Below are 105,420 nucleotides of genomic sequence, written 5' to 3'. Positions count from 1 at the left end.
GCCAATGAAACCGGCTGGGCGAGGACAGGTGGGATGGAAGAACAGGTTAGTGTCTCTTTTTTAAAACTCAGCAACTACAGTTGTTGTTGTTGCTACTGATCTCTATTTCTTTATATTGTGACTGGAGCTCCTGAAGGTAAATGTTCAGACATTCATCTGATTGTCCTAACAGCCAAGCTTTGGTCAGAACGTAAGCTCACCCCTACACAGGGGAGGTCATGAAGGTGTGAGTGAGAAGACAGAGGCACATAGAGGGAAGCATCTGGTTGAGTGGTTATTAGGTTTACTAACATCATGACCAGGGGTGGACTGACCATTTGGAAACTCGGGCACTGGGTCAGTAGGGGGCCCCATGAGATGCTCCTGGTACCTTTTTCATAGGCTTTTTTGAGTTTGGGCAAGGACACAGGGGCCCCATGATCCCCTATTGCCCGGGTGGCCCCATGAGTTGTCAGTCCTCCCCTGATCATGACTCATTTATTTTGTCTTTTCATGTTTACTTCACACTGTTCAAGATCTTTACACAAACGGTTTAAAAAGTGAGGATATGTAAGAGTAGGAGAAGGTGCCAAACAAAACATAGCAGATGTTCTCAATGGATGTTATTATAAACACTTCATGAAGAAAAACATAAATCTTGAGAAGTGTCTCAAAGTTGGTGGTACCTCAATATGATTTATATGACATGTATTCAGGTCAGAGTTGAAAAAGCGGGATTTTCAAGTTAAAAATGAAAGCCATTTTTTTCCGAAGAGTTACACTAATGAGTGAAGGAATGCATGATCCCCAACTATGTAACATCTGCAGATTTTTGGACTGGGATCTGGACCTTGCAATCATTGAACTAAGCACCTGTTGCTTACCTGTATTGTAAACATCTGTTATATTGTTGGACTATTGTGTTTTAACTCCTGGATTGTTTAGGGCTTTAAAATGCACTTGAGTCCCTATTTCCAAAATAAAGTGAATGACTTTTAACAAAAAGACACTTGCCATTCCAGGAGTCCAGCACTGTCTTCACCCTAGATGGTTCTTCGCCGAGCTTCAGATCCCTAGTGCCACCATCTGGGATGTGGAAGCCGACCGTGGTTTCCTCCCATTTTCCCATGGCACATGCGTGAGACCAATCTCAACTTTCACATTGGTCCTGCAGTCTTCTGGGACACATGACATATTCCAGGAGGCTGAGGGCAGCCTCAAGATTCAATTTCTTGCCTTGGGTACCTGTGAGAAAAAAGTACCCCTACCCAGAAACAGTGGGGGGGTTGAGTGGAACGTCCACTTTAAGTGAAGTTCTGCTTTAAAGAATATGTAGACCCAACATTTCCTATTCCTGATACCTGCCTGCTGCACCATGTGCTGGTATGAAAAAGTCTCCTGTTCTCTTTGTAATTCTTCCTTTGTGTGAAATCCCTGGTGATCCTGCCATTCCCCCTGCTTTCCTATTATAATAGACCCCACTAGGCATGAGAGCACAGTGTGGTCAGTTCCATAGCTATGCTGGGAACTCAACATTCTCTCCTCCAATGACCAGACTTGTCCCAGCACCCCCCTACCCTTGCACAGCCATTCACTAGGTGTGCTTCTATCTCTCCTCTCTCACGTCTCTGTGCTGCTGAAAGCAGAGAATATGTGATCACTTATAAAAAAGGGAAAAAAAGGTATTTATAATGTGTTTATATCTATACACAAATGTTTTGCCTTTATTTTCTATTTTAAACCGGTTGCAGTGTTTTACAACGTGAGGGCTTACATACTGTATACTTTAAGCATAATTGTTATGGATTTTGCTAAATTATGTGCAATAATGTTGTTCTTTCATTGTTTGTGAAGTGTTCATCGCCTCACTGGTACTTTATGACGAGGCAGTTTGCGCACTCGCTCATCCAACATGTGGAGCTGGGCATTATACTGAATCGGTGGAAATCAGTGCCACCTTGAAGGGATCAGAGAAAAATGTGTTCAGATTGATACACAAAGTCATATTGTGAAGTAGGAAGTGGCACAGGAAGCAAATAAACCCTCAAAGTTGAAGAAATGGTAAATATGCAAATATCCCTATCTCTGGTTTATTGGATGAGAGTTCAAAGTATAATGGGAGTTATGACATGTCTTACTGGAAATAATAATCGAAGATGTGGAGAAGACATTGGGGCTGATTTACATAAACTGGAGCGTACACAATCTGGTGCAGCTCTACATAGTAGCCAATCAGCTTCTAACGTCAGCTTGTTCAATTAAGCTTTGACCAAAAAAAAAACAAAACAAAACCTGGAAGCTGATTGGTTTCTGTGCTGAGCTGCATCACATTTTGTATTCTCCAGTTTTAGTAAACCCACCCCATTGCATCACTGTTTGTCCTGTATGGATGAATGTTGTACTGCTATTGGATCCCAATATTTGCCGAAAGCCCAACTCCAGGCATATTAAAATACCCGATGTCATGGACTTGAGGCTGCAGGAGAACCATTGCCCAGAGAACTCTGTGTTTTATTGTGTTTTCAAGTTATCCAGAAGGTGCCGATCTCTAGTTGACATTTATGCCCAAAAGAACTATCATTGTAACAAATGGCTTCCTATGTATAATGTATTCCTGTGGGAGCAGGACTGTTGGGGGTGGTCTGTGATAATGTGATTAGCTCTTATCTGATGGTTTTCTGTATAAATTTTGTGTGTTTCTCTAATAAAGCAGTTCTTCTTGTTTACTCCAAAAACTGGTGTTGTCTAGTTCTTCGGGATAGCTATGGCTGTAGTCACTTGCCTCGCATGCAAGAGTTTGGGAAGCATCTTCTTGGTGGAGATACCTTGTGTCAAGAACATGCACACAAAAATCCACTATATTCCCAAAAGTCCCCTCCCAGACACTGCAGCTCACAGTTGGAGGGTGTCATCATCAGGTGGTGAGTGACAACCATGCCCCTTGCAACATTTGTCCATTCTGCTGAGTTATTATTTATTACAGGTACTTATGTCTTCATCAAGTTACACAGCACTTTATATATAATATATTGCCAAAAGTATTGGGCCTCTGGCCTTTCCACACACATGAACTTTAATGGCCCCCCAGTCTTAGTCCGTAGGGTTCAATATTGAGTTGGCCCCGCCCTTTGCAGCTATAACAGCTTCAACTCTTCTGGGAAGGCCGTCCACAAGGTTTAGGAGGGTGTCTATGGGAAGGTTGGACCATTCTTCCAGAAGCACATTTGTCAGGTCAGGCACTGATGTCGGGGGAGGAGGCCTGGCTCGCAGTCTCCGCTCTAATTCATCCCAAAGGTGTTCTATGGGGTTGAGGTCAGGACTCTGTGCAGGACAGTCAAGTTCCGTCACCCCAAACTGGCTCCTCCATGTTTTATGGACCTTGCATTGTGCACTGGTGTGCAATCATGTTGGAACAGGAAGGGGCCATCCCCAAACTCTTCCCACAAAGTTGGGAGCATGAAATTGTCCAAAATGTCTTGGTATGCTGATGCCTTAAGAGTTCCCTTCACTGGAACTAAGGGGCCAAGTCCAACCCCTGAAAAACAACCCCACAACATAATCCCCCCTCCACCAAACTTTACACTTGGCACAATGCAGTCAGGCAAGTACCGTTCTCCTGGCAACTGACAAACCCAGACATGTCCATCGGATTGCCTGACAGAGAAGGGTGATTGGTCACTCCAGAGAACACATATCAACTGCTCTAGAGTCCAGTGGTGGCATGCTTTACACCAATGCATCTTTGCATTGTACTTGGTGATGGAAGGCTTGGATGCAGCTGCTCAGCCATGGAAACCCATTCCATGAAGCTCTCTACGCACTGTTGTTGGGTTCATCTGAAGGCCACACCAAGTTTGGAGGTCTTTAGCTATTGACTCTGCAGACAGTTGGTGACTTCTGCGCACTGTGCGCTTCAGCATGCGCTGACCCCGCCCTGTCATGTAACGTGGCCTACCACTTGGTGGTTGAGTTGCCGTTGTTCCCAGTTGCTTCCACTTTGTTATAATTCCACTAACAGTTGAGCGTGGAATATTTAGTAGCCAGGAAATGTCACGGATGGATTTATTGCCCAGGTGGCCACCTATCACGGGACCACGCTTGAATTGAATGAGCTCCTGAAAGCGACCAACTGTGAATGGAACACCGGAATCCAAAGATTTGAAGGGGTGTCCCAATACTTTTGGCAATTTAGTGTATTAAAATATTTTCCACAAGTAAACAATCCTCTGCCATTCATAGAAGCAGATACTTGATGTAAAGGGGCACTCCGATGGGGTAACTGATCAGATGTTAGAGGGCACTCTGATAGGGACAGTTGATGACAGGTCAGATAGACTAGATCCAGCCCTGTCACTCAGTAGTAATGCTAGCTCTGCTGATCTCCCACTCAGTAGTACCCCCAGATCTGCTGATCCCCTGATCAGTAGGAACCCACAGGTTTTCTGACCTCCCGCTCAGCAGGGCTGGACCTAGAGTGGTGCTGGGGTGGGCCATTCTCACTCCCCAGATTTTAGTTGAGCTCCCCCCCATCTCTGAGAGTGCATCCACTGATCCATGGATCAGTCTTGTGGGGGCAATTAATGTAAGAGAGCACTGTGATGGGCATACCTTATGTAAAGGGGCACTTTGATTCAGATACCTGATGTAAAGGGGCACTCTGATGGGGTAACTGATCAGATGTTAGACGGCACTCTGATGGGGACAGTTGATGAAAGGTCAGATAGATCCGGCCCTGCCGCTCAGTAGTAACGCCAGCTTTGCTGATCCACCATTCAGTAGTAACTCCCAGCTCTTCTGATACTCCACTCAGTAGTAACCCCAGCTCTGATGATTCCCCCACTCAATAGTAACCCCAGCTCTGTTGATCCCATGCTCAGTAGCAAACCCCAGCTCTGCTGATCTCCCACTCAACAGGGCCAGATCTAGGGTGGTGCTGGGTTGGACTGTGCCCCCCCTCCCCTCCCCCCCCCCCCGATTTTAGTTGAGCTCCCCCAGGTCTCTGAGAGTGCATCCACTGATCCATGGGCCAGTCTTGTGGGGGCATATAATGTACGAGAGCACTGTGATGGGCATACCTAATGTAAAGGGGCACTCTGATGGGGTAAATGATGAGATGTTAGCGGGCACTCTGATGGGGACAGTTGATGAAAGATCAGATAGGCTAGATCCTGCCCTGCCACTCAGTAGTAACCCAAGTCTGCTGAGCCCCCACTCAATAGTAACCCCAGCTCTGCTGATCCCCCATTCAGTAGCAACCCCAAGCTCTGCTGATCTTCCAGTTTGCCGATGCTCCTTTCCCTCCAGCCCCCCCCCCCCCTTACCTATTGCTATGTTGCTCCCACACTGCTTTCCATCTGCTATTTTCTCCTGCTCCAGTCCCCTAGCTCTGATGATCTTCTGCCATTCAGTCCTCTCTCTTTGCTCCTTGCCCACCTTCTGCTATAGTTTTCTCATGTTGCATACCCCATGTTCTGTCTGCTGGTTGCTCCACTCAGGTCTGGACCTGCTGACCTGTTCCAAGTTTCACACCAGATGTGATGTCTGCATCAGACATTCCCAGAATAGATACCCATGATTACATAATTCTGGATCCCTTGTTGGTTTCCCAGTGCATTCTGGGATATCTCATACCTGCAATACCTCCAAAACAAAGTAAAGTTAATGCTAAATAAAATCCCTTCAAATGTTTCTGGTGCTGTATAAGTAAGCATGGTCATAAACTTCTTTGGAGGCTTTGGAGATGCTTTGAAGTACCAAGAAAGTGACATTGGATATCATTTTTGAAGAGAGCAAACACAATGTGTGAACAGGACTGCAAGCTTACCATTTTATTTAGTGACAGAAGCTTTGATTAGTATTCAGAGTGCTTTGAAAAAGCATGTATAATGCCACATTTGAAGCAAGTGAAAACAAGTCCTTACCCAAAGCAACATGATGTGTAGTTTCATTGCTGCTTGAAGAAGTCAGTCTGCGAAACACATTCAGATCAAGTTTGCCGACTACCCTGGAATGAAAGGTTACACTCAACAGTTCAACCTGATGTAATCAGCCGGCATCCGTATCATAGTAAAGCCGGTTGCGAAGCCACAAGGAGCCACAGCTGACTTCCTACACTAAACATGTTGGTGCCGGGGACCCAAAGACTGGCAAAGACACAGCCCGGGTGAGGATGATGCTGGATCCCTGGACAGGTAAGTGTCCTTTTATTGAATGTCAGCGGCTACAGCATTCATAGTTCCTGACTTTTAATTTTTTTAAACCTGACTAAAGAACCGTTTTAAGATAGATACTTTGTAACCATTGTTAGATATGTGTTATACCCGAGGAAGGGCTGACATAAGCCCAAAACTGTTGTATCCAGGCACATGGGGGTTGATTTCCTAAAACTGGAAGGTGAAAATCTGGTGCCGCTCTGCACAGAAACCAATCACCTTCCAGGTTTTATTGTCAAAGGTTTATTGAGCAAGCTGAAGTTAGAAGCTGATTGGCTGCCATGCACAGCTGCTCCAAATTTTGCATTCTCCAGTTTAGTAAATCAACCCCAATGAGTGTATGTATTGAACCCTTCAATAAAGACATCAGAGTGCAGCAACCTTTCGTTTTTGGACTATATGTGTGGGCTGGTCCTAGATGCATGCACTGATTGAAAGGGTGTGGTGTGCTTTCCACCTTCAAATATATATATATATATATATATATATATACAGGATTTCTATAGCGCCAGCAGTTTGCACAGCACTTTACAATATAAAGGAGACAGAGAGTGCAATTACAATACATTTCAGTACAGAAGGAACAGGAGGGCCCGGCTCCTGGAGCTTAAAAGCTAAAGGAAGGGGGAGGTGATACAAAAGGTGATAGCTGCAGGGGATGATCTGATGGAGGTGACTCAAATACAGTTCTTAGGTGGAAGTGGAGTAGTCTTCCCTGAATACATTTTCAAAGATCGCCTAAAGGCCAATAGGGTGGGGGCTGACCGGACATACTGTGGTAGGGAGTTCCAGAGGATGGGAGAGGCTCTGGAGAAGTCCTGGAGGTGAGCGTGAGAGGAGGGGATGAGGGAGCTAGAAAGGAATATGTCTCGGGAGGAGAGGAGTGAGCGATTTGGGCAATATCTGTGGATGAGGATAGTGATGTAGCTAAGGGCAGTGTTGTGGATGGCTTTGTAAGCTGTGGTTAGTATTTTATGCATTGGGTTAATGGAAGCCAGTGAAGGGATTGGCAGAGAGGGGCAACAGTCGCTGATCGGTTGGTAGGATGTATGAGTCTAGCAGCATCATTCATAATAGACTGAAGGGGGCATAACCTGTGTAAAGGCAGGCCAGTGAGGAGGGAGTTGCAGTAATAGAGGCAGGATACAACCAAGGCGTGGATAAGTTGTTTTGTGGTGTCATTGGTCAGGAAGGGGCGGATTTTGGAAATGTTTCAGAGGTTGAGGCGGCAGGATTTAGCCAGTGATTGGATGTGGGGCCCAAAGGAGAAGTCAGAGTCTAGGATTACGCCTAGCACCCTGCCATGAGGGGAAGGACCAATGGTTGTGCTGTTGATCCTAATGGTAAAGTCATGAGTGGGGGATCGGGGGGGGGGGGGGGGGAATATTACAAGCTCAGTTTTGGAAAGATTTAAGGTTTAAGGTAGTGGTGTGACATCCATGCTGATATGTCGCTTAGTAGATTTGTGATACGTGAGGAGATGGAGGGGGGATATATATATATATATTGTATGGCCACTTTCACATCAATACCTATTCAAACTCTAGTCCTCTAAGCTCCATATTTCATTATACTTTTGTATTAGAACACAAATATACATTGATACAATTATGTACATTTACCTTTTCTCTTTCACATATTTTTCCTAATAGATCTTAAAAAGACAAAGCCCAAATAACTAGAGGCACCTTTTGCTATTGTTGGAAAAGAAACAGAATGATTTCTGCAAATTTGGTGAAATTAAATTACGGATTTTATATTTGACAATATTTTGCCACAATTTTGTCCCCATACAGGCCACTGAAGCCAGCCATAGTTGGTTCAAAACTTGACCAGTTCAGCAGAAATTGGTAACCAGTAATCAAACCATGTATGGGCAGGCTGGTCAATCAACTTGGGTATAACAAACCTGTCAGGTTTTACATGTAATTATTATAAGCAGCTATTATAGGTGCTGGCAATGATCACTGTCTTCTCCCGGCTGGGGTGGCTTTTCCCAGACTCCACCAGCAGAACAGAATGGCTCAGCGGGAGGGATTCCCCTGTCAACATTGACTGTGGTTTCAGGAATGGAATTCACTCCATCTATAGCCTGCCTTAATCAAAATCACCATCTCAGAAGTGGTACAGTGATCACGTAGTTTTGTTTGTAAAGTCATTTTTCTTTGTTTATAAACAAAGCCATGAAACTGATAGTTTTCAAATTATGTGCTGCTCTCAATGTGCACCTAGAAGAAAAATACTTTTTATTAAAAAAAAAAAAAGTCAGCACCCAGTTAAACAAATAATAATTAAAAAAAAAAAAATTATATCTTTTTTTTTCAATTCTTATTAGGCTAGGGTTCCTTGACATCTAACACCACGTTCTCAGATAATCAGGGGCATTTGTGGCACAAGAACAGGTCAAGGATAGGTGAAAGCAGCTTCTTTAATCCTCAGGAACCATTACAGCCCACCAGAACCTTAAAATTCACCAAAAACTATCCAAATTTTTCCTTGTTCATAGATTTTATTACATTTTACCACTGGTGAACTTTTTTGAAATGCTATGATTTCGGCCGACATCTTGAAAATACTAAACTTCTACGTTTTACTTTTCCATCCTCCTGATAACAGGGAATGAATAATTCAAGTCTCAGCAACACAATGACCTGATGGAAGATCTCATGATGGCGACTTCATTTTTTTTTACCCCTTCGTTCAAGTTGTCCCATGCTCTGATCACGTTCAAACTGATCTCGCAGTCTGTGCCTTTCAAATTCGGCCTCCAGCTGTCTTATCCTATCCTCATGTTCTTTTTTGTCTCTTTCCGTTTGTTTTTCTGCCTCTTCCCTTTTAATCCTCATGGCCTGTTCCATGCTGGCATTCTCTGAGGCTTTCTGCCTTTCTAATTTCTGAATGTAGACTTCCAGTTCTTTGTTGTGAATGTAATTCAATACAAAAATTTTTCTCTCTAACATCTCCTTCTGTGGATCTCGCGGATAGTCCACACGGAATTTGGCGTCCTGGGCTACCTCATATAAAAATTTAGTCACAGAGTTGTGGACCTCCAAAGACCTGGACTGGTTTTTTGGGGTGTAGTTTTCCAAGGAAAACACATGTATGGCTCCCAGGTCCCTAAACATGGCTTCTACGCGTTCCACGTTTCCTTTTGCCTTGTGTGTGAGCACAACGATTGCCTCCACCCCTGCATGAAAAAAGAGAGATGAGAATGGTATTGCCAAGTTGTATCACAAACTAGATTTCTCCTTGATTTAGCAATTTTGTCTTCACTTAGATTTTATCATATGCTGCAGACAATCCCAAACACTTTGCTCCAAGCATTACCATCCCCACTTCACCAGCCGATGGGTGGCTTCATCAGCAACACTCCCACCTCTACCCATTCATTGCCACAGGCTTATAGTAACCCCAAAATCTTACTTACCTGTCATCTCTCTGCAAGTCTTGAGAATGTCTCTCAGGTCCTGCATTTCATCCGGATTTGGAGAATAACTAACGCTGAAAAAGTGACAAAACCATTAAAAATTATTTCTATCATTTAGGGCATTGCTTTGGATTTTCATAATAGGTAAGGTTTGTCTTTTTTTTTTCAATGTTTAAAAAGGTTAAAAACCTCGGTAATGTTCCTTTTTTTAATGATTAAAACCCCTTGCAATGCTTTTTTAATTTTTTTAATTACTGAAATCTTTCCAATGCTTTCCTGTCCATCTTTCTTTCTTTCTTTCTTTCTTTCTTTCTTTCTTTCTTTCTTTCTTTCTTTCTTTCTTTCTTTCTTTCTTTCTTTCTTTCTTTCTTTCTTTCTTTCTTTCTTTCTTTCTCTCTCTCTCTCTTTCTTTCTTTCTTTCTTTCTTTCTCTCTCTCTCTCTCTCTCTCTCTCTCTTTCTTTCTTTCTTTCTTTCTTTCTCTCGTTCTCTCTTTCTCTCTCTCTTTCTTTCTTTCTTTCTTTTTGAAACCCTGTGATTTTTTTAAATGGTTGAAACCCTTTTCCACATTTCTTTCTTGTTTGAATGTTTGAAACCCCGTCAATGATTTTTTTTTTCTTTTATGAATGGATGGAACCCTGTCAATGTTTCCTTTTGTGGAATAGTTGAAACTTCTGTCAATATTTTTTTATCTTTTTTTAATGCTTGAAGCCCCTGCAAATACGCTGCTCAAAAAAATGAAAGGAACATTTTGGAAACCCATCAGATCTCAATATGGAAAAATCTCCTGTTGGATATCTATCCTGATATGGATGGGGTCATGTGTTAGGATCGTAAGGACGCCCCATCGTTTGATGGAAATGAAAATGATCAACCTACAGAGGATGGAAATCAAAGACACCCCGAAAATCAAAGTGAAACAATGATGCAGCAGGCAAGTCCATTTTGCTGAAATTTCATTGCAGCAACTCAGAATGCTCCTCAGTAGTTTGTATGGCCCCCACTTGCTTGTATGCATTTAGGATTTAGGTCAGACGAGCACGGGGGGAATTCAATGGTACTGATTCCTTCATCCTCCAGGAACTGCCTGCATACTCTCCCCACATGAGGCCGGGCATTGTCGTGCACCAGGAGGAACCCAGGACCCACTGCACCAGGAGGAACCCAGGACCCACCGCACCAGGAGGAACCCAGGACCCACTGCACCAGGAGGAACCCAGGACCCACTGCACCAGGAGGAACCTAGGACCCACCGCACCAGGAGGAACTCAGGACCCACTGCACCAGTGTAGGGTCTGACAATGGGCCCAATGATTTTATCCCAATACCTAATGCCAATGTTTCCATTTTTTGAATGGTTAAAACCCCCATCATTTTTTATTAATTATTGAGAGCCCGCCTTTTTAAAATGGCTGAACGGTGTCAATGTTTTCTTTTTTTTTTGGATAGGTTGAAACCCCTGCCAATGTTTAATTTTTAATGTTTTTAAATATTAGAATCCCACCTTTTTTTTTATTGTTGAAACCCTGTGAATGATTCTTTTTGTGGAATGGTTCAAACCACTGTCAATATTTCTTTCTTTTTTTTTAATTGAATAAAAAACCTGTGAACTTTTTAAAAGGTTGAAGTCCTGTCAGTATTTTCTTTCTTTTTTTTTTTTTTACGAATGGTTGAAACCATGTCACTGTTACCTTTTGTGCAGTGACTGAAACTCCTGTCCAAATGCCTTTCTTTTTTTTTTAATTGTTGAACCCCATTGTTGAACCCCTGTCAATATTTCTGCTTTTTTAATGAGTGAAACCTGTGTCCTTTTTTTTGAATGGTTCAATCCGTGTCTATATTTCTTTTTTTTTTTTCCTTTTTTTTTATGGATGGTTGAAACCACGTCAATATTATCTTTAGTGGAATGGTTGAAACCCTGTCAACATTTCTTTCCCTTTTTTATGTTTGAAGCCCTGTCAGTGTTTTCTTTCTTTCTTTTTTCCTTTTTTGTGAGTTGTTAAAACCCCTTTTAATGTTTAATTTAATTTTTTTGTATTTATTTTTTTTTGCTTCTGTGTCCTTCCTGTGTCCTGGAAGCACAATAGGAAGTGTGAGGGAATCTTTCCTAAGTGAGGTTAGACAATGGTCCCTGGAACAAGTGTCTCCACTGGAAAATGTCCTCTTATTTCTGTTCCAGGGACAAATGTACAATTGCAGATTTTCCTACACTTTTTGTCTGGCTCACTAAGACACATAGAGGGTGAATCTCTCCATAAACCAAGAAAGGCGTTCTCTTCACATAAGACATTATATCTGACTCTAGGACTGCTTTAAATGTATAAAGAACGTACAGATGTACAGCTTCTGTCTTCTTACCTGTAGACGAATATGGGGGAAATGAAATCTGATGGCTGCACCAGGTGCTCGGCTTCCACAATTCTATCAGCCAACTTAAACCCTTGGCACCAATCAACCTTCATGTTTAAAGGCATCAAATTTGCTGGAAAAAAAAATTAAAGTCCATTATTTCAAGAACGTTGCATCTATATGCCTGGAAGCAGCTAGATACGTTGATAATGTACACAGCACACTTTTAAGGGGTGGCTGTCTGTCCATCTACCTTCATATGAAATTTAAACATCTGACATACTATTAGGGTAACACTACCATCACCTAGGGACAAGGGTCAGGTTCGATTTGGGGTAAATCTTCAGGATTTTCGAAGTTAACAATTTGCTAACATTTAGATAAAAAGTACATAGGTTCACCGTAAAAAGTAAAGTTTGACCCGTAGTGTATAGTTGATGGCCTTTTCCCTGGTCAGATGGTTCACAGAAGTCAATAGCGTGAAGGAATAAATAACCCCGCCCCCTTTCCATAAAAGGGTGGTCTTACAGAAGCCATACTCTCAGCACGTTATGTAGCTATTTTATTTTTTTATGTATTTATATCATTGGTAGATGTGTTTAGTAGCAGTGCCTAGCTTTTGTTTGACAATAGCTTGCTTAGCAGCCCTACGAAAGGCCAAATTTGAATGACAAGACTCATCCTCTATGGACTTTATGGGGGTTTGTTGCAAAGTCTGTGGGCTTCAAGCAGTAATCAAAAAGCTGGCTGCAAACCAAACTTTGGCAGATTCGCTGATCCTTTCAATTAAAGTGAATTAATATTTATTTCCTATGATCAGCAGTACCATCTAGTGGCCATATTGCAGTATTTTCCTGATTTATGCATTCATTTATGATAGAAGAACATACAACCCGGAGAGAAAACAGCCTGCTAACATTGGATTTTGCCCCTTTTCGTGTAGAATGAAGGCACATACAGTTTTTCAGGATGAATAGGTCTGCAGATTGTTTTTATAAATACAACCCTAGGTCTCACACTTACCCAGCTGGGCAAATATCTCTCCTTTTTCATAGCTACGCATAGAGGAACATCCACGATTGTCCACCAGGATGATGTTTTCCGTGAGCTGGTAGGTCCGCCGGTCCATAGTGTCTCCCCCATACGATCCTGACGCCTTTGTGTAGTTGCTGTAGGCTGCATTTTCCCAGACGATCTTACAGGTGTTAATGAACGAGGACTTGCCATGCCCGGCATATCCGAAGACCTGTAACAGGAGTCTCTGGAAGCCCTGATTGCCGTGTTTGCAGTTATGGAAGCTGAAGTTTCGGATGAATTGTCTGGAATCAGTGGTCGGGGGCCGAGGCTTTGATCCCAGTAGAGGTGGCCGGTTCCTGAATACATTTCCAGACATTTCTAGAGAGCACAGGGGAGGGAAAATGCCTCTTTCTAACCCTGACTATACTAAAATCATTGAATCCTCGGCTCTGCTTTGACCATATATCCAGAGTTGTTCCTGAGCAGAACTTTCCCCTTGTGAGCCCCCGCCCCGGTCAATGTGCAAGACGTTTTTTCACTCTTTATATCCTTATTGCCTCATATCAATTGTTACAGATATCCAAAGTGTCTTTACAGCTGATTCTTAGGACAGATACAAGCCTAAAGCAACTGCATCACCTTTTAAAAACATGAAATAAAAAGTTCCCAGCAACAGGGGATTTTCTTTCCTACTCACCTGTGTGGATGTCTGTTCCCTCTCTTGAAGATCTATGGTCACCTGCAGGATCTTCACATCTGGGAGTGTGGGTTGGATGGTCCCTCTCTGCGTGCTCTGATAACATTCACCAACCTCTACAACAGTAAAAGATATATATGAAGGCATGGTAGCCAACAACGGGGGGATCCATGCATTCAAAACTCTCTGCAGCCTGGGATGGCAGTGGGAGAATACCCCACAAATATGGTGCCACCAGCTGAGGAGCGATAAGGGAGCACACAAAACTGTCTGAAGCAAGATAAAAAACAAAGGAGACATGACAGAGGGTGAAATAAATGTGAAATGGGGCTGATTTACTGACTTCTTGTAGGCTGGTTGTAATTTAGTCTAGATCAGTGCTGCCCACGACTGGAGGGTAGGGGTTAACTTTGTTACTGGTTGTTTCCCTTGATGGGTATTTTGGGTCCAACACATTGGTCCTGTGATGATATAAAAGGACAGTGGTCCAGAAACCGGTGAGTTCCTCCACTGCTGTCACCATCAGGGGTGGACTGACAGCTCATGGGGCCCCCAGGCAATAGGGGATCATGGGGCCCCTGTGTCCTTGCCAAAACTCAAAAAAGCCTATGAAAAGGGTACCAGGAGCATCTCTTGGAGCCCCCTACTGACCCCGGGCCCTTGGGCAGTGCCCGAGTTTCCAAATGGTCAGTCCGCCCCTGGTCACCATTGGAGTCCTAAGGTCCAAGGTCGCCTGCCTTCAGGAACCTCCAGCCATGTAGGGGACTGCTGGAACCTGTTGTCCTTCCTGAAGATGCCAGCTGCTAGATTGTGCAAGAAATGGACACTGCTACACATTGACTTTGCTTTTGCAGGTATGCCAGGGCAGCACGCAAGCCTGAGGTAGGGTTTAGGGACGTAGGGAAGAAAATGTTTCTGTGTACTTTATAAATATTAAAACATTTCCAGTAAAGCGTTCAAAGTTTACCTTCTGCCTGGTCTGAAGTTATTAAAGAAGTATAATGCAAATAACTGGCACCACACATAGTCTACAGCTCTGGGTCAACAGCACTTTGGGGTATAAAGACAGCGAGTGGTTATCAGGAGTCACGGAAGTCAAGAGTTAGCCAAGCAGCCTGTCGTGTATACCTGTGTCGGGTGGGATAACCTCAGCAAAGGAAATGTTGTCGGCACTCCTTCTGCAAGCAGTCCATCTCCCTTAGCAACTGGAGCGGATCAGTCCCCACGTCATGAAGAGGTATGGAGGATCAAGAGTTAGCCAGGCGGCCTGTCATGTGTACCTGTGTTGGGTGGGATAACCACATTGAGGGAGATGTTGTCGGCACTCCTTCTGCAAGCAGTCCATCTCCCTTAGCAACTGGAGAGGATTAGTCCCCACATCATGAAGAGGTATGGAGGATCAAGAGTTAAGTGAGTGTACGCATGGAGCCCACGCTAGGTGCACAGTAGGGTTCCATTCTGTTCTGTTCATCAGAGGAACTCCTTCAATATACGTATTCTGCCTGTTATGGGGTCAGGATCAATATGGCATCCTGCTGGCCTCTCACACTACTCGGTCTGCTCATCTCTCCACCTACATGCCCATCTTCACCACCTCAACCGTATGCATACACATTGTGGTCTCATCATTCAGCATCGCTGCACTCACTATCCTTCAGTGGGAAGGGTGCAGCACCAGGCAAGAGCAGTTCAGTTCTCTACTTCCCCACAAGAGAGATTCATGCATTTCTTTGGGAATATTCCAGATATGGGGGGGGTGGGGGTGAGGGTGTTGGCTTTAGTGGGGATTAGGTATACCTATATACTTTTAATACTGTGCTGTTAAAAAAAATGCTCATTAAGGGGTTACGGACGTTGTCTGGTTTGCTTTAGTTTTTAGGTATTTTTGATATACACTCACCGGCCACTTTATTAGGTCCACCTTGCTAGTACCGGGTTGGACCCCCTTTTGCCTTCAGAACTGCCCTCATTCTTCATGGCATAGATTCAACAAGGTGTTGGAAACATTCCTCGGAAATTTTGGTCCATATAGACATGATAGCATCACGCAGTTGCTGCAGATTTGTCAGCTGCACATCTATGAACCGTTGATACAAAGCAGCATGGATCCATGATTTCATGTTTTTTACACAGAAACAATTCACCCCAAGCATGTTTTTACACCAAATTCTGATCCCACCATCTGAATGTCGCATCTGAAATCCAGACTCATCAGACCAGGCACCATTTTCCAATATTCTATTATCCAATGTTGGTGAGCCTGTGCGAATTGTAGCCTCTATTTCCTGTTCTTAGTTGACAGGAGCTGCCCCTGCTGTGGTCTTCTGCTGCTGTAGCCCATCCGCTTCAAAGTTTTATGTGTTGTATGTTCAGAGATGGTATTCTGCATACCTCCGTTGTAATGAGTGGTTATTTGACTTAATGTTGCCTTTCTATCATCTCCAACCAGTCTGCCCATTCTCCTCTGACCTCTGACATCAGCAACGCATTTTCCTCCATACAACTGCCGCTCACCAGATATTTTCTAGTTTTCAGACCATTCTCTGTAAACCTTAGAGAGTAGTTTGTGCGTGAAAATCCCAGTAGATCAGCACTTTTTTATATACTCACACCATTCCGTCTGGCACCAACAACCATGCCACGTTCAAAGTCACTTGAATCCCCTTTTTTCCCCATTCTGATGTTCAGCTTGAACTTCACTAAGTCGTCTTCGCCACGTCTAGATGACTAAATGCACTGACTTGCTGCCATGTGATTGGCTGATTAGCAATTTGTGTTACCAAGCGATTGAACAGGTGGAACTAATAAAGTGGCTGGTGAGTGTATTATTCAAAGGTTATCCTCATATCCTTAATGAATTCCGTAGTAGTCCATTAATAGTAGCCTTTTGCTTGTGGTTGTTTGGTTATAGTATGTCTACTAGGACTCTGGATTTATGGGGTTCTTTGTAGGCCTTAAATTTAGTAGTAATAAAGCCCCCCATTATTAGTCCTTCTAAGTTCTTGCAGTCAGTGGCGTATTTAGGTTTTGTGCTGCCCTAGGCAACACAAAATTTGGCGCCTCCCCACAGAAAGAGCCTGACATTGACCAAGAAAACCCCTGCCCTCCACCCAAGCCTTCCACTACCACTGCGCCCCATACATCAGCCACCATCCCCCATGGTGAGAGAGAGAAAGACACTCACCTTCACAGCTCCGGAAACCCACAGTATCTCTCGAAACCCACCAGGCCCCCATGCCGCGTGTGTCCCTTCTTCCATCCCTTCTTCCAAGGGGCAGTGTTGCCCCCCCCTGAAAAATGCCGCCCTAGGCAAATGCCTTGTTTGCCTTGTGGTAAATACACCCCTGCTTGCAGTGCCCAATAACCACAAAGAATTTGCCAGTTTAGACAAAAAACAACACCTCTGCGCTCTATGACCCAGAACAAGGGTGTATAGATGGACCTGGAACTTGTTCACCGCCAAAGCATTACCGGTTGTGCGGCTCTAAACAAGGCTGGGGAAGCCCGACCAATACTCTAAAGCGAAACAAAAAGAAAGTGCACCAATGTGATTTTATTGAATTTGAAAATATACTCACAAACAGAGAAGTAAAACAAGCGTGTAAAGTCCTTAGCGAGACTTAAACAGTCGGAGACCAGCGCGAGTCTAACCACGAGGGAAGATTCTCAGAGTCAGGCTGATGCGTTTCGAAGGGAGCCCCTTCTTCCTCAGAGCTCTGAAACGCGTCAGCCTGACTCTGAGACTAAGGACTTTACACGCTTGTTTTACTTCTCCGTTTGTGAGTATATTTTCTAATTCAATAAAATCACATTTTACTGAGGTAATGCGCAAGGTTGGTGCGCTCTCTTTTTGTTTCGCTTTACCACAAAGAATTTGTCTGGAAGAAATTCTCCAAAATTAGTGCAACAGTGAACCTCTAATACGCGGAATGCACCTCGAACCTCTGATAGCGTCAAACCCGAACCTCACCCCTGATGAGGAAGTGTTCTGTGGAAGTCCAGTTGTCTGTTATTCAGGAATGTGTATGATGTGAGGACAAAGCTCAAGGACCAGATAGCAGATTGTAAACCATTTACTGCAGGGGTTTCTGAAGTGTATTTCCCTCTTCCAGATACTTGATAGATCAGAAACCAACGGTTTTCACAGCTGATGTACATGTACGATACGAGCTCAGTGGTGTTAGTCTCAGGCAACTATTCTGGACAATTTTATGATATTCCTTTATTTTCTATTCTATTCTATTTTTTGTTCTGTTTTACTCCATTATTTTCTATTCTAGTTTTCTAGTCTACTTTATTCTATTTAAATATATTCCATTCTAATATATTCCTATATTAGGACTAGCAACGCCACCATCAATCCCACCCCACACGCCAACGTCCTGGGTGTCACCCTGGACTCAAACCTTTCCTTCCAACCTCATGTCCAATCACTATCAAAATCATGCAGGCTCCACCTCTGCAACATCTCCAAGATACGTACATTCCTCACCCCAGACACTACTAAACAACTCGTACACCCCCTGATTATCTCACGCCTGGACTACTGCAACTCCCTTCTCACTGGCCTACCCAAACAAATGCTATCCCCACTCCAGTCTATCCTGAACTCGGCGGCCAGACTCATCCACCTCACCAACCGCTCCACATCTGCCTCCCCCCTCTGCCAATCCCTCCATTGGCTCCCGATTGCCCAGCGCATCAAATTCAAATGACTAACTCTGACCTACAAAGCCATTCATAACGCCGCCCAAACGACCTAACCGACCTGATACCCAAATACTACCCTACCCATGCCCTTTGCTCCTCACAGGACCTCCTACTCTCTAGCTCCCTGGTCTCCTCCTCCCACACCCGACTTCAGGACTTCTCCAGGACTTCCCCCATCCTCTGGAACTCCCTACCCCAATCCATCAGACTGTCACCTACCCTTCTCACCTTCAGGCGCACCCTGAAAACCCATCTCTTCAGGGAAGCCTACCCCAACCTCCCCTAACAACCAATCTCCTCCCACCACTCCATTCCCCACAGCCACTTCCTCCTGTACCACTATCCCCTCCTGCCTAGCTTTTAAGCTCGAAAGAGCAGGTCCCTCGAACCCCTCGTGTATTGTATTGTTACTGTATTGTCTCATGTTCTGTCCCCCTCGCTATTGTACAGCGCTGAGCAAACCCTTTGGCGCTATATAAATACTGTATAATAATAATAATATTTTCTATTCTGTTCTTTTATATTCTAGTCTGTTATATTCTATTCTTTTCAAAGGTCAAATTTTGGAAGATGGCTATATTATAACACTAATACACACAGTAAGAAAAATAGCAATATGCTTACAGTATATTTAGAATTTTGCTTTCAAATTTGCTTTCCTTTTTTAATCAATTTGAATTTGATCCAAATTTCAGCTGAAATGTTGTTTCGTTATTTTGGATTCATTTAAATTTGTTACTATTGTAATGCAGGAATTTGGACACATCCGAATTTCGATTTGGAACAAAACGAACCACACATGTCTAATGCAGATTGTGCAGCCATAGTCCACCATCGTCTCTGTCAGTAACCTGGTCCAGATTAATGGTGTTCAGCCAATGCTGCAGTGAGGACAGATAGACAGGAAACAGATGAGAGAAGCTGTGGGAAATCAGAAGCGCTGAGATGGGGAAATTTTTTTAAAAAAAGGATGAGCGGCAAGGTAACATGGCCAACAGCCACTGCGTTTGCTGCATTTAGACAGCCTTGACTCTTGTCTAAATTGTCCCTAGTATGTGTATGAATGTGAGTTAGGGACCTTAGATTGTACACCCCTTGAGGGTTAGGGACTGATGTGAATGCACAATATATATGTAAAGCACTGCGTAAATTGATGACGCTATATTTACCTGGAATAAATAAATTAAACAAATAAAAATATGATGCGATAGCACAGGGGAGGGACGAAACATGTTGGGGGCATGGCTTGGATGAATCAAGCTAGGCCTGCTTTTACCTGCTAACCTCTTGGGCCAGGTAAGGTGTGTGGAGGTCGGGCTTTATCTTCCTGTTTTGACAGCATGCTTTGGGACGGGACAAACCTTTCCCCAGCCTGCACCCTCACTAGTCAGCGCCATCCGATTCATCGGACCTTGTTAGCCTGAAAGGGACCATTAAGCTTTTATACAACCAGTTGCATTGGACAGGCAGCCAACATGACTTATTCAATTGAATTTAATCGTGCTGCAACCAAGTGCAATGTAGGCAGATGTGCTGGGCTGTCACTGGTTACAACAGACATACAGGTGACATATTGCCCTTGAGCTGCTTGTCAAATTCCTCAAAAAAGAAATCCATCATAAATCACTTTTCACACTGCTAATATATAGAAGCCTTTAGGCACCTTTGACATGAACGCACCCTAGTTTTCCTTTACTGAGTTGGCATTACATATATTCTGTGTGTTTCTTCATTGTTTTACGGGACTTGATCTATCTTCCAGCTAATGAGGGAGGATCTCAGCTGTATTGATGACCCCCTTCTGATTGTGTCTAGAGAAGGGTTTATTAGTGAGAACAGCAATGTTTGTCTGCCGGGACTTTGTCTGACCCCAGAGACTCATAAAACGCGTGTCTGTAAAACGCGTGGAGAAAACGTTATTACCACAAGACCGGTATTTGCAGAGGTGACTCACCGAAGAGCTGTTTCAGATTTTAGGTAAACAAATTGTAAAATAATTCAATGTTTGTATAGCCTTATGCCGCCCAATTTAAACTATCACCTCATTCCCATACAATCACACGGAAATGAGACTTTTACGAGTTCAAAAAGGAAACACATGAACTGTCACCCAGTAAAATAGCTGCTTTGTACAGCTTTACGTAGACTGAAACCAGAAACGGTCTATTCATTGAGCTACAGTAACTACGTCACATTGAAATCTGGGTGCTTGGGGTGGTATCAGGGGCAGACTGACCATTTGGAAACTCGGGCACCTCGGGTCAGTAGGGGGCCCCATGAGATGCCCCTGATACCTTTTTCATAGGCTTTTTTGAGTTTGGGCAAGGACATAGGGGCCCCATGATCCCCTATTGCCCGGGGGCCCCATGACTTGTCAGTCCGCCCCTGGGTGGTATGCAGCTCTGTGTGTAAGAGGCCTCTTTCACACGGACATGCCACGTGCCCATTGTTCAGGCAGATCTGTAAACTTCTATTCTCCTCTATGGAACGGCGGTTGTAAATGGACATCTGTCAATTTACACCCTCCGACATCCAATCCAATCTGCCAAAAATAGATGAAGATCTGTTCCCCTGTCGTCCGTTGGATTGGGATAGATGGCAGTCGGATGGAAATGGACAGGTGGTGTGAATCCAGCCAGCTGCCCATATGGGACAGTGGGCTGTGTCTGGTCCATTCTGCAGCAGCAGACCTGTCATCCACTTGCTCAGTGGGGATCAGGGGAGAGATCCAATGCTGAGAAAGCAGATCTTCTGAAGGGTCCATCCCATGTGAAAGGGGCCTTAGTGATGAGCTTTGGTTTGGTCCGAACGAGGGTAAGCTGTCATTCCTGGGCCCATCAGCAGTGGTTGGAAGGTTAACACCCTCACAGCTCTACATACTCTACGGGGGATGCTCATGACATCAATAGCCTAATACCACAACATGGCCATTAGAGGGCAATGACATTGAACTAATATGGCCATATTGGGTCAATGATGTTACAAGAATCCCTGCCCCATGTAAGTGCAACTTGGGCATGGATTGAGCCCAGGCTCATGACTAGAGAACATCAATACTGCTTAGAACAAATCTCGAGTGTAAATAGTCCTGCTTCACAGATACTGCAGATACTGCATACTATTAAAGCAGAACTATGCTGTATCTGAACACCACAAACCTAAATCTCTATTTAATTCATTTAAAATATTCAAAGCAAACTCCCCCATCCAAACATCCATTTCTCCATGCTTTATTTTGCTGAGAAATCACTTTGAAAACAAACAACCCCCTTAGCATTTCTGGCCATGGCCATTTGAGTAAGGGCAGATGATTCATGTCACATTCACTTCCTGGAATCCATCTGTCCTTAGTTCAGGCATGCAGGAAGGAGGGTGTGGTTAGTTGAGCTAACTTCTCTGTAATCAGTGGAGCAGGGGTTGAGTATCTAGGGCTGCTCAGTGTTTCCCAGGCAGCTGTTCTGTTACTTCCCCTTCATTCTCTTTCTCCATCTTAACCCTCTTCTTCCTCGCTACCTATTTCATACTCTTATACAGCCTCTCCCAGTATTTATATCTCTTACGTGAAGTCATAGTTCACGGTAGACCTCAATCAACACAACCAAACCCCACACACACTCACAACCAAAAGCCGACACCAATACGTTATCGCTTTACTCACCCACTCATCCTACAAACTCCAATATTCTCCTGGTAATCTATGAGGCCCTACCTCTTCCATTATCGTTCACAAATAGTCTAAACACTAACGATAAGGTAATAAATTATTGTAATATTGCTTTATTGTATTGAATTATTATATGAATCTGATTTGTGTTCCTTCTTTATATCGCTTGTATGGTCTACTCACCTGTATGACTTAAAAAACCCAATAAATCTTCTTTAAAAAAAAAATAATTGACTAGATACAAAGTATACTTTTTATTCCATTTTTTGTTCAGATTAAAACACTAGTTATGACTGGTACAAAAATATTGGAAAATAATTACAAATCACATAAAGGATTTTTTTTTGTTCAACAAAAATCAATGAAAACAAAAATTAATACAGATTTAAAAAAACGTTTAAAAGTGAATGGTTAGAAAAATAGAAACAAAAATAAACAACATAAAAATATTGACTAAGGGGAGAAGGTGAAGAAGAAAATAATTAGGGCAGATTTAGGTAAACTAAGGAACTATTAAAGGGTTAAATAGGAACAAAATACTTTTTTTTAAATTTTCAGGGTGGTTTAGCTGACATCATATGCAGATGGAGCTCATTCCTTTGTTCTGCAGATGAATGAAAGAGTAAATGCAAAAGTAATGATGTTACATCTGCACAGTATTTATAAACACTGTGTATGATGGTCTATTTTTTTTACCAGGAAGTTTGAGGTGGTTGTGGCTTCCTCGTGCGGAGCGATGCGTCTCAGCCAATGGTCCCCTTTTCTGGCAAGTCTTCCAGTGCTCTGTCAAGGCAGGTATTAGAGCTCAAAAACAATCCTTCCCTGCTATCCCAAACCACGAGTCGGAACTTCGTGTAGGGTGAAATGAATCAATCTTTATTAAACACAGCTCAGTATACACAGCTTCACCCCCACCAGACAGCCTGGCTCCGGGTTTTCCCCACCCACAACAAAATCCTACAACCAACAATACAGTATGAACTCTATAGAAATGAAAGACTACAAGGTCACATTTCCCTAAACAAAGTGTAGAATGTCTGTCTAGATAACAGCTGCTAAGCATATACAGCTTTACCAAGGAGAGAAAACTGAAACAGAAAGGGCAAAATGTTATCACAAAGGGACGGTTCGTCACAGTGGTCGTTTTTGTTACCAGGCCACAAGGCCCAGCCAATGCACCTATGTACGCTACTTTTTCTCACCACCTTTGTCACCTTTCTCTTATTTTCTTGTTGCCTTTTTCACTCAGGATGGAGAGTGGGGCTCTTTGGGCCTACCCTGAAGTCTATGTGTGGACATTGGGTTCCTTCCCTTCAACAGAGCCTCATCTAGTAATTGGTGGTCAGCCGTGGCTGACCATGAGGAGAGGGGTCCACCAGGCCTTTTGGCTAGGTGGACCGAAGTGTGTCTTACCCTTACCTGGGGGGTCACGGAGGGGTCCTATTTCTTCAGGAGGTAGACCAGAGACACACCCTAAGTGCTTTTTTTGTGTGTGTATTCACATGCACTTTGTTGGTTCACTGTTTAGTTTTTGCTCATTCCACCTTGGACATTAAAAATTAAAAATACTTTAAAGCTATTAAATACTGGAATGGTTGGCATTGTCCAACTTTCCCATGACTTCCTAGAAAAACCACGTTCTCCTTTTTCTGCGTTTTGAGTTTGAATGTTTGGAGGATCTCTGCTCTTGTAATCTCTGTGCCCCAAACTCTTCCTCCAGTTTCCTCATTTCCTCTTGAAACTTTCTTTCATTTTCCTGAAACTTTTCCTCATATTGTTCTCTCTGGTGTCTCAACTCATCCTCCAGCTTGTTTTGTTCCTTGAGAGACTCAATCTCTGACCGCTGGAACTGAATTTTCAGTTCGTTGTGGTGAATGTATCGAAGAACAAATGTCTTCCGCTCTGTCATCTCCTCCTCGGGGTTCCGCGGCTGGCCCACCTGGAACTCTACATCTTTAATAACGTCATAGAGTAACCTCAGGACTTCCTGGTGTTTTGAGGCTGACTTTCTGTGGTCATCGAGGGTATAATTTTCCAGGGCAAATATCCTCTCCACCCCCAGTTTTCGGAATTTCCTGGTCACATCTGTAGTCTTTTCACTGGATTTATGGGTAAGAACAACGATTGGGTACACCCCTGAAGTAAACAGGAACTGGTCATTTGCATATCTCATACGGTTATTATTTATTTCAAGAATATTACTAAAATTAATTTTGTAGGAGGTTGGTAACAAATTATCTTCCCTGGGTGTCAAATACTCTAGATGCACCTCATTACTTATTCTTTTATATAAAACATTTTTCAGCTTCTGGATAATCCTACTATATTATGAGCTGTAGGGATAACTCTTTCTAGCAGGAGTTCCCTAAGAACATGAAAGGTATTTTGTGGGTTCCTCAGGGGTAAAAAAGTTGAGACAGGCTGTGTTTACAGTTATATCTATAATAAAATAAAAATATAAAATAAAAATACTGGTATACTATTATTATAATTAGAGATGAGCGAATCGAACTTGGCAAAGTGGAATTCGTTTCGAAGATTAGGAAAAATTCGATTCGCGCCGAATCCGAAAATTAGCAGACTTCGGATGCGCGAATCAAAATTTTCCAAAAATGGCGGCGACATGTGTGGCGATGGAGCGGGGATCTCTGGGAAGGCGCGCAGACAAGGCGCACTGACCCATAATGCATTCATTCATGACATGTGATCGCATTAGCCAATCAGCAGCCAGCCAGCCAGCACTGTGTAATGGTCGAGCTATAAATTGCGGCCATCTTAGAATTCTCCATTAGCCTCCGGTCATTCAAGAGAGACAGACCTCTCTGTATTAGGGACAGAGTTAGGGCCAAAGAGACTTTAGGGCCACAGAATCGTTACTTAGGGACACAGAATCGTTACTTAGGGACACAGAATTGTTACTCAGGGACACAGAATTGTTACTCAGGGACACAGAACTGTTACTCAGGGACACAGAATTGATACTGAGGGACACAGAATTGTTACTGAGGGACACAGAATTGTTACTGAGGGACACAGAACTGTTACTCAGGGACACAGAACTGTTACTCAGGGACACAGAACTGTTACTCAGGGACACAGAATTGTTACTCAGGGACAGACACAGAATTGTTACTGAGGGACACAGAATTGTTACTGAGGGACACAGAATTGTTACTGAGGGACACAGAATTGTTACTCAGGGACACAGAATTGTTACTCAGGGACACAGAATTGTTACTCAGGGACACATAACTGTTACTCAGGGACACAGAATTGTTACTCAGGGACAGACACAGAATTGTTACTGAGGGACACAGAATTGTTACTGAGGGACACAGAATTGTTACTGAGGGACACAGAATTGTTACTGAGGGACACAGAACTGTTACTCAGGGACACAGAACTGTTACTCAGGGACACAGAACTGTTACTCAGGGACACAGAATTGTTACTCAGGGACAGACACAGAATTGTTACTGAGGGACACAGAATTGTTACTGAGGGACACAGAATTGTTACTCAGGGACAGACACAGAATTGTTACTGAGGGACACAGAATTGTTACTGAGGGACACAGAATTGTTACTGAGGGACACAGAATTGTTACTCAGGGACACAGAATTGTTACTCAGGGACACAGAATTGTTACTCAGGGACACATAACTGTTACTCAGGGACACAGAATTGTTACTCAGGGACACAGAACTGTTACTCAGGGACACAGAATTGTTACTCAGGGACAGACACAGAATTGTTACTGAGGGACACAGAATTGTTACTGAGGGACACAGAATTGTTACTCAGGGACACAGAACTGTTACTCAGGGACACAGAATTGTTACTCAGGGACAGACACAGAATTGTTACTGAGGGACACAGAATCGTTACTGAGGGACACAGAATTGTTACTGAGGGACACAGAATTGTTACTGAGGGACACAGAATTGTTACTCAGGGACACAGAACTGTTACTCAGGGACACAGAATTGTTACTCAGGGACACAGAACTGTTACTCAGGGACACAGAATTGTTACTCAGGGACAGACACAGAATTGTTACTGAGGGACACAGAATTGTTACTGAGGGACACATAATTGTTACTCAGGGACACAGAATTGTTACTCAGGGACACAGAATTGTTACTCAGGGACACAGAACTGTTACTCAGGGACACAGAACTGTTACTCAGGGACACAGAATTGTTACTCAGGGACACAGAATTGTTACTGAGGGACACAGAATTGTTACTCAGGGACAGACACAGAATTGTTACTGAGGGACACAGAATTGTTACTCAGGGACACAGAATTGTTACTCAGGGACACAGAACTGTTACTCAGGGACACAGAATTGTTACTCAGGGGCAGACACAGAATTGTTACTGAGGGACACAGAATTGTTACTGAGGGACACAGAATTGTTACTCAGGGACACAGAATTGTTACTCAGGGACACAGAATTGTTACTCAGGGACAGACACAGAATTGTTACTCAGGGACACAGAATTGTTACTCAGGGACAGACACAGAATTGCTACTCAGGGACACAGAATTGTTACTCAGGGACAGACACAGAATTGTTACTCAGGGACACAGAATTGTTACTCAGGGACAGACACAGAATTGTTACTCAGGGACACAGAATTGTTACTCAGGGACACAGAATTGTTACTCAGGGACACAGAATTGTTACTCAGGGACAGACACAGAATTGTTACTCAGGGACACAGAATTGTTACTCAGGGACACAGAATTGTTACTGAGGGACACAGAATTGTTACTGAGGGACACAGAATTGTTACTCAGGGACACAGAACTGTTACTCAGGGACACAGAACTGTTACTCAGGGACACAGAATTGTTACTCAGGGACACAGAACTGTTACTCAGGGACACATAATTGTTACTCAGGGACAGACACAGAATTGTTACTGAGGGACACAGAATTGTTACTGAGGGACACAGAATTGTTACTCAGGGACACAGAATTGTTACTCAGGGACACAGAATTGTTACTCAGGGACACAGAACTGTTACTCAGGGACACAGAATTGTTACTGAGGGACACAGAATTGTTACTGAGGGACACAGAATTGTTACTCAGGGACAGACACAGAATTGTTACTGAGGGACACAGAATTGTTACTGAGGGACACAGAATTGTTACTCAGGGACACAGAATTGTTACTCAGGGACACAGAATTGTTACTCAGGGACACAGAACTGTTACTCAGGGACACAGAATTGTTACTCAGGGGCAGACACAGAATTGTTACTGAGGGACACAGAATTGTTACTGAGGGACACAGAATTGTTACTCAGGGACACAGAATTGTTACTCAGGGACACATAATTGTTACTCAGGGACAGACACATAATTGTTACTCAGGGACACAGAATTGTTACTCAGGGACAGACACAGAATTGTTACTCAGGGACACAGAATTGTTACTCAGGGACAGACACAGAATTGTTACTCAGGGACACAGAATTGTTACTCAGGGACACAGAATTGTTACTCAGGGACAGACACAGAATTGTTACTCAGGGACACAGAATTGTTACTCAGGGACACAGAATTGTTACTCAGGGACAGACACAGAATTGTTACTCAGGGACACAGAATTGTTACTCAGGGACACAGAATTGTTACTAAGGGACACAGAATCGTTACTCAGGGACACAGAATCGTTACTCAGGGACACAGAATTGTTACTCAGGGACACAGAATCGTTACTCAGGGACACAGAATTGTTACTCAGGGACACAGAACTGTTACTCAGGGACACAGAATTGTTACTCAGGGACACAGAACTGTTACTCAGGGACACAGAATTGTTACTCAGGGACAGACACAGAAATGTTACTGAGGGACACAGAATTGTTACTGAGGGACACAGAATTGTTATTCAGGGACAGACACAGAATTGTTACTGAGGGACACAGAATTGTTACTCAGGGAGAGACACAGAATTGTTACTCAGGGACACAGAATCGTTGAATTAAAGAGTATATCAGACAACACGCAGAGGAGTGGCAGAGGAGGCAATGTTTCAGGATCGAGCAGACGTGGCAGCAGAGGAAGGGGTCGAGGCAGCACTAGTCGCAGCCAGAGGCCAGTGCTCCCGGTGTCATCCAGCGGTCGTGTCTCCACCGACAACCCTGCCGTCATCGATTGGTTGGCTCGGTCGTCTTCCTCTTCCCAGGTAACCTCTGACACCTACAGCCAACGGTCGGTGGGTACGTCAGACACAACCGTTAGTTGGCATGGCCCGGGAGCAAGCCCACTGAAATCACGTGTCCTCTACCTGCCCCTGTCCTTTGGTGTTCCCTCACCAAGCGAAGGATCGCATGCTGTGGGCTCAGCCCCACTGTACAGTGAGGAAGAGCTAACAGAGGGCGGTCAGGAACGGGGGGGGAGACATCCGCCTCTTCAGTAGCCAGACAAAGAAGTAGTGGCGAGGAGAGTGGCTCGGTAGCCGGTCTAGAGACAGGTCTGTCTCCTGACCCACACGCAGCCGAGGGGGCTAGTAGTGAGGCGGAGACCCTAATTGATGATGATGAGGCTGATCGCACTTGGCAGCCTCGTCGTCATCAGGCTATTGCTTCCGCATCATCAGGAGAAGAGGGTGGCAGCTTGGCAGCGAGCAAAACAGTCGGTGGGTTGCCCAGGAGGCAGCAGGGTCGCAGCAGTGTCAGTGGAGGGAAACGGCCACGGAGTACAGCACCAGCTCCACTGCAGCCTACCACCACGGCCAGTAGTGGTGCCGGTGTGCACGGAGGAAGTAGCAGTCAGCCAGTGAGGAGTAGCGGGGGCAAAGTTTCCTACTCGGCGGTGTGGCAATTTTTCGTCAAGCCGCCCGAGGAAGTAAACGTAGCCGTATGTCGACTATGTGGCCAGAAAGTCAAGCGTGGCCAGGGGGCTCATGTTGGGCCAGGTCCAGAGTGTGTCATGGGTCCCTGTACGGCCTCCCATTGCTGCTGTCTCCATCGCCACACTCTGCCACGTGCCACTTTCAGGTCTCCTCACACTGCTGGTGGGTTCCATTTTGTCATAGGGTGCTGGCAGATTACGGGCCTCCCATTGCTGCTGCCAGGCCTGTAATCTGCCATGGGCCCCTGTACCGCCTCCTCATGCTGCTGCCAGGCCCGTAATCTGTCATGGGTCCCTGTACGGCCTCCCATTGCTGCTGTCTCCATCGCCACACTCTGCCATGTGCCACTTTCAGGTCTCCTCACACTGCTGGTGGGTTCCATTTTGTCATAGGGTGCTGGCAGATTACGGGCCTCCCATTGCTGCTGCCAGGCCCGTAATCTGCCATGGACCCCTGTACCGCCTCCTCATGCTGCTGCCAGGTCCAGAGTGTGTCATGGGTCCCTGTACGGCCTCCCATTGCTGCTGTCTCCATCGCCACACTCTGCCATGTGCAACTTTCTGGTCTCCTCACACTGCTGGTGGGTTCCATTTTGTCATAGGGTGCTGGCAGATTACGGGCCTCCCATTGCTGCTACCAGGCCCGTAATCTGCCATGGGCCCCCGTACCGCCTCCTCATGCTGCTGCCAGGTCCAGAGTGTCTCATGGGTCCCTGTACGGCCTCCCATTGCTGCTGTCTCCATCGCCACACTCTGCCATGTGCCACTTTCAGGTCTCCTCACACTGCTGGTGGGTTCCATTTTGTCATAGGGTGCTGGCAGATTACGGGCCTCCCATTGCTGCTGCCAGGCCCGTAATCTGCCATGGGCCCCCGTACCGCCTCCTCATGCTGCTGCCAGGTCCAGAGTGTCTCATGGGTCCCTGTACGGCCTCCCATTGCTGCTGTCTCCATTGCCACACTCTGCCATGTGCCACTTTCAGGTCTCCTCACACTGCTGGTGGGTTCCATTTTGTCATAGGGTGCTGGCAGATTACGGGCCTCCCATTGCTGCTGCCAGGCCCGTAATCTGCCATGGGCCCCCGTACCGCCTCCTCATGCTGCTGCCAGGTGCAGAGTGTCTCATGGGTCCCTGTACGGCCCCCCATTGCTGCTGTCTCCATCGCCACACTCTGCCATGTGCCACTTTCAGGTCTCCTCACACTGCTGGTGGGTTCCATTTTGTCATAGGGTGCTGGAAGATTACGGGCCTCCCATTGCTGCTGCCAGGCCCGTAATCTGCCATGGGCCCCCGTACCGACTCCTCATGCTGCTGCCAGGCCCGTAATCTGTCATGGGCCCCTGTACCGCCTCCTCATGCTGCTGCCAGGTCCAGAGTGTCTCATGGGTCCCTGTACGGCCTCCCATTGCTGCTGTCTCCATCGCCACACTCTGCCATGTGCCACTTTCAGGTCTCCTCACACTGCTGGTGGGTTCCATTTTGTCATAGGGTGCTGGCAGATTACGGGCCTCCCATTGCTGCTGCCAGGCCCGTAATCTGCCATGGGCCCCTGTACCAACTCCTCATGCTGCTGCCAGGCCCGTAATCTGTCATGGGCCCCTGTACCGCCTCCTCATGCTGCTGCCTGGTCCAGAGTGTGTCATGGGTCCCTGTACGGCCTCCCATTGCTGCTGTCTCCATCGCCACACTCTGCCATGTGCCACTTTCAGGTCTCCTCACACTGCTGGTGGGTTCCATTTTGTCATAGGGTGCTGGCAGATTACGGGCCTCCCATTGCTGCTGCCAGGCCCGTAATCTGTCATAGGCCCCTGTACCACCTCCTCATGCTGCTGCCAGGCCCGTAATCTGTCATGGGTCCCTGTACGGCCTCCCATTGCTGCTGTCTCCATCGCCACACTCTGCCATGTGCCACTTTCAGGTCTCCTCACACTGCTGGTGGATTCCATTTTGTCATAGGGTGCTGGCAGATTACGGGCCTCCCATTGCTGCTGCCAGGCCCGTAATCTGCCATGGACCCCTGTACCGCCTCCTCATGCTGCTGCCAGGTCCAGAGTGTGTCATGGGTCCCTGTACGGCCTCCCATTGCTGCTGTCTCCATCGCCACACTCTGCCATGTGCCACTTTCTGGTCTCCTCACACTGCTGGTGGGTTCCATTTTGTCATAGGGTGCTGGCAGATTACGGGCCTCCCATTGCTGCTACCAGGCCCGTAATCTGCCATGGGCCCCCGTACCGCCTCCTCATGCTGCTGCCAGGTCCAGAGTGTCTCATGGGTCCCTGTACGGCCTCCCATTGCTGCTGTCTCCATCACCACACTCTGCCATGTGCCACTTTCAGGTCTCCTCACACTGCTGGTGGGTTCCATTTTGTCATAGGGTGCTGGCAGATTACGGGCCTCCCATTGCTGCTGCCAGGCCCGTAATCTGCCATGGGCCCCCGTACCGCCTCCTCATGCTGCTGCCAGGTCCAGAGTGTCTCATGGGTCCCTGTACGGCCTCCCATTGCTGCTGTCTCCATTGCCACACTCTGCCATGTGCCACTTTCAGGTCTCCTCACACTGCTGGTGGGTTCCATTTTGTCATAGGGTGCTGGCAGATTACGGGCCTCCCATTGCTGCTGCCAGGCCCGTAATCTGCCATGGGCCCCCGTACCGCCTCCTCATGCTGCTGCCAGGTCCAGAGTGTCTCATGGGTCCCTGTACGGCCTCCCATTGCTGCTGTCTCCATCGCCACACTCTGCCATGTGCCACTTTCAGGTCTCCTCACACTGCTGGTGGGTTCCATTTTGTCATAGGGTGCTGGCAGATTACGGGCCTCCCATTGCTGCTACCAGGCCCGTAATCTGCCATGGGCCCCCGTACCGCCTCCTCATGCTGCTGCCAGGTGCAGAGTGTCTCATGGGTCCCTGTACGGCCCCCCATTGCTGCTGTCTCCATCGCCACACTCTGCCATGTGCCACTTTCAGGTCTCCTCACACTGCTGGTGGGTTCCATTTTGTCATAGGGTGCTGGAAGATTACGGGCCTCCCATTGCTGCTGCCAGGCCCGTAATCTGCCATGGGCCCCCGTACCGACTCCTCATGCTGCTGCCAGGCCCGTAATCTGTCATGGGCCCCTGTACCGCCTCCTCATGCTGCTGCCAGGTCCAGAGTGTCTCATGGGTCCCTGTACGGCCTCCCATTGCTGCTGTCTCCATCGCCACACTCTGCCATGTGCCACTTTCAGGTCTCCTCACACTGCTGGTGGGTTCCATTTTGTCATAGGGTGCTGGCAGATTACGGGCCTCCCATTGCTGCTGCCAGGCCCGTAATCTGCCATGGGCCCCTGTACCAACTCCTCATGCTGCTGCCAGGCCCGTAATCTGTCATGGGCCCCTGTACCGCCTCCTCATGCTGCTGCCTGGTCCAGAGTGTGTCATGGGTCCCTGTACGGCCTCCCATTGCTGCTGTCTCCATCGCCACACTCTGCCATGTGCCACTTTCAGGTCTCCTCACACTGCTGGTGGGTTCCATTTTGTCATAGGGTGCTGGCAGATTACGGGCCTCCCATTGCTGCTGCCAGGCCCGTAATCTGTCATAGGCCCCTGTACCACCTCCTCATGCTGCTGCCAGGCCCGTAATCTGTCATGGGTCCCTGTACGGCCTCCCATTGCTGCTGTCTCCATCGCCACACTCTGCCATGTGCCACTTTCAGGTCTCCTCACACTGCTGGTGGGTTCCATTTTGTCATAGGGTGCTGGCAGATTACGGGCCTCCCATTGCTGCTGCCAGGCCCGTAATCTGCCATGGACCCCTGTACCGCCTCCTCATGCTGCTGCCAGGTCCAGAGTGTGTCATGGGTCCCTGTACGGCCTCCCATTGCTGCTGTCTCCATCGCCACACTCTGCCATGTGCCACTTTCTGGTCTCCTCACACTGCTGGTGGGTTCCATTTTGTCATAGGGTGCTGGCAGATTACGGGCCTCCCATTGCTGCTACCAGGCCCGTAATCTGCCATGGGCCCCCGTACCGCCTCCTCATGCTGCTGCCAGGTCCAGAGTGTCTCATGGGTCCCTGTACGGCCTCCCATTGCTGCTGTCTCCATCACCACACTCTGCCATGTGCCACTTTCAGGTCTCCTCACACTGCTGGTGGGTTCCATTTTGTCATAGGGTGCTGGCAGATTACGGGCCTCCCATTGCTGCTGCCAGGCCCGTAATCTGCCATGGGCCCCCGTACCGCCTCCTCATGCTGCTGCCAGGTCCAGAGTGTCTCATGGGTCCCTGTACGGCCTCCCATTGCTGCTGTCTCCATTGCCACACTCTGCCATGTGCCACTTTCAGGTCTCCTCACACTGCTGGTGGGTTCCATTTTGTCATAGGGTGCTGGCAGATTACGGGCCTCCCATTGCTGCTGCCAGGCCCGTAATCTGCCATGGGCCCCCGTACCGCCTCCTCATGCTGCTGCCAGGTCCAGAGTGTCTCATGGGTCCCTGTACGGCCTCCCATTGCTGCTGTCTCCATCGCCACACTCTGCCATGTGCCACTTTCAGGTCTCCTCACACTGCTGGTGGGTTCCATTTTGTCATAGGGTGCTGGCAGATTACGGGCCTCCCATTGCTGCTACCAGGCCCGTAATCTGCCATGGGCCCCCGTACCGCCTCCTCATGCTGCTGCCAGGTGCAGAGTGTCTCATGGGTCCCTGTACGGCCTCCCATTGCTGCTGTCTCCATCGCCACACTCTGCCATGTGCCACTTTCAGGTCTCCTCACACTGCTGGTGGGTTCCATTTTGTCATAGGGTGCTGGAAGATTACGGGCCTCCCATTGCTGCTGCCAGGCCCGTAATCTGCCATGGGCCCCCGTACCGACTCCTCATGCTGCTGCCAGGCCCGTAATCTGTCATGGGCCCCTGTACCGCCTCCTCATGCTGCTGCCAGGTCCAGAGTGTCTCATGGGTCCCTGTACGGCCTCCCATTGCTGCTGTCTCCATCGCCACACTCTGCCATGTGCCACTTTCAGGTCTCCTCACACTGCTGGTGGGTTCCATTTTAACATAGGGTGCTGTATGGCCTCCCATTGCTGCTGCCTCCACCGCCACACTGTGGCTCCACACTCTGGTTTTGGCCCCGTGACTGGCCAAATGAGTGAAGTGTGCGGTGATTCTAAGATCGACGGCACTCATCTGCATGTCATACTGACTGACAGTATTATTTCTCTTCCCCAGCAGACTCCAAGGGCATTTAAATTAAGGGTACAGTGTTCTGCACTAATATAAAGGCTCTCTGAAGCCTAGAAACACCCTTTTTGTAAGTTAAATTCGCAGCGAATATATTCGCCTCGAATCGAATTTATTCCTCGAATTCGCCGAATCAGCCGAATCGAATTTTTGAATACTTCGCTCATCTCTAATTATATACTATACCAAAATTATTTTTGCAGAGATATCTAGTGAAATAGTTGAGTTCTGAGGCACCCATACTTGGATATAAAGGTTATCTGGGGAGTATCTACAGAATACTTTCAGAATTCTCTCATCAACCTCCTACAAAGTCATTTTAACTGTTTTCTAATTATAAACAAAAGAAAGAAAATAAATGGCATCTTCTTTACCTTATAGACTGGGTCGTGTTGGAGGGTTTGGGTTCCTAACTGGCCAAAATGACCAAGCCCCAAGCCACCTTACTAAAGTATATGTAAAAAAAATACGTCTTGATAACGCCCTGTGGGTGGGGCGAAACGCGTTGACGCACTTCCGGTTGCCTGGTCCGTCGTCTGACGTCATTTCCGGTGAGTGGAGCGCACGCCGAGCGGTGCGTTCCAAGGGGCCATCTTAGTCTAAGGAGAAGAGTCTGTAGCTGAGGTCTGCCATCCTGCTGCACACTAAACTGTGGGGTCCTTATATAATCCTTATATAATCGGTGTACATGAAAAGTGGATCAATTTTGAAGAGAATCGCTGTTGTTTTGAATAAAAAGCGGGCTATATCCCGCAAAAGAATGTGAGTGGTCTGGAGAGATTAATTTAAGGAGAAGTTACTGCGGTATCACGCTATGGTCTTTTCTTCTTCCTGATTTTCCTTTGGGGGATTCGGTGAGAGGAGTAAGCAGAAGAGGTACCTAGACATGAGAGGAAACAGCACTTGGAGGTCTCAGAGAAAGTAAAGGGGGTCCAGGAGCCCTTAACAATCCTGAAAGGCGTGTGACTCACCATTATCTGGTGAGTGCGGTTAATGTTGATTTCTGCACTGGTGGATGGTGAAGGGATCCGTAACACGGAAGAATCAAATGGAAAATATATTATAAATTAATTTGATTAATTTTGTCACGGGACTTTAATTATATATATATATATATATTTTCTGGGATTTTTCTGATTTTTTGTCACTTTGTTTTTTCACTGGACTCATAATTTTATATATATATTTTTGTATCAACATAATTTATATATAATTTATTATATATAATTTTATTAGCACATTTATGTTTTTTTACACTGAGTAATGTAATTGATCATGTGGGTTTGCGCTGGTTTTCATTGTTAAAAGTTACTAAAATATATGACTGATGGGACCTCTAAATGGAGCTACGAGTCCACAAATTTAGTATGACTTAAAGTGGTTCTAAAGCCTTACGTTTTTTCACATTCCTTGATTTCCTTGAATTCTATGGTGAAAAACCTTCTGTGCTGCAGGATTTCCCCCAGCCCACCTATATACTTACCTGAGCTTTATCTTATCCAGCGATGTGTATGAGAGCAGTGGCTCTAGTAGATGTCTCCCTCCTGACTGGGCAGTTTGATAACAGCGGGAGCCATTGGCTGACAAGCGAATGCTGTGATGAGCAAGCGGCGGGCAGGGCTGAACAATGGACAAGGACAGGGCAGCTCGGGAGCAAACCTGAACAAGTGCCTCCATGGAAAGCTGCTTTCCATGGGCGCACCCGCCAAAGAGGAGCCTGGACTGCTAGAGGGGGACCTCAGAGGAAGAGGATCGGGGCTGCTCTGTGCAAAACCATTAGACGGAGTGGGTAAGTATGACATGTTTGTCACTTTAAAGAAGAACTAAAGACAAAACATTTTTTTTTACCCTTTGGATAGAGCAAAAGAGGGTTATAAACCCTGTCAGATTTTTTTCACCATCTGTGTCCTATTGGGGACATTTACCATCACTTTCTGTCCCATAAGTAAACAGGAAGTGAGAGGAAATTTCTGCAAATTAAGAGAATCCCTTTGGCCTCCCCCAGGCCACCAGAACTAGTGTCCCCATCGGGAGACTTCCCCTCTGGGAAGACTTACTTTTCTGGGGGCAGCTCAAAATTTTGGATTTTTTATTTTGCTTTCACTTTCAATGATAATGGTAAACAGGACCAATAGAGAGGGTGAATTTCCCTAACAAGGGAACAGACAGCAATAAAAACCTGACAGAGGGTTCTAATCCATCTCCACTCCATCCAAAACTAAAAACAAAAAGTTTGGCCTTTGGTTGTACCTTAACTAGAACTTCAGTGCAAGCTGCTGTTCACCGGGTCCATCTTGCTGTCTTCATTGAATGCCTATATCTAACCCATTATAATCAGGCATCAGAACTGAGCATAAACATTTTTTATTTAGTGAAGCTGTAAACATCAGGCGATGGAGAGTTCATGAGGAATATTTATTATCACAGAGATTCCATTCCTTGGAGGTATGCCCAAATATTTTTCCCTCCACCCCAGGGGCAGACTGACAACTTATGGGGCCACCCGGGCAATAGGGGATCATGGGGCCCCTGTGTCCTTGCCCAAACTCAAAAAAGCCTATGAAAAAGGTACCAGGGGCATCTCATGGGGCCCCCTACTGACGCAGTGCCCGAGTTTCCAATGGTCAGTCCGCCCCTGCTCCACCACATTTTGTTGAAATCAGTTATTGAATGGTGTATTACCTGTGAGATCTCTGGCTGTGACAATCAGCTCCAACAAATCATTTTCTTCTTCTGCACAAATTCCTTTCTTTGCACTGCACAGAAAGAGTAGTATATAGTATGGTGACCATTAAATGTTGTATGACTGTAAGCATGAATAAAAGTAATACAGCATATCTCCAAGACTTGTATAAATAGATCTTTACATGTATCTGCAACTCATTGCTACATTCTTTACATTCTATGGCTGGAACCCTGGAACCCTGCACACACAGGGGCAGACATTTCCTTTGTGCACAAGGACCTTCTGTAACTCAGGGACCATTGATTCTTATGGAAGAAAAGTGCAGCGCTAAAATATTGATAAATAATTACACCAAATATAGGAAATAAATAAACAGATAGTTCAGACAGTCAGGGGACGGGCAAAGACGTCACTTATGACAAAACGCGTTGGGTGGGGTTTCCGACGATGACAGTATCACGCACATGGATCGCTATTGGATAGGGATAGATGTCATGCTCGCAGCTGGCCACAGGAATGCCGCTTCGGAGAATTTGTATTGCTGGATATGCCTGTTGACATCCCTTTTTATTGTGAGTGTCCCTGTAAGGGAATTCCCCTGAGACGGCTGGTGAATAGACGCGTGCGTGTGCACAGAAATGCACAATCATGCAAATGCATGTGCACACGCACGGTGAAGATTGGCGCCAGATGGACTATTTAAGAGGTGCCTCTGCCTGTGCTGAGTGCTGACTGGCCTTCAGCTGTTCCGTTTCCTGCTTGTTCCTGTGTGATTTCCTTGTTGCTGACCCGGCTTGTTCCCGACCTGACTCTGATTGCTCTCCTGCTTGATACTGGTTCCTGACTTCAGCTCTGCTCTTGACTTTGGCTTGCTTATGATTTGGTACCTCACTGTCCGCCCGTTGAGGACCCTGGCTATTCCTTTGACACTGCTCCCGTCTCCCATCCCAGCTTCCTGCCTTGCTCTGGTGCACACCTGGCGATCTACCATACCAGCTCTGCATATCACTACGGTGCCTGACTTGGAGGTTCAGCAGTCTTCCCAAGTCTCCAACTACAAGAGCTGCGAACAACATCTTCTGGCGCTCTTGTCCCCCTGGTCCCTAGACACCCTCTGTTCCACTTCCAGTGGGGTCAGGGCTAGTGACACAAGTGAGGCCGACCTCGTCATTTCAGTCTCCAATCAGGTACGTGACAGTCTCTTTCACTTTTAATGAAATTTATTACGTGGTTTTACACTATGGAGGTGTTCTATATTCCACCTCAGAGCAATCTTTGGCGGCAATGTTTCTTCCCGAGTGTCAGTTGGAGGAGATATCATCCCGGATACGACTGTTTGTTCATGCAGGGGTCATTGCATTCTGCTAACAAGCCACAGTTGTGTTTCTTCTCGGATTGTGGGCTCTCCTTCAGCACCTTCTCACCTTCTCCTCTGTACTTTTTGTGGCGTTGTCTCGCTAAGAAGATTATATTAACACACAAGCACTATATTGAACTTTTAATATTGGTTTTTGAATGTTTTTTGTGATTCGTCTACATTATTTATTTCATTATTTCGTATAGTCATGTATTAATATTTTTCTTTAACATGCATCTTTTTCAGTTTTATGAATCTGGACTCATTCTGCTGGCAGCTTTTTATGTTTTTTCTTTCCCTAGCGCAGTGTTTGCTCTTTTTTTGTTTGGTATATTCCATTGATGCTTGATGTGGGCCAGATGGGTACTAAGACCTCCCTCCATTGTCACATATTCTTGGACATAAATCAACACATTCTAAACACATGTTTTTGCTTGGTCAGTAGTTCAATGGGGGCTTCCAAAAATTGTTCTTGCAGACCATTCCATGGCAACTCTATTCCTAGCTGTTCACAAGCATAGTATTGCAAACATCCTATCTTCCTGGATGGTGAACCTTCTGAAGGTAGAAAGTCTAAGTGGAGTTCTAAAAATGTAATTACCAGCCGTGACCTGCTAATGAAATCAAATAAACACTTCAACATGCACAAACATCAAAAATATTACTAATTCCACCCTAATCTGAGCTCCATTTCATTGCATGGAGTAATACCAGTGGAACCAGAATTTTACAGGCCATCTAACAAGGTAAGTAAAGAATGCACATTATGGAGCTGGTCCTGTGGGCTAGGGCATTGACCCTTCCTGGAGAACTTGCTGGCAATTTCATATATATATATTTATAGTGTAGTGCTACTCCCGTAGGAGCTGAAGGAATTCCATCCAGGTCTTCCCCAAAAGCTTTGCCCCACAGCCAGGCACATAGGCTCATTCACACGTTTCTTCAATGACCAATCTAGGGGTGTTGGTTTTATTGTTTTTAATTTTGAAGAACTTGGATAAGGATGAGGGAATAGGTGGGATACTCCAAAAACAAGAACTATGTACAGTTGAGGACTTTAGATATTTTTTCGGATAAGCTATGATGAAGTCCGTGCTTGAAATAAACAGTAGACTTCAGTTTTAAGGCAGCAGTAGTAGTAGTAATAGCAAACTAAAGCAAAGTCCCTAGAAATAAGAGATTAAATGGACAAAGCTCTTTGGAACACCAGCCACTGTCCCCTTTGCTAGACCTGTACCTGACTCCCTAGCATCAGAGGGGTCCTAGTAGCACAAAGTCTTTAAGATCCTTTAGAGGTGTCTGTACTCACAAGGTCCAAGAGCAGATGGACACCTTCCTCTTCCTTCCTCTGTGATACCAGACAAGATCTTCAGTAGATGGCCCTTCAGTCAGCTTTAGCAGTACTCATGTCTCAACATTTAGGCTCTGAGGTTGTCCACCTGAGGCCTATGGCAGTAGATAAAGCAACATTGCCTGGGAAGGCAGCATTCACCCTCCAGGCTGGACCAATCCTATACCTGAATGACCCAGAGCTCAGTGTGCTCACTGAATATATACAGTTACCCAGCATGCCATCAAAAACTGGCTCTCTGGGATAGGCCAGAGCTGCATCCATATTCTTGATGCCATCTGATTAGCTCCACACCTATTATTATTATTATTATTATAATACAGTATTTATAAAGCGCCAATAGTTGGCTCAGCGCTGTACATTACAAAGGGGGACAGAACATGTGACAGAACAATACCAATACAATGCAAAACATGAGGGGATCGAGGGCCCTGCTCTTTCGAGCTTACAATCTAGGAGGGAGGGGATAGTGGTACAGGAGGAGATAGCTGTGGGGGATGGAGTGGTAGGAAGAGTGGAGGAGGTCGGCAAGTTAGCAGGGGGTGGGGTAGGCTTCCCTGAAGAGATGGGTTTTCAGGGTGCGCCTAAAGGAGAGTAGAGTAGGTGATAATCTGATGGGTTGGGGCAGGGAGTTCCAGAGGATGGGTGACACCCTGGAGAAGTCCTGTAGGCGGGCATGGGAGGAGGAGACCAGGGAACTAGAGAGAAGGAGGTCTTGTGAGGAGCGGAGTGTGCGTGTTGGGTGGTACTTGGATATTAGGTCGGTGATGTAGTTTGGGGCAGTATGGTGGACAGCTTTGTACGTCAGCGTTAGGATTTTGAATTTGATCCGTTGCGCAATCGGAAGCCAGTGGAGGGATTGGCAGAGGGGGGTGGAGGACACTGAATGGAGTCCAGTGGAGGGATTGGCAGAGGGGGGTGGCGGAAACGGAGCGGTTGGAAAGGTGAATGAGTCTGGCAGCCGTATTCAGGATGGACTGAAGCGGGGATAGCCAGCGGCGAGGCAGGCCAGTGAGGAGGGAGTTGCAGTAGTCGAGTCGTGATATGATGAGGGAGTGGATGAGCTGTTTAGTGGTTTCTGGGGTTAGGAACGTGCGGATTTTGGCGATGTTGCGGAGGTGGAGTCGCACGGGTTTGTTAAAGATTGGACTTGGGGCTGGAAGGATAGGTTGGAGTCCAGAATGACACCAAGTACTCCAATTACACCAATTATCCAGAAACCTTTCAAGCTTTCTGCATGCAGAGGGAGTTATCAACCTGGCTGTAGCTGATCACACTGAGCAGACCTAACTAGCAGAACACTGCAACACTAATTACAGTGTGCAAGTTGCGCATTTACCTAACAACAATTACAACCACACTGACTACAGCATGAAAACTAAATTTACCTATCAAGAAAACACAACTGACTTTATGTATCTATCTAGGAAGGTGCTATAATAGAAAGAAAAAATACTATATGAAAGCATTTAAAATATATGATTTTTACCTGCAAAAGTTATGGCAGGGTTCTTTAAGTTTTATGTTTTTTGTCAGCCTAGAATAGAAGTTATTGAAAGCAGAAATCACCCTTGACCTGATTGGTCCTTACCACTTTATATGCCTTACCTGTATATGAATATTGGAACTATAAAATCGGACACTTTCACTGAATTGTCAGCTTCCACAATTCTGTTTGCAAGTCCGAAGCCTTCATTCCACTCCACTGGGGTGTCCAGAGGAAGTAGATTCCCTACAAGGAGACACGTCATGTACAGGATTACTGCCAAAAATCAGAGTTCATTTCTGCATAGTTCACAAACTAGATGATAATATTGTATGTTTATTTGACGTTACTATTCCTCCAGAACCTTCTATGGCACTTTTAAGCTTTAGACCGGCAAGTCTATCACATCGCCAATTTAAACTTTTATTATGGATCATTTCAGCCACCAAATAAAACATTGCCAAATAGATCAAGCCATGATCCACACCAAAATGGAAGCTATCAGCCAAGATACAATTCCTAAATATGAGAAATGAAGGTGTCCTTGGGTGATGCATTACCTACCCCCTAATTTTGACAAATCATTGCTGCCTTGATAGTCTTTCTCTGAAGACACACATCCAATATATGCCTCACGTGCTTGTAGTCACATCATCCCCCGGGGATCCCTACCTTCTCTACTTTTTTCTTGACCCTTATGTTTCTTTCCTTTCTCTCCTGTTATCTGCTCCTCTCTATTGCTCCTCTCTCTCCTTTCTCCTTATTTTTTTTTTCTTTCCTTTTGGCTCAGGTTGCAGTAATTGCACCTATTCTATTCAGATTCTCAGCATTATGCCCCTATGCCCTCACAAGCCCATTCGGTTAGTCTTCCAGTCTTCCCACTATACCCGGGTTTACCATTATCTGCACTAGCTGATTACTAACTCTTCAGTTACACTTTTGTTGATGGTATTATGTTATGATCTTGCTCTACTATCATCGGGTAAAGTCACAGCTGACGTATGTATGTTGGCATCATCTTATGTATGCTTTTATTTTGTTGTGTTTTTGTGCTCTCTTCGCCTTTCCCTTATTTCTTTTTTGTGCTGTACTGTATTATACTCTGTATGTGTTTTACTAGCCCCCGGCACATACTCTATGGATATCCACACTACTAGAGTCTTCCATGATTAATGAAGCATCCTGTACTGGGCAGCAGATGGGAGGGCCCGGCAGCGATAGCCGTACCCTATACTGCCCCCCTGCGGATCTCAGAAGTATTGCAGCAACTCTGCATTCCCCTGCTGATGCTGTTGGAAGGCTGCTGGACTCTATAGGTCTGGGTGAGCTGTGGTTTGGACCCCACAGTGCATAGCTTGTTTACATGTTCTCTACAGTATACATCAGTCTGGGAGAATCATTGCATCACTATTGCTGCACACTATGCATTATCCTGCTGTGTAGGGGATATATACAGTCTCCGGCCACTTTATTAGGTCCACCTTGCTAGTACCGGGTTGGACCCCCTTTTGCCTTCATTCTTCGTGGCATAGATTCAACAAGGTGTTGGAAAAATTGCTCAGAGATTTTAGTCCATGAGTTACTGTTGCCTTTCTATCATCTGGAACCAGTCTGCCCATTCTCCTCTGACTTCTGACATCAACAAGGCATTTTCCTCCACACAACTGCCGCTCACTGGAGATTTTCTATTTTTGAGACCATTCTCTGTAAATCCTAGAGTTGGCTGTGTGTGAAAATCCCAGTAGATCAGTTTTTTAAATAGTCAGTCAAGCCCGTCTGACACCAACAACCATGTCACGTTCAAAGTCACTTAAATCTCCTTTCTTCCTCATTCTGATGCTTGGTTTGAACTTCAGCAAGTCGTCTTCACCACATCTAGATGTCTAAATGCACTGAGTTGCTTTCATGTTATTGACCGATTAGCAATGTGTGTTACCAAGCAAGTGAACAGGTGGACTTAATAAAGTGACCGTTGAGTGTAGTTTTGCACTATCCTCCATCATTCTGGACTAGTTTATTTGCTACATTTGACTGGATGGGGTGAATCAGCCACCAGGCTGCAATGAGTCTTTGTTCTACTGGCCTGTTATAGATTAGTTGGGTATTCGGTTACCCCTTGGTCGGGTAATAGGTCACCCCTTGACTGAGATTTGTGTGGATGCTGCCTGCCACGGGAGCATCATCTGTTCTCTTGTCACTCCATTTGTTTGTTGGACTTCCACCTTTACTTTACCCCAACAGCCAGGCTGCCCCCACCCGGCAAGACATTTCTAGTCTATTAGATTCAGTGGGCAGTGTGAGGCATGTGTATGTGTGGGCGTGTGTATGTGTGTATGTGTGGGCGTGTGTATGTGTGGGTGTGTGTATGTGTGGGCGTGTGTATGTGTAGTCGTGTGTATGTGTAGTCGTGTGTATGTGTGGGCGAGTGTATGTGTGGGCGTGTGTATGTGTGGGCGTGTGTATGTGTAGTCGTGTGTATGTGTGGGCGTGTGTATGTGTAGTCGTGTGTATGTGTGAGGCATGTGTATGTGTGGGCGTGTGTATGTGTGGGCGTGTGTATGTGTAGTCGTGTGTATGTGTGAGGCATGTGTATGTGTGGGCGTGTGTATGTGTGGGCATGTGTATGTGTGGGCATGTGTATGTGTGGGCGTGTGTATGTGTAGTCGTGTGTATGTGTGGGCGTGTGTATGTGTAGTCGTGTGTATGTGTGGGCGTGTGTATGTGTAGTCGTGTGTATGTGTGGGCGTGTGTATGTGTAGTCATGTGTATGTGTGGGTGTGTGTATGTGTGGGCGTGTGTATGTGTAGTCGTGTGTATGTGTGGGCGTGTGTATGTGTAGTCGTGTGTATGTGTGGGCGTGTGTATGTGTGGGCGTGTGTATGTGTGGGCATGTGTATGTGTGGGCGTGTGTATGTGTAGTCGTGTGTATGTGTGGGCCTGTGTATGTGTGGGCGTGTGTATGTGTGGGCGTGTGTATGTGTAGTCATGTGTATGTGTGGGCGTGTGTATGTGTGGGCGTGTGTATGTGTGGGCTGGTTGAGCAGCTGCAGTGGTGATGAGACAACGTTGTCTTTTTTATTTTACTGTGGTTGTGGTCAGTGGGGTTGACAAGAAGATAACATTGTACGGGTAGTCAAAGGAAGGTCAAAATTATCCTTTAGGCACTCTCCCCAAGGCTTACATTCACTTGTCTTCACTTCTTCAAGTTCTTTGTTGTCCAAATCACTGGGAGCCAGGGGCGGACTGACAACTCATGGGGCCCCCGGGCAATAGGGGATCATGGGGCCCCTGTGTCCTTGCCCAAGCTCAAAAAAGCCTATGAAAAAAGGTACCAGGGGCATCTCATGGGGCCCCCTATTGACCCAGGGCCCTCGGGCAGTGCCTGAGTTTCCAAATGGTCAGTCTGCCCCTGCTGGGAGCCACATATCTGTCACTCCAGAAGTGTCTCGGCCAAGTTTTACAGCAGAAGGACACCTCAATCCCAATTTGTTCTTATGGAAAGGGCATCCATCTTTGAGATGAAAGTTTAAGGGCCTTTTCCTTAGAAATGAATGGATACCTCAATTCTCATGGATGGAAGGCGATGGGCTCAGCTGGGAGACTTTTGAAGGGTGGCTATTTGGTAAATGTAAGGCGTAAGAGGATAATGAGGGAACATTTAAAGGATAACTTTACAAAAAGTACAATTGAAGATATGAACACACAACCAAATGACAGAGGGAATGCTAGCAGGAGGAGCTTTTGGGGATTAAGCTGAAAAACAAAACTTTTATTTCTTTGCTTTGGACTATTATGTACCATTCTCTGCTTTTCCATGTCCATATTGCATAGATAAGAGGAGGCTTTACTAATGCGTGTATACTATCAAGTGCTGCTTTGGATTTTTCCACTCACCCACCCGTTCTGCCCCACTTTCATGTATCGTTGATGTGTTGTATCGAACTACATCATGTTACTATTGTTCTGTAGTACACTGACATCTAGTAGAAATTTGTGGCCACTAATTGTTTACTGTGTGATTTTGGTTACTCTCTCTGTCCTCTCCTCATGTATTAGGAAAGCGATTCTCTTCTTACATTACAAAACACTGGAAATCCTCTGTACTGCAATTAGCTGAAGTAAAATTGAGTCTGATTCAACTTTTTTGAATAATTGAAAAATTAAGCTGCCCATGGATGGTCCCAAGTCAGCAGCAGACAATACTGTCCGGACGAACTTGGTCAAAGAAGGTATGTTAATGCATAAAATGAAAACAGAACTATGCCCAGAATAAAGTGAAAAAATAGCCTACAAGGAGTGTGAGATTCCCCTACAATGGGCACTGCAGGTGTGCTTATCTAAAACTCAAGTAACAAGAACTAACCACTGAAGTTCCCAGAAGATGGAAGAAAATGTTAGTTTTGCTCGCTATTATCCATTAACCAATGAAATATTTGTTTTGGGTATACAGATTTTTAGGACTGTAAGACACAAAAAATAATTTTGTAGATTGTTAATCTGGGGAGTATCCTATTGCTTAGGGGTTTGGAATATATTTCAGAAGAGTTTTTTTTTCTTTTGGACCAACTGTGAGTTTATGGTTTGTGGATGCAGACTATTATTTTTTTTACTTCTTCCATTGGTTAAACTCAATGGACATTTGTCTTTTTTCAACCAAACTATGTAACTATGAAAGTTAACCTAAATACATAACATTTTTGTAGCACATTTCCCATACATCTGTTTTTTTTTGTAACTTACCAAGCTGAGCAAAAATTTCCCCAGTCTCGTAACTTCCCATTTTGGAGAATCCACGATTGTCAACAAGAGTGATGATCTGCGTAAGCGGATAGGTAATTCTCACCATTGTGTGCCCTTCATCATCATCAGAAGCCTTGGCGATGTTGCTGTACCCTCTGTCATCCCAGACATACTTGCAGGTATTGATGAAGGAGGATTTTCCATGACCCAGAAAGCCAAAAAGTTGCATAATGACTCGCCGGAATCCTTGGCTTCCTCGCTTACATTTCTGAAAAGAGAAACTTCCAATGAGGTCTCTGAGCTCAGCATTGTTCATGGTTGTGTCTCTGTCTTTGTAGAGTTTGTGACAGATGTGGCTCTACTGAAACGGAGTGAAATTTTGTTAACACCAGGAATAGTTCAGCAATCCAACATTTATTAGCTGGAGTATTAAAATAATGTTCAAAGCTTGCAATGAGGGAAAGTGTAGGATCAGAGAGGTCTTCAATATCTGTCTTGTAACTAACAACTTCAAGTAGATTCGTATTCTGCTATGAGCAGCATGACTAGCTAAGAAACTCAATAAAAGTGGACAAAGATCAGCAATAATATGCAAAGTATTATGAGTAACTTAGATAAACCAGGCTTTTAAAACCTGGCAAGATGCAACAACTGGTTGCTGCAGATATCTTTGACAGTCTTTTAATTGATTTATGTGTATTTGGGAGTTCCATTGAATATTGGGCACGTGCCTTATAGTAGGCCATGATTTGTGCCTGACATGGAGCTAAGCAATTCCCTCTTGCAGAGAATAGGGCAGTACAGTGGCTAAATGGTTAGCAATTCTACCTGGAAGTACTAGGGTCATTAGTTCGAATCCCAGCCACGGCACCTCCTGCCTGGAGTTTGCATGTTTTCACTGTGCCTGTGTGGGTTTCCTCCGGGTACTCCAGTTTCCTCCCACACTCCAAAGACATGCTGGTAGGTTAATTGGATCCTGTCTAAATTGGCCCTTGTATATGAATGTGAGTTAGGGACCTTAGATTGTACACCCCTTGAGGGTTAGGGACTGATGTGAATGTACCATATATATATTGTTATGATCCGCCAGGTGGTGCCTCTGGCTGCCCACTTGACAGACCTACCCAAAGCGTGGAGTCTAAGTCCCGGTCTGTGCTTTCACCAGGGCCCCTGATGGTGGGGATGGACTTGAAACAGACCAGGACCAGGTCACAACCTCTGAGCAGGCCCACCAGTGGCAGGGGGAACCTCCGGGGATGTATTGGTACCGGGAGAGCCAGATGTGAGGAGGACGGCAGGACCTAGCAGGATGGATCGTGAGCAGTGGTCCCGTGGGGTAGGCGAGGTACAGAATCAGCAGGCGGAGAATCGTCAGGTCACACGCAGGGTCAGCAGGATGGATCGTGAGCAGTGGTCCCGTGGGGTAGGCGAGGTACAGAATCAGCAGGCGGAGAATCGTCAGGTCACACGCAGGGTCAGCAAGATAAGTCAGTCCGTAGATGGGTCAAACAAGCCGGCGGTCAGGATGGGAGAAGGCAGAGTAGTCAGGAACAATCCGGGTCAAACGCAGGAGAAGGCAGAGTAGTCAGGACAATCCGGGTCAAATACAGGAGAAGGCAGCGTAGTCAGGGTCAATCAGGATCAAAAACACAGGTACAGGACTCAGGAACTCAAATAGACCTTGCGGCGATCAGTGACACTGCAGGGCATCTTTAAATATTGCGCCCTGCACTGTCATTGGCCGCCCAGAACGCGCCCCCGGGCTGTCATTGGCCGCCCGAGGCGCGCCCGCGGCTCCCACTGCGCATGCGCGGCGTCCTGTCATCCGCGGCCCGCCGGGACCTGGTGCTTGTGTCCCGGCGTGTGCCGTCGCCAGCGCGCATGCGCCGGCTGACAGGACGCCGCGATCCCTGACATATATAAAACGCTGCGTAAATTGATGGCGCTATGTAAGTACCTGAAATAAATAATGAATAGAACCAAACTCAGTTTTAAAAATTCTAATGCCAGAGCTTCTCTTGTACTTAAACATTCTTATCTTGAGCTGTTAAGCATTGGGGTTCAATGGATTTCAATTTTTACCCCAAATCAGGGCAAGAGGAAAAGCCCTCAGTCTAGCATTACCCATCGGATCTGGGCTTCCCCTGGCTACCAGATTAGAGAATGTTCAAAGGTTTGTAGTTGGAGATGAGTGAAATGATTAGTGAAAATCAGAACTCACAGCCATCCAGCCAGTTTAGATGGTCTGAGGAAGGCAGAAAGTCATTTCATCAAAGAACCTGATTCAGGAACCGGTATGGTAATACAACAAAATCTAAGCATTGTCCCTCAGACTAGAAAGTCTGTGCTGCTCCTCCTCCAGTGCCTGTGGAATGTAATAGAATGCTTCTTTTTATCAAGGTAGCAGGTTGAATTCAGGGGGTCTCCACCATATGACATGTGTGGCTGAATAAAATCAAATAGTAACTCTTTATTCAGGCAGTGATGTCACACAGGGGATGAGAATTCTGATCCCATAAGCCGGAGAGCCTTAAATGTTGAATTCCCATTGGATACAGGGGTAAGTGGAGGTCATTCGGGGGTGGGTAGATCATATTCTCTTTGAGAAATGTTGAATTCCCATTGGATATAGAAGTAAGTGGGGTCACTCTGGGGTGAGTAGGTCATGCTCTCTTTGAGAAATGTTGAATTTCCATTGAGTACAGATCTAAGTGAAGGTCACTCTGCGGTGGGTAGATCATACTCTCTTCGAGAAATGTTGAATTCCCATTGGATACAGAGGTAAATGGAGGTCACTGGGGTGGGTAGATCATGCTCTCTTCGAGAAATGTTGAATTAACAGTGGATACAGAGGTTGAATGCAGGGTCTGGGGAGAGCGTATATAGTGAATGCAGGGTCTGGTGAGAGCGGATATAGTGAATGCGGGGTCCGGGGAGAGCGGATATAGTGAATGCAGGGTCTGGGGAGAGCGTATATAGTGAATGCAGGGTCTGGGGAGAGCGGATATAGTGAATGCGGGGTCCGGGGAGAGCGGATATATAGGGAATGTGGGGTCCGGGGAGAGTGGATATAGTGAATGCGGGGTCCGGGGAGAGCGGATATAGTGAATGCGGGATCCGGGGAGAGCAGATATAGTGAATGCTGGGTCCGGGGAGAGCGGATATAGTGAATGCGGGGTCCGGGGAGACCAGATATAGTGAATGTGGGGTCCGGGGAGAGCGGATATAGTGAATGTGGAGTCCGGGGAGAGCGGATATAGTGAATGCAGGGTCCAGGGAGAGCGGATATAGTGAATGCGGGGTCCGGGGAGAGAGGATATAGTGAATGCGGGGTCCGGGGAGAGCGGATATAGTGAATGTGGAGTCCGGGGAGAGCGGATATAGTGAATGCGGGGTCCGGGGAGACCAGATATAGTGAATGTGGAGTCCGGGGAGAGCGGATATAGTGAATGCAGGGTCCGGGGAGAGCGGATATAGTGAATGCTGGGTCCGGGGAGAGCATATATAGTGAATGCGGGGTCCAGGGAGAGCGGATATAGTGAATGACGGGTCCGGGGAGAGCGGATATAGTGAATGCAGGGTCCGGGGAGAGCGGATATAGTGAATGCGGGGTCCGGGGAGAGCGGATATAGTGAATGCGGGGTCAGGGGAGAGCGGATATAGTGAATGCGGGGTCCGGGGAGAGTGGATATAGTGAATGCGGGGTCTGGGGAGAGCGGATATAGTGAATGCTGGGTCCGGGGAGAGTGGATATTGTGAATGCAGAGTCTGGGGAGAGCGGATATTGTGAATGCAGAGTCTGGGGAGAGCGGATATAGTGAATGCAGAGTCCGGGGAGAGCGGATATAGTGAATGCAGGGTCCTGGGAGAGCGGATATAGTGAATGCGGGGTCCGGGGAGAGCGGATATAGTGAATGCAGGGTCCAGGGAGAGCGGATATAGTGAATGCGAGGTCCGGGGAGAGCGGATATAGTGAATGCAGAGTCCGGGGAGAGCGGATATAGTGAATGCAGGGTCCGGGGAGAGCGGATATAGTGAATGCGGGGTCCGGGGAGAGCGGATATAGTGAATGCAGAGTCCGGGGAGAGCGGATATAGTGAATGCAGGGTCCGGGGAGAGCGGATATAGTGAATGCGGGGTCCGGGGACAGCGGATATAGTGAATGCGAGGTCCGGGGAGAGCGGATATAGTGAATGCGGGGTCCGGGGAGAGCGGATACAGTGAATGCGGGGTCCGGGGAGAGCGGATATAGTGAATGCGGGGTCCGGAGAGAGCGGATATAGTGAATGCGGGGTCCGGGGAGAGCGGATATAGTGAATGCAGGGTCCTGGGAGAGCGGATATAGAGAATGCGGGGTCCGGGGAGAGCGGATATAGTGAATGCAGGGTCCGGGGAGAGCGGATATAGTGAATGCGGGGTCCGGGAAGAGCGGATATAGTGAATGCGGGGTCCGGGGAGAGCAGATATAGTGAATGCAGGGTCCGGAGTTTAGTAACACTTTAAAAACATTACAAACAACATAAATGCAAAAGTAAAAAAAAAAACAACAATATTATTTAGCAGAAAAGTATTAGCTTAGGGGTAAGGTGAGCAAGGAGTTAATTAGGGCTAATTAGTCCAAATAAGGTGTTGAACAGGAATACATTTTTTTGTTCTTTTGTTCATACAGCAGTGTTGTCACCATTTACAGATGGGAAATATCACTGTTTCTGGGAGGAAACCAGATCTGTCACATTCTTTTCTTGTCAGCCTAAAATGTGAATAAATTAGATGAGATCTGTGCTGTGATTGGAGGAGGGGATAGAATGTGCAGTCGTAGGATGAATACCGGGGTGACAACTGGCTGGTGGTTTCTTCCACAATGCATATAGGATCTGCTTTCACTTTCTAAATAAAGACCGCGGACAAAGTCCCATCATCCCAGAAAATCAGAGGAACGGCTGTCCACCCCGAGAGGATAAGCCCCCGAACCTGGTGAACAGGTAATTAACGAGCAGCCTATGTGCCTAGAGGAATGAAAAATCCAGCCACAACCGAGATTTAGTTTTGGTTGTGGTTAGAACATTCATGAGTGTTTTCATTGCCATCTGTGTCCCTGTTGTGGAGAATATACTTCACTTCCTGTCCTGGTGACCACCGAAAATAAAAAACTCTTCCCAAATAAGAAGAGTATGGCAATACAAACCTGACAGCTGTCCTCACCCTTCCCCAACTCTACTTTACCCCTCGCCTCCAGAGGATTTACCGCCCTTTCTGACCAGGCCATTTTTTATGATACGGCGCTGCGTTACTTTAACTGACAATTGCACAGTCGTGCAACGCTGCACCCAAATTAAATTTGTGTCCTTTTTTCCTATAAATGGAGCTTTCTTTTGGTGGTATTTGATCATCTCTGCGTTTTTATTTTTTGCACTATGAATAAAATAAAGACCAACAATTTGAGAAAAAAACTTTATTTTTGGCTTTTTTGTTTCATGGGGTTTTTTTTTTGCAATACTAGTAATGGCGGCGATCAGCGACTTATAGTGGGACTGCGGCGGGAATTCTGACACTGGGGGGGAACTGATTTGGTGACACTAACATCCCCAGTGACACTAATACACTAATGACACTAATAAAAAGCACTGACACTGTACTAATGGCACTGGGCAGGAAGGGGTTAACATGAGGGGCGATCAAAGGGTTAACTGTGTGTGTTTTACTAGGGAGACATGCTGTGTGGAGAGATACAAAGCAGCATGTCCTTGCTGACAGGCGAAAGACGTGTTGTTTACACAGAGGTCCAGGGGCGGACTGACAACTCATGGGGCCTCCGGGCATAAGGGGATTATGGGGCCCCCATGTCCTTGCCTACACCCACAAAAGCCTATGAAAAAGCCAATGAAAGGTACCAGGGGCCTCTCATGGGGCCCCCTACTGACCCTGGGCCCTTGAGCAGTGCCCGAGTGGCTAAATGGTCAGTCCACCCATGCACAGGTCTCTCCCCTGTCAGTGTTACTCGGTGATCGCCGGGTGCCAGCGGGGAATCCCCGTCGGGGACCCCTTGATTGATATCTGTAGCCACCAATGGTGGTGCAGGTAGGGCGGTGCATGCCACAAAACCCGGAAATGCGAAATCATATATATATACCTGATTTCGCACAGCCCTGCCGCTATGTAGCAGTAGTTCTGCTATAGGGCGGTGGGGAAGCAGTTAAAGAATCACTTGTGTTGGGAAAATGGGAGAGTATTGCACAGAAAGGAGCTGGGGGTTACAAGAGGGTAGGGTGGAGGGGGAGGTTTGTAAGAGGGGGGTGGAGGGGGTTGTGTTTTGTGGAATTTGTATTGATCCTGCATGACCAGCTGCGGAGCCAGTTGTGGCCTTTACACCTTTTATTGCCTCTTTTTCTATTTTTATATGTTCATACTTCTTCTCAAAGCTCTTAAAGTAGTTGTAAAGGCTAAACCTTCTGTTTGCAGCTCCCCCTCACAGACCCCCAATATTTTCCCAAGCCCCATCTCGATCCAGCGATGTGTAGGAGAGCCTTGGCTGTCCTGGATTTCTCTATTCTCATTGGCTGAGACAGCAGCGGAAGCCATTGGCTCCTGCTGCTGTCAATCACAGTCAGTGAGTCAATGAGGAGAGAGTGGAGGGCGGGGCCAAGCCAAGGTCCATGTGTGAATGGACACACAGAGCAGAATCTCAGGAGCAAACCTGCTTGGTTGCTCCCATAGCAAGGTGATAGCTGTGGGGGCACTTGGCAGGATGGAGGGGCCAGGAGTCCTGGCAGGGGACTCAAAAAGAGGAAAATTGGGGCTGGTCTGTGTAAAACCATTACTCACAACAGGTAAGTATAATCTGTTTGTTATTCTTTAAACAATCAGCCATTAGTCCTGGTTCACACTAGTGTGATTTGTACATTCAAATTGCCTCTAATGATCGGCAATGGAACCGTCAGAGTCGCTCTGGTTAGAAAAGTAGTTCCTGCACTACTTTTGTCTATTTGGGGATGCAAGAAGTCGCACAGATGTCTATGAAGTCGCACCCAAAGTTGCACTGCCATCCGACTTTGAAATCACACGACTTCAAGTGAAGTCACATAATTTCAAGGTCAGATCCAGTGTGAACCAGGATTTACAATCACTTTCATTAAAATAATTTAAAAAAATATATGTATAACCATTTTTTCTCAGAGTGCAGAAGAGTTAAATCCTTCATGGGTTTATTTTTTCCTACGTCCTGCAGGGGAGATTTCCCATTACTTCCAGTCCTGTAAACACAGTAGGAAATGGGAGGAAATCCCACCAAAGTGATTGGAAATGTCGAAAGTTGCAACATTTTGTATTTGTCGTCACTGGCGATCCCAGTGACAATGTTCCCATAGAATAAATACAATAGATATACAGTAGCAATAATGGTGAACAAAGGTCAGAAGCCAATAAGAGCCAATAGGATTACCAGAGTCACATTAGTGAGAGGTTAGATCTACAGGGGCAATAAGGGAATGTATGTCAAGGTCACCGAAAGGGAAGACCACCAACAGACCAGCAAGTTAAAAAAAAAAAATTATATATATATATATATATATATATATGTATATATATACACATATATATAGTATATACACTATATTGCCAAAAGTATTGGCCCCGCCCTCCAAATCATGTGATTCAGGTGTTCCAATCCCCTCCATGGACACAGGTGTATACAATCAAGCCCCTAGGCATGCAGACGGCTTCTACAGACATTGGTGAAAGAATGGGTCGCTCTCAGGAGCTCAGTGGCTCCAAGCGTGGTCCCGTGATAGGTGGCCACCTGGGCAATAAGTTCATCCGTGACATTTCCTGGCTACTAAATATTTCACGCTCAACAGTGGGATTAGAACAAAGTGGAAGCAACTGGGAACAACAGCAACTCAGCCACCAAGTGGTAGGCCACGTAGAATGACAGAGCAGGGTCAACGCATGCTGATGCGCACAGTGTGCAGAAGTCGCCAACTGTCTGCAGAGTCAATAGCTAAAGACCTCCAAACTTGGTGTGGCCTTCAGATGAGCCCAACAACAGTGCGTAGAGAGCTTCATGGAATGGGTTTCCATGGTCAAGCAGCTGTATCCAAGCCTTACATCACCAAGTGCAATGCAAAGTGTCAGATTCAGTGGTGTAAAGCACGCCACCACTGGACTCTAGAGCAGTGGAGACGTGTTCTCTGGAGTGACCAATCACGCTTCTCTGTCTAGCAATCCAATGGACGTGTCTTTGTTTGGCGATTGCCAGGAGAACGGTGCTTGCCTGACTGCATTGTGCCAAATGTAAAGTTTGGTGGAGGGGGAATTATGGTGTGGGTTTTTTTTTTCAGGGGTTTGGCCCCCTAGTTCTAGTGAAGGGAACTCTTTAGGCGTCAGTATACCAAGACATTTTGGACAATTTCATGCTCCCAACTTTGTGGGAGGAGTTTGGGGATGGCCCCTTCCTGTTCCAACATGACTGCCCACCAGTGCACAAAGCAAGGTCCATAAAGACATGGAGGAGCCAGTTTGGGGTGGGGGAACTTGACTGGCCTGCACAGAGTCCTGACCTCAACCCCATAGAACACCTTTGGGATGAATTAGAGTGGAGACTGTGAGCCAGGCCTTCCTGACCATTGTTTCCTGCACTGCATTTTATCTTTTGTAAAAGGGCATCCTACGGCCTTTTGTCTTGTCTTTGTCTTTGTCTTGTCCTTTGCCAGCACTCATGGTCTCTGTATTGGAATAACATCCATATCTAGGTTTCAGGGAGTCTCTGCAGAGCAAACGGAGGATGTTCCGAAACGCTGTCGTTGGATTCTTCTCCAGAGATCACCAGGATTGCTATAAATGGCTGATTGGTTTCCTCCTGAACTCCTCATTGGTGAAAGATGTCCGTCCAGTCTACATACCCTGCGTTAACCTCAGTCATGAGGCCCATCAATGCTCATTCGCTATTCTCTACCACACCAAGAACAGAGGACGATTGAATGTCACCAACGTGGCGGACGCTCTGTATGATGAGGAGTTGGAGACTTTATGGCGTATACTAGGTGAGAGAACATGCATTCAGTTAACTAAAGTGTTTCTGTAGTCTTGGAAAAAACAAGGAAGATCTAGGAAATTTCCTTTGTTTTTGTTTTTTTTTTGTAATACTACTTAATAAGAGAAAATGGGCCAAATGTACCCCTGAATCTGTGGACACTTTAGGTGCCGGGTCGCGAGTCTTCTGTCTTCTGAACGGAAGAGTGGGAGGATCTTTTACAGGCACCTGTGCTGTTGCCTGGTAATGTGGACATTTCCTATTGGGTCCGTCGGTGGGATCCCCAAATGGTCCTGATTAGAGATGAGCGAATCGAACCAGGCGAACCGGAATTCGAGTCGAATTTCAGGAAATATTCGATTCGCGTCGAAACCGAAATTTTGCCTACTTCGGGTGCGCGAATCGAACATTTCCCGATCAGCCGGCAAAAGTGTCCCTGCAGTGAGCTCCGCTATTTCTGACAGTTCTCTGACAGAAGGAACACAAGTTTAGCGGTTGAAACATTGTATCTATTAGTTTACATTTAGGATACAGATGTTTCAACCACTGTACATGTGAAGGAGCTGTGAGAGAACTGTCAGAAATAGAGGAACTCTGCACATACACTTTTTGCCGGCTTGGAATTATTCTTCTTTTCATCCTACTTCTTCTTCTTCTTCATCCTCATCCTCAGAAGAAGAGGATGAGGATGAGGATGAAGAAGAAGAAGAAGAAGAAGAAGAAGAAGAAGAAGAAGAAGAAGTAGGATGAAAAGAAGAATAATTCCAAGCCGGCAAAAAGTGTATGTGCAGAGTTCCTCTATTTCTGACAGTTCTCTCACAGCTTCTTCACATGTACAGCGGTTGAAACATCTGTATCCTAAATGGAAACTAATAGATACAATGTTTCAACCGCTGCATGGAAGGACAGTCCCAGAACTGTCATTAATAGTCTATTTCTGACAGTTCCATGACATTCCCTCCATACAGCGGTTGAAACAGCTGTATGGAGTGAATGTCCCAGAACTGTCAGAAATAGACTATTTATGACAGTTCTGGGACAATCACTCCATACAGCTGTTTCAACCGCTGTATGGAGGGAATGTCATGGAACTGTCAGAAATAGACTATTAATGACAGTTCTGGGACTGTCCTTCCATACAGCGGTTGAAACATTGTATCTATTTGTTTCCATAAATGGATCCATTTATGGAAACAAATAGATACAATGTTTCAACCGCTGTATGAAAGGAATGTCCCAGAACTGTCAGAAATAGTCTATTTCTGACAGTTCTATGACATTCCCTCCATACAGCGGTTGAAACCGCTGTATGGAGTGAATGTCCCAGAACTGTCAGAAATAGACAGAAACTGTCACAGAACTGTCCTTCTTCTCATCCTTCTCCTTCTTCTCATCCTTCTTCTCATCCTTCTCCTTCTTCTCATCCTTCTCCTTCTTCTCATCCTTCTCCTTCTTCTCATCCTTCTTCTCATCCTTCTCCTTCTTCTCATCCTTCTCCTTCTCCTTCTTCTCATCCTTCTCCTTCTCCTTCTTCTCATCCTTCTCCTTCTCCATCTTCTCATCCTTCTCCTTTTCCTTCTTCTCATCCTTCTTCTTCTGCTTCTCCTTCTCCTTCTCATCCTTCTCCTTCTTCTCATCCTTCTCCTTATTCTCATCCTTCTCCTTCTCCTTCTTCTCATCCTTCTCCTTCTTCTCATCCTTCTCCTTCTCCTTCTCCTTCTTCTCATCCTTCTCCTTCTTCTCATCCTTCTCCTTCTTCTCATCCTTCTCCTTCTCCTTCTTCTCATCCTTCTCCTTCTCCTTCTTCTCATCCTTCTCCTTCTTCTCATCCTTCTCCTTCTCCTTCTTCTCATCCTTCTCCTTCTTCTCATCCTTCTCCTTCTCCTCATCCTTCTCCTTCTCCTTCTTCTCATCCTTCTCCTTCTTCTCATCCTTCTCCTTCTCCTTCTTCTCATCCTTCTCCTTCTTCTCATCCTTCTCCTTCTTCTCATCCTTCTCCTTATCCTCATCCTTCTCCTTCTTCTCATCCTTCTCCTTCTTCTCATCCTTCTCCTTCTCCTTCTTCTCATCCTTCTCCTTCTCCTCATACTTCTCCTTCTCCTTCTTCTCATCCTTCTCCTTCTTCTCATCCTTCTCCTTCTTCTCATCCTTCTTCTCATCCTTCTCCTTCTTCTCATCCTTCTCCTTCTCCTTCTTCTCATCCTTCTCCTTCTCCTTCTTCTCATCCTTCTTCTTCTCATCCTTCTCCTTCTTCTCATCCTTCTTCTTCTCATCCTTCTCCTTCTTCTCATCCTTCTCCTTCTTCTCATCCTTCTCCTTCTCCTTCTTCTCATCCTTCTCCTTCTTCTCATCCTTCTCCTTCTTCTCATCCTTCTCCTTCTCCTTCTTCTCATCCTTCTCCTTCTTCTCATCCTTCTCCTTCTCCTTCTTCTCATCCTTCTCCTTCTTCTCATCCTTCTCCTTCTCCTTCTTCTCATCCTTCTCCTTCTCCTTCTTCTCATCCTTCTCCTTCTTCTCATCCTTCTCCTTCTTCTCATCCTTCTCCTTCTCCTTCTCCTTCTTCTCATCCTTCTCCTTCTCCTTCTCCTTCCTCATCTCCAAGGGCATTTAAATTAAAGGTACAGTGTTCTGCACTAATTTAAAGGCTCTCTGAAGCCTAGAAACCCTTTTTATAAGTCATCTTCGTAGCGGAGAAATTCGCATCAAATCGAATTTCATGCTGGAATTCGCCAAATCAGCCGAATCGAATTTTTCATTTCTTCGCTCATCTCTAGTCCTGATGAAAGCAGCAGTATAGTGATATTATGATGAGGGGTGGTAAAAAAGACTGCATAGCTCGGGCCTTGGCTGCAGTGGTGGATCACTAGTCTTCACTTCTAAAAGGATTAAATGGGAAGCATAGAGAATTTCCAACAACCTGAGAAGTATGTAAGAAATAGGTTGTTTGCTCATTATCACCTAGCACGTTTAGGACAGGAATGGTCCATTTGTGATCCGCATTAAACTTACCCTGTTATCTAAGAAACTTGGTGGGCTCATTTTATTTAGATCAGCCATATGGTGAGGCTGTTGGGGAAGAAAATCCAAAAATTCTTCTTTCTCCTCTGACCTCCTTACTAGAGGGTCACCAGCAGGAGGAAGGAGGTCCTGATTCCTCTTTAAGGATCTTTATGTCACTAGAGGGATCACCAGCAGGAGAAAGGAGGTCCTGATTCCTCTATATAGATCCTATCACTAGAGGGATCACCAGCAGGAGGAAGGAGGTCCTGATTCCCGTATATAGATTTTATATTACTAGAGGGGTCATCAACAGGAGAAAGGAGGTCCCGATTCCTCTATATAGATCTTTAAGAATCTTTATGTCACTAGAGGGGTCACCAACAGGAGAAAGGAGGTCCTGATTCCTTTATATAGATCTTTATATCACTAGAGGGGTCACCGGCAGGAGGAAGGAGGTCCTGATTCCTTTATATAGATCTTTATATTACTATAGGGGTCACCAACAGGAGGAAGGAGGTCCTGATTCCTCTATATAGATCTTTATATCACTAGAGGGATCACCAGCAGGAGGAAGGAGGTCCTGATTCCTCTATATAGATCTTTATATTACTAGAGGGGTCACCGGCAGGAGGAAGGAGGTCCCGATTCTTCTATATAGATCTATATATCACTAGAGGGGTCTCTAGCAGGAGAAAAGAGGTCCTGATTCCTATATATAGATCTTTATATCACTAGAGGGGTCACCAGCAGGAGGAAGGAGGTCATGATTCCTCTGTATAGATCTATATATCACTAGAGGGGTCACTAGCAGGAGGAAGGAGGTCCCGATTCCTCTATATAGATCCTATCACTAGAGGTGTCACCAGCAGGAGGAAGGAGGTCCTGATTCCTCTATATAGATCTATATATCACTAGAGGGGTCACTAGCAGGAGGAAGGAGGTCCTGATTCCTCTATATAGATCCTATCACTAGAGGGGTCACCGGAAGGAGGAAGGAGGTCCTGATTCCTCTATATAGATCTTTATATCATTAGAGGGGTCACCGGCAGGAGGAAGGAGGTCCTGATTCCTATATATAGATCCTATCACTAGAGGGGTCACCGGCAGGAGGAAGGTTGTCCTGATTCCTCTATATAGATCCTATCACTAGAGGTGTCACCAGCAGGAGGAAGGAGGTCCTGATTCCTCTATATAGATCTTTAGTTAGACCTCATTTATAACACCATGTCCAGTTTTGGAGATCTCATTTACAAAAAGATATTGATAAGATAGAACGAGTCCAGAGACGGGTAATAATGGTGAAATGTCTGGGGGATTAAACATATCAGGAGAGTTTTGAGTAACTTAACATGTACAGTCTGAAGGAAAGAAGGGAAAGGGGAGACATGACTGAAACCTTTAAATACATCAATGGGGTGAATAAGGTTCAAGAGGGCAGGATTTTCAGTATGAAACCAAAATGAAGAACACGGGGACATGACCTCAAACGGACAGGAGGAAAGTTCAAAACTAATCCTAGAAAGTATTATTTTACTGAAGAGGTAGTTGATGCTTGGAATAGGCTTCCAGCAGAGGTAGTGAGCCAGTCAACAGTAAGTGACTTCAAACACGCAAACACTGACAAAAAAAAAAGGTATCAAAAAAAAAAAAAGAAAGAAAAACCTAAAACATAAATAAGTTAAAAAAAAAAAGAAAAGAAAACACAGGGAGACTGGACGGACCACTTGGTCTTTTTTCTGCTGTCACTTTCCTATGTTTCTATCTTAACTGTGATTAACTGAAATGTGTGACGTCACTTGTTCAGATCTGTACATTACATTTACTGGTTTATTGGCCTTTCTTGCAAATAACTCTAAAAAGGAACAGTCCCATGTTAAAACAGTTTACCGAGGACAACTCTTTGTTCAGAGGTTAGGTGCACTGCAAACCCCAGTTGGTGCCCCAATCCAAATGCACGGAAGACCTAACGTGATTCATTTTTGTTCTTTTTGATGCTTAACCCCTTCATGCCTGAGGGTAAAACAAATATTAAAGCCTAAGTCAAATTGTACAACGTTGACGTGTTAGTAAAACCATACATCCCATTACAACTACTGTGTACATTCAGGTGAATTAAACCTTGTTTTTTTTCAGGACAAATTGCGCTTTCATTTGGTGGTGAAAGATAATGGATATCTCTTGACTTTTTTTATTATCAAAGGAACACTGTCCCAAAATAGTATTTTTTTTTATTTAGCTGTGTGTTTCTTGTTACTACCATTACTTACCACCAAAGAACAACCCAAAATTAATTTTCCAGCTCTTGACGATCGCAGCGATACCATATATGTGTGTGATATTTGTTGTTTATTACTACAGCCCAGAAACAATAGTGAGCATTTAGTTTTTTTACCTAAAGCACATTGACACTGACACTAACTGACACTCATGCCCTGACCTTTGACCTTGACCTTTGACCCTGACCTTGACCCAAACACTAACCCTGGCACTGAACTAGATCAAACCTTGATCTAGTTATTTTTTCTTTATTTTTTTTTTTATTTTATTTTTTAATATTTATTTATTTATCTTCTTGTTTTACAAACAGTTGTTTATTTTTTTTCTTTCTGCCAGGAGAGAGAGAGATACAATGTATTCAGAGAGAAAAAAAACAAGGGGGGTGGGCTTCATAGTGACTGATCCCTGTGAAAACCAATCAGAGGCTATCTCAGCAATCATGTCACCCAGACTCAGGAGTCTTGGGTCCCGATCATTAGAATGCGACCTGGGGCTCTCAGTGTCACCCCGGTCAGTACGGCGCGCTCCCAGCACACAGACAGGTAAGCAAATATGCATCCCCATGGAAAAAATCCCAGTTCTGTGAGGTCACATATCTGTGTGATGTCAGCGTGAAGGGATTAGGCCTACTATGGACCATAGGTCATAGATCATGTTTGAGCAGACTGAATGTACTCGAGCTGATCGATCGATCAACTTGGGTATAACCAGCCTGTCGAATTTTATGTGCGATTATTTCTCCCCCTCCAGGAGAACACAATGGCTCCTGCTACCAGTGGTTGCAGGAAAGATAATGTCTCCATCTCTGTCCGGCTTTAGTGTTTGATTAATGCTCACATGAGAATGGAGAGGGTGTTGGTGATGATGCCGTGATTGAGCCTCCATGAATTATACAATTATAACCGATTATTGTGTGTTTCCAGGAAGGGATAATGTGATTGTGGTAATAGATGATGTAGAAAAACATGCCAGTGATAGGAAGACCCAGATTCTGCATGACCAGCCCAGCATTGCTAAATGTGCCCGGGATCTCTTCATCTTCAGCTCTAAACGTAAGACAAATTCACCAAAGAACCAGAAAAATCTAGGAGAGATCCAACGCATCTTAGAAGGTAATTAAGGGTAAAACAAACTCAGCTGGTCATTGGAGTTTTATTGGGCCGTCATTTCAGATCAATGCACATTTTTTACCTGTTTGCTGCTTAATATTTCTCGATACATTTCATGTATAAGTGTCGGTTCACATCACCGCGACCTGAAAGTAGCGCGACTTACAGTGCGACTTTGCCAAGCAACTGGAGTACTATTTTAAAGTGACTTTGAAGAAGCTCTGAAGCAACAGCACAGGGGCTAAATGGTTAGCGCTTCGCCTGGCGGTATTAGTATCATTGGTACAAATCTGTACCACCTGCCTGGAGGTTGCATGTTCTCTCTGTGCCCATGTGGGTTTCCTCCCACACTCCAAATACATGCTGAGAGGTTAACCCAGCAATGGGCAAACTACGGCCCGGCGGACCTTTTAATCCGGCCCGCGGAGCGTGATACTGTCAGGATGGCTGTCAGGATGTGTGTAGGCGGGGCAGCGTGACAAACGCGGGGGGAGCTAGGCTCCTCTCACAGTCCGCCCTGAAGACCGGTGTAGCATGAAAATATGTCTCCTATGAGGATCTGTCCCCCTCAACGTATCTGCGCATGTGCCGGAGATCGCCGATCGGCTGCTAATGCCTGAAACTGGCACATGCGCAGATACGTCGAGGGGGACAGAACCTCATAGGAGACAGATTTTCATGCTACACCGGAACAGCGAGAGGAACGCACGGAGCAAAGGTAAGTGAATTGACAGGGGGGACTTGGGGACTTAATATGGGGAATGAATTACTATATGGGGGATGAATTACTATGGGGGATGAATTACTATAGGGGGGATGAATTACTATGGGGGATGAATTACTATATGGGGGATGAATTACTATGGGGGATGAATTACTATATGGGGGATGAATTACTATATGGGGGATGAATTACTATATGGGGGATGAATTACTATATGGGAGATGAATTACTATGGGGGATGAATTACTATATGGGGGATGAATTACTATATGGGGGATGAATTACTATGGGGGATGAATTACTATAGGGGGGATGAATTACTATAGGGGGGATGAATTACTATATGGGGGATGAATTACTATGGGGGATGAATTACTATAGGGGGGATGAATTACTATAGGGGGGATGAATTACTATATGGGGGATGAATTACTATATGGGGGATGAATTACTATAGGGGGGATGAATTACTATGGGGGATGAATTACTATATGGGGGATGAATTACTATAGGGGGGATGAATTACTATGGGGGATGAATTACTATATGGGGGATGAATTACTATATGGGGGATGAATTACTATATGGGAGATGAATTACTATGGGGGATGAATTACTATATGGTGGATGAATTACTATATGGGGGATGAATTACTATATGGGGATGAATTACTATATGGGGGATGAATTACTATATGGGGGATGAATTACTATGGGGGATGAATTACTATATGGGGATGAATTACTATATGGGGGATGAATTACTATATGGGGGATGAATTACTATATGGGGGATGAATTACTATAGGGGATGAATTACTATATGGGGATGAATTACTATATGGGGGATGAATTACTATGGGGGATGAATTACTATATGGGGGATGAATTACTATATGGGGGATGAATTACTATAGGGGGGATGAATTACTATAGGGGGGATTAATTACTATAGGGGGGATGAATTACTATAGGGGGGATGAATTACTATGGGGGATGAATTACTATATGGGGGGTGAATTACTATATGGGGGATGAATTACTATATGGGGGATGAATTACTATATGGGGGATGAAATACTATGGGGGATGAATTACTATGGGGGATGAATTACTATATGGGGGATGAATTACTATGGGGGATGAATTACTATATGGGGGATTAATTACTATGCTTACTATGGGGGAATATTACTATACTTACTATGGATGACACATACACATCATTCATCTACTCTTGGTCCGGCCCCCGGGTCCAATATATGAACCCATTGCGGCCCTCAAGTCAAAAAGTTTGCCCACCCCTGGGTTAACCACTTGCCCTCCAGAGGAGTTCCCAACCAGGCCATTTTTTGCATTACGGTGCTGCGTTATTTTAACTGACAATTGCGCAGTCATGCAACGCTGCATCCAAATGAAATGTACGTATTTTTTCCCACAAATTGAGCTTTCTTTCAGTGGTATTTGATTGCCTGTGCATTTTTTATTTTTTTGCGCTATAAAAAAAAACAATTTTGAGTAAAAAACAATATTTTTGACTTTTTGCTATTAAACATGTTCAGTAAAAAAAATTTAAAAATCAAATTTCATCATAAATTTAGGCCACTTTGTATTCTGCGAAATGTCTTTGCTAAAAAAAAAATGGCAATATGTGTAAATTAATTGGTTTACGTGAAAGTTATAGCATTTACAAATGGTGGTATAGCAATGGCGGCGATCAGAGACTTATAGTGGGGCTGCGGCGGGCATTCTGACAGTGGGGGGAAGTGACATCCCCAGTGACACCAATACAGTGATCTGTGCTAAAACAAAGACACTGTACTAATGGCACTGAGTAGGAAGGGGTTAACATCTGGGGCGATCAAAGGGTTAACTGTGTGCTGGGAGTGTTTTACTAGGGGGCGGGGTCTGTGTGCTTCACTGTAATCACACTGCTCTGGATGGCTGTGCTGTGCAGTGTGCAGGAGCTTACAGGGAGGAGGATTACTCAACAAAACAGTTCTCCTTCCCCTCGGAGATGCTCGGTAATCACCGGGTGTTGGTGGGTAATCACCGGCGGGACTTGGCGAATGACAGCTGTGGCTGCGATGGCGGTGTGGGTAGGGCGCGCATGTGCCCCCTACCCGGAAATGCAAAATCAAGTATATATACAGTATATATGTGATTTTGCACACCCCTGCTGCCCTGTAGCAGTATATCTGCTATAGGGCAACGGGAAAGCGGTTCATTGGATCCTGCCTGTATTGGCCCTAGTATGTGTATGTATGATGTGAGTTAGGGACCTTAGATTGTACGCCCCTTGAGGGTTAGGGACTGATGTGAATGTACAATATATATGTAAAGCGCTGTGTACATTGAGAGCACTATATAAGTACCTGAAATAAATAAAAAAACAACTCTGAAGCAACTTTCAGGGAATGCCTGGATAATCTTCCTGCAATGTTGGATCCAAATCACATCAATGTAGATGAGGATCCATCTTGGAGGTGACCTCCATTACAGTCTATGGGCACAAGTTGGATAGAAGTCATCTTTAAGTAGTATGGGAACCTTTTCCAAAGTCGGAGCGACTTCAGTCATGCTAATTAGGACGGCTCTCATTGACTATTATGGGATTTCACATGTCACGTGACAAGTCGGATCCCAAGTCGCGGCGGTGTGAACCGAGCCTGAAGCCCTATTAAATTTGCAGTTTACATTAGTTTAATACATTCCAGGGGCCTCAAAACAAAAGGTGTGCCAAATATTAACATTGTTTTGTTTTCAAAAAGCAACCGCATCTTTAGTATGAAATCCTGGTCCTTCCCCAGATACTGAACCCTTCCTCACTGTGTGGAAACAGTAGTCTCTCTGCAGAGGTCTGACACGTTGGGGGTTTCCTTTCAGCAGGCAACTACTGAGCTTTGCTGATTGGAGAGCTCTGGCTCTGACTCATCAGGTATTATGTCAGATCTTTGCAGAGATACCTCTGCTTACACAGAGAGCAAGGATCCTTCATGCTGCATGCTGTTAGGGGACAGACTTCTCTACCTAGCAATCCTCTGATCTTCATTTTCCCTAAAATGCCTGACTACAGTAAAACAGTCTGCTCAGGTACAGTGGAGTATTTAGGTTTTGTGCTTCCCTAGGCAACACAAAAAAATCAGGCACCCTCATCCCCGGCAGAAAGAGAGCCTTACACCGACCAACACCAGACCCCCCCCCCCCCACACCCGTTGAGAGGCAGTGACCAACAACAACCCTGTTCCATCCCCCACCCACCACCCACCCGAGAGAGCCTTCACTAACACCCCCTCCACAGCGACAGAGAGAAAGACACGCACCTTTACAGGTTTGGACATCCCCGGGAACAACAGTTGGGCTCTGCATGCACCATCAAGCAGCTTGAAGCCTCTCTGGGTCCCCACCTGGTTCCCATTCCAAATATGTCCTTCTTCCAGGGGGCAGTGCTGCCCCCCTAAATAATGCCCCCCTAGACAAATGGCTTTCTTGCCTTGTGGTAAATACACCCCTTCTCAGGTATTCCTCATTCTAGATACATATGGAAGGTAAAAGACATTTATCTTAGTTGAGGTATTGTGGTTTCTCTGGCATTTAACAATATACTAAATATTTTGTGATACAGACTTGTAATTGTCTGTTTTTGTTTCTTACAGCTCACAATAGAAGACTCCTGGTAAGTACATCCGAATATACAAGGTGTGCACTTTAAAGCAAAACTCCAGGAATATTTTTTCTTTTTTGTTATCATGCAGTGGGGCTGTGTCCTCACTGCATGGATTATTTCTAGGGGGTGGGAGAACGACTATACTCACCTTACCCACCAATGCACCGGAAAACTGCGCTCCCCCAAGGTCCAGCAGTGGACTGTTCCTGTCTGTAGAGCAATCCAATGTACGTCAGCTTTGTACGTCAGTGTTAGGATTTTGAATTTGATCCGTTGGGCAATCGGAAGCCAGTGGAGGAATTGGCAGAGGGGGGTGGCGGAGATGGAGCGGTTGGTAAGGTGGATGAGTCTGGCTGCCGTATTCAGGATCAAATAAAGCAGGGATAGCCTGTGGTGAGGAGGCCAGTGAGGAGGGAGCTGCAGTAATCAAGTCGTGATATGATGAGGGAGTGGATGAGTTGTTTGGTGGTTTCTGGGGTTAGGAACGCGCGTATTTTGGCGATGTTGCGGAGGTGGAGTCTGCACGAGTTCGTTAGCGAATGGACTTGGGGCTGGAATGATAGATTGGAGTAAAGAATGACACCAAGTACTTTTGGCTTGCGGGGTGGGCCTGATGGTGGCATTGTTGGACGTGATGGAGAAGTCAGTGGGGGGGGGGGGTGCGTGGGCTGGGGGGAAGACTAGGAGCTCGGTTTTGGAGAGGTTCAGTTTAAGGAAGTGGAGCGACATCCAATCTGATATGTCGCTCAGTAGGCTAGTGATTTGGGCAGAGACTGAAGGGGTGAGGTGGGGGGTCGAGAGATAGATTTGAGTGTCGTTGGCATAGAGGTGTTAGTTGAAGCCGTGGGAGTGTATCAGTTGGCCAAGGGAAGAGGTGTAGATGGAGAAGAGAAGGGGCTCGAGGACTGAGCCTTGAAGGACCCTGACAGAGAGGGGGAGTGAGGGGGAGGTTGTAGCGTTGTAGGTAACGCTGAAGGAGCATTGTGACAGGTAGGGTGAGAGCCAGGAGAGAGCGGAGTCTCTGAGGCCAAGGGAGTGTAGTTTTTTGAGGAGGAGGGGGTGGTCGACTGTGTCGAAGGCCACAGAGAGGTCGAGGAGTAGGAGCACTGAATAGTGGCCATTAGCTTTCGTGTTTAGCAGGTCGTTGGTTAGTTTAAGTAAGGCAGTTTCGGTGGAGTGTAGGGGACGGAAGCCGGACTGTAGGGGATCGAGGAGGTTGTTGTCATTGAGGTGAGAGCTTTGGCTTTGTAGACTAAGCGCTCAAGGAGTTTGGATGTAAATGGCAGCAGGGAGAAGGGTCTGAGGTTGTTCGGGTCAGTGTGGTCCAGGGAGGGCTTTTTGAGTATGGGAGTGATGTGTGCGTGCTTCAGAGGGGAGGGGAATGCGCCACAAGAGAGGGAGAGATTAAAGATGTGGGTGAGGGAGCATAAGATGGAGGAGGAGGGAGGTCGTAGGAGTTGTGAGGGGATAGGGTCGAGGGGGCGGGTGGTGAGGCGGGCTTTGGAGAAGACCTTGGTGATCTCCTCAGTGGCAGTAAGGTCGAAGGAGTGGAGTGTTGAGGGGGTTTCAGTGTGAGGGATGTTAGGTGGGGTGGAGATCTGAACAGTGGTGAGGCCGAGGGAGAGGGGTGTTGAGGGGATTGCTGTGTGGGAGGAGATAGGTGGGGAGGAGGTCTGGGCAGCAGCAATGTCCCTGCGAATTGTGTCAATCTTGTTTTTGAAGTGATTGGCAATCTCGAAGTTGGTGAGTGAGGTGCTGGGTGGAGGTGGCAATGATCCACCTATGACTGGGGATACTGCTTGTGAAAGGCCTTACATCTTCTCCATAGTTACAGGACAGGCCTCTGATAGCCCAACGGACACCTGAGGCCCATGTGATATCGGGGTCCAGATCACTTGCCTTGTGCTACATAGAGGAGATCAGCTCATTGCCAACAAGAGGGTGGCTTCATCACCTATCAAGCACCAGCTCCAACCCAACCAGATTTGAACTAGTGTAATCTCCCTTCAGGATCCTGTATCCAACAATGTATACCTTCCATGAGATATCCACTGCTGGGTCCTCACAATGTGCAGTCACAACTCACACTCTCACAGATAGAAGGCATCCACTTGATTCACCAATATTCAGCCAGAGGCTCAGTACATTACCATTTTGTTTGTGCTTGAGGTAGTCAATCAGTAACAGTCTTTAGTAATGATTAATCCCCAACACAGTGATACAGAACAGGTCCTCTTTAAGTAGGCAATGTACCTTCCATCACTCGGTATTGGGGGTTCCCATCCTTGGGTTCCAATAAATTGGTTTTAGTTCTTCAGTGCATCTTTCTAATCAGGCATCTCCATTTCCATCAGCCTACTCCTCTAACCAAGCTCCCCCTAGACCAGGTATCACTAAATGGTGGACCGCAGTCCGAAAACTGACCGCATGACAGTCCTTTCTGTGCCGTGGCTCCATTCCTTCTTCCACCCCTCTGCTCCATCACCCCGCTGCCCCATCGCCCTGCAGCCACCTTCATCTCCAAACAACAGGTAGAAGGCAGAAGGTGCAGCATGTCCGGACAGAGGACAGGAGCTGCCCAAGTTAACAAATATGTGATCTGTTTCTAGGGGCAGCCCTAGCAACCAATCATCTGCCTGTTAACATAAAAAGTTGGGCAGCTCCCGCCCTCTGTCCGGACATGCTGCACCTTCTGCCTTCTACCTGCTGTGTAAGGTGGGATTGAAGGATTGTGATTGACAGGAGAAAATGTGATGTAAGGGAGGGGGCATTCACATAAAGGGGACCAGGTTGCAAAGAAGGAAGGGGGATGTGAAAAGGACCAGGATACAAGAAAGGGGGGCTGTGAAGGGGACTGGGATTCAAATAAGGGGGGCTGTGAGGGGGACGGGGTGCACAGAAGGGGGACTGTGAAGAGAACTGGAGTGCAAAGAAGGGGGACTGTGAGGGGCCTGGGGTGCAAGGAGGGGGGGATGTGAAGGAGACTCAGGTGCAAGTAAGGTAGGGGGGCTGTGAAGGGGTCTGAGATAAAAGAAAGCAGGGATGTGAGGGGGCTGGGGTGCAAGTTAGGGGGGCTGTAAAGGGGACTGTGATGCAAGGAGGGAGAGCTGTAGAGAAAACTGGGATACAAGGAAGGGGGGCTGTGAAGGAAACTGGGATACAAGGAAGGGGGGCTGTGAAGGAAACTGGGATACAAGGAAGGGGGGCTGTGAAGGAAACTGGGATACAAGGAAGGGAATTGTTAAGGGGACATGGATGCAAGGAGAGAGCGACTGTGAAGTAGTAACAGAGGACACTGATGAGAAGGGGAGGGGATTGTTATGTAAGGAGGGGAGCTGTGACGTGAAGAGGGGATTGAGGGCTTTGATGTAAATGGGGGGCTGTGATGTAAATGGGGGGCTCTTGGATGCAAAGGGGTCTGTAATGTAAAGGGGGGCTGTATTGTAAAGGGAGAACTGATGACACTGATGTGAAGAGCAAACTGTCATGTAAGGGGGTGGGGCTGTGACATGAAGGATCCGAGTCATAACCATGAGACTTGGACCTCTGTTGGATGGAAATGTTAATGACGGACCTCCGTAAATTTAAATTCAATACCCCGCCCTAGACTTATAAAGGATCCCACCAGGAAAGAAATCACCTCATCTCACTTCCTGGGAGGGTTTCTGAAGAACTCCCATCTTAAAGGGGCACTGCATTCACCCCTGCCTACACCCCGGGTCACAGGTCATCTTAATGTGCCAATTTAGAGCTGGCCAAGGAACATTCATCTCTAGGAGCAGCTATGGGTCCACCCGTCATTTTCATCCGTGGGGAAGAATCTGCACGTTGTACTTCTTGAATTCACTAATTATTTTCGGTAATTTTAAGCAGATTTAAACCCAAGAATAAACATGAAGTCGGTCTACCAGTCCTTCGATGTGATGGCTGCATTAGTTTTCTCTTTTATAGGCCTATATTTCCTTTATTTTCAACTGGTGATCCTGCCAGTAACACACAAGAGCCAAAACGCTCATTAAAGCAGCCCAGAGATGATTCAGGTTTTTTTGTTTGACCAGCAGGGCGCAGAGCAAATCATCAATTTTTGTAGCATACACTATACATATATTTTGGAATTAAATAACATTTTTAATCATATGGATTTAATCACAAGCGCCCCCCCTTACATCTGAATCCACAGAGTTTCCCATTTACATCTGAATCCACAGAGTTCCCCCTTACATCTGAATCCACAGAGTTCCCCTTCACATCTGAACCAGCAGAGTTCCCTTTTACATCTGAATTCATAGAATTTCTCTTTACAGCTGAATCCACAGAATTCCCTGTTCAACTGATCTGTCAGAGTTCCCTTTTACATCTGAATCTGCTGAGATCCCCTTTATATCTGAACTGGCAGAGTTCTCCTCTCATCTGAATCCGCAGAGTTCCCCTTTACATCTGAAACCACAGAGTTCCCCTTTACATCTGAATCCACAGAGTTCCATTTAGATTTGAACTGGCAGAGTTCCCCTCAATCTGAACTGGCAGAGTTCCCCTTTACATCTGAATCTGCAGAGCTCCGTTTTACATCTCGATTTGCAGAATTCCCCGTGCATCTGAATCCATGGAGTTCCCCATTATATCTGAACTCACAGAGTTTCTCTTAATCTGAACTTGCACAGTTCCCCTTTACTTCAGAATTCACAGAGTTCCCTTAGACTGTAAGGGGGACTCTGCAGACTCTGATGTAAGGGAGAACACTGCAGACTCTGGTGTAAAGGATAACTCTGATATAAGGAGGTCTCTGGTAACCAGAGCCCCCACATACATCATAGTTCCCATCATTTTCAGGCACACATAGGATGAGAGGGGCAGGAGGAGCAGTTCCACCTTTCTCTCTCTCCACTCCCATCCATGCAACAATCTCTGCTTACAACTGCAGCTAGCAACCCTGGGAGCCACACTCCGGGCTCTTTGGGCCCCACACAGTGGCGGAACTCCAGAGCCTAGTTGCAAGTGCGACCTTTGCGACCCTGGTAGTTCCGCCACTGTGTGGTGGTTATACAGAGCATTCATCACGTCCAATTTCATCGGATAAACAGCGCCATTTTTAAATTTACAAAGTATTTCAACACACCGATCTGAATGTTAAAAGAATTGCCGGCATTGTTTGCCAATAATTTTTTTTTAACTAGCCCCCCCCCCCATCCACACCAAGCCCTTCGGGTCTGGTATGGATTTTGAGGGGAACCCTCACGTCAAAATTTAAATGGCGTGGGAGTCCTCCCCAAAATCCACACCATACTTATCCCAGCATGCAGCCCAGCAGGTCAGGAAAGCAGACAACCCCCCCCCCCCTCCTGAACCATACCAGGCCACGTGCCCTCAGCCCGTGTTGGTGCTTTGGTGGCATGGGGGCTCCCCCTCAAAGCACCTTGTCCCAATGTTGATGGGGACAAGGGCCTGTTCACCACAACCCTGCCTGCTGGATGTGGGGGTCTGCGGGCGGAAGGCTTATTGGAATCTGGAAGCCCCCTTTAACAAGGACCCCCAGATACCACCCCCCCACGTAAATGAGTATGGGGTACATGCTACTGCTACCCATTCACAAAAAAAAGTGTAGTGTAAAAAATTACAGGAGACATTCTTTGACAACTCCATTATTAAAAACAAAAATAAAAAATGTCCCCAGAAGTAGATCCAACATCAATCATGATGCCCACCGCCATCGCCATCGCCAACCCGAAAAAAGAGAAAAAAATGCTCCGCTCTCGCTGCTGGCTCCCACCATCTGACGGCTGCACCAGCCTGACAGTTCTGAAATACTGTGATGACATCACCTCGCCCCCTTGTGACATCATCATGCACTATGATTGGCCAAAGCATTGCACCTGATATGTGGTCAGATGCATTGCTTTGGCCAATCACAATGCCCTGTCAGGGTGCAGTGCATTGTGGTGCAGGAGAACAGCCCGCTGACCACCCTTACTGTTTATATGTTTGCTGAACACACGAACGGCCGATCTTCCAATCAAACAAACGCTCGGCTCCAACATAGAGCCCAACACTATTTATACTGACAATGAATCCCAAAAGATTTCAGATGTATTGGATTTTCAGAAGACAGTTATATTCTTTCTATTGTATTTTATTTTATTCTATTCTTTTTTCTATTATATTCTAATCTCTTCTATTCTATTATTTTCTTTTTCAATATCTTCTAATCTATTCTATTCTTTATAATGCATTGTATTATTTACTAGTCCATTCTATTCTATTGTTTTTCTATCCTATTCTTTCTTTCTGTTGTATTCTATAATATTCTTTTCTATTCTGTTCTATTTGAAATTAAATTTCAGAAAACAGTTACATTCTTTCTATTTTATTCTACTCTATTGTATTTTTCTATTCTTTTCTATTCTATTTTTTTCAATCTATTCTATTCTTTTATATTGTATTCTATTCTATCATTGTTCTATTCTTTTCTATTCTATTCTAGTCTTTTATCTTCTATTCTTTTTCATATTCAAATTTGAGTCAAATTCGATTTCAAATCAAAGTTGATCAAAGTTGATGTGAATTTTATCCTAATTTAATTTCATGCTATGCTAAAGTTGGAGATTGGCTACTTTGGTCTGAAACTGGCACATGTGCAGTTGCTTCAGGGGATACATATCTTCAAGGGATTCTCTTTTATGGTTACACTGGCACTGCTCCTTCCTCTCTAGAGGGGTGACACTACATGTTACTGCACCGGGTGACACCAACCCTAGGGACGCCTCTGCTGCCCATACAACTCTCTTCTGAATTCAGAAGCAGTGCAGCATCGTTGCCACCCAATCACAGAAAGCTGTAAGGTAGGCTTCAATGGCAGGATCAACAAGTAATCATGGGACATGGTAATGGAAGGCCATAGCTTTAATTTCTCCTTCCCTGTTGATTGCAATGCCTTTTCACTAAGGGCCAGTTCACACTCCATGTGTTTCAGTGTGTTTTTTTTTCTGCATCCAAAACACACAGAAAATAGGTGATATGGTTATCAATGTTCTAGTTCACATCAGCGCTTGCAGTTCCAGTGCATTCCGGTTGCAGAAAAAAAAGAACAGGCTGCATTGTTACTGCACAGAACGCGGTAAAATGCATCAAAAATGCTCCGGAATGCACCAAAAATGCACTGGAATGCTCCAAAAATGCACTGGAATGCACATGTCCCTTTTGAATAGAAAAAAAGAGGGGAAAAAATGTAACGGAACGCACCAAAAACGCACACGCTGAAATGCATCTGGACTGTGTTTCTATAGTGTGAACCGACCCTAAAAGATTTACCAAAATTTCAAGGAAATGGAAACTCCTCTTTGCTCACTCCTAGTTCTAACATTGACCTACAGCGTATTATAATGTATCATACATCGTGCATCACTCACTTGTATCGATTATACAACAACCCAACGTACAATAATACTTCTTCTTGTTTTTAGTGCAAAATATTACCGAAACCCCAACATCTGATGATTATAATATTGGCCTTCATTATGTGTCTTCTTCCTCTTATTATAATCATCGTACTGTACAAGCTTGAGAAGCTGCAGAGCTCTGTGCCTCAGACTACAGCGAGTCCCCAGAATATCACCGCCAACACCACCGCCAAAATATAAACCAACAGAAATGGCCACAAGAATTCCTACACTACTGAGCTCTGTATACTGTATATATATATATAGAATGGGTAACAGTTGGAGGAAAGCAACATAATAACAGTTACAATAGACATTCATTTCTGCTGTTTTGCAGCACATATAAAGCCTTGCTGTAGAACACGTGAGGATGAGTGCAGGCCATAGACGGTTTGTTTATCAGTCGATTTTTCGTCCAAAAGAATAGCCGGAAGATTTTCGTACTGTTAGTGGGGCAATGGCATCGGCCGATTTTCGCAGTTCCTCCTCATTTCTTTTATGAGTCATGCTGGAAAATTTGTGAAAAACAGCAGATTTTCGCAATCATTGGCGGCAACAGAATGACCGATGTTTCGTTTTTCGGACGAAAAATTGGCCGATAAATGAACCGTCTATGGCCTGCATAAAGCTAGGCAAGGCTGGCATATTGTTCAAAAATATTCATTAAAATGTGTGCGCAATTTTCTGATGGTTAATGGGGACACATTGATGATCATTTTTGACTGTTGTGATGAGAAAAATCAAAGCCAAAAGATGCAAAATGTTTCTTTTTTCCTTTATGTGAATGAATACAATTCTGTTAAAGAGATCTCTGTGGTTGAGAAAAATTGTAATATGTATGTGCTAGGAAAGGTTTATTCCAGAATTAGAACTTTCATGTTTATGAAGATTTGTGCAAAATCATTATGATTTCAATGATTATGTATGTGTATGTGTGGGTGTAGGATTATTACTTTTTTTTTCTATGGTTGAACTGGACGGACTTTTGACTTTTTTTTCAGCCAGACTAACTATGTAACTATGTATGGTATAAAAATGTATGAAAGAACGATACAAACAAAGGTTTACGTAAAGCACATGCAAAATTGGATTCGTAAGTAGATTCTAATATATACGAGGGGTCTTCAAAATGTTTCCGCACTTTTATATATACAGTGAGGTCCATAAATATTGGGACATCGACACAATTCTAACATTTTCGGCTCTATACACCACCACAATGGATTTGAAATGAAACAAACAAGATGTGCTTTAACTGCAGACTGTCAGCTTTAATTTGAGGGTATTTACATCCAAATCAGGTGAACGGTGTAGGAATTACAACAGTTTGCATATGTGCCTCCCACTTGTTAAGGGACCAAAAGTAATGGGACAATTGGCTTCTCAGCTGTTCCATGGCCAGGTGTGTGTTATTCCTCATTATCCCAATTAAAATGAGCAGATAAAAGGTCCAGAGTTCATTTCAAGTGTGCTATTTGCATTTGGAATCTGTTGCTGTCAACTCTCAAGATGAGATCCAAAGAGCTGTCACTATCAGTAAAGCCATCATTAGGCTGAAAAAACAAAACCCATCAGAGAGATAGCAAAAACATTAGGCGTGGCCAAAACAACTGTTTGGAACATTCTTAAAAAGAAGGAACGCACCGGTGAGCTCAGCAACACCAAAAGACCCGGAAGACCACGGAAAACAACTGTGGTGGATGAGCGAAGAATTCTTTCCCTGGTGAAGAAAACACCCTTCACAACAGTTGGCCAGATCAAGAACACTCTCCAGGAGGTAGGTGTATGTGTGTCAAAGTCACCAATCAAGAGAAGACTTCACCAGAGTGAATACAGAGGGTTCACCACAAGATGGAAACCATTGGTGAGCCTCAAAAACAGGAAGGCCAGATTAGAGTTTGCCAAATGAGATCTAAAAAAGCCTTCACAGTTCTGGAACAACATCCTATGGACAGATGAGACCGACATCAACTTGTACCAGAGTGATGGGAAGAGAAGAGTATGGAGAAGGAACTGCTCATGGTCCTCAGCATACCACCTCATCAGTGATCATGGTGGTGGTAGTGTCATGGCGTGGGCATGTATGGCTGCCAATGGAACTGCTTCTCTTGTATTTATTGATGATGTGACTGCTGACAGAAGCAGCCGGATGAATTCTGAAGTGTTTCGGGAATATTATCGGCTCATATTCAGCCAAATGCTTCACAACTCATTGGACGCTTCACAGTGCAGATGGACAATGACCCAAAGCAGACTGCAAAAGCAACCAAAGAGTTTTTTAAGGGAAAGAAGTGGAATGTTCTGCAATGGCCAAGTCCATCACCTGACCTGAATCCGATTGAGCATTTCACTTGCTGAAGACAAAACTGAAGGGAAAATGCCCCAAGAACAAGCAGGAACTGAAGACAGTTGCAGTAGAGGCCTGGCAGAGCATCACCAGGGATGAAACCCAGCGTCTGGGGATGTCTATGCGTTCCAGACTTCAGGCTGTCATTGACTGCAAAGGATTTGCAACCAAGTATTAAAAAGTGAAAGTTTGATTTATGATTATTATTCTGTCCCATTACTTTTGGTCCCTTAACCAGTGGGAGGCACATATGCAAACTGTTGTAATTCCTACACCGTTCACCTGATTTGGATGTAAATACCCTCAAATTAAAGCTGACAGTCTGCAGTTAAAGCACATCTTGTTCGTTTCATTTCAAATCCATTGTGGTGGTGTATAGAGCCAAAAATTTTAGAATTGTGTCCATGTCCCAATATTTATGGACCTGACTGTAGTATATATTATGTACATAAATGTATGGGTGACAGGTGGAGAGAAAAGAAAAAGATCCTAAGTAGAAGTCGTGGGTGCAAATATTTCTTTAAATCGAAACAAAAAAATAAAGAAAAGTTTGTAAAGACGTATACTGTATACGTTATATACCACACATGTTGAGTTGGAAAGCTCAGAATCCTTTATCCATACAAGAGAAAGGGAAGATGGGAAAATATATTGTTGTAAACTTGCATGTTATACCTGATAATATATAAGTACCTGTAAAAATTAAAAAGTAAATATATTAATGGATTTGAGGTGTTATGAGTAATTTGTTTCTAATTGTAACTTTTTTCCTTTAGATGCCAGACTAAAATATTGTTCCTTTCCTTCCCATCCCCCGTCCCTTCCCTTCCCTTTTTCTCTTCCCTTACTTCCCTTCTATATCTCCTACTCCTCCCTTTCACTTCCTCTTGCCTTCCCCTTTTCCCTTCCTACTGCCCTCTCCTCCCCTTCCCTTTCTTACTCTTCCCTTTCCCCTTCCAGTTCCCTTTACCTTCTTTTTTTCCTTTCCTTTCCCCTTTCCCCTTTCACCTTCCCTTCCCATTTCCATCCCCTTCCCTTCCTTTGTTCATCTCTTTCAGATCCTTTTCCTTTACTTACCTCCCCCTTCCTCTTCCGTTTCGCTTTATCTTCCCATTCCCTTACTTCCCTTCTACATCTCCTCTCCTACCCTTCCCTTTCACTTCCTCTTCTCTTCCCCTTGTCCCTTCCTACTGCCCTCTCCTCTCCTTCCTTTCTCTTCCCTTTCCCCTTCCAGTTCCCTTTACATTTTCCTTTCCTTTCTCCTCCTCATCCCTTTCCCCTTCCCATCCCCTTCTCTTCCCCTTTCCATCCCTTTCCCTTCCCTTGCTCATCTCTTCTCCACCCCTTTCCTTTACTTTTCTTCCCCCTTCCTCTCCCCCTTCCCTTTCTCTTTACCTTTACCTTCCCCTTCCCTTCTCTTCCTTTCCTTTTCCCTTCCCTTTCCCTTTTCCCTTTCCATTCCCTTTCCCACTGAAAAGTAAAAATATCATTGTATTAGAACACTCTAGAGCAGGGGTCTCCAAACTTTCTAGACAAAGGACCAACTTCCTGTCCTTCAGATATTAGGGGGGGGGGCAGACTGTGGTCACTGGGAGTAGAAAAGGTCCCAATGTTAGTGGGGAAGAAAACAATGCCCCATCTTTAGTCAGTGGGAGGAATTGTGCCCCATTGTTGGTGCCAGTGAGAAGAAATGTGCTCCATCAGTGGGGTCATTGGGCCCCCCTTGATGGTGTCATTGGGAGAAATTGTGCCCCATCATTGGTGCCATTGGGAAGAATTGTGCCCCATCATTTGGTGTCAGTAGGGGGAATTATGCCCCATTGTTGGTATCAGAGGATGAAATAGTGCTCCAAGGGCCAAATAAAAGCAAGCAAAGGGCTGCATCCGGCCCTCGGGCCGCAGTTTGGAGACCACTGCTCTAGACTAATCAGTAACTGACTTCTTCCTTTTACTTGCCTTTCATTGGAGGAAATTCTTTCAGCCACCGTGAGAAGATTTGGAATATTCAGTGCAGGCGTCACTGTAGCTCACCATTACAGGAGATATTCCAAGTACAGGTAAAGGTAACTATAGATGATGGAAGTGCTCTGGTGACTTTGTATCCTGCACAGAATTCCAGGATTATAAAGATGGGAGTTGTTACCCCGAATGTTCGGTGATGTGGGGTTCAGGGTCAGCTCTGATTATCAATACAGTCACAGGAGACCTCGAATTGTGCTGATAATTAAACCGATGACTTTTTCCTTATTGCATTGCATTTTCTATACAGTTATTGCTATTAATGAACTCATGAACTGATACAAGAAAATAAAGAACTCCAGTATGAGTGATAAATGTGTGTATTTTATACTGATATAGGCAGCAGCATTAGTTCTCTTGGGAAAGATGAGACACCCTTATACTGTGTTCTATGGTAAGGTGTCCTTATCCCGGGTGCAGAGGAGGAGCCATGTACCACACTTATCAGAATATACGACCAACAATACAACCATCAGTCCCTCCCAGGGGCAGACTGACAACTCCTGGGGTCCCCGGGCAATAGAGGATCACGGAGCCCCTTTGTCCTCGCCAACACCCAAAAAAGCCTATTAAAAAGCTAATGAAAGGTACCAAGGGCATCTCATGGGGCCCCCTAGTGACCACGGGCCCTCGGGCAGTGCCTGAGTGATTGAATGGTCAGTCCGCCCCTGGTTCCTCCCCTCAGGCCAGGGTACTAGGTGTAATCCTGGACTCCCATCTGTCCTTTCAGCCCCAAATCCAATCACTATCCAACTCTTGTAGACTACTCTTGTAGACACCTCCACAACATCTCCAAGATACTTTCTTAACCTCGGAAACCACTAAGCAACCAATTCCCTCCCTGGTTATCTTTCACCTTGACTATTGTAACTCCCTCCTCATTGTCCTACCTCATCGCAGGCTATCCCCTCTTCAGTCTATCATGAATGCTGCTGCCAGACTCACCCACCTTACTAACCATTCTGTATCAGCCACCCCTCTCTGCCAATCCCTCCACTGACCTCCATTCAGTGTCCTCCACCCCTCTCTGCCAATCCCTCCATTGGCCTCCACACAGTGTCCTCCACCCCTCTCTGCCAATCCCTCCACTGGCCTCCACTCAGTGTCCTCCACCCCTCTCTGCCAATCCCTCCTTTGGCCTCCACTCAATGTCCTCCACCCCTCTCTGCCAATCCCTCCACTGGCCTCCACTCAATGTCCTCCACCCCTCTCTGCCAATCCCTCCACTGGCTTCCCATTTCCCAACAAATATAATTCAAAACATTAATAATAACATATAAACCCATTTATAACTCCGCCCCAAATTACATCACCAACCTTGTCTCCAAATATCACCCAAACCGTACTCTCCGCGCATGACCTCCTACTCTCTAGCTCCCTTGTCTCCTCCTCCCATGCTCATGTCCAGGATTTCTCCAGAGCTTCCCCCATCCTCTGGAACTCTCTACCCCAATTTATCAGACAATTGCCTACTCTGCTCAATTTTAGGCAATCTCTGAAAATCTCTTCAGGGAAGCCTATCCTGCCCTCAGCTAATAATGGAATCTTCTACTCTTCCTACCAGTCCATCCCTCACAGTTACTATCTTTTGTACCACCAGCCCTCTTGTATTGATCTGTATTGTTGCTGTATTGTCTCCCGTTATATTGTAAAGTGCTGAGCAAACTGTTGGTGTCATAAATCCTGTACAATAATAATAATATTTTCTTTACTGCATGTTTCATTGGTCCATCATATGCCATACCTGTATTTGTGCTGAGACAATTACTAGGATTTTATATGGCAGCCCTGAAGTGAGAACGTGTTCCAGAGGTAGAAGTGAGTGCAGCCAGTAAGCAGGCATTGTGTGCTACCATATCTGCATCTGCTAAAATAAAATGTAGAAGTAAACCCAATCACTATAGTCTCACATGATTGTACATCATATTTCTGCCCCCCCACACAGTGTGTCAGAGCCTGGAATCGAACCTGGGTCTTCTGCGGTGAGAGACAGTGTTAGTTCTCACTGAGCCACCTGGAATGCTGGACAGCTCCCTTGACAATTCTTTGGATGATCCTGCCTTTACCCTGTTTTGTCTTGATCCTTGAACTCCTTGCTCCTCCCATGAACTTCCTATAAAAGCCATGTCTCTGCACTTCCTGATTGCCAGATTATTGTGCCTTCCCAGCCAATATCCCGCTTACTGGTCCTGCTGCTGTCTTCATCTACGTTACCGACCTTTGGCTTGCTACTGACTACGATTCTGCCTCATCCTATCTACTACCATTGGTGACCGACCCTTGGCTTGTGACTGACTCCGCTTCTGTTTGATCCCTGAATTGTTTGATCCGCTTTTGGTTTCCAGCCTACTCATTCCCTGGTGGGGTGATCCTGAGATCTGCGACCTGGCATTCACACGCAGCCAAATCCATCTCCACCATTAGGAGCTCTGGGGAAGACCGGTGGATGCTTAGACCCCACGCCTCAGGTGAGCCTGCGTCATTCCCAGGGTGGGCCGCTGGTGTACCAATCCTGCTGGTCTCAGGTAAGCCTTACACTGCTGTAGCAACTGGTCTCTGAACCTGACCTTCTATCGTGACACAGTGACAATGGTGGACCATGCCTGTGATAAGGAGATGAATGACCTCTACTCAGGGTTGAAAGTTGTGAAAGTTTGTTTAAAAGAGAAAAGATACAAAGTAAAGCTTAAAAAGCAGAGAGATTAATGCACACGGAGGCTCTGGGCAGGGCTGCTGTTAGAAACCACGGGGCCCCCTACAGCCAACTTGACAGGACCCACTTAAAAAAAAACCAAACAGTTTTCTATGCTTCAGTTATGAATGAACACAGTGATCAATACTAATTACTCATTGTGTTAATTTAGGAGAGGAAGGGGCTGGTTAATGTGACATATTTACCGGACCCTTTCCCCACTCTCCATCCTGAAGGATCCTATTGTGTTCTTGCAGCTTCTGGTGGGAAGGAGAGGAGGGAAGCCGGCATTGTGGGGCCCCAGGCAGCTATGTGAATCAGATGTGCACAGGGAGGGCAATTGGCATGGTGGGTGGGGGGCAATTACTGGGATTGATTCCCAGCAGGAGGGAGAGAAGAATCCAGCTTTCAGATGCTGCAGAGAAAGCGCTATATATATATATATATATATATATATATATAGTGGCAGTGCGGTGTCCTGCCACGGCCAAAATAAAGCTGAGAACCTTGGATTCTCAACCCGGCAGGCAGGAGGGCTCCACCCCGGCAAACGGAGTCAGGTGGGCTACACCTAGGAGAGGTGGAAGCCAGACTAGCTGTGTGCTAGTGCCATACTTTGGGAAGAGTTTGCAGGAGGCAGACTTAAAACTGCGTACAAGCCAGGAGGCTGAATACTGTTCATTTGAATTCGTGTGATGGTGGATACCCCTGCGTGGGAAGAATTTTGGTTGTTTGAACTTTCTTAAATAAAAGTGGGCAAACAGGCCCTTAAAAAATAAGCGAGTTGCTGTGTGTTTTGAAGAAGAGCTCTACCACTTGAAGCGAGGTCCCACATATGGTGGAGGATGCGGGCAGAACTAGAGATCCCAGCAAGGAAGTAAGTTCATGTGTTGAACTGTGTTTGGTGCATGACTCTACACTATCAGTGTGTGCAGGTGAGGAGATCCTGCAGAGAAAAGGAACTTTCCTTAAAGAGACAGTGCTCCATTGTGTTGATGGACTGTGCAAAAAAAGAAGCAAGATTTTCTGAAATGAGAGACAGAGCCCTGTGGCTGGAGGGGTTGTTACCACCAGAACAAGCCCCATACATGGCTGCACAAAGTTTGCCACAGTGGGAAGTGCATGCTGTTGTCCCTGGCAATGCTGGTGAAAGGAAACCAGTTTTCTGTGTGCAGAGTACTAAGCCTGAAAGAGGATGCAATGTTGGAAGTTCGGCCAAGATACTGTCGCAAGAGCGCTGTTTACGGTGCAGTGAATGGGGGCACACTGTCTCCAAGTGCCCTTTATCCCAGCTTCTAGTGCAAGGTGACACAACCAGACAAAGGTCTGGGTATACAATTGGGAAGCCTGCTTGGAGTTCCATGAAGGAGCAGCAGGCTGCCTCAAAGTTTCAGAAGAATGTGGTTGCCAATAGCAACACCTGTGACTTCAGACCTGTGGACCCTGTGAGAGAAGAGTCATCTGCAGAGGATTGTGGCAACGCCGAGATGAGAGTTCAGCGCATCTGGAGGAACCCACAAAGTTCAGCTGGGAGAGTGCCATCTCCCATAGCAACAGGAGACAGCCTGCCAACCAGGAGAAGGGGCTACAAGGGAGATGTGGTTCCATATCCCAAGAAGGTTGTCGGTGGAACCATACCCTGCCTGGAATGTGGTCAGTTTGGGCATGGTATCTTTACCTGCCCCCGCTTATGGAATACCACTGATGAGAGTGCTACTGGGCAAAAGTCTTAAGCTGCAAGCCAAGGTTTGTGTTTAAAAATGTTGGCAGCCACCTCTAGCAACAGTGAGGAAGTACCTGTTGTGCCTGCAGGGGGTGCCAAGGAGTCAGAAGTGCCTGCCACAGTATCATCCTATAGCTGCATGGATGAACTGGCTGGCCAAAGAGAGGAGATGACAGAAAGGATCCAGATCCCACGCACTCAAGTGAAGAAGGTGAAGCCTGTTGAAGTGATGGGTAAGACTGGTACTTTTGAGATAAATGTGAGAGACACTAATGCACTGATTGAGACTGACTTTGAGACTCTCTGCTATAATTTTGGGATACTCCCAGTTGGGAAACCCACTGCGGGTGATCATGAGAAAGACTTGCCTCTGTATAATGCTCTGTTTAGTGGGGAGGCAACGGTTAAAAATGTCAATGTGAAGAGTACTGATATTGGGGTTGCACCAATGTCCTCTGAAGAGAGTGCTGAATTAAATGTAGTAGGGGTGACCACTAAGCAGGATGTGTTATCTCCCCTAGCAACAGTGGTTAAGGTAACCCAGGATAACTATGGTGTTGCTCTGGTGGACCAGACTGTATCTGAATTGAGTGGTGAGAATTTGTTATTTCAGTGTGGCAATGGTGAATCTAAAAGGTATGAACATATTCATAATGATGATGGGTTAATGCAATCCACTAATGCAAAAGTTTTTGTAGTGAATAACACGCCACTAGCTCATGGTGGTGAGAGTAGGAAATTGCAACCTGCTGTGCCTAGAAAAGGAGTCTCCCATTGTGATATGGATAATGAAGATATAGGTAATGGGTGTGATACAGAGCCACTCTGTCCCTCTGTGTCTCCTTCAGCGGTTGGAGTGGTACTGCGTAGTACCTCTGATGGGATCACAGGGACGATGGACTGGGACAGATGGGCAACAAGCTTGTTGGCATTAATAAAAGATACCTCTGTTGCCAACAATGAAGTGGACACAACTTCTGCTGTGCTGAATAGAGTGACTGTGGAGCAGCTATTAGTCCAGGGCGCTCCTGTTGCTGCCAAAATTAACCCACCATTGGTAAAAGGCATCGCTGAGGATAAACACTCAGCAGAAGTTTTGCCCACAGCCCATAAAAGAGTTAATGGTGTAGTATACCAAATTGATATCCATAGAGAAGATGTGGAAGAGCTCATTGACACTGAGCCTCAGAGTATTTGGGTGAATCCCACACCTGGTTACGCTCTGGGAGAGCCCCAGGTTATTGTGTTGGGTACCTTGAGCCGAGAGGAAGCCTCTTCAAGAAGCACCACCTCTGAGGCATCAGTAAATGAGTGTCTCCATGTCTCCAGGAAGGTCTTATGTGTGGAGTCAGGCTGTCTTTTTATAACAGACCTGCTGAAGGAAATGTTGGCCTTCTGGAGTGTACAGCCGGTGTATACCTTGCTGTCTCTTCCATGTTCGGGAGAGCTGGTACAGTGGAGTCTCGCTAATCGGAGCTTGGTATTACAGGCTATACAAAACAAAGATGGTCAATATAGGAATTCTGTGATACCATCCTTGTTGGTAATGGTGAAAATTGTCTTTCAGTGCGTTGCTGGGTTGCTTCATAGCAGTAATCTGTATGAGAGGCACACCAGAGTACTGTTGGACAGGACAGAAGTTTGGGCAGAAGTGCCAGAAGACACATGTATATGTGATTTGGTTGGGGTCGTCTACCCAAATGTAGAATTATGTAAGGATGGTTTGGCATCAGGACAGTTGCTGGCAGAGTCTTTTGTGACAGTGAAGTCGATGGGTAGTGACGTTTCCATGGGAGACACCCACTCCGCTGTGTGTAATTCCTCTCCAGAAACTGCCCTACCAGCTACTAGTGAACTGAGCTCTGACAAGAGTATTTTGGCTAATGATAAAAAGGGAAATGTGTTGATGAATTTGGATTGTCTGATTACTGTGGGTGATAACAAAAAGAATAGTAGACCAGGTGGTCAGGTTGACATGGTAGCTGGTCGTCCTGAAAGAGGTAATGAGTGCTTAACAGGCACAAGAGAGGTTAAGAGTCTAGCAATAGGCCCCCTACAGGTTCAGGAAGGTCACTCTGGAAAAGTTTTCCAAAGGTCCAGTAAACTCCCAAGTTGTAAGAATGAAAGGTCTAAGGGAACTGGCCCAAAGCTTAACAAGGGGATGTTAAAAGTGTTTGATTCCCAAATAAAAGAGCCCACCTCTATTACTCAAGGGTCTAAAAATATAACCCCATCAAAATTAAATAAAGCAAAAAGGGATGGTCTAGAGGAATTTGAGGGAGCACGTTGTAATGTTACAGGTACCAGGCATTTAAAGCTTAGGAGTCAACCCCAGATTACAAAGGGTACTGAGATTTGTAAACCCCCTAGTGGTAAAAGGACTAACATAGTCTTAAGGAAATTAGAAAGACCGCGCTTTTGGAAGCGCACTCGTAAAAAGGCATGGGGAAGTAGTAGAGCCCAAGTCAGGGGAGACAGGGGAAGTCACCTCTTGGGGCAGGGAGTAGTGTCTCCCTTAGATGAAAATGAAGTCAGCCAGGATTGGACCTTTACAGGTGATAGCCCACACAGAAGGTCTAAAGCAAGGGTTTTAGGTTTGTGTGTTCCGCCCCCTACGGGGTCAAAACAAAGGGGGGGGATATGTGGCAGTGCGGTGTCCTGCCACGGCCAAAATAAAGCTGAGAACCTTGGATTCTCAACCCGGCAGGCAGGAGGGCTCCACCCCGGCAGAGAGGAGTCAGGAGGATTCCACCCCGGCAAACGGAGTCAGGTGGGCTACACCTAGGAGAGGTGGAAGCCAGACTAGCTGTGTGCTAGTGCCATACTTTGGGAAGAGTCTGCAGGAGGCAGACTTAAAACTGCGTACAAGCCAGGAGGCTGAATACTGTTCATTTGAATTCGTGTGATGGTGGATACCCCTGCGTGGGAAGAATTTTGGTTGTTTGAACTTTCTTAAATAAAAGTGGGCAAACAGGCCCTTAAAAAATAAGCGAGTTGCTGTGTGTTTTGAAGAAGAGCTCTACCACTTGAAGCGAGGTCCCACAATATATATATATATAATGTGTGTGATTTGCATGACCAAGTAGGAGGCACACATGGGCATGCCACCCAACCACGCTGCCATTGGCGGCTACAGATGTCAATCCCCGGGACCTGGCCAGACATTCCCCGCCAGCACCCAGTAATTGCTGAGAAACTGTGATGGGGAGAGACCTGTGTGTAAACACCAAGTCATTTCCCCCCAGTGTCAGAATGCCCACTGCAGTCCCACAGTCCCACTATAGGTTGCTGACCGTCGCCATTATTAGTAAAAAAAAAAAAAAATCCAGTATATATACCGCCATTTGCACATGCTATAGCTTTCACGTAAACCAATTTACAGGTAGTGGGATTTTTTTTAGCAAAGACATGGAGCAGAATACATTTTGGCCTAACTTTATGGCAATATTTGATTTTTTACATGTTTTATAGCAAAAAGTCAAAAATATTGTTTTTTTTTTCAAAATTGGAAGTGTTTTTTTATTTATAGCGCAGAAAAATTAAAAACCACAGAAGTGATCAAATACCACTGAAAGAAAGCTCAATTTGTGGGAAAAAGGAGATACATTTCAATTATGTGCAGCGTTGCATGACCGCGCAATTGTCAATTAAAGTAACTCAGCACCATATCACAAAAAATGGCCTGGGCAGGACTGTCTGTTCTGAAGCCCTGGTCTGCAGAAGGATCTTTTATCTCACTCACGGATGAACTTCCTGTGGAAGCCGGGTGGCAGTCAGATCCGGGGACATTGTAAGGCCTACTGAGAGACTTTCATGGGTGTCTGCAGCTAGAAGGGTTTGTGCTAAAGCTATATCTGTGATCATTTTGGAATATCCTGGACCCCTAAACTCCTCCCACTCCAAGTTATTCATCAACTCTACAAAGACACCCCGAAGACGGAGCCTGTATTGTCGGTGGGCATGGACCTATGTCAGTGGCTGGCAGTCCCTGCACTGGGCAGGGGGTCCAATAGTCTTGGTAATAGACAAATCCTGGTACTGGTCTCTCTTCTTGTGATAATACGGAGGAGGTGACTGCGGGACGGGATTTGTAATAACAAGGAAGAGGAGGCCATTGAGGCTACAGTACTGTTAGGTTACAATAACAAGGAATTAGATGGAGGTGTTTGCAAATACTGGTTCTTTTCCCTTAACAGTAAGAAGGAGATGGAGGGGGTCACAGAACGCTACAGAAGAAGAGAAAAAATGAATTGACACAAAGAGGCATTGGGGGGAATTCACAGGAAGACACCATTCAGAATGTCATCAGACCTCCACCCCAGAAGTGTTGATGATTGTGCCAGATTCACAGCCATCACATACAGATACGTACATTTGTCAGAGGCCGGTACTGAAATTGGAATGTCTATATGGGGCATTCCTCTCCTGGTGCGCTCCCTTCCCAGACACTGTGCCCCCCCCCCCCGCAAAGCACCTTGCCCTTATATTGATCAAGGGAAAGAGTCTCTTCTCCACAACTCTTGCCCACTGGCTGTGGGGGTCTTCAGGAGTGGGGGGCACCTATCAGAATCTAGAAGCTTCCTTTAATAATATGAGGCCCCCAGATACCGCCCTTCCATGTAAATGAGTATGGGGTAGAACTGAAACCTAGAAATCAAGACACCTAATGTTTGATAAGTCCTTTATTTAAAAAAATTAAAATCCCCCAAAATGTCCGTTGTTATAAATGTATCATCAGTCATGATTCCCACCACCCGCCAACTCGCTGAACAAACCCAGAATAACTCAGTACATGCAATTGATGCCAGTGGTACAGATGGCTGAATGACAGCGCCATGAGCTGTCATCAGATATAGAAGGGAAGGGGTGGGGAGAGCGGTGACAACAATAATCAAATATGGCTCCTATATGGTCGGTGTCATTGCCCAAAGATGGCCATTCTTTTTACTGAAATGATGGGACTTCTGTGGTTCCTAGGGATGCTGTGGGTTCAAGCATCGACAGCTTCCTTAGGAACCAGTGATAGTGGGAGGCTGTCATATATGGAGGTTGTACCGTCTCTATATACAATGAATGGCTCTCACTGAACAGGGAGCTGATCGGGATGAAGTTCTGGCCTCTGTCCAAATGCCCGAACAGCCAATGATTGGTCTGCACCTAGGTTTGGACTGAACCGCTCTCTCATCTCTGCTGACAGAACGATGTAATCACTTCTTCATTGAATTCCCCAGATTGTTTTGGGTTTCTGTGAAAGTAGCACTTACCCCCCCAAAGGAGTTGCTGGAGGTATGAGGTCCCCTCTTCCTGCACCCATGACTCTGGAAATTGTATGTCTGCATTGTATGTATGAGCTTTAATCCGGAGTCTTTGATTCTCTAAGACCTGATAATATTTCTGGTATACAACACTTTGCAATTCAAAATACCACTTTCCATCCATATAGTGTTGGAGATCTCAGAAAGACCAACATGGACATCAAAGCTCTTATCTCCACCCATTGGAAGGCTAACATGAGAACTTCAACCAGACCAAACACAGGTGGCCAGCTGGGCTACTAAACCCACAACAGTACAATCAGTCTGTAGATGCAGTAAAGCATGCTTGTTATACTCACTGTGGAACCTAAGGGGTTAATCCTCTGCATTGTGTAAAAAGCCTGTTTTATCCTGTCTTCTTTGATCCTCCCCTTCTTATACTGTCCCCAATCCATCTGCTGATAGAACAGAGCCTTGGGGGCAAGCTGCACATGCTCAGTTTGGTGTATATTGCTAAAGAGTTTTTTTTTTTTTGGGAAGGTGCATGTGATCAGCACAGGGCCAATTAGCACTCTCCAGACAGAGGGCCAGGGGTCATACAGCCTCATAGGACAACCAGAGGAGAATGAAAACTCCTCCTACAAGATTAGACAGTGCTGGACTGAATACTGATAGAAGTCACAAGACTGCTCTATACTGCTGATGAGAAAAGGTATTTAGCAGTTTATATTTATTAAAATAATTGCATTTCCGTGTATTGTGTACTGTGGGAGACCAGAAATAGTGAATGCGGGGTCCGGGGAGAGCGGATATAGTGAATGTGGGGTCTGGGGACAGCGGATATAGTGAATGTGGGGTCTGGGGACAGCGGATATAGTGAATGCAGGGTCCGGGGAGAGCGGATATAGTGAATGCGGGGTCCGGGGAGAGCGGATATAGTGAATGCAGGGTCCGGGGAGAGCAGATATAGTTAATGCAGGGTCCGGGGAGAGCGGATATAGTGAACACAGGGTCCGGGGAGAGCGGATATAGTGAATGTGGGGTCTGGGGACAGCGGATATAGTGAATGCGGGGTCTGGGGAGAGCGGATATAGTGAATGCGGGGTCCGGGGAGAGCGGATATAGTGAATGCGGGGTCCGGGGAGAGCGGATATAGTGAACACAGGGTCCGGGGAGAGTGGATATAGGGAATGCGGGGTCCGGGGAGAGCGGATATAATGAATGCGGGGTCCGGGGAGAGCGGATATAGTGAATGCGGGGTCCGGGGAGAGCGGATATAGTGAATGTGGGGTCCGGGGAGAGCGGATATAGTGAATGCGGGGTCCGGGGAGAGCGGATGTAGTGAATGCAGGGTCCAGGGAGAGTGGATATAGTCAGGGGCAGACCGATCATTGGGAAACTCGGGCACTGCCCGAGGGCCCGAGGTCAGTAGGGGGCCCCATGAGATGCCCCTGGTACCTTTTTCATAGGCTTTTTTGAGTTTGGGCAAGGACACAGAGACTCCATTATCCCCTATTGCCCAGGGGCCCCATGAGTTGTCAGTCCGGCCCTGGATATAGTGAATGCGGGGTTTGAGGTTTGGTAACACTTTAAGCAAATAAATATCTGTAGATTACAAACAAACACTTGTAGGAAATTTCCGTTCAACTTAGAAAGTAGCTTCTCACCAAGCAGTGACTTGGCTGGTAACTCAATCACATGAGCTGCCTGGATTGCTGACATCATTGAGGTTCCAATAGTAGGTGTGGCTCCAGATGGACATACCTTCATACCTTCATTGCACAAAACGGCGTTGGGTTTGAGGGTTATTGTCGAAGGTCATGCCGCCATTCCTTGTTGGTCTGTGGCCTCCTGTGTAACTTTTGTACAGAGGCATGTGTACATATATACAGTATATATATGTATTTTATTTTTTTTTGTAAACCATTTTTTTATTGAAATGTCGCACTCATTTTCGATTTCCATTAAAGTGACTACACTGCGAGGAATGTTTCAGTTTAATCGGTGTATCCTTGTTGATGTGAGTGTATTTGATCCCGGGAAAGCTGGAGATGTGACCAGATGCCCCATTCCTGGCTTCAGAATGTATGTTATCCTGGACCTTGGGAGGGAGAGAGAGATTTTCTATGTTTTAGGCACTCATTCCGGTTCTATAATTAGACAGCAAGTTGTTCTGGTGAGTCTGCATTTTATGTAAAGGTGGAGGCCACACTATGGAGTGTTTATATATCACATGGTGAACACTTTAATTATTGAACACTGGGACTTTTTCTCTTGCTGCAATCATTGGCTGGCATATTGAACATTGGACACTGGATGCACTTTTTTCCTTTTTGATTGATTTGAGAGGCTCCGGAGTGATTTGTGTGTATTCTTTGTAGTTACTGTAGTGCTGCATTTTACTATGTGATTTAAACCTTCATCCTTGCCTGATGTAGAATTAGTCCACAGAACCTGGAAAGGCCGTCTCAGTGATGCTGCAGAGGCTTGGCAAGGTGTTACTGGACCAATCCCCAGTCTCTGGTACAGAGGTAGTGTTGAGTGTCCTTAGTTCAGGATCTGGCAATGAAGAAAATACTTTGGGGACGCAGGTCAGAGTATAAGAAGCACATGTATTACTTGTTCAGTTCTAAGCTCTAAAAAGCAAGATAAAGAATACAACGAAGTCCAGTCTTAGGAGCTTGAACTTACGATTATCTCAAAAGGAGATCAGTTCATAGGGTTGGGGCCTATAGATATTAGTGGCAAACTCGGGGCTTCATCTCGTTTTAGACTTGACTGCTCAGGAAACTTTGCTTTTTTATTTTTCAAACTTAATTTGTAATGCTCAACATGACCCTTTGCTGTTGGGTGAACATCAGTTTAAAGCTGCTAATGTCTGCACAATTCATCCATTATCAGCTGCACTACCTGAAACTACAAACTATTTCTGACAGCAAATTCCAGGTAGTAGTTGGGCTGTCACTTTGCCAACTAGTCATGCATCTATTCATCTACGGACAGGGGTTTCCTCCACTGGGACTGGTGGATTGGGACTGACACTCGATGGCTGTGGGTAGGGAAGCTTCAGTCCCTCTCAAAGTGAATTTTTCTCTGAATTCTCATTAACCTTTTTGTTAAATTAATCTGGTTGCTAAGAATGAGTTTGGGGCTCTCTTCCCCACTGCTGTTGTATGGGATAAGCAGTAACATGGTCTATGGCTGACGTTTTGATAAGTGGCCCCAGGCATCTGGGGGCAGCACTACAGCCACATATTAGACTTACCTTTTCCCTGTGAATTGTGATCACCTTATTTAATGCCTTCAGGTACACTCACTCTCGGTTTCATCTATTAGCCTACACTATGATATGCAGCAGATCAATACTCGGCAAATTGAAGGCCCTCCATAGCCAGCAGTTGGACTGCAGCTATTTGCACACACTTGTAGGCAGGCTGAGGTTCCAGCTGGCTATTTACATTGCCAAGTCAGGAAGCGTTAAGTATGTTCCCAGGTTTTCTGTATGGTGGGTTTTGCTGGGTACGGCCCAGGTGTGATATAAATAGGAAAATGAGAGTCCGCACCCACGAGATAAAGCCTGAGCCAAAAAAAGTGGCAAAGAACAAGGGATTGCCAAAGTCAAATGGGGCCCAAATTTGCAGGGAACGGAATGCTGCCATGCTGTCATCAGAGTCTGGAGGACCAGAGAATTGCCGAAATCAAAGTTTAACCCCACTATGGATTCATCCAATTATGGATTTAATCTAAGCAGGTTTGCTGGGGCAGCCACAAACCTCTAGTTAGGGACTAGGGATGCTAGGGGAATGTCTGAACTTTATTATGAACTCTTACTTGTGATTGCCATCATGTTATTTTATTCTTTAAATAAAGCTTTTGAAACTTTGCCCTTGCCTGGTCTGATGTTACTAAAGGGGTGCAATGTAATTAACCAGTACATATAGTCTACAGCTCGGGTCACTAAACACATTGGGGTATGAAGACGTCACTACAAGAGTTAATACAGCATGCAGATACAGTGGTCACCAAGGGTAATAAAGGGTTAACATGCAGTCTGTCATTAAGTGTGTACATGTGGCAGGTGAGATAACCATTGGCAGTGAGTGAGATGTTCGGCAGCGATCTGTCTCCCATAGCAACAGGAGCAGATCTGTACCACCGGGGCCCACATCCTGTACACAGGTATAGACGACAAAGAGTTAAGTGAAGTGCACACACCCCATACCATTCCTGGGTGTGAGGTAGTGGTGATACACTAGACCGGTGGGGAGGACATTGGCTCTGCACGTCCTTCCTAAATGCACAAGTGACCGTGTTGGTGTATATTACATCAAGAGAGTTTACTGGAGTTCATTCATGTTTGTTATCTAGTGGGTCATGAGCATGGTTTAAGTAAAAGTACCCGATGTGTAAAGTAGTGACCCTGCCTAGCACAGCCCAGAAGAACCCCCCTCGGGGAAGTCCTCTCATGTGACCCTCATTTGCCACCCAAGGAGGAGAAGAGCATGCAGTAGTGCATTTAGGTTTTATGCTGCCCTAGGCAACACAAAAATTGGCCCCCCAATGAGAGAGAGTACTTTCTTCGGGGAGGGGGGGGGGAAATTGCCATCTCTTAAAAATGCCACCCACGGCAAATGCCTTGTTTGCCTCATGGTAAATATTCCCCTGGGAGCCTGGAGGATGTGATGACTTCTTCCGAGAGTGCCATCAAATAGGTTAATGCATCCATGTTGACACTCTCTCATTTAATGGGTTTAATGGACTGTAGTGGCTATATTATATTCCAATTGAAGGAGATGTATGTAGACTGTACCCATTCTTCAGAGGCAGGGATTCTGCAGAGTGTAAAGTCAGTGCTCATTCCAACAAATTGGCTCTGCCAATCTCATTATTATGATTTCAGTAAGGGTCTTTACTACAGAAGAGGAGGGATTCAAAGTAACCCTAAAACATTAGGTACCACAGACAGCCAGGATTTGAGGACCATTATGAAAGAGACCTCTCTTCCAACCCTTATGACTAGAGATGAGCGAATTTTTCAAAAATTAGATTCGCCTGATTCGCCGAATTTTCCGAAAAAATTTGATTCGATTCAAATTTATTTGCCGCAAATTTTACTTATAAAAAGGGTTTCTAGGCTTCAGAGAGCCTTTATATTAGTGCAGAACACAGTACCTTTAATTTAAATGTCCTTGGAGTCTGCTGGGGAAGAGAAATAATACTGTCAGTCAGTATGACATGCAGATGAGTGCCGTCGATCTTAGAATCACCGCACACTTCACTCATTTGGGCAGTCACGGGGCCAAAGAAGAAGAAGGAGAAGAAGAAGAATGAAAAGAAGAAGAAGAAGAAGAATGAAAAGAAGGAGAAGAAGAAGAAGAAGAATGAAAAGAAGAATGAAAATAAGAAGAAGAATGAAAAGAAGAATGAAAAGAAGAATGAAAATAATGAAAATAAGAATGAAAAGAATGAAAAGAAGAATAAGAATGAAAATAAGAAGAATGAAAAGAAGAATGAAAATAAGAAGAAGAATGAAAATAAGAAGAATGAAAAGAAGAATGAAAAGAATGAAAAGAAGAAGAATGAAAAGAATGAAAAGAAGAATGAAAATAAGAAGAAGAATGAAAATAAGAATAATTCCAGTAAAGCAAAAAGTGTTTCTGCAGAGTTCCGCTATTTCTGACAGTTCTCTGACAGTTCTTTCACATTTCCAGCGGTTGAAACATTGTATCTATTTGTTTCCTAATAAAAACATCTGTATCCTAAATGGAAACAAATACATACAATGTTTCAACCGCTGGAAATGTGAAAGAACTGTCAGACAGCTGTCAGAAATAGCGGAGCTCTCTGCAGGGACATTTTTGCCGGCTGTAGAAGGGATGAAAACGGCCGATCAGGAAAAATTTGATTCGACCATCCGAAGTCGGCAAAAATTCGGATTCGCCGCGAATCGAATTTTTCCTGAAATTCGAAACGAATTCCACTTCGCCTGATTCGATTCGCTCATCTCTACTTATGACTTTACCCAACATTTCAATTTTGTTTGCCCTTGGAATCGTCCCAGTTGGGGTGGACAGGCCAGGAGACATACATGCTACACTTGTGGCCATTATTGCCATTTTGCTCAGAAATGAGCAGAGAAATGTATGGACTTTATGATTTTCTCCCAGTTGTTTGTTTCTTACTTTGCCATGGCAGTGACAAATTTGACATGTCAGCTGAGGTTGTGGACAGACCCGCATTCTCCACCAACTAATAAGTAAATCATCAACCTCTGCTCACGGTGAAAAGTTTTGAAAGTACATTTAGAAGAGAAAAGTGTAAAAGTAAAGTTTAGAAAGCAGAGAGATTCATGCACATGGAGGTTCTGGATATAGTAAGTATACCAAGGATTTAAGGGGAGGCTTTTAAGCTTTAATCCTGGACTGTTATCATGTAGGACCCTCAAAGCACAAACTCATTCACTGAGGAATTTCCACCATATCAACAATTTGAAGAGATGTTCATTTCTGTTATTTTGGAACACCTTATCAGCGGAACTGCGACCCCCACAGAGCAAAAAAATAGTTTTGCATCAGATCTGTTCATTACAGAAAGTTAATCATTTTGTTTTGTCATATTCGTTATGTTCAAATGATTTGTTTTCAGAATTTGTTTTGTATATTCGAATTTGTTTCTTAGATCCGTTCAATTTACTTCAAATTCAAAATATTATTTATTTCAGATTCATTGAAATGTGTTACTATTGTGATTTGGAAATGCTGATACATTCAAATCGCCGAATTACAAAAATGTTGAACAAATTTCAATTCGGAATGAAACAAACTGCAAATGTCTAACTCACACGCTGAAATGCCTCGCTATAGAATATATGGAGTATAACTATATCTACAATTTTAGAAAAATAGGACGTTCCAAGAATGGGGAACAACAAAATGTTCTGAACATCTCGCTGCAAAGACATTCTAGCAAACAAACACTTTTTTTTGCAAAGAACCTAACATTAGCATATAAGCACGTTCTATTGTTATTTACTCATTAGATGTCAGGGCCAGGATCTGACCCCTCAAGATCCGCTGCATCTGGCAGTAGCTCCCCTTATTCAGCCACCTGGGATGCTGGACAACATCTTGCTTGAATCTTAAGATAATCTTGCCCTTGAACATTGTTTCTTGTGACACAAAAGAACCATCTCTCCAGCGCTCCAAAGTGATCGACATCGGAAAGCAGACAATGGGTGAGAGATTCAGAAGTGCAACTAGCCTTGGAACAGGTCTTGGTGGTGCAGCCCTCCTGTGACTGGGGGATCAAACCGCAAACTGGAAAAAGAAGCACACAGGGGGCTCAAACACCAAGCGCATTATCCAAGGTTTATTTAAAAACATAAAACAGCGATAACATACTCACAAACATGGAAGCATAAAGGCCTATAAAGCCACTGAGATGACCCAACGTGGTAGCAGAGCTCAGAGCTCTGAGGAAGGGGACACCTCCCCGAAACACGTCAGAAGGCTAACTTCAAAACCAGTTGGGAACTCTGCTACCACGTTGGGTCATCTCAATGGCTTTATAGACTTCCATGTTTGTATGTTATTGCTTTTGAATCATTTTTAAATGAACCTTGGATAATGCGCTTATTGTTTCTTGTGAACCTTGAACTCCTTGCTCCTCCTGTGAACTTCCTTTTTAAGACATGCCTTTGCACTTCCTGTTTGCCAGATTATTGAGCTAACTCCAGCCAATATCTTGCTCCTTTTACTCCTTCTGCCATTCATATCTTTGCTACCACTTGTTAATGATCTTTGGCTGGTTCCTTGACACTTTTGCTTAATCCCAACGTCCAATCATATTTACTGACCTTGACTTGATCCTCGAATACACTGCTGTCTAATCTTAACCTTCAGCCACTTGTTACTGACCTTTGGCTTGTTTTCTTTCTACGCTTCTGCGATCCCTAACTGCTACATCTGCATTTGGATCCTGTCTTGCTCATCTCCTGGTGGGGCGATCCTGAAGACTAAAACCTGGTACTAACATGTAGCAAAACCCATCCCCACCATCAGGAGCTCTGGTAAATTCTGGCTAGTGCATAGACCTCACACCTCAGGTAAGCCCGTGTCATCTGCCAGGATGATCTGCTCATGTATTTATCCTGCTGGTTACTGGGAATCTCTCAACTGCTATGGTTACTGGTGTCTGATTCTGACCAGTAGATATATACTATATTTCCTTTTCATTCTCTCAATGTATGTCAAGACAGGTGTTTGTATTCTCCACCAGGGGCCATGTAACAGGGTGACAACACAAGAGAGCAATTGAGAGACAGTAACAGAGCTGTGTAACACTATAACAGGAAATAGCTAGACAAGCACATTCATGGCAGGATCACCAGGAATTACTTTAATGTGAGATACACAGTTGAAACATTTGAAAAATATATTTGGAATAAAATTAACAAGTTAGAGATTTTACCAATTGGGTTTATATCTACATTAAAATATATCACATTGAATACAAGTCTGTCTATATTTCTATATAACATGCTCATCACAGCCGGGTATGAAGTGATCTGCATCCTTTTTACAATATATATCGATCTGATCGAAGAAAAAGGTTCTTTTTCTTTTAAAATGTTGGTGGACTGAAGAGAGGTAAAGATGTGACGTGCCCTGCAGCAGCTAGGGGAAATATCAGGCTGGGAACTGGTTTTTCCACATTTCACCATTCACGATTGTTATTCTTGCAAATCAGAAGAAAGTTTAAAGAAGAAAAAACCTTTAATGATCAGCAAACGTGGCAGTCGGAGAGGTGCACACAGGTAAGCCGAAGCGGGAGGGTACAGCGGTTGGGAAGCCATTATGGATGGTAAGCACCGACTGATTATTTTCATGTTATTGTTGAATCTCCAGAAGTCTGGTGAGCCCAGATTGTAGTTTAGAGGAACAATGGATTCTTATGTAAATCAGATGAGACGGTAACTACAGTGAGTAGATGGGAAGCCAAGCCAGCAGTAAGTCTACGATGTCTTTTAAGGAAGAGCTTATCATCCGCCCCCCCCCCCCTACCTGTGTAGCCGGGTTATTCCCCAAAAGTATACTCACAAATCTGGCAATCCAGGGTGTTCCTTAGGGATCTGTCTCTTCACCACAGTAAACATCCCATCTTCTTGTCCTGATATCTCCAGGGGGGGCTGTTTCTTTGGAGTCATGAGCTGTAGGTTACCCTGGGCCACCTAGGATGTGAACAACGGTAGCATCGGTCTTTAAGAACTAGGCCAGAAATAATGACGTGCAGAGAGGGGGTCCCTGTGTTTATACCTCCCCCCCAAAAAAATTACAATCATTTTGGAGAAGGAGGGGCTGAGAAAAAGTCTGTAAACTTGCTAGGAAGAGTAAGGTTGCCCTTTACTGTTGATGTAAATTGAAGAACATTTAGTTTGCTCTGCGTACTGTGTATCAGGGCTGTAGATAGGAGGGTATTACCAATCCCCCTGTATAGGGTCCAGGCAGATGGGTGAATCAGATGTAGGCAGGGAGGGTGATCGGCACAGAGCGGGGGATTACTGGAACCAACCCCCTGTATGGCTTTCTCTGCAGCAGCTGAAAGCTGGCTTCTCCTCTTCCTCCCGCTGGTTTTCAGCTGCTGCAGAAAAAGCCATACAGGGGGGTGTTCCAGTAATTTCCCTCCCCCCCTGCCACACCAATCACCCTCCGTGTGCACCATACAATTCCCTCTGCTGTCCAGGCCCCCCCTGTGTGCCCCCTACCCCTGCAGTGGTGCCGGCTTCCCTCCTCTACTTCCTACTGGCAGCTGCAAGCACACAATAGGATCCTTCAGGATGCAGAGTGGGGGAAGGGTCCTGTACATATGCCACACTTTAGTAGAGAACAAAAAACAAAGCGCACCAACCTTGAGCATTAATTCAGTAATTCATAAATTTATTGATAAATTATACTCACAAGAGTAGCAGTAAAAAAGGCAAATAACATCCAAAACCAAACAGAGGGTTAGGAGACACGTGCAAGTCCCATCCGGAAGGGAGATAAACTCTTGGTCAAGTTGACGCGTTTCAAAGCCCCACAACCTTTGATCAGTGTTGGATGAACATTTATCATTTTATTCAATTGGCCTTCTTCTGATCTTGGTCCCTGAGCACAGGAGGTGCTGGATGTGTGTCCAATATGTCACGCTTACCAGCCCCTTCCATTCCTGAATCCATACTAGCCAAATACTTGCCGAATGACAGGCACTTGCCAGCAAGTAAACATGGGAGCGTGGTCACCCATGATGTCCCAGGTGAGCAATCTCCCTATGAAGTCATGGAAAGCGGTCTCAGAGCAACATCTCTCAATGATATCTGTCATGTTCATGTGTTTTTTTTCATGTTTGTGTGGGTCGTGAGGGGCCTGGTATGCTTCAAGAGGGGATGTGCTTGCTTGCCTCCCCCCCTTTCCTGGCCTGCCAGGCTGTATGCTCAGATAAGGGTTTAGTATGGATTTTAAGGAGAACACCATGCCATTTAAAAAAAAAAAAAAATGTTGTGGGGTTCCCCTCAAAATCCATACAAGACTTGATGGGCCTGGTATAGATTTGAAGAGGGGGGAAGTTATAACTTTTTCTCAGATTCATTAAAATTTGTTACTATGTACATTTGGAAATTCAGATACATCCAAATATTCGGAAATCTAATTTTCATCCGAAAACTGAATCGTTATGAAACGAAACACACATGTCTAGTGGCCCCCCCCCCCCCCCACATGGGCTTCTAAAAGAACATTGTAAGTGACATGATCCACTGTGGTCATCATTAAACCCGCCCTGGAAATGTCATGTAGCCAATGCAGCAATGCACATAGACAGGAAGGGGCTTTATAGAGACTGCAGACAATCAGCAGCACTGAGATGGAACAAAGGATTAAAAAAGGTGGAAAGCAGGAATTTATGACAATTGTTTATCATATGCAGTGCACAGAGCAAGCTATGGGGGACATTTACTAAAACTTGTGTAGCTGTGCATAGTAGCCAATCAGCTTCTAACTTCAGCTTCTTCAATTAAGCTTTGGCAATAAATCCTGGAAGCTGATTGGTTTCTATGCAGAGCTGCACCAGATTTTGCACTCTCCAGTTTTAGTAAATAACCCCCTAAGTGTCATCCAAAATGGTTTACATTGAATGATTGTGTGGCGTTATTATTCTTTTTGTACTGTATCAAGTAATTTATCTTTAACAAATTGATTAACATTTAGAACAAATTTTGCCCAGCAAAATGGCATTTCAATTCAGTTTCGGAAGAGAGGAACACCACCAGTAGAATTTAGACTCTATAAATAATGTTCATCCTCCTTGCAGCCATCGTAGGAAGCCCCATAAATGTAATATGAGGAATTAGCACCACGAGATCACATTGCCATTTTCTATACACTTTACAGAAATCATGGAGAACCGTCTTTATTAGGAGCTGATGGTGAGATCCAGGACTTCAGGAGTCTCCTTGGATAAGAAGGGAGATGTGTCAGAAGAAGGGGCTGGTTGGGATCTTCTCCAGAGAACATGCCAGCTGCTATGAATGGCTGATTGATTTACTCCTGGATTCATCCCTTGTGAGAGATGTCCGTCGCATCCACATCTCAAATACAACCTGGAACCTCAGACAGGAAATACACCAATGTACGTTTGGTATTCTCTACCACACCAAGAACAGAGGAAGAATTAATTTCACCGATGTCACCGACTCTTTGTATGATGAGGAATTGAAGGCTCTATCAGACATCCTAGGTGAAAGGACTAAGCTTTCTTGTAAACTTTATTTGTGATGATCGCTGTACTTATAATCTTTCTCATCTGCTAAAAGGAGTCTAAACTTCCTTCTGTAAGATGGTGACTACAGGGGGACACCACAGGGATGAGGACGAAACATGTCCTTGACCAGGGCCACCAAGTGTCTTTCACCAACATATTTCTAAAATAGATCTCAGGCTATTTGTGTGTTTAACAAAACATTTCTGTCTTTATTTATACTAAGTTGAGCCAAGAACAGCTTGACACTGTTACCCAGACATCATGGAGTCAAGGAATGACAGAGTCAGGAGCATATGAACAGGGGTTGCAAGGGTCACAATTGTAACCCAGCCCCATGCCCAGAGGGCCTGTGAAGCTCCTGTTCATCTGGAAAGGAGGGGCAATGGGGGTGGCATTTAGAGGGTCCAATCTCCTTCAGCCTTTTAGGGGATGCAGGAGGAAAATGGAGTGGATCGGTTCCTCTCTATGCTGCCCCACCGCCTTTCCTATCCACCTCCTGTTGTGATGTGATCAAGCCCCTCCCCCCCAGTGCTAACAGGTTCCCCCCTCCCCTCTCCCGTCGCCTACTGCATGGGATCAGAATGGAAAGTGGGGAAGGGGCCGGTAAATGTGTAATTTACTGTCCCTTCCTTGATTTAACGAATAGTCAGTGATCTGTACTGATCGCTGATTCTGTTCATTCACACAGTAACAAAGGCATAGAGAACTGTTTCCTTTTCTTCACTTTGTGAATGAATAGGAAGCCTCTGTACAGAGCTATTCCTGTCCATTCATTCTGTGTAGCTGAGGCTGCAGAGACAGAGACTGAGGGCTGTGCCATCAATCTCCTCTCTCTGTCTCAAAGGTGGAACATCAGAGGTCTGTTTAGACCCCTGATATCTCACCAAATCCCCCAACAAAATGACAAAAAAATAAAAAATAAAATAACAAAAATGTAAAAAACTACTGACAACAGTTGCCTGAACTAGCAGGGTCACAAAGGTTGTACTTGTGACTGGGCCCTGGCATTCCACCACCGTGGGGGAAGGGTTTCAGCCAGGGGTCAGGGGGCCCTTTATGGTTTCTTGCATGAAAGGCTCTAGTTACGCCTCTGCATGGAGTATGTACTGTATAGACAATAAAGCTCTGCTACACAGATCTGTGCAATGTAATAATACAAACCTGATCATCAATAAGGCAATCATTTCCCCACAGGGAGGAGGAATGTGATTGTGCTGATCGATGATGTGGAGAGCGCCAGTGATGAAGAGAAGATGAGGATTCTGGAATGTCAGCCAAGTATAGAGAAACTGGCCCAGGAACTTGTCCTTTTTGGAAAAGAGGAGAATAAAATGTTCATTAACCAGATAAACACAAATGAATCTTGGAAAAAGCATCAACAGATCCAACACATCATCCGAGGTAATGAATTCATCTGTGTTGTGTTGATGTTTCCCTCCTCAGAAGAGCTTACACTCTAATGCCCGCACCACAATCATAGAAACACACGGACCAGCTATGGCCATATTTGTGTTTCATGTATTAAATCTACTAGTATGATTTTGGCCCCATGTATTGGGGAAAAGTGCACGGCTACTTGGAGTCTGCAGTGGAAGAGCATGTGACAGGGTGACAACACAAGAGAACAATTGGGAGCAGGGGCAGACTGACCATTTGGAAACTCGGGCACTGCCCGAGGGCCCGGGGTCAGTAGGGGGCCCCATGAGATGCCCCTGGTACATTTTTCATAGGCTTTTTTGAGTTTAGGCAAGGACACAGGGGCCCCATGATCCCCTATTGCCCGGGGGCCCCATGAGTTGTCAGTCCACCCCTGATTGAGAGACAGGAACAGAGTGTTGTCAGCTTGTAACAGGAAGTGCCTGAACTAGTCAAAATCACCGGGATTATTTAGTGAAAGTTATAGTTTAGAAAAAAACAATAAAATTACTTTTTAAATTGAATTAACATATTAATCAGGGCTTTTCTCAGCTGTAACTTCCCCCACCTCTGTCTCCGCCCCTCTGCTCCCCGCTCACCGATATCACTTGTAAAGGCAGAAGTCCGGCTTCTGTGCTTACAAGGGACAGCTTGTCCCCCAGTGGATCCCATAGATCTGATCTCCTGAGTGGCTGCCACTGAGTGCAGAATGGGGACAAAGGAGATACAGGTGCAGTGCGGATACCGACACCCCCACACAATGATCTACCTGCAAGTGAGAGAGGCGGAGCCACCTACAGTGTGGGAGGAGTTACTAGATCCAACTGGGTGCTTGAGCTTAATACAGCAACAAAGGTAAGATGTGGAAGATGGAGGGGGGAGAAGATGGGGGCAGTGGGGGGGGGGGGTTTGTATGCAGAGGTCAGAGATGATGAGGGGTGAAAGTAAGATGTGGATGGGGGATGCAGAGGTAAGTAGCTGCGGAAGAAGGTCCAACTCTGCACTCTGTATGTAACCCCCCCAAACTGTCTCACCCACCCTCTCATACCACTTCACCTACCTTCCAGACCGCTCCACTTACCCCCCCCCCCTCCATACCACCTCATTTACAACCCCAAACTTCTTAATCTACTCCATACTGCCTCCCCCTCTCCCTCATACCACTTCACCTACCTCACATATTGCCTCATCTACCCCCCAAGCAGCTTCACCCCATCCAAACCACCTCACCTACCTCCAATACTACCTCACCTACCTCCTCGTACCACTTCACCTACTCCACGTATTGCCTCACCCATCCCCTCATACCGCTTCACCTACCTCCTCATACCAATTTACCTACCCCCAATATTACATCATTGATCCCATACTGCCTCAGTCATCCCCTCATACCACTTCACCTTCCACTCATATCGCCTCCCCTACCCCCCCATACTGCTTCACTTACCCCCCATACTGTCTCTCCCACCCTCTCATACCGCTTCACCCCCCATACTACCTCACCCATACTCTCATAGCACTTCACCTACCCCAATACTGCTTCGCCTAACCCCTCATACCAATTCCCCTACCCCCCAATACTACTTCATTGACCCCATAATGCCTCACTCATCCCCTCATACCACTTCACCTACCCCCCATACCGCTTCACCTATCTGCTCATACCAATTTACCTACCCCCAATATTACTTCATTGATCCCATAATGCCTCATTCATCCCCTCATACCACTTCACCTACCCCCCATACCGACTCACATACCCCCCATACTGCCTCATCTACCCCCTCATATGACTTCAAAAACCTTCAATACTGCCTCACCCACCCTCTCATACCACTTCACCTACCCCTCCATACGGCTTCATCTACCCCCTCATACCAATTCACCTACCCCCAATACTACTTAATTGACCCCATAATGCCTCACTTATCCCCTCATTCCACTTCACCTACCCCCCATACCGCCTCACCTACCCCTCATAACACTAACCTCCATATTGCCCCACAGAACCCCATACCGCCTCACCCACCTTCACATACCACTTCATCTACCCACTATATCGCCTCACCTACCCCCTATACCAAATCACCGATCCCCTCATACCACTTCACCTACCTGCAAATTGCTTCACCTACCCCCCCATACCTCATCACCTATCCCTCATACTGCCTCACCCACCCCCTCACACTACTTCACCTATCCCACATACCACCTCACTTACCCTCCATACTGCCTCATTTACCCTCTCATACCACTTCATCTACCCCCCCCCCCCATACTGCCTTACCCACCCCCAATACTGCCTTACCTATCCCCCCATAGTTCCTCACCTACCCCCCTATGCCGCTTCACATACCCTGATATTGCCTCACCTACCCTCCATACCATCTCACCGACCTCCCATACTACCTCACCTACCCCTCATACCACTTCACCTACCCCCCATACTGCTTCACCCCCTCTATACCACCTCACCTTCTCTCTTCCAGGTATAGCACCTCCCTCTATCCCTTCCTAATCAATGTGCCTTCCTGTCCCCCCACCTAACCCCCTCCCCAGGTTATAGCAACTCCCACCCATCTCCCACTCATTTCACCTCTCTCCTACTCACTTAAACCTTCCTCCCCAGTCAGAGCACCTTACACGCCTCATTCTGCCATGCTTGTCACACTGGAAATGTATTATTCTGCTGACAAACAGTCAATAATGAAACAATGCACTCCCTATGTGGCTGGCATCTTGACTGTCTTGTCTACTGATATCTGAACTCTGTGTCCATATAAGCCACGGCCAATATTCAGCACTATGAGAACCACCTCCAATATTAGTTGCACCACCCTTTTTTTCCGCATGCACACAGGACCACTGCTTTCAGAAACACCCCCATAGCCAACCTTACTGAGCAGTGTAAGAGGCACCATCTTGTGTTACTCTTGCAGTCTGAGATCTGACCCCCCCCCAGGAAAAGTCATTATCTACTGCCCTGCAGGGCTGTGCAGTGCAAGTGAAATACTCAGCTGTTTCAATGTGTCACTTCCTCACCGGCTGGATGCCCTCCATTGCTGGTCACTGACGTTCTCTAGAGTTTTCCTGTCATTGAGGAGGAGACACTTCACTTGTATGGTCTGGAAGGGAGCAACGCATGAAGTAGGTGAGCTTTTTCCCTGCTGTCTGCTGCAGCTGGATGGTAGTGTGACCAGGTCCTTATTAACATAATACTGTGAACCCTTTAAAAAAAAGGTGTTTGATTCATCAGTTCGACTCACCATGGATGGAAAAATGTACAGAATAATGAAAGACAAAAAGATGAAAGGTCGCTGAGTTCTCTGTATTGATTTCCTCTCTTTTCACCTTTTACAGCTCACAACAGAAGACTGTGGGTAAGTCATAACATTGGGTGACAACTTTTATCTGTGACATCACAGTGATGGCTTACTATTAGCCCAATACATGGTGACACGCAATGCCCACTGACCTATTTCTGGCCATGTCTCCATTAATAATGTACAAGTGTACAATCATTACTGCAATCCACAATACAGAGATGATGACTTTACATTATTGAGTGTCCAGACAATGATCCCCAATAACTTTGGGAAGTTGGAATTCTGTTACCCCGAATATGGCGTTGGGGTGATTTTTTTTGTAGCCCAAAACCTGAAATTGAGGCATTTTCCCATAACCTGACATTGAAGTAATTTCCTATACCTTAAATTCAGGGTGGTGTCCTGTAACCCATCACCTGACATTGGAGTGATATCCTATAACCCCAAAAGTGACATTGGATAGTTTTCTGTAACCAAAAACCTGAGATTGTGGTTGTTTCCTGTAACCCATTTCCTGATGTTGCAGTGATTTCCTATAACCCATCATGTGACATTGGGGCAGTTCCCTGTAATCCATAACCTAACATTGGGGTAGTTTCCTATAACCCATAATGTGACATTGGGGCAGTTTCCTGTAACTTGACATTGAGGTAGTTTCCTATAACCCTTCATGTGACATTGAGGTAGTTTCCTATAACCCTTCATGTGACATTAAGGCAGTTTCCTGTAACTCATAACTAAGGTTCTAAACCTTTTATTGATCATTCTCCTGGTCACCATTAGCAATGATCCACCTATGGCTGGGGATACTGCTTGTGAAAGGTCTTACATCTTCTCCATGGTTACAGGATAGACCTCTGATAGTCCAACACCTGAGGCCCATGTGATAAGGGGATCCAGATCACTTGCCTTGTGCTACATACGGTAGAGGAGATCAGCTCATTGCCAACAAGAGGGTGGCTTAATCCGCTATCCAGCACCGGCTCCAACCCAACCAGATTTGAACTAGTGTAATCTCACTTCAGGATCCTGTATCCAGTAATGTATACCTTCCATGAGATATCCACTGCTGGGTCCTCACAATGTGCAGTCACAACTCACACTCTCACAGATAGAAGGCATCCACTTGATTCACCAATATTCAGCCAGAGGCTCAGTACGTTTCCATTTTGTTTGTACTTGAGGTAGTCAATCAGTAACAGTCTTTAGTAATGATTAATCCCCAACACAGTGATACAGAACAGGTCCTCTTTAAGTAGGCCATGTACCTTCCATCACTCCGTATTGGGGGTTCCCATAATTGGGTTATAATAAATTGGTTTTAGTTCTTCAGTGCATCTCTCTAACCAGGCATCTTCATTCCCATCAGCCTACTGCCCTAACCAAGCTCCCCCTAGACCAGGTATCACTAAATGGTGGACTGAAGTCTGAAAACTGACCACATGACAGTAATTTCTGGACCGCGGCTCCACTCCTTCCTCCACCCCTCTGCTCCATCACCCCACTGTCCCATCGCCCCTCCACCATCTTCATCTCCAAACAGCAGGTAGAAGGCAGAAGGTGCAGCATGTCAGGACAAAGGACAGGAGCTGCCCAAGTTAACAAATATGTGATCTGTTGCTAGGGGCAGCCCTAGCAACCAATCATCTGCCTGTTAACATAAAAAGTTGGGCAGCTCCCGCCCTCTGTCCGGACATGCTGCACCTTCTGCCTTCTACCTGCTGTGTAAGGTGGGATTGAAGGATTGTGATTGACAGGAGAAAATGTGATGTAAGGGAGGGGGCATTCACATAAAGGGGACCGGGTTGCAAAGAAGGAAGGGGGCTGTGAAAAGGACCAGGATACAAGAA

The 105,420-nt window shown here is 45.5% G+C and overlaps 3 protein-coding genes and 1 pseudogene across 5 annotated transcripts; 2 read left to right on the top strand and 2 right to left on the bottom strand.

The window, feature by feature from the left end:
• Positions 1-8,601: 8,601 nt before the first annotated feature.
• LOC149457614 (uncharacterized) lies at positions 8,602-13,454 on the bottom strand. The gene is made up of 4 exons (XM_089683477.1): positions 12,989-13,454; positions 11,975-12,098; positions 9,619-9,692; positions 8,602-9,378 (listed from the first exon to the last, which is right to left on the bottom strand). Exons 1-4 carry the CDS (start codon positions 13,356-13,358, stop codon positions 8,870-8,872), a joined length of 1,077 nt encoding a protein of 358 aa, XP_089539603.1. The 5' UTR covers positions 13,359-13,454; the 3' UTR covers positions 8,602-8,869.
• Positions 13,455-22,292: 8,838 nt separating this feature from the next.
• On the bottom strand, positions 22,293-46,221 carry LOC149457613 (uncharacterized; annotated as a pseudogene). Its single transcript, XR_016313599.1, has 4 exons — positions 45,759-46,221; positions 41,141-41,264; positions 36,821-36,894; positions 22,293-24,189 (listed from the first exon to the last, which is right to left on the bottom strand). The product of XR_016313599.1 is annotated as an uncharacterized LOC149457613 (transcript).
• A 4,372-nt stretch (positions 46,222-50,593) lies between these two features.
• On the top strand, positions 50,594-73,519 carry LOC149457612 (uncharacterized). The gene is made up of 5 exons (XM_089683468.1): positions 50,594-50,740; positions 54,506-54,796; positions 60,987-61,175; positions 65,553-65,572; positions 73,021-73,519. Exons 2-5 carry the CDS (start codon positions 54,538-54,540, stop codon positions 73,195-73,197), a joined length of 645 nt encoding a protein of 214 aa, XP_089539594.1. The 5' UTR covers positions 50,594-50,740; positions 54,506-54,537; the 3' UTR covers positions 73,198-73,519.
• Positions 73,520-95,761: 22,242 nt separating this feature from the next.
• On the top strand, positions 95,762-103,874 carry LOC149457611 (uncharacterized). Of its 2 annotated transcripts, none has more exons than XM_089683473.1 (4): positions 95,762-95,847; positions 98,459-98,804; positions 100,023-100,229; positions 103,605-103,873. In XM_089683473.1, exons 2-4 carry the CDS (start codon positions 98,537-98,539, stop codon positions 103,643-103,645), a joined length of 516 nt encoding a protein of 171 aa, XP_089539599.1. In that variant the 5' UTR covers positions 95,762-95,847; positions 98,459-98,536; the 3' UTR covers positions 103,646-103,873. The 2 variants fall into 2 exon arrangements, with proteins under 2 accessions (XP_089539599.1, XP_089539601.1); XM_089683475.1 differs by having other exon boundaries at positions 95,829-95,894; positions 103,605-103,874.
• Positions 103,875-105,420: the final 1,546 nt, after the last annotated feature.

The sequence above is a fragment of the Staurois parvus genome, unplaced genomic scaffold, assembly GCF_062004578.1.
Source record: "Staurois parvus isolate SC_StPar_1 unplaced genomic scaffold, SC_StPar_1.0 ptg000311l, whole genome shotgun sequence".
Classification (NCBI taxonomy): Eukaryota; Metazoa; Chordata; class Amphibia; order Anura; family Ranidae; genus Staurois; species Staurois parvus.
This window is presented reverse-complemented; position numbering and strand designations above follow the sequence as displayed.

What these genes read in the sequence shown, in the direction of transcription:
- LOC149457614 (XM_089683477.1), bottom strand. Translation starts at nt 13,358, where the DNA reads ATGTCTGGAAATGTATTCAGGAACCGGCCACCTCTACTGGGATCAAAG. An exon ending in AGAGATATTTGCCCAGCTGG is followed by an intron (nt 12,099 to 12,988) that starts GTAAGTGTGAGA and finishes TTTTTTTTCCAG; the next exon opens with CAAATTTGATGCCTTTAAAC. An exon ending in TCCCCCATATTCGTCTACAG is followed by an intron (nt 9,693 to 11,974) that starts GTAAGAAGACAG and finishes TCACTTTTTCAG; the next exon opens with CGTTAGTTATTCTCCAAATC.
- LOC149457612 (XM_089683468.1), top strand. Translation starts at nt 54,538, where the DNA reads ATGTTCCGAAACGCTGTCGTTGGATTCTTCTCCAGAGATCACCAGGAT. An exon ending in GACTTTATGGCGTATACTAG is followed by an intron (nt 54,797 to 60,986) that starts GTGAGAGAACAT and finishes GTGTGTTTCCAG; the next exon opens with GAAGGGATAATGTGATTGTG. An exon ending in CTCACAATAGAAGACTCCTG is followed by an intron (nt 65,573 to 73,020) that starts GTAAGTACATCC and finishes TCTTGTTTTTAG; the next exon opens with TGCAAAATATTACCGAAACC.
- LOC149457611 (XM_089683475.1), top strand. Translation starts at nt 98,537, where the DNA reads ATGTGTCAGAAGAAGGGGCTGGTTGGGATCTTCTCCAGAGAACATGCC. An exon ending in GGCTCTATCAGACATCCTAG is followed by an intron (nt 98,805 to 100,022) that starts GTGAAAGGACTA and finishes ATTTCCCCACAG; the next exon opens with GGAGGAGGAATGTGATTGTG. An exon ending in GATCCAACACATCATCCGAG is followed by an intron (nt 100,230 to 103,604) that starts GTAATGAATTCA and finishes CACCTTTTACAG; the next exon opens with CTCACAACAGAAGACTGTGG.